Here is a 144,179-nt window from a genome sequence, read left to right on the forward strand (position 1 = left end):
CGTACGTCTCGCAGCTCACTTAGAGATAATGATTGAGTAGTTTCCTCTGTTACTGCATTGCTCAATGTCCCTGGTTGACTGTTGCTATCTGCTGCTATTGCACATTTCCTCTTACGTACAGGGTTGACTGGTACTGGTTCTGACTGAGTCTGTAGGTCAGCTGCATCATCCATCACCAAGGTCAGAGTAGGTTTAGTACTTGTTGCAGCTGCGAGTCTTGTCATGAGATCCAGCAGGGTCTGGGTAAGATCAGGGTCCATCAGGAGGGCTGGCGAGGTCTGCACGGGGGCAATGTCTATCGGGGGGCCAGCGAGGTCAGCACAGGCACGATGCCAGTTGTGGGGGTTGCCAGGGTCTGCACAGATACAGTGGTTGTTGCGGGGAATGGCGGTGTCTGCACGGGCACGATGTCAGTTGCGGGCGCCAGCGAGGTCTGTGCAGATATGATGTTTGTCATGGGAACCGGCAGGGTCTGCACAGGAGCAATGTCTGTTGGGGGGGCTGTCAGGGTCTCTACCAGACGTTTCCCTCTACCACAGATCCAGACCATGAAAAAGACCAAGCCTGCAAAAATTAACAACATAAGCAGGATGTCAAAACATTCCGAGGGTATTCCAAACTCTCAAAAACTGTTACTATTGACACCACCGGAACACACAAATCCTCAAGAGATATCACCCCCCTCAGTAAATGGCCTGTAATATAACACAAGGTGTAATGAAGTGCAATGTCCAAGACAGGGCTCCTGCCATTCTGAGGTGAATCCCACTGCGCCGACCCAGGAGATGCCATTACATAAGTGACAAAAACCAGAACGATTACAAAAGACCTGATAACAGCAAAATATGGCCACACAAGATAACAAGGCAATGTTTTTAACTCCACATTTAGAAATGATAAGCTGCCCTAAATCAATGAGAAACGGCAATGAACTCTTGGACCACTCCCATAGCCACCCACGTAAGGCTACACAGAGATACCAGAGAACTTCGTCTACAGTCCTTTGGAACAACTCCAACAGATCCATAATGACTGTTCTACAGATCCAATCAGATTTGTTTAATACTCCAACCCTTCAGAACTCTAAAATTAAGGCCTATGGTTCTCCCCTCACTACTTGAATTAAGTGCAAACTACCATGTTAAGTGCCAAGTTTGTTAAAATACCATGCAGCGTGTCAAACTTTGTTAAATCACCATGTTGTGGAGCAAATTCATTAAAATACCACGTTGGGTGCCAAATTTGTTAAGATATCACATTGGGCACCAAATTCGTTATAGTTTAAGAAAAGCCGTAACAATTTATTGTCATTTAGACAATTATTCTATCACTTAGTGACCCCTTCCCACCTGGAAAGGGGAACCAGGGAAAACAAGGAAACACGAGGGTTGAAATATAAATGGATTTAACAGGATAAGACTAAATAATTAACAATAATACTAAAAAACCAGTTATTAATCCCAATACTAACATAAAATATACAAGGATTATACTCAGCCCATTCTATCATCAGGAAGCCGTGCACTCCCAGCACTGGACAGCAAATGTTGGACACTGTGAGCACAACGGCTTCGGGAGGAAGGGAAGGCCTCAGGGGTCCGACAGCGGGGCAAGGAGTTTCTCTGGACCGCTGCCATCAAGGGAGAGAGAGACTACACAGCAAACTTTCTAATTTATATTGAATGTGACATTCGTGGTAGGAAATAATCCTGTTGGCCAGCCTGGGTCAAATACCCAGGCCTCGCTCCTCCTCATCCCCGCATCTGGCAAGGCTCAAAAATGCCAAGACCTTGAATCCCACACAGCCTAGCTGGCTATAAAGTAAAAATTTTTGCCTTCCTGAATTCGGGAATTCATTTTTGCCATGAATTCAGACACCAGAGTCCTCTAAAAGTGCAGCTTTCTCCAGCATTAGAAGAGAAATTAGTCCTGTGTCGCCCAACCCAGGACAGAGAAAGAAGCTGACAAGCAACACAGCATTAAGAAACCTTGTTCGCTGCTATTTCTTGTCTTGAGAGAAACAAGAGACAGTTGTCATTCTTTGCTCTTCTGTTTTTCTTTGTTTTGGAAAAGCTGGTGCCAAGCAATAGCACACATTTTATTCCAGCATTTACTTCCTTCTACTTTCCCCCTTGTGTCCTCTGAACACTTAAGTGTTCAAAATCAAGCTGGGCTACTGCACTTTAATCTATGTATGCTACAAAGGAATCCAAATTAATTGGCAATTTATCTGAATAATACACACAAATTCCCATAACTTCACAATTAAAGAAAAACCTGAACACCTACCCAGAAAATAACCATACCCTTCTATCCTTCAAATAATTGTCTGTTGGAATTGATACATGCCTTTGGGACAATTTACAGTAAATTACAGAGGTTGGGTTTACTAGAGATGCATCTAAAGGAAAATAAAAAGGAATATTCAGACCATATTAAGTCCCCCTTCCCAAATCTTTATGTTCATGAATAATACAATGAAAGATGTATTGGAGATGGCTAAGAATTGTGTTTAAAAACAAAGTTTATTTGGGAAAAATTAAGTTTGCTCACAGTGTTCTTTTACTAAGTTCTGAATGGGTCGGAGTGAAGAGAACAAAAACCCTGACAGTCTATTTTGTCTTGATCTTTGCAGAAAATTGGAAGTGAAGTTTTACTTTTCATACCTTTACCTGAGGGGAAAAAAAATGGAAGAAAACAGAAATTTTTAAAAAAATTCCTGACAAACTATGAAAAAGAATAGACTTCTTTGGCTCAGACTTCATGAACTCTACCTTCTTATGCCTCTGCCATTTTGACTAGTTAGTAGAAAGTTTTGAAAGGTTGTTATAATCACTTTAAGCAAAGCTGTGCCTTCTAAGAGAAACAGTTTGAACCACAACAGAGCTTGAGATCTGACAAGCTGTTCTTCAGATGAACATTTGACAACAATGGTCATCATCTTGTCCCATTTTCAGTGTTATTGTTCTCTCTCTTTACAGATGTTCTTTTGCTATATCCCTTGATTTTTTTCTCTTACTTGGTTTTCCTATTCTTCCCTTAAAAAAAAAAAAAAAGAAGATAAGAAAATAAAAAGAAAGTTGATTTAAGGACAGCTAGAAACAGAACAGGTGTACACAGAGTCCACTTCTATCCAGAAGCGGATCTATTATTTTTTAAAATTCTGCCTTCTTTTGCACAGTGCAGCTAATTATCTTCTCACTGTTCTTATTATCATTTTGAGAATTCACAAGTACTTTAATAAAAAAAGAGTAGCCATTAAAAAATATTTCAAAAATAATAAACTGGCAATCAAGTTCTTAAAAGTAGCCTTTCATTCTATGTACTGGTACAGAAATATATAAAACAAAACAAAACAAACAAAAAAACAAAACCAACAACAATAACATCAACAAAAAAAAAAAAAAACGGAAAAAAAGCCTCTTAAGGAAGATTTAGAAAGAGATGTGTTTGTAGTTTAACAAAGATCATCCAGTTCTGAAACTTATGTCAGCAAAGTCACAAATTGACTGCCTTGTCTAGCGATGTAGTCAAACATCCTGGAATGATTTTCCTTTTCAGGTCTCAATGGGTGAGACAACGAGGCACTTGAATGTTTATGCATTTTTTCACTAGAGGGAGCCAAAATCTCTAAGTACGTAGTTTTAAGTACCGACATTTCCGAAGTTTTCAGTCCAGTCCTGATAGCAGCTACTGTGGTAAAGCTAAATGTGCTACTTCAGGAATATTATTATTATTATTGTTATATATTATATATGTTGTATATTACTGCAGGATAAAAAGGAGAAAATTAAAAAGATACTGGTTTACTCTTGCCCGTACAAGTTTACAGGAATTTAGGCAGCTGAACTTAAAGCCTTGGTATATAGCAACAAGGTATGCATTTGCATCTTAGTACTTGTAAGGAAGTTAATTTACGTCTAATCATCTAATGTACTAATTCATGCCCAGACCAGGGCCGTCTCAGTGTCACTGTTTCCAGTGACAGCGGATAATCCAGAACACATGCTAACTTTATAGTGTATTGTTCTCGGATATGCATATGAGACTCAGTTTCTCTGAGCAGCAAAGGCAAAGCAGGGATAGTGATTATATGGAAGAGAAAACGGTGTGAGAAACAGTATGACCAACTAAGAATTGGGGTAAGTCTTTCCTCATTCAACATTTGCATTCCTTCTCACAGAAAGATTTTGTACAGGACCTCATAGCAGACGAGGAATTTTAGAATAGGATCAGCCATGCTGCAATGTTAGTGCAGCTTGACTGAGATGTATGTTTTGTGGTAACCCAAAGGCAGTATTCACCAAGCAAGCATACAGGAAACTACAGAACCAAACTGGGTTTAACAATGTAGGTAAGAGGACAGCTACAGAACATCGTACTCATTTTGAGTGTAAGAAAGAGAATGCTCAAATGTGCCTTTTAGCTTAGTAACTAACCTTGTCCATCGTTTTGATAGTGTGAAAAAGGAAAAAAATTTTTTCATATGGATGTATGATGATTCCAGTGATGTTGCAATACTAAATTGGATTTCCATTTGGCAAAAGATTTAGTACAGATACTGAAGGAAGGGGATGTGGGGACTTGAGAGTTTGTTTTTTTTTCAGTTGTGGGTGTTTGTTTAATTTTTTTTCCCTTAATAACTTCAGAATACTATGGCCTTTATGTTACTGCAAGTAAAATTTACTTTTTCTTAGCTATATAATCGTCTTTATCCCTCTAAAATATTCGATACAAGAGAGTTTTCATTTGTTGCCTAGATTGCTATGCTCTTCTGTTTCCTATTTGGTTTTCGGTATTAGCTATAATTTATCTATAACTAAAACCAGCTCAGATCAACCATAATGTATACAGCACCATGCACTGCTGTTTCTTTAGATGATTTACCGTATGAAAGAGATATAAGGGACATCAGAAGAAAAAAAAAAGAAGACAGAATCTAAGCACTGGTTAATCTTGAACTCAACATGTCCTTCTTGGCTTCTAATAAAGAAGGAAATTATCATGCTGTGTGCCAGGGGAAATGTTAATTGCTCACATCAAAATATCTTTTAGACACTCCTTGCTAGAGTGTTGTTTTATTATTTTTTTAGTCAATTTCTTTTTTTTTTATTTCACCTAAACGAGTTTTTCATTTCATCCAATCTCATTATCTAGGAGGGGGAAAAATGAAAGAGAGTAGGGAAAGTAATTACTGTTTACCAGGGGAAAGAAACTCTCATAGATTTGCTAGTGTTGCAGATGGACAGTACAGCCATAACTAAGGAAATTTAAATTAAGTTAGATAGAGTTCTTCAAAAACTGAAAGCAGACTTTGCTGTCTAAATTGCACTGCATTTGTGCTTTGAATTTGCAGACACATATCTGCAAAGTTTTGATAAGATTTTACGCTGGTTTCAAGAAATGCTGTAAATAATTTGAATGTAAAAATGCAAATTTCCTACAGCTAATAGGAGTTAAGGGCAGATAACATTTCACAGAATCACAGAATGGCAGGGTTGGAAGGCACCTCTGGAGATCATCTAGTCCTACCCCCCTGCCAGAGCAGGGTCACCTAGAGCAGGTTGCACAGGAACGCGTCCAGGCGGGTTTTGAATGTCTCCAGAGATGGAGACTCCACCACCTCTCTGGGCAGCCTCTTCCAGTGCTCTGCCACCCTCAAAGTAAAGAAGTTCCTCCTCATGTTTAGGTGGAACTTCCTATGCTCAAGGTTGTGCCCATTACCTCTTGTCCTGTCCCCGGGCACCACTGAAAAGAGCCTGGCCCCATCCTCCTGACACCCACCCTTTAAGTATTTATAAGTTTTGATAAAATCCCTCCTCAGTCTTCTTTTTTCCAGACTGAAAAGACCCAAATCCCTCAGCCTTTCTTCATAAGAGAGGTGTTCCAGCCCCTTAATCATCTTGGTAGCCCTTTGCAGCACCCTCTCCAGCAGTTCCCTGTCCTTCTTGAACCGGGGAGCCCAGAACTGGACACAGTACTCCAGATGTGGCCTCACCAGGGCAGAGTAGAGGTGGAGGATGACCTCCCTCGACCTGCTGGCCACACACTTCTTGATGCACCCCAGGATGCCATTGGCCTTCTTGGCCACAAGGGCACATTGCTGGCTCATGGTCATCCTGTTGTCCACCAGGACTCCCAAGTCTCTTTCCACAGAGCTGCTCTCCAGCAGGTCAGCCCCCAACCTGTACTGGTGCATGGGGTTATTCCTCCCCAGGTGCAGGACCCTACACTTGGCCTTATTGAATTTCATCAGGTTTCTCTCTGCCCAACTCTCTGGCCTATCCAGGTCTCACTGTACGGCAACACAGCCTTCTGGTGTGTCAGCCACCCCTCCCAGCTTTGTGTCATCAGCGAACTTGCTGAGGGTGCACTCTATCCCTTCATCCAGGTCATTGATGAGTATATTAAAGAGGCCTGGACCCAGTACTGACCCTGGGGAACACCACTTGTCACTGAACACCACTGTCACTGAACACCACAGTCCAGCTAGACTCTGTGCCCCTAATCATGACCCTCTGAGCTGTGTCTTTCAACCAGTTTTCTATCCACCCCACTGTCCGTTCATCTGACCCACACTTCCAAAGCTTCCCTATGAGGATGCTGTGGGAGACTGTGTCAAACACCTTGCTGAAGTCAAGGTAGGCAACTTCCCTGTCCTCCGCTCATCTATCTGTCTGGTCATGCCATCATAGAAGGCTGTCAGATTAGTCAGACATGATTTCCCCTTGGTAAATCCATGTTGAGTACTTCTGATAGCTTTCTTTTCCTCCACATGCCTTGAGATGACGCCCAGAATGAGCTGTTCCACCATCTTTCCAGGGATGGAGGTGAGGTGTTTAAGGTATTTTTAAAAGTTGCCTAATTCTAATCATAGCATGAACAAACTCAAAAGATAAACACATAATATTGTCTTTAGTATCTAAAATGCCTTCAATGTTCAGACGTGGACAATGTTGGATTGCAAATCCATGATCAGTGTCTGCATATTAAGTAACTAGCAATGCCAGCTACTCCTCTACACTAACGATTTGTGACAGTCATTCTAGCCCTTCTGATGTATTAGCGAAGTTAAGAGCACTTTCGAAGTGTCTCTGTTGTTTATACAATTTCCTTGTCTAGAATATCTCTCCAAGGCACAACAGCAAAAGCATATTGTTTCCTCTCTCATCTTTGCACTGCATAGGTCTTAGTATAAATGCAATGCACCTGGGGATAATTTCAAAGGAAGCTGTCTCAGTCAACCGTACAGAAACTGTAACTTACTTTGCATAACAGAACTGTGCTTGAAAGCACTTTAGATATCTAACAAAGCTCTGTGCGTACAGAAAACAGGAAGTAGCAACTAAGCAGTAAAGATGTTAAAACTGTCTAATAAGTTGCATCATAATAATAGAGTTATGCATGATAGTCTGAAAATACCGCATGGGGCTAGAGGTATATTTGTACTGGCTCTGGCTGGCATAGTGTTACAGTTCTTCACAGCAGCCTGTATGATGCTGCAGTCTGCAATGTGACCAAAACAGCATTGATAACACAACAGTGTTTTGGCTATTGCTGAAGAGTGCTTGCACAGAGCCAAGGCCCTCTCTGTTCCTCACTCTGTGTCCCCAGGGACTAGGCCAGGGGTGCGCAAGAGCCTGGGAGGAGACACAGCCAGGACCCAAACTGACCAAATGGAAACTCCATGCCATGTAATGACATGCTCAGCAGTAAAAACTGGGTGTGCAGTCCTCCCAAAGTAGCCAATGCTCAGAGACAAGCAGGGCATTGATCTGCTGGTTGGAGATGCATTTGCATCACTTGTTCTTTTTTTCCTCTTTTTCTTCACTTACTAAACTGTTGTTATCTCAACCCATAACTTTTTCTTGCTTTTGCTTTCCCAGTTCACTACTCCATCCCACTGGAGGGAGGGGAGGGGTAGGTGGGAGAGTGAGTGGCTGGCTGGGTCCTTAGTTGCTGGCCAGTGTCAACACACCTTTATATAAAGTGTATAGTTGTTATCTACTTGTGTGTGACTTCTTTTGTGTTCTGTGATTGACAACAAATTAATCCAAACAGCAAGAAGCACCACTTCAACCAGCTTGCTTATTCAGTCCATGGATCATCTCAAAGAGTTTCCATTTTTGAGTGGCTTTAAAGCACTTCAAAATTAGTAGCATCAGGAATAATTACTACATTTGGGTACATCTCAGGGTAAGAACATATGTTCAGCAGTGAACACAAGCAATGGGAAAGCTGTTCTTTTAAATATTATGCATTCACAGATCACCTGCTAAAACAGAAATCAGCACATCACTTTTTAACTTTTGTTGTGCTGTCATTAAATAAACTGGTAGACATTAAAGCAACTCTTCTCATAAAAATAATAGCATCCACTATTTTAGCAAACATATATAAACAGACCAGTATGTTTTGCATAGACCTTGGATAAAGCCCTGGTTTACAACTGCTTTGAGTAAAGCTGTGTGAAGATGAGCAGTCAGCCTTCTGTACTTCTAAAGTCTTCATCCATATAAAGAAAGGGTGGCAGTAATCAGAGTATTCTCTATGAACAAATCCATTCTGTATTTTTTGCAATCTTTAAGATGAATTTTATATTACATTTGTGTTACCACAAATAGCATCTCTAACTCTGGGAACAGACTCTAGTGCTTCTGTATACACTTCCTGCTTCACCAAAACACCACTATACAGCAGAAAACAATCAGAAGAATTAATGATGTGATCTTCAAAATGGAGGACAGCAATCAGCTCATCCTGACCTAAAAGCAAGGGAAAGCAAATTATATATAACCACTGGAGAAAATCCCTTTTTGAGCAATAATGAAACAGAAAGAGAAAGATCAAAGAAGAAAACTGTGGAACTTCCAGTTAGCGAAGTGAGTTAAATACTCCTCAGAGTCAAACTTTGGCACCCATAAAAAATAAGCCATACAGAAGCCCACCTACCACCTGGAGGTCCTAAAATACTGAAACAGATATTTAAGATCAGTAAGGAACCATTTTGAGAATCTAGTCTGAAATTTTATGCCATACAGACCAAAACTCCGTAACAGTTTCTGCGTCAAGTTTGTCGTGTGTCTGAACCTAGGACATTTGCAAGTAAGGCACCTTGTACATATATAGGCACTTGTACATCATTAATCTTTATGTGAACCCTTTATGCTATGTTCCAATTGCTGTCAAAAAGCTACCCTAGTTCTAGTCTGAGCATCTAATTTCAGCTCTCCAAAATGGATTTCAAAATGCTGCTTTACCTCCAAGTGAATCTGAAGCTGGCTATTATCAGAAATCCTTTCCTTGAGTGTACATAGATCATAATTAAGTTGCTTCTTAACCTTTTCTTTAAAGAAATTATACACATGACTATTCCTAAATATTCCTTCTAAATGCAGCTATCAAACTTCCAGTCACTGTAACTTCATTTCTGTCCTGGTTTGAAGTAGAACAGAACCAATTTTCTTTTCAGTAATTTTACTTTTCAGTTAAGTCTCATCAGTTAAGCCCAAACCACAACAATTTTGAACCCTCACCTTGTATCATTCTCTTGCTAGGACGCAAGCAGGGAAGGTTCACCTCAAAAAACGCTCTCCTGGATGACAACTGAAGACAGTGCTGCTTTCCTGACTGCCAAAAACCTTTCTGGCTGTTGCAGAGGACACTAGGCACGCTTACACTATGAGAGGATGGACATAAATCCACTGACTTGGGAAATTTGGTCCCAGTTTGACACTGGCAAGAAATCAGTCAACATTGTCACACTTCTGCCTTTGATCCTCTGTCTATTGACCACCTAATAAAACATCTACTTTCAAAGTATCTTTTTGCAAGACACGGTCATTGCTAAAAACCTATCTAAACCACAATTAATGTCATATTTAGTACTCCTCTACTTAAAAACATATATAGTATGAACTATTTATTAAAGATGATCTCCCTGAAGCTTTGAACCATTTTCTCCCTAACAGGTCAACATTATACAGTAATATTACATATATTTCTGAAAATACCAATACATGACATTTAGTAGAATATGAGCAAGTAACTTAGGCACAGCAAGATTTTTCATTATCCTGGACACATCATAAGAATGCATGAGAAACAATTCCCTACTCCCTTTCAGACATGGAACTACACTCCATGTGAAATTCTATGACCCATCATAACGACCTAACTGTCACTGATTGCTTTTATTAAACCTTCAGGAATAATGTACCTCAAAATTTAGATATTGTCCTAAGTAGCTCCTTTTGTTTAAATCTTGCAATGGGACAATTGTTTCAATTATCAAATTAACAGTTAATGACTGATGATCACTTCTAGATTTTCAATCAATTCGTGTCTCCTTAAAAAAAAAAACTTGTTTTTGTCACATATTTAAAGAAATTTGTCTAAGCTGTCACTTAAATTAAACAAAATTGAAGTACAATACTACGAACTTACTGAAAAATATTACATTTGTGTTATTTCTAACAGCTGTATATAAGAACAGGCCATTTTGATAAATCCATATTTATAACCTCAATCATAGCTCAGCATGCATTCCCATGTATACAGAACTACAAACTTTGGCATAAGCCAAAAATAAAAAAGTGCTGAATTTCTTATGCAGTTCTTAGAGTTGTATCTAGAATTGCATCTTAGAAAGTCTAAGACTTCTCAAGCATGATGTAACATAATGAGGGGTAAGGAAACAAAGGTCCTCTACCACCTTAGTAACCCTCTGCTTTCATTCAGCAGTCACGTTTGCCCACAGAAGATTTCTGTTCCCTGAACCTGTACTAAGTACTCACAAGTCAGAACCATGCACTCTGCCGAACAAATTTGTATATAGGAATTTACTCAGAGATCATGTAAAATGGGGCATAAGAGGTCATTCATAGCTCATGAGCCTGTTTGATGCAGTTCACACAAGCCTACGGAAGACAGATTAATATCTACATTGGCATAAATAGTATATGCAATGATTCTAAAACATTCACCATGACTTATGCCTGCCCTGCAACTTGCACCTGCTACACACAGTAAATATTGGGCTACTAAATTAACAACTGCCTTTAAAAAGGGACAAGAAAGAAGTTTTAAGACAATGGACCTGTTGGAGTGGGCCCAGAGGAGGGCTGGAGCACCCCTCCTATGAAGACAGGCTGAGCGAGTTGGGGCTATTCAGCCTGGAGAAGAGAAGGCTCTGTTGAGACATTATAGTGGCCTTCCAGCATCTGAAGGGGGCCTTGAAGAATGAGGGAGAGGGACGTCTTACAAGGGCATGTAGGGATAGGACAAGGGGTAATGGCTTCAAACTGGAAGAAGGTAGATATAGATTAGATATTAGGAAGAAATTCTTTACTGTGGAGGTGGTGAGACACTGGAACAGGTTGCCCAGGGAAGTTGTGGATGCCCCATCCCTGGAGGTGTTCAAGGCCAGGCTGGATGGGGCTTTGAGCAGCCTGGTCTAGTGGGAGGTGTGTTGGAACTAGATGGTCTCTAATGTCCCTTCCAACTCTAACCATTCTATGATTCTATGACAATTGAGCTGCTTTTGTCTAACAGGAGGCTGCATTATCTCAATACTGAATCTATCCTGAAGGTCACATTATTCCCACGCTAAACTGTAAAGAGATCTTTGCAAGCTTTTATATTTTTATAGCATCATTTTGATTTGCAATTAAAATGTCAGCAGTTTCTACAAAGACTGATATTTAATACAATATTTCTAATATGGTGAAAACTATTTGCTCTTATTCAAATTTCTTACTGCAAAAGCTTTTCTACTCAAATTTGCTTTTGTTCCTCCTCACTCCAGGGAGGCAGGGGAGATAGGGAGAGAGAGTTTACCAAAGGCAATGGAATCACATCAGCTAAAGTGGCAGGGACTAAAGAATGACATGCTCAGGAAGTAAAAATTTGTGTTTATTTTTTAAACCAAATGAATATGCAGCCTCTTTACATTTTCTTAAAGGAAAGAAACAAATTATTCAGAACAGCATTTCCCCCCCCCTCTTATTCTATTAAAAAACCAAACTGTTATCTGACTAATCCAGTATGGGTAAACCAGCAGCAATTTTATACGTGTTAGTAGCTGGTAAACGTGAAAATGCTTGTTGAGTCTGACCTTGATTTCCAACATTTCTTAAAACTGCATCTGCTTTAATTTAGGATTTTAAACATTACAAAAGTATTTTGTTTCCTCAGGTAGATACAGAGAAGTTCCAATTTTCATGGTGTTTCAACAATTTTTAACAGCTCTGCTGAATTTATACATACCAAGTTTTTCAGTCCTCCAGAAAAACATTTACTACTTCACCTGTATTCATAGTTCATTATTACAAAAGTGTACCTCAAAAAAGCCTTTATACTTCAGTTACAGCAACAAAAGAAGAATTTTAACCTGAACTTTTGACCTAAATTTTGTTTATTTTAGAGATTTCAGGGAATATCCTTGCTGTAAGATTTTCCTACCTCAGGTACCAGTATTGGATCCTACCCTTCGCAGTAAGTAAGGCCTTTCACTGTCACTGGTTTTAAATTTATAATGGAAAAAAACAGTGAGGTATCTTACATTGTAGTAGAATGATTGATGACTGCTTCTAACAAAATCCTTAAACCCTTGTTTCAGCACAGCTTTCTGTAACAAATTATGTTTCAAAGCATTACAATGAAACTCCTCCCTTTACTGCAGAACCTGTAAAGAACATCGAAGACACTGAGATTCCCCACAGATAACTAATGAATAATTAATTTAAAGTCTTAATGCCATCTGCATTATAACAAATTATGTTCTTTCCTATCATCAATTCATACTGCTTAAGCACTAATTGTTCAGAGCTCTTCATTCAATCAAGGAGTATGATGACACTCTGAAGGAGACAGTGTTAGTAAAATACTTACTCCAAAATAAATCTACCATAATGTCCTCAATGATTAGGTCAGTATTTGCATTTTTAAAAATCAAAATATTTTTTCCAATTAGTGATCAATCTGCCTCTTTCTCACTTCCTTTCTAGTATCTGCTTTATTGTACTAAGTACAAAAAAAATCATCAACAAAACATGTAGGGTGATGGTCTTGATTTTTAGTTTAGTTATTACGCTTTAGTAACAGTACTTCTCAATTATCTGCAGAGTTCATCCTTCTACTTCCAATTTTTGAGTTAATGTAATAGTTACTCAAAACAATCTAGAAAAAAAGAAAAAGGCAAGTCATCACCAATGGTTTAGAATTAGTGGACGTACATACTAGTTTAATATAAATAAGCACCTTCTATAGAGCAGCAACTGTGGGTTATTGCAAGTCAATTATAACCACTTTTGATTATAAAGATTAAAGGACTATAAAGATATGCAAAACTAACCTACACTTTAAAAGAATACTGAAGATTCAATTAAATAATTGTATTGGGTCTGGCTGGGATTCTCACTGGTGCTCTATCTACTACGCACTGCCAAATCAGACAAAATCAAGCTTCAGAACACAAACATAAGAACATGTTAGAACATGATTTTCTCCAATTACTACATTTAGTTTGAATAAAAGTTCAAGCACCAGTAGTATCTTACATTGTAACTTACCAATGTTGAAAACACCAGATCTAAAAACTATTACAAAAATTATTCCCATTATGTGAAAATAATTCATTTGATGACAACATGCCACTTTTCAGTTCCTCTGTTATTTGGTCACTGAGCACTAACTGTTGCAACAATATTACAAATTTAGTTTTACTTCAATATATGTGATAATTTGGTGTGACAGGTGTTGTTAAACACCTCACACGTTTAACAGGCCAAAACCATAATCTTAGCACAACGTTTTTAAGTTTTTCCAACACAGTAGGAACAGTGCATAGCTCAGAGGAAAGAATACAGCTGACAAGTGAGGCTCAGAAAAAAAAGGGGATTATATATACCAAAGATGAGCACCGTCATAGTACTGTAGCTATCAACTATTAGCTATTATCAAATAAAATAGTGCAGTGCTAGTGTAAACTGTTCCAAGTTAAGAGAGCTGTATCAATTTCATACTTAATAAAAGCCACATTGTCACTAGAGAACATCTGTGGTTATAGTTTTGACAAACACTAATTTTTCCACCTATGGTTTTCTAGAGTTTGTTTTGTAACATTTGTAAATTATGTGCTTTTTTTCCCCAAATTTTACCAGTTTTTCACAGAAAATACTTTTTCAGACAAAACTAAACCCTCATACTACTTTGTAAACTGAAACTTCGTCAGCTGCATACTTGAAAAAGAGTACTAAAACATGGAGAAGCTGCCTACATGGAATGAGTTTCCAAGTGGAATTTCCACTGAAGAACAGGTTATTCCAAGAAGCAAGAAGGAAGGTTACTAGTTAAAGAAAATTTACTGCATTAAAGAAATTTCAGTTTTCTTTTCAAGTATTACTAATTTTTACTAATGCAAAGAATTCACACTTTGACATTTTATATATTAACCACTGCATCACAGATTGCTCACACAGAGAAGTACTAGAATGCACTGAATACAAACTTTTGCACAACAGCTACACAATAATCAAGAATCCCTAAGTGAAGAAGTACTATTTTTAATTTTCCGACAGCTTCCCAGAGTGGAACTGCTGCACAATGGATTTACTTTTTTTTAATTCTGGGTAATGTTAGCCACTATAATAATCCTGTTTTCTTAAGAATGACCTGCAGGATAGTACAAACCACAGAACTCACTAATTTATAGTACAAAGAAAGACAAAATACAGGAGATAATCCACCTTGTTGGAGGCAATTTAAATTGGAAATGGAAGTCTGGGAAGTCGTGATCACATGCTTACTTAAAGCTCCCATATAAGAATGAAATAGACAATTTCCTAAGACTTTAAATGATAGCACTGCTTTTCTTAACATATCAGAGAATGATTATTCAGTTCTTTAACATGATGCTCAAAGCCATGGAAGTGATCATCTCTGTTTCTTATACAAAAATTCACTCCAGCTGAGTTGAAGTCTCACAAGTTTCAGCTCGCCCATTCTTTTATATCATCCTTCCTGAAATCTCTAACCATTCTTGGAAGGCTGAAGTATTCACTAGTTATTGTCCATGTCTCATTTTCTCCCCATGTGCTGATTCTGACTCATTGGAAAAAAAAATTCTTGGAAAAGATTAACCTTTTAGGATTTCCTTCTTCACCCCAAAAAGAAGATAAAATCTGAGTTTATAATGAAAAGGTTAAATCTTACAATAAAAGTTTATCAGAACTTAGATCTAACAGTTTAACATCTAGGTTCCCATAAAAGAAAAATGCACGTGCAAATCCTACTTCTGAATCAGAAATCAAAGAATTAAACTGATCTTTTAAGTGTCAATTGAGGACCCAAACAACAGATTTACTGCCTTTTCTGATTACTCTTACCTCTCCCTTCCTTACTCAAACTTTTTTTGCCCCTCCCCTAACTTTTTTGCCCCTGATAACAGGCTGAGAGAGTTGGAGTTGTTCAGCCTGGAAAAGAGAAGGCTCTGGGGAGACCTTATAGTCGCCTTCCAGTACCTAAAGAGGGCCAGGAAGAAAGCTGGGGAGGGGCTGTTTGCAAGGGCATGTAGCGATAAGATGAGGATCAATGGTTTTAAACTAGAGCAGGGTGGGTTTAGGTTAGACATTAGGAAGAAGTTGTTTACAATGAGGGTGGTGAGACACTGGAACAGGTTGCCCAGAGAGGTGGTGGAGGCCCCATCCCTGGAGACATTCAAGGCCAGGCTGATGAGGCTCTGAGCAACCTGATCGAGTTAAAGATGTCCCTGCTCACTGCAGGGGGGTTGGACTAGATGACCTTTAGAGGTCTCGTCCAACCCAACACATCCTATGATTCTATGATTGTAACTGACTCCCAAGGGTTAATTCTTACAAAAGGAAGAAACTGTATCATATTCTGGTTCATTTTTGGTGAAGGTATGCTTTGTAAATAGAAAGGGGAACCAGCATTAATGTCATCCTTTGCAACCGACTTTCCACAATGCTCCCTTTTGAGTAATACAATTACTTCAGAATCCTAGATCCTTTAATGATGTGAAAGAATTAGTGTGTACAGAAGAAAGCAACATATAACCGTATTATAATCCAGGCTTCTGTAAAAAAGGTAGAGACATACACACCGTCACTCTCATTTGCAAGTTGTACATTGGCCCCTAAGCTTTTTTTGAAGTGCTGATTGTTAAAACAATTTAAAAAATCTAAATAAACAAACAGAAAACCCAAAATGACAGCACTGCAACAACAAATATTTCTTACCTAGTGGAAGAATTACTTTAAGACATATTTATTTATTTATACATAACCATTTATAACAAGCTGGTTCAATTATAACAATTCCAAAATTGTTACAAACCAGTATCTTAATTTTCCAACAGGAGAATTCAAGGTTTAGGATTGTCAGTCATAAGAAGCTTTTTTCAGGTTTAATTTATCTCACACGACTGTGATAAACTGAGTAAAAAAACAGTTTTAAAATATATATTATTTTAAAAATCAGTATGAGAAAACCTCAATTACATCATTCTGAAGATAAATCTCTGCTGTCCACCATAGGATGCCTCATCAAGCATAATCCATCTCTATTCCTGCATCCAAGAAAATTTTGCTTGCTTGCCAGATCTGTCTGACACATCTGTGTGATCTTAAGCAATTCGCTATCACTATTTATCTTCCCACTTTCATAAATGCAACTCTTGAATTTTTTCATAGCAACAGAGTGAACCAAAGCAAGGCACTTGCACATACTTCTCTTTATATCTTGAAGCCCTCTGTCTTCCTCACTAGTCTTAATATTTATCTCATTTCTGGAGCTCATGAATAAAATTTTATAATATACAGAATAAATTAATAGTTTTCTCCCTTTGAATATGTATGCATGTGCTTCATTAATGTCAGAATATATTTTAAATGATTTATCAAACTGACTGGTATACCATATGACATTAACATAAACTGACATCCTCAAACCAAGACATCATGATATCGTATCATGACAGTGCAGCTAAAGATCAGGAGAATTAACTTGAGCGCTAATGGTTTATTTTAAATGAAGACACCTGGTACGGTTCACTAATTTGGTCATATTATTATATTCCCCATGTCTTCAATGAAAAAAAAAAAAGCAAAAAAAAAAGCAAAACAGTTACTTCAATAGCAAAGGTTTGGGGGTTGGGTTTTTTTCCCTTTTTAAATGGATATGCCAAAAGTTGTAGATGTGTTTTTACAGTAGGATTTCTAGTTCATGTATTTGTATATGTGTTTCCCAGCTAAAAGATTGGATTAAGGCTGTCCACATACACTTGATCTGGCACTTTCTAAATTTTAAGTTGCCGGTTTCTTTAAATGACTAAGAGTCTCTTAAAGACAATCACGCGTTGAAATGACACAGCACTGCTACTTTACCCAGTATGCAGAGGAATGTGTCGTATTCGTATCACTGAATGTTCTCCATTTAAAAACACAGAATGGCCAAATGCATTTCTGCCATGAAGATACTAATTTTCTCTGGGGCTTTTCTTAAACAATATTATTGCATCTTCTTGTTTCATAATAATTTACTAAGCTTGATGAAATCTCTCTGATGTACAGCAATGCTTTTACTTCCGTTCTGCACCTAGAGAGCCATACTGCAGAAACTTAGACAAGATACACACTAATTTTGCATGCCTAATTTGAAAAATCCAGGATCTGACCTGCTACCATCCCAACACATAAGTTTATTCATGTTGTTGTCTTGAATATCATGCTAAAAGCAAGCACATGCCCAACATTATAAACATACACATAAAACAATACATCATTCCCAGTTCCTTACTGCCACCCCCTTTGGGAGACTGTTTTAAATTTCCAATGCTGAGTCTTATTCAGGTTTGAAACAGGTTGAAACCGCTTGCCAGTTCCCTCCAGATCTTGTCTGCCTTAAAGAAGGATGGGAAGTTCTGTTAGTCGTGAAGGGGCCAGTTGTTCACAGCCTCCTCTGATGGAAAGACAGGCTGGGCACAGCTTGTGTTCACAGCCGGCTCCATACGTCCTGCCTTCTGCTGCTGCTACACAGCTTTTTACATTTTACACATGTAAATGCAAGGATATAAGAGCGCAACTTCCTGCAATACATGACAGTGTTCATATTTCCAGTTATCAGATCCCTCAAAGTCTTGCCTCACAGCTAGCAATTTACTAGGACTTCCTCAGGAAATGGAGGAGCAAAGTACTTTGTTAGGTCCATCAAAAGGAAGAGATAATTGCTAAATCTCTGTTGCATAACCCACATCTTGGTGCATGCACAATTCATGGCCCTCCGTGGGACAAAAATCAGTACTGAGTTGTGTCTCCTGAGCTGCGCTTGGAAGGACTATCCAGCCCTAGAACAAATACTACACACTCCCTTCGAGACTCAGGAGTGCCACCGTTACCTGAATGCTTATCCAGTCAGCCAGCAGAAAAAACTTCTTACTCTCAGAATTGTGCAGTACCAGCTCTCAAGCCGCCTGCACAGCTCAAATCAGGGCACAGTATGAAACCTTTTGGAGATACTGGCATTCTGGTCACTGTGAAAGTGACACAATATCTTCATGTATTTGGTCTACAAGGCAACATTTTAGTAGCTGGGGTGGACTGCAGGGTGGCTCCAACCGACCCATGGCTGAGCCCCTTGGCCAAGGTGGTGCCGCCTCTAAGAAAATTTATTTAAGACATGGTAAAAAATGCTGCACAACAGTTGAGAGAGAAGAGTAAGAAATATGTGTAAGACCCCTGCAGACACCAGCATCAGTGAAGGAGGCGAGTTGGTGGGAGATGCTTCCCCTGCAGCCCACGGGAGAGACCTCAGTGGAAGTGGTGTTTCCCCGCAGCCCACAGACAGCCCATGCTGGAGCAAGTTTATCCTGAAGAAACTAAGCCTCGTGGACAACCCATGTTAGAGCAGACTGTGACAGACTGTATCCCATGGGGAGTACCCACTCTGGAGCATGGGAAGAGTGTAAGGAGGAAGGAGAGGCAGAGAGGAGCTGTTACGGACTGATCCCAGCTCCCATTCCCCATCCCCCTGCGTGCTCAGAGGGAGGAGGTAGAGGAGTTGGGAATGAAGGAGTGCAAAAAAGCAGGAGGGTGAAGGGAAGGTGATTTGGGTATTTTGTCTTTGTTTCTCACCATCCAACCCTAATTGGCAATAAATTAAATTAATTTTTCCAAGTCTAGTCCATTTCCCCTGTGATAGTAATTAGTAACTGATCTCCCTGTCTTTATCTCAACCCATGAGCTTCTCATCTTATTTTCTCCCCATCCTGCTGACGAGAAGGAGTGAGAGAGCGGCTCTGTGGGCATCTGGCAGGCAGCCAAGGTCAACCCACCACATGTAGAGGGATTTGTCGCCATGAAGAAGCAGAAGAGTCAGACAGAAGGATTATGTTTCATTGACAGATAAATTATAAGGAAAAAATATAACCTGTTTACTTAAAATTGCAGATTGTAGAAGAAACAAACAAAAAAGAAAATGTGAAAATTCATGTTACAATTTCTCCTTAGCCATGCCACCTTCTAAGCAAGTGTATGAGGCTTTCTAATTTGCCTCTACAGTTCACACCTGCCATGAACTTTATCTTTTCTGCTCCTGCTTTCATATATGGCTTGATATTTTCTAGCACATGATGTAAACCCTCTTTTCCTATTTCCTCGACTCTTGTGACCAGACAGTAGAGTCTTAAATGATAGCCTGGCAGCAAAGTTATTTTTCTTGCCTTTCTTTGGGTTTAAGGGTTGACTTAGCCCTCTTCTACCTCGGTTAACAGATTCCTGGCTCTAAGATTTTTCTACCTGATAAAATGAATTCTCAGCTTTACAGTCATTAACTTCTATAACCTTTTAACAGAAGAATTAAAACTTGGTATCAACAACTTCAGAAAGAATTTTTATCCCAGATTCTAGGTAAGACCTCAAGACAGAGATCTACATTTCAGTATGTTAGTGAACTGTCTCAGACAAGGCCTCGAAAATGTGAGAAGGTCCCATTGCCCTTTTTTTCATTTACATTAGCAGTAAATGAATTATGGAATTAGTGTCTTGAGAAAATAGATGCAGCCGGAGACGCTGTTATGCCGCTAGTGTCTTGCTGTAAAGTCTCTGCAGATTAACATTTTGTAGACTTTTTTTCCTTCCGATGCTATTGTATCATTCTAGTTCTCATTTATTGTGTAATTCCTTTCAGTCTTCATTTTCTTAGTATAAACTGGGGTAATACTGCCTCACAGGAATATTTTGAGGATCATATTCTTAATAACAGTAAAAATGCTTTGAAGGAATGAATATATTTTCTATTTGTTGCAACTCTTCTCAGCTTTAAAATCATTCATTTTCACCACTCTCTATGTCAAAGAGCAAGTTACGGGTGTAACCCCAATTGTTACTGTTGTATACTGCATATAGTATAGGCCTTTTCAATAAATTCTGCACGTTTTGTATGTTATATGGTTAAGTACAGAAGGATGATTCCTCTTTCAGACAGAGTTCCTGTTTACCCTCCCTTTAGTAACTGGAGGAAACAGTTCACATATGATTCCTTCAATTTCTTTGGTCTATTTTTCCCATCAGCGGTAGGGATAGTAACAAACCTTAGCTTTGACCTGAACTTCTGCGTGCTCAAATTATAGTCAGCTGTCCACTCTTCTCAGAGCTAGTCTAACTGAAGACTCAAACACTGAAAACACTCAGTTACTTTTTGTAAACTTATTTATACCTAACAGCACTGAAGTACTAAAAGGCTACTTGTTAGTACAACTGCTAGCATGACATACCCATCATACTGGTACAACTGAGAGGGGAAAAAAACCCACTGCCTTATAAAACTTAGGCCACATCTAAGGCAATACATATTGCTCTAGTTAGAGCAACTAGTTTCTATAGTGAGAAAACTGCATTACTGCAGTACGCAAGAGGCACAATGTTCAAGGTTTTGACCAAGTATAATAGTTATACTAGAGTAACACATACTGGTTTGTTAAAATTGATGGGTAAGAGTAGCCTTCTTGTAGCTGGGGGGAAGCTTCAAACATCTGCATTTGTAAACGTCTGTAGTGTAAACTATGTCATGTTGGGATATCAGTAGGGGAGGCTTGTGACTGAAATAGCTGCAAAAACAAAAGCTCCACATGTAAATACAGTGTTATACATAGTGGAATATGCCACTTTATGCCTCTTAACTTCCAGTGAATTATAAAGTATGTGACACGTTATGAAGAATGGGCATTTTACGCATAAGGTCACATAACAATAATGCTTATCAAACGAAAAGCAGGTTCCCAGTAACACATGGTCACAGAGGAGGGCCTACAGCACAGAAAATGCCTCACGGTTGGAGTTCATTAAGCAAAGGTGCATATTCCCCGATGGCTGCCTAATACCATGCCTTTTGCTGTGACAGTCCACCTGCCATGTGTATCTGGCCAACGGTCTACCAACCAAGCCAGCTGGCCAGACAGCTGAATTTGGGAGGACTGATCAGGAAGGAGACCACTAGAAGTTCATGGTACACCAGCATGCAAACAGAAGAAGCAGGAAAGGGGTTAAATGAACAAGGCCTATACGATATTACTCTTGCAAAACCTGAAAGAGGCAATATACCCTAGAAATAGTATAACAGTTCTCTAAACCAAACTTATGACGGCTTAAGTCTACATGTAGGAGTTGACATTTTTTGATTGTTCAAGAGAGTGAAGTAACTTTAAAAAACGTTAAGAAGAAGAAAGTTAAGAAATTTCAAACTTAGATTTTTAGAGGTATTTTGCAAGTGGACAGTAGAAAGAGTCTTTGAAAGACTGGATAGTTTCTTTCCCACACATCATTGGCCCTCTTCTTCTAGTAGAGCTTCCTAATGAAAAAAAAAATACAGTTGCATTGACTCTATATACTTTTTCATTCCCTATTTCCTTCTGCATTAACTTTTGAAATCGGATAGCAAGTTCAACCAAGTCTACCAAAAGTGCCGGGCGTCTGAAAATATAAAGACTGTGGTTATAAACAGAGATATAAATGAATGCCGCTGGTACCTGGTATCATCTGGTATCCAGCAAAGTCAAATCAGCCTTCTCATGCCTTACTCCTCCCTTGTCCCACAGAATAGCACAGTTAGTGGACATGAAAAAGAACCTGAGGCGTTGAAGAGTGGGAAAGGTTAGGGAACATAACAGAGATTCAGATACTGGTATATAGGATACAAGTTTGCAGAAGTAAAGATCTTAGTTAGCTGTTCCCAGAACACTTATTTGTTTTTCTTCTTTCAAGTACTTGGAGACGGCCTGGTACAGCATAAACCTGCAACAAAGGTAACTAGTCTCACCCTGTAAACAAGAAAACGTAACTACTAGCTGGTGTGCTTATGGCTGGGTATGCTGGGGTCATCACGTTGTCTTTTCTGAAAAAATAGCCAATTCTGTTTCTATATTCAAAGTCTGAATGATTTTATAACCAAAGTGCTCTTTTGAAATAAGATACTGATTTTCAAAGTGATGGGTGAGAATCGAAATAATTTGTATCCCATCTTGGATGCTGCTACTGACTCCGTATACTTTTCTGGGTAATTGAAGCACTCAGTACCTAAAGGAAAAATGGTGGCAAGTGGAAACAAAGTTTGAAGATGCTGCCGTTGCTCAGCGATGGTTTGCCACCCACATTGGAACTGCTCTGGTGTACAGGACCAGGAAACAAAATCACAGCTTCATGTGAGGTATTAGCAGGCTGCTTACAGCAATGATTATCACGTGCAAACCAAGTAGACTCAGTAAAGCTTGGGGATTAAAATATGTTGAAACTATTTTTATTTAGCTGACTGTTGCTGCTGACCTTTCTTCAGCTTCTCTTCATTCCTTTGATCTTGGCCAAAGCCTAGATATGCCAATGACTTATTTTTTTAATTTTTAATTTATGAGCTAATTTTCAACTAAAATTAGAACTAGAAAGTAAACTTAGAATACTTAACAAAATCAGATAATTATTAATATCATCACTTCAAAAAGTAAGACCATTTAAAAACAAATAATACCAGAGCCTCAATGTGAGAGTTAATATACTAGAAAGATATTCGTCCATTTATAAAAGCTTCACTAATGTTACCTACCTATCTAGAATCAGGATTTACTGTTTTTAGCTCCATCCTCAAGTACTGCACCAAACAGCCTGCTAGTTGAAATATAGGCTACTTCAAACATAAATCTTTACAGGGACTTGTTCATTTCACCTGGGTATTTACAGTATTTATTTTGGCTTTAAAAAGTTGTAGACTAATTGAATACACACGTATGACAGACAGCTAAAACCAGAACTTAGTTGAAGTCATTGTTAAAACAGTTACCACTTCCTGCCATCAGCAACAAAGAAGGCTTTACTAGATTCACAAATTAAAATAGCAAGAACTCTGTCTTTGGTATGTCTAGCCTCTTGGCTTTCAAAGTGTGTCACCCTCCTCCTTGCCCCACCCCAAAAAAAGCCAAAAAAGCCCAAACCAAAAACCAAAAACCAACCAAAGAAACAACCCAAAACCCCAAACAGCCCACAGACCTATAACTATCAGGTTCCTAATATGGACATGGGCTAAAGCTACAAAATTTAATAATTACAGTAACCTGTAATTGCACCTTCAGGAGCAGAACAATCTGAGATTGTTGAAAATAGAATGGGAAGAACTGAAAGCATAGGTCAAAGATAAATAAAGTCATAACAAAGAAAGGCCATCTACATTCTATTCATATCAGAAAATGTCCTTCCTTTTCCAGACACAACAGAACTATGGGAAATTAAAGACCGGCAGTATCACCACAGCATGAAGGTATCAAAGGCAATTTAGAGAAAACAATCTACTTCTTTCATTACTGGAGTCTAAAATATGACTAAACAAATGAAAAATGTAGAATTGACTGCATGACAAGCTCCTCTTCTTCCCAATAGAAAAGTTCCTTCTTTATTTTAAAAATCCTCTGAAAGAATTGTATCATATGTATATGATCATTCTGACTTGAAAGAAAAAAGGCTATAAAAATGGTATGTTAACAAGAAAACAGCCATGTTTAAAACTATCATCTGACAATTTGTGTCAGACTATTTGTGGCTTGAAGGATCATTACTGTAAGTGTCTTCTTTAACTCTGGATACTAGATATATTATTTTTATTCACAAACACATAAGTGCTTCCTGTGATTAAGTAAGTCTCCAGGAATTAATTTCTTTCTTCTACTCCAGAAAATAGTCTAAAGCAGTCTACTGTTGTCTCTGCAAGAAATAGTCGCAGGTTTGTCTTCATCTTGAAAACACCAAGGGTTATTGCCTAAGAAAAAATAAAACGTTTACTTCAAACGTTTACACTTTCTCTAGCTAAACATTGAGAAGATAACATTAACAGACACTATGCTTATAAGGCAGGCAAGGTCTACGCCCTGCAGCTGCTTTTGGAGAGAATTAATGCCTCCAACAAATGAAGGGCAATCTAAACAGACCAAACAAAATCATAGTCTAGAGAAAATTGTGAACTTTTCTCAGCAGTCCTGATGGATGTTAACTTTAAAGCCTCATTATAACCATTTAAATGCCACTATTTTAACTAATTCTTCGATCTTTTCAGCAAAACATTCAGCAATGTTTCTGTTCAGATGTTCAAATCACGTCCAGATACTCTGTCCAGACAAGGCAGAAATTTGTAAGAAGTTTATTTAATTGTACTATGAGGTGTAACTAAAGTCTTGAATCATACTTGCCCAATTATCAGTTTGTTCCTCAATTTAATTAAACTCATATAGTTAAGAAAATTTATGTATACACTTGTACCAATTGAAGCTGTTATATTTGGTTTAACTTGAAAGTAATTTAATTTACACTGATGTACTTACATATTTTTAAGGGATTGCATAAATAATTTAAGAAATTTATAAATAAATTATTAGAAAACCTATGCTTAGTTGGTCAAAGTTAGTAAATTTATTTAACTAGCTGCTAGGGTTTTTTTTATTCCATAAATCCAGTTTCCATGCACTGCAGTTAACAAATCCCCCTGCATTTTAAGTATCTAAAGATTAATGACATTTAAAGCCAACAAAACTTTGTATCTTACTATGATGTAAGTAGCTACACACAAAATTGTTTTGAAATAACTACTCCTGATCAGCTGCATGTGAAGACAAACCTAAGCAAGTAGCAGATTTAAACTCAACTGATTTCTAACAAGAGTACTCTGAAAATGGCACACAGGCTAAACAGATAAAAAATTTAGAGTAACTTTTTTTCTCCTAGAACTGCATCTTTTTCTCTTATTTATCTTTTAGCAATGTCTAGAAAATAAGTGACTTTTTTGCCACCTTTGTTTTCTTCTAAATCTTTATCTTCCCAATCTTTAGCATTGTGCAGCTGGCTGGCTGATGAGGCCCAACTAGGAGAAGAAGGGCTTTCTGGGTGTGGTAAATAAAAGAACTAGGAGGAGTGCAGAAGGCAGCAAGAAAGATGTAGCGTTTAAGTGACAGGATAATGACTAGCTTACCTGTATAAATTGCTATTGACGGCTTCTTAGAGAATGCAAAATGAAATGGAGTAACCGTAGGGGTAAAAAATGAATGAAAAGCGGGCCAACTAGGCTATGCCTGCTGCATGTGACATCTACTGAGGAGAAAGAAATTCTTTGTTGTTGTGTTATACCTAGTATTGTGGTCTTTGAGCTCTTCAGGACATACTTTAGAATTAATTGAAGAGTAGAAGGAGAAAAATCAAAGTACTGAGTGTGGTGGTGGGAGTTGTTTAGAAAGAAGATTAGAAAAATGGAAGAAAACAGTAAATAACCTAGCACATAGTTAAAGGTTAAGGATATTTCTTGTGTCTATCTTGCCTCACTAAAGAATCCTAGATACAGTATGTAAGGCTTCACTACTTCAAAATGGAAAAAGCTTCTTTGTTCAGAAGAGCTTCTAAATGTTAAGAACAGTGATACATCTTTTCTTAACATAAGATACTGTGATAAACATGAACCACTACCACTGTTAAAAAGATGTGTTTAGGTAAATAACCTGAAAACATAGACATTGAAATGGATTGTGCTAATTGCGTAACAGTGCAATTGCATAACCGGGATCATGTATTATGTTTTGTCTACAAGCATAAATCCAAGTCGGGAACAGCCAGGGGGCTAGGGGTAGGGTGAATCAGTGACACCTTAGGCACAATAAATACGCTCTCACACACTTTGGAAGCATGCAAAGATGCCAGAAACCTGTAATACAGTTTCAGAAAAAGACAGGTTATTCCCATGGGTGATAGCTTTTCTGTAATAACAGAAAAGCTGTCCAGCTGCCCTTAAAATGTCTTGTGTCACAGGTATTTTTCTCGATACAGACTAAAAGCTACATGTAACAGAAGTCAGTATTACTTATGGTGTGAAATGCTGCTAAGATAGGAATGTCATGCATACTTTACTAAGCCAGAAGGAATTGGTTAAAGGTATAATACAAACCAGTTCAGCTGTGAAAGAAAAATCTTTCTCTAGCAGGGATGAGGAGAAAGATCTCCAGATACTGCTGCAGCAACTTCTAACCACTCTAAGTTCCTGCATGTGCAGCTGTGTTGTGACCTAGTTCAGCAAGTATCATAGGATGGTTTAGGTTGGAAGAGACCTTAAAGACCATCTAGTTCCAATCCCCCTGCCCTGGGCAGGGACACCTCCCACTAGATCAGGTTGTGCAAAGCCCCATCCAGCCTGTCTTGAACACGTCCAGGAATGGGGCATACACAACTTCTTTGGGCAACCTGTTATACTGCATCAGCGCCCTCATAGTGAAAAATTTCTTCCTAATATCTAATCTAAATGTACCTTCTTCCAGTTTGAAACCATTACGCATCATCCTGTCCCTACGGGCCCTTGTAAAATGTCCCTCTCTGGCTTTCTTCAAGGCCCCCTTCAGATGCTGGAAGGCCACCATAATGTCTCAACAGAGCCTTCTCTTCTCCAGGCTGAACAGCCACAACTCTTTCAGCCTGTCCTCGTAGGAGAGGTGCTCCAGCCCTCTGATCACCTTTGTGGCCCTCTTCTGGACCCCCTCCACGCCCTTCTTGTGCTAGGAACTCCAAAGCTGGACGCACTACTCCAGGTAGGGTCTCACCAGAGTGGAGCAGAGGACAAGAATCACCTCCCTCAACCTGCTGGTGCTGATTCTTTTGATGCAGCCCAGGATACGGTTTTTGAGTGGGCCTAGTTTTTGGCTGCCATGGTAGACAAGACGATAGGATCACAGCAGCTCTAACTCCAGTTAATTGAAACCACTGGGAAACCATACCTTCAAAGGGCATTTCCAACGCAGCTGAAAAACTCTACCAAAAGCATCTAAGTGAAGGAAACTGAGGAAGCCAAGAAGGCTATTAAGTAAAATATACCTAAAAAGGTAGACTTCTTCCAAGTGTTGTAATTAGGAGTTCAATTCATATCCTACTTGAAACAGAAATTTATTCTGCTTGAATCTTAAGCCTGCCTCATGTTGCAGTGACTCCAAGCAAGGTTACTGAATGTGAGGCACCTTCATTTCTCAAACACAAATGAAAGCGCATGTGCTGGGGAACAGCACTTTGGGACATATTTAGAAGACTTAGGGAATGGAGGCTATCTTTTGGGTCTAGGCCAGTGTTTTAACTGCTGTGTTCAGGAAACAAACCAATTCATACTAGTGAGCACACAGGCAAGCATATTTGCGACAGACAGGAGGCAGGAAGACATCTCACACCTCTAACTAAATCATGCAAGTGTAAAAAAAAAGCTAAGGACTGATCCTCATTGGAAAGGAGGCAGGTTTAATATAAAAACTACTGGTATTGAAGTGCTGGGGGGGGGGAAGAGTGTTTATAGCAGACCACCTGATAGTAATGGATTATGGTAAAGTTTGCACATAAATGCCTTTCTGGCAAAAAGGTGTTCATAGCAGGTGCAAGTATGTGTGTATCACTTAATTAACCTGAAACAGTCTCCAGAATCTGCTAGCAGCCACAAGGCAGCTCTCCAAGGACATGTGACATGCTGCGCTGCATGTAACTGTGAACAGGATAAAAGTGCTGTGGGTCTGCAAATGGAATCATATATGACAACAATCTTATAATCTTGATAGTACTGTTTGTAAAATTCTTTAGCACTGACTCTGATTATTAATTTATGCTAATGTTCACTCTGTCATATGTTCACAGTTAGTTTTGATAGCTAAAATAAGCTACTACAAATATACTTAGTATAAGTACGGTCATACCTTTCTACTTTGTAGATAATCTTGCAGAACATGAGCATCTTCTTAATGAAGCAGAGGCCCTAAACATTTGGAAGAATGCCAGGAAATTGTGCTCATATTTAAAATGTCAGAAGATCTGGGGCCAAAACCTGCAAAGGAAGCTGTGTATGTGCAATGTGATCAATATTTAAATGTAGAAACTGTCACAACAGTAACTCTAACCATGCAAAAGTCAAAGTAGTAGTTGCCATGTGAAATGGAATACATGGACGTTCTCCCTCAGTTCTTTTCCTGAAAGAATAGGTAGTTTTTGTTAATTTCTGTACTAATGGCTAAACCAACTTATTGGACTTATGGGGATACTATTTTATTTTCATTTGCTAACAAAAGTTGATTATTATTGTTGATGTTACTACAGGTTAAAAATCAACACTTCTCATGAAAATTAAATCATGCAAATGACTCAAAGCAGCAGCCTGGAAAGGTATTTTCTAGCAGAATAAAACTATTTTCTATACATGATGTTTTACAGAGGGGTAGGAAGGACAAGAAACAAAGAAAAGAGAAGGATGACAGTCGCTGTATCTCTGTGAATAATCAGGAACTTGAAGAGAGGGAGTGGATAGCAAAAATAGAGGAATTTGACTAACATCTGCCCTCTTTATTGATGTTTAGCTTTTTGGATGGTTAGTGAGAATTGAGTGCATTCTGTAGCTAAGCAACTGGAATTGTTGGAATATATTTAATTTATTTTCCTCCATCTCCTTTCTTCCCTGACCATTTTTTATACATCTCCAAATAAATAAAGTGTAGCAGTTTGTGAGAGAAATTCTGTAAACAGAAAGGTGTTGTGGTTTGGGTTGGACTGGCCTAAAATGAATGACAGATGCTCTGTGATCACATTCTGTGATTCTGTGATACTCTCTAACTTCTCTCCCAAGTGAGAGACGAATGAGAAAGAGATGAGTTGAAAAGAAAATTAAACTACTTTAATGAAATATTAATAATGAAATTATTAATGAAATAAAAAATAATAAAAAGAAAAGATAATAATAAGAAAATAATGAAATATATACAATATACACAAAGCTCTATCGAGCTCCCAGGATGATGTCACCAACAGGCACTGGGAAAGTCCCAGACTGGACTCAGCAACAGATGGGAACTGGATTCCAGATCTGGACTCAGGAATGCGCGGATCAGGATCAAAGGCAGGCAAACAGACAGAGTCGTCCTCGGACACTGGCCACTGAAGAAAGAGAGCTGACCCTTTGATCCCTCAGCTTTTATACTGAGCATGGCGCAGATGGGATGGAATACCCTCTTCATCAGTTTTGGGTCACCTGTCCTGTCCCATACTCCCTGCAGGTGCAATCCCTCAACGCCTTTCCGCCTCCAACCCTCCGACAGGGCATATAACAAAGTGAGCTGACCTTGGTTGTTATAGCAACAAGTATAAGTAGGAGCCTCTCTGCATACCATTCCTTGATGTTCATTATAGATATCAGATAGGAGCAGACACTGAAAAATATGACGTTAATTTCAGAGAGTCAGAAGAGCCTTAACTGAAAAGTAAAATTACTGAAAAGCAAATTGGTTCTCTTTTACCTCAAACCAGGATAAGAGATGCTAAATTAATGTATTTCCTCTTATTTGTATTTAGGTGGGGTTGCATTACTAAAGGTTATACTGATTCTGTGGATCATATTGATATGAAATGTGTAAATTTTGTATTTAAATATCTATATTGACCTACTGGAGTTTTGCAACCAGGTCTAAAACCCAATGAAAACAGTTTTGTTACTTACCCATGCAACTCAAATTATTCATCTAAGTCACATCATTTGTACACCTAACACTTAGCATGTATCATAATTCTTATCAACTTAGTCATATCACCTCCTTGCTGCAGGTAACTGCTTTAGTCCACAATTTCTGCACAAGGCCCGTCCCTTCCGGTTGAACAAGGTAGTGGCTTTCTACTGTTTCTTTCCTTAAAATTAACAAAACCCTAACAGTAACAAAAATCCTTCCATTAGGGTCTGAACTATCCTTGGTAATGTTCTAATTACCTTAATTTAAAACAGTTACTTTCATTTTGACACTCTTAAACCTCAGTCCCTTGATCTTAGAGTGCTCTCATCTACCACAATAAAATATTCTCTCTCAAGCTGACTTAGGCAAGCTTAAGTGCTTCAATAAGGAACACAGTGTAATATAACCTTCTCATAAGCTTTGAAGCTTTTCTTGTCTGAGCAATTCCTAGCGCATTTTTTTTAAATCTAGGGGCAAAAACTATTCTCTGCCATCAACCATGGATGACGCCTGAGAGCTGGGCTAGTGTATTCGCCTCATCTGCCCTCTGCTGCTCCTCAGACAGCAAGTCACCGTGCGTGGCGCTCAACCCCACAACCCGCTTGGTGGGCAGAAGGCGCAGCTCCAGGAAACCCCCACATCCCAGCTGAAGGGTGGTGGGTACATTGGCTGCTGAGTGCTGAGGCCACCAGCTTTGCTCACCCTGGAAGAGCAACCATTAGGTAAGCTACAGGCCCGAGAAGTCTCCAGATGACTGACTGTGGCTCAGACGTTGGCTCCTGGCCAACACAACTCTTCAAGCTTCAATTGATTTGACAGTGACTGTAACCACTTTCCTCGAGTATGCCCACAGTGACTCGCTTCCTTCAAGCCTCCCCTCTGTCGATGAGCAAACTGCGTTTTCACGGTGATCCTGACCTCTTTCACTCTTGCGGGGCGCTAAACAAAAACACGTCCCAAGGTCTGCTGCCAGGCTGTCCATCAGCAATGATCCCGCAATCCTCCTTTAGCGTGACAGAGCACAACTGCGTACCCGTTCCTCCGAAATGGGAGAGGCAGGTAAGCTGCTTCCTCTTTCCAAGGCCGTCTTCGGCTGCGGTGTTGCGTTGTTTACAGCATGCTTACATTCAGCCACTACTACTTTCCTTTGCCACTCTAGGAACATTCGGATGCACAAGTTACATGATGTTTTTCTTGTATTTGGGGTTTTTGGGTTGGGTTTGGTTTGGTTGCTTTTTTGTTTGGTTTTTTTTTTCCCGGATAGCGAGCGTGAGGCACGTTAAATAAACGGCTCGCGTTAATCGCTTTGAAAACAGCGGGTGTTGGCCTCTGGAATGGAAGAAGACGACCATCCCCCAGCCAGGGGACAGTCCGGACAGAGACAAGCGTCCCCCCCGCAGCAGCGCGCCCACCCTCCCTGCAGACGCCCCGGTGCCACTTATGACGGCGTAGTTAAGACTAAGAGCGGCGGCCCTGTTTGTCGCCGGGCTGTGACTTCGCACCGAAAAACCCAGGGCAGACACACAAACCCCCATCCCCGCCGCGCTGCGCAGACCGGTACCGCCGGGCTCACGGCCGCGCCGCTCGGGTCATGGCGCCCCGCCGGGCCGAGCCGGGCCGCGCCCTGCGCCTTCGCACAGGGACGGCGGCCGCAGCTACGCCGGCCCCTTTCCTGCGGCCGGGACGGAGAGCGGGCGGCGGCTACCGCCAGCCCCGGCGCGGAGCGCGGCCCGCTCCTCCTTCACCCCCCCCCCCCGCCCCTCAGCGGCCCGGTGGCGCTGGCCGTCGCCCCTAGCCGTGGCTCCTCCTCCTCCTGCCGGTCGGTCCCAGGGCGCAGGGCTGACATCACGCCCGGGGTTTCCATCCGACGGAGGGAGGGGGAGGCTGAGCGGAGCGGCAGCGTGATGGCGGCGGTCGGCAGGACTTAAGCGGCGGTGGCGGAGCGGAGCGGCGACCAGCCCGGTTCTCCCTGCGCCCCTCCCTACCCGGTTCGGGGCCCTCATTGTTCGAACGGAGCCCACCCCACCGCGCGGGGCTGCGAGGAGCCGGCGGCCAGCGGGAGGAGCGGCGGCCCAGGCCCCGCCGCGGCCGCAGGAGCAGCCCCCGACCCTGGGCTGCGGCAGGGAGCTCCCCGTGGCGCGTAGCGCAGTCGCGGGCCGGGGCGGCCCTGGGAAGGCCGGGCCGGGCCGGGCGCACGCAGGTAGGCAGAGGCCCGCCATGGCTCCTCTCCCTTTCGCCGGCCGGGAGTTGTGTGGCTTCCGAAGATGGAAGGAGGGGGCGGGCGGTGCTGAGGAGATGGGGCCTGCGGCCCGCTGTCGGCCGCGAGGAGGGGGGCGCTGGATGCCCGGCGCGGGGCTGGGTTCTCGGGCCCGCTCGGCGTTTTCCGCGGAGGGGGGGAGCTGCGAGGGCCGAGGCGGGCAGCCCGTGGTCGAGCCGCTCTCGCTGGCTCCTGCGGGGGGAGCCAGCGTCGAGCTGCCCGGGAGGCAGGAGAAGGGGCCGTGGCTCTCTTCTGGCCATGGGGGGCGCCGGGGGAAGCGAGCATGGAGGACAGCGGCGGCCTTGGAGACGCTGCCGGGGAGCCTTGGCCGGCAGCGGCGCCTGTGCAGGCCGCGCCGCTAGCGGAGGGCCGTCTCCGGGGGCGGGACGCAGCCCTGGCCCGGGCCCCCCCCGGGGGGGGCCCCGGGAACGGGCAGAGGGAGAGCGGCCGTGGGCGGCCGGCGCTCGAATCGCCGCCGAGCAGGAAGCGGGCGGCAGGGAGCAAGTTTCCCCCTGTTGGAGGTGTTTCCCAGGGTGCGGAGGGTGCCGGGGCCGGAGGCGAGGGGGTGTTTGTCCCCTCCCCGCGGGCGGCGGGGAGCCTGCGGTGGGGCGGCGCGGAGCGCGGCCTCGCTGCCGAGCCGTGGGGAGCCGCCCGGCTCGCCGCCGCCGGGTGCCCGACCTCGCTTGGCGGCCCCTGCGGGGTTGCAGGGCTGCTTGCTATCACTTTCCCCTCCCTCATCGCCTTTGTTTGCTGGCCGGAATGGCTCGGGTGCCTGAGATGGTGCCTGAGCGCAGGGCATTCCTGACCCCCCGAGCGAGGATTTTACCCCCGCCGCCACCCGAGGAGCTCTGGGTTGGGCAGTTGTGCGTTAAGAGGAGAGCACCTCGCGGCAGGCAGCCCCTAATCGCTTTCACACCACTAAATCTGTGAAAGGCGCTGCTCTTTATCTGATTATCAGTGAGTTTATACTTGCAGGCAATTTACTGTGAACCTAAACTTTCTCTACCTGCATCGGATACTGCAGTGATCTGATTTAAGATGCTTTTTTATGTGAAATAATGGCCATTCCATCTGTGGGATCTTGCTGGTTTGATTTAGTGGAGACACTTGTTTTAATCGGGACAGTCTTTATCTTCCTGCCTCTACCCACAACTGGATGTAAGCATTATGTGTGTACGTGGAAGTACTTCCACTACGTTTTGTGCATGAAATACATTTTACTTAGCAGAACATTAATATCTTGGTTTTTACCTACATGTTCAGGTAGGCAATTTTTCTTTAAAATTTTGATCTACTTTGTCCTGAAGTCAGTACTATGGCAGAAGTTAAACCATGGGGTATAGTGCAGACATGCAGTAAACTGTTCTCCTCACCCTACAGTACTAAAAATAACGTAATTTCCGTAACATTTCCTATTCTGCAGCTAGTGGTTCATCAGAATTTTCCATCTTTATAACACCGTCAATGAAAAGTTGCATAAAGAAGCATAATATCCTGTATGCTGGGACCCCACTGCAGTTGAACAAAAAGCTAGACAGTCTTTACTTTCATGCATTTTGTGTATTACATTTAGTTCTTTCATTTTTTTTTAAACTGTAACTACTAAAAAGACCTGTTCTTCTCTTGAGAGGAACTTTTTCTAGTTTTCACAGACATCAGGAAAGATTTTAAATTTTTTTTTTTCAGAGAAGAAAATGGTGATAAAATGATCAGTCATTAAAAGATAACACACAAAAAGCTATTTTACAGTTGAAAATGTGACATCAAAGATGATGCCCCCTTTCAGTGTTAGTGAAAGACCACATTATTCTTGGTATCTTTTTAGTTACAAACTTACTTTAAAATTGTGTCAATGTTTTCCTTTATTATTTTAGGTATTTTGGGAGCAATCTTGAATACCTGCAGAGAACACTAGAGCAAACACATCACCTGGAAAAGATACAGAATACCAAGAAGTGGATTCTTGATATCCACCTTGTAACCTGAGTGGACTTTTATTTATCTTTTAAACTTCTTAAAATTTACAATGAATGGGCACAGTGATGAAGAAAGCATAAGAAACAGTAGTGCAGAGTCAAGGTAAGCAACAGCTCATTTCAGTTATTCTTGACTGTGTATTCTCCTATATTTTGTTTACTAAAACTGCTTTATATTTGAACTTGGTGACAAAGCTTCCTGGTCGGCAAGCAGACCGTAGTTAGGAGGACTAGACGTACTTCCTTACAGGTGCTTAATCTGCTTGTTACATTCACATTGCTTCAGCTAAGAATTGTAGTGATCTTTACTATTTAAGCTTTATTACGTAAGGTGTATTACTAAAACCGCATCAGCATCCAACAGAATAGTATTAGTCTTTTGAGAGGGAAAAAAAAAAAATGTCTGAAGTGTCATAAGTTGAAACATTGGATTAGAATGTTAAAACAAAGCTGCTGTCTATGAAGTGGAAGGCACATATGCATAATATGTGTTGTATAAAACCCTAGCTAGGGTGGAGCAGGATATAGAGTACTTCATGTTTCTTCCTTCTTTGGAGCTGTCAGAGCAGTATAACTGAAAGTGTTAAGTTTGTATTTGTTTTCTGAAGTGAAAGTACAGTTTTCCAGCTGTTTTTTTAATTAAAAAAAAAAATCAGTCCTCTCATGTTGAATGCTTCTGGTATGTGCGGAGTGTTCCCACGTATGGGAGAGACAGATTAGAACTTCCCTGCATCCATACAGAATGACAGCCAATTTGTAGGAGTGGAATTAAGTTCTCTTGCTAGAACACTGCTAAGTTCAAGAAGTCCCTTCTGTGCTAGAAAGCTTAGATTTCTAAAACCAGAAATATGATGAATGCTGAAGGTTTAAGAAGTCAAAGTAAGCTTTCAAATAAAAAGTGGTTTTAGACTTCTCTTCCAAGAGGTGGTTGTGACTGTGCTGTTAGTCTCCCCATCTGTCATTCTGCCTCTCACAGCCTGTTGAACCAGTTAGCTGATTCTGTCAGCTAGAGGGTCATAAAGAAAACTATGTTCTGCAGACTTCATGGAAAGTTCCAGTTGGGTAGAGAGAGATCTAAATTATTGCCTCCAGTGAAGATACGCAAGAAGAATATAATTGCCAGCTGATCAGTCAACACGTGCTGGCCATTAAGCTTGCGTGTAACAATGTGGGAAGAAGGGGAAGAGAGAAGCGTTTAAATGACTTTAGGTGCAAATCACAAGGAAATCTATGAACAGTAAAACTAAAGAAACTTTAATAACTTTTGTGTATTTTTATGTCGAGCTTCCTCTTACATAGAGGAGTGTCCTAGAAGGACGGTAAACTTCCAATCTTGTGAATATACATAATCATTTTTGAAGATTTCTGCTTACAATAAAGTCGGTACTGTTCCAGTTAGCAAACAAATAGGGAGTTTCTTCTAGTAAGGGCAAAAATATTCCTGGTTGTTTAAAAAAAAACAAACTAAAAAAAAGTCTCTTCAGGTAAGAAGAGAAACTTGAACAAATAACGTTGTGTGAGCAAGGCCAGTCTTCTAAACTACAAGACCTCTAACAAGCATAAACTCACCAGGGACAAGTCTGATGATTTTTGTGTGTGAATTTTCTTACTGCTCGAAACAACCCACCTTACTAAAGATATGTGGGAAGACAACTTTGTATCGAACTGTAACTGCCCATAAATATAAGCATATCAAAGTTATTTAAAAGCTGTAGCAATTCATAACCTAAACATAGTGAAGTTCCCAGCAACTTTATTAAAAGTAAATATCAGGAGGTTGTATAATACTCAAAACTTGATACTTACCTGTGAAGTGAGGCCTTGTCCTTCATCTTAAATGTCCCGCTGAGCACATCTGAAAGCTTTAAAAAGTTTTAAAATGCTAAAAACTTTTTTTTTCTAGTTTTGTATCAGTCATTAACCCCATCGCCTAATTCACAGCTTATATTCATGTTTGCCATGTGTTATCATTTTGGCATTTACATTGCCATGTAAATGGAAGGTGAAAGCTTTCCATTTTAAATGATGGAACTCTCTTCAGTGTAGCCTAGTTCCATTATTTAAAATAATTATTGCAAAAGGAGTGTCATCTTTATATGACTTTCACCTGTTGTTTAGTCTTTTTTTTCCCCATCTTTTTTTTTTTTCTTCTTTGTAAGTTTTCAGAACTCTAGATGGCTTTTACTCGGAGGGGAGTTGCCTAGAAAGCTGCAACTGCAGACAGATTAGCTAAGTGTAACTTGGGAAGTGTTCCTGTAGTTAGACTTCAAATCTGGAAATGTGAACTTTACAGAATGGAAGTAAATATCAGTAACAAAATATGTTTACTAAGCTTCTAGTGGTCTCTTTCCATTCAGAATGCTAGGGAGGGAAGTGGAACAAATGAGGAAAGCAATTGAGAATTGCTGCTGGGAATAAATTGCAGACAAGTTCAGATTCTTAATAGTTGGTAGAAAAGAAGAAGACATGAAGGTGAGTACAGTGATAATCTAAACAGCAGCATTGATGATAACTACAAGAAATCTTTGAAAATTTGTGTCACTTTACGAATATGACACTTAACAAATGCAGTAAAACCATTCGTTTCCCTTTGATGACTGGTGAAAACTTCCATGGCTGTCCTTCTGGAGTGATACTCTTGATAACAATTAAATATAGCCTGATGCAGGGGAGCAGCCATCATTACTTTACAAAGTAAGAGAAGCAGTGGATCAGGGCTGGATTTAGAAATATACATAGGCCTCATGCATACTGCGTTGGCTTGTTTTATGGAAACACCATGACTTGAAAAAGTTGTGGAAAGACTGTAGTCTTCTCAGCAGTAGGAGGGGCTGGAAAAGGGACTAATCATAAACCTTCGATTTTATGCACTGCTCAGCATTGTTGTAAGGAATTGTAGCTGTCCTTTACTCCCTCTAACTGGCTGTGAAGGTGAATTATTTCTGAAGTGTGTGAAAGGAATGGCCGATGTGCCATGCTCCTGCACTCCTTTCCAGCATTGCATCTATTCATCTGTCTGGTAGATAAGCAGACAACTTTCCCTTGCTGCAGGTGTTGAGCCTGGAGTTCTGTTTTGCTACAGGTAGAGAAGTGCATCTCTTGTATTTTCATGATTGAATAACTGGACGCAGTGTTTGGATTTTCCTTCCCTGTTTCAGCAAAGTCTGAAACTACAAATCAGTACTAGAACCAAGCATGATGGAAATTGTGGACCAGCATAAACACTATTTCCTAATCCTGTTGCTCGATGTTCTGATTACTGTGTAATAATTACAGTGGAGTCTACTCTCCAGCTTCTTGTTTGCTTGAAATCACTACTCTGGAATATTTTTAAGTAGCTCAAGGTAAGTATCACAGATATTGTTTATCTGGACAGCAAGTGAGTGCAGACACAAAGTCTGTAGCAATACTCTGAGAAGCTGACTGTGGAGTCAAGCAAAGCATCTTTTTGTAGTGTTCTTGAAAGCGTTCTGTTGCAAACTTGAATGTAAGTAAATACATTCTGGTTAGATAGTAATAAGAAAGCTTAATCATCAAGGAAGGGCAGTTATACCTGAACTGCAAGACAAGCTCCAGGTAGAACAGGGACAGCAGAAGTGAAACATTGGTGCTAATTGAATAACAATCTGATTTCCCATCTCTTCGCTCTTCCTATGTTTCCTGCAGAACAAGGTGCAGGACTTTGCAAACCTTCCTTCTCTGTTGGTAAAAAGGGATGTGCTCAGTGCAGCTTAACTGAAAAGTAGCTGGCTGGAATGTATTGTACTCCAGTTTTTGCAGTAAGCAGAAAGCAGCTGCTTACACCAAAGGCTCGTACCATTCTTTACACACTTGAAAGCTGATGTTAATGGGAGATAGTAATTTCACTGGGTTTAATTGCTTTGTGGATTCAGTAGCTTGTGGACTGCAAAAAGTAGTTAAGCAAAGACTTTGTCACCAGGCTTCAATTTACTGTATAAATTCATACCTTTTGTAGGAGGTAAAAAAGATGAATTGGAAGCCACAACTTCTGGTTCTCACTTTCAAGAAATCTAAGTGGGAGTTAACAGAGATTCCCCAAGCATATTTGTAGAATTATTCCCATGCACTGGCTTCTTTTTGTAAGAAATTTAATAGATAATATTAATAAAAATGCGTGTATGTAGCATGAGAGAGCATATACATATGTAGATACATACTCATATGTTAATGCATAGGAATTCTCAGATCAACAAAAGTACCTGAATGGTAAAGGAAACTGCTGGTAGAATTTACTGTGAATGGCTAGTAGATAAAGCAGGCTCTTCACTTCTGGTAGCAGTAATCTTCTCTTTGGTTAGTAAATTGCTGTTTTATCAGGAATAATTTCTTACAGAATTAAGCGTACTGAAGTATGACAGGGTGTCTCGATACAAGTTAAAAGCATCTTTTCACTTCTTTTTGGAAGAGTTCAGATGGAATATGCATCAGAACCAGAGTGTTTTTTGTCTAGAGACCTTTCCAGCTGAAAGAAGAAATTACAAATTCGTGATTCGGCTTTCATTGTGCATGTGGTCTCTAGTTTGGCTTTGGGACTCCTGCTGAGTTTTTCCAGATCCCAGTCTAACCCGGGATCATTTACCTGGCTGGCAAATACCTCTTCCGCGTATTTTAGATTCACCTCCGTCATTCTGAGAGTTTCAAAATTTTATCTGATGCAAGCTTTTCACATTCCTCAAGACAGCAAAGTTTTGTGATACAGGCAGTGTATACACTGGACCTGTCCAGATGTGACCCCTCCAGTGTTTTGATTTTTTTTTTTAATTATATTCCATTTAATACTCTTTTGCTGATGATCCTCAAGGAGTTTCTGGTAAAGACATCATTGTGTTGCCCCTGGAACCAGCTGCATGTCAACAGATGGTCATATCGCACAATAGAGTAGTAGACCCCTGGAGAACCACTGGTGCCTCCTGCCTGTGAAGGATTTCTGGAACTCCTTTGCGCTCTTAAGTTGTGTGACTTGTGGCTCTCAAATAAAGATTTGCAGTGGGGTTCATAGGGTCATGAAAGTTGGCAGATGATCAACGTAGTTTTGAAACCTTTGCTTTGGGGAAAGTTTATAGTAGTGGCAGCAGATATTAGTTTGGACAACTGGAAATACAGTGCATCTCTCTTGAGTTGTTAGCCCGTATCAGGAAAATTCAGTTGAGTTCATGCTTTGTGATAGCCAATGACAGGAAATAACACTTGGTACCCACACCTTTATACTCTTTGTTCCCTCTGCTTTTTAGTGGTGGTGATAAATAAGATAAATCTTCCACCTGCATCTCAATAAAATTAAATAGTTAAGACTTCTTTAAAAATGAAACTAAAAAACTCTTAGATAGCATTTGCCTGAAGAAACTTACTTGTGAACTTTAAATTTTAAGTGTTTGGCATTTAGTGTCTGTTACTTCTGCACATTTTGAATGGGATCTTCATATTCAAATACTTGCCTTCCTTCAACTTCTGGTTTATTTTAAAAACAAGAAAAACCACCCAAAAGCAAACAGTCTGCTGTTATCTCAGATGCTTTTCAAAGACCTTACAGAAAGTAATCTTTTTATTTTTTTAAGTGTGTTGAAATTTATTTTGCTCAAATCTGTACTCTATTTCCTGCTGTTCTTAAAACAGAAGATTAGCCTAATGAATGCACTTGAAATCAGTGGTGAGAAATTATTTGCTCTTGAATCTGTTATTAACCTATACCTTATACAGGAGTCTACGTGCTCCATCACTTCTTTCACAATGTGATTTGTGTAGCTTTTCATCCTAAGGATTTCTCTTCCTGGTGCCTTGTGTCAGTTAGCAGACTTAGTTCCTCATTGTGTGATCCTGTAAGGGGCACCTTGTTTCAAGGGGTAAGCTAGTGAGGCTAAACTTGAGACTACTGAACTGATGACTCTGTGACAGGATACGTGCTTTGAGTCTGTTTCGGTGATCTGTCTTTAAGCCTGTCATCTCCTTAAAGCATTCTCCCATTTCATTTTGTAGGTATTTATTGGGGGGACTGAAAAAAAAAAGTAAAAACAAATGCGAAAAATTATATCCTTTGGTACTTTCATTAAGCTATGTTGCATTTCTTGCAGAGTAGTTTGTAAATAAATACTGCATTTGGGCATAAATTCGTCTTGAATATGTAGGGAGTATATGGAGACAGTGTTTGGAGAAAAAAAAAAAAAGAAAAAAAAAAAAAAAACCCAGACAAATCACTTCAGTGTGTCAAACTTTCATACCAAGTCAGATTTGACATGTGCTGCTGTACAAATGGAACTACTTGACTCAAGGGCTTGGGGTGAGAGAGTTTTCTTGACTGCATATCCTAGAAGGTTCTCTTTATAGCCTTCACAATTCAGTTTGTCAATGTGCATGAAACTATACTTTTTCATGTAGAAATCACATCATGAGAACGTGCTACTAATTTTTAGTATATACTGTTGCATTCCTGCTCCTGCAAGTTATTATTGACAGCTAACTTTGTCATCATTGCTGTGGTTTGTTTGCATGATAGAGATGTAGTCTCACTCTAACAGTACTGAATCATTATTGCTTTATCCATCATGTTTGTTTCTATTTCTGTACTCTTATGATGGTCCACTGTTTTCTACAGTCTTGTGTATTGCTGTCTTTGTTTAGTTTTGGGTTATTGTTCTGTTGTTTGGGTTTTGTGTTTTTGTTTGGGATTTTTTTTTTCCCAGTTGATCAAAGTACAGCGAATGTAAAGTAAGGTTTCTTATTCAGGAACCTCTAAACGGATACTGCTGTTTTCATTTTACTGGTTTATTTATTTATTTTTAATAAGTAATATACATAATTCGCTTGGAGATGGAGGAGGGAAGAAGGCTTTTGTGATATGTCCTTAGAAGAATGTCCTGGTTTGAGGTAAAACAGAACCAGTTTTCTGTTTTGTAATTTTACTTTTTAGCTGGGCCTCTTCTAACTGACTAAAGCCTGAAAGTAACAGCATGTTGTTCAGAAACTGTTCCCTCTCAGAGTGGTAAGACCTGATTATACCAAGGAATGGTGTGCACAGAGGCTCTTGCTTATACCTGTTGCTATAACAACCAAGGTCAGCTAATGTCGCTGCTTGCCCCGTTAGAGGGTCGGAAGCGGAGAAGCGTAGAGGGGTCCCACCTGCAGGGAGGAGCAGATGGGACAGGTGACCCTGAACTGACCAACAGGGTATTCCATCCGATATGCATCATACTCAGTGTAAAAGCTGAGGGATCAAAGGTACAAGGCGCCTCTGGCTCACTTTTTCTTCAATGGCCGACGTCTGAGGGGGACCCTGTCTGTTCATCTGCCTTTGATCCCTATCCGAGCATTCCTGACTCTAATTCCAGAATTCAGCTCCTGTCTGTCGCTGACTCCAGTCTGGGACTTTCCCTGTGTTTGCTGGTGGCGCGATCATCATCCTGAGAGCTGGATACGGTTTTGTATATAGAATCATAGGGTTGGAAGGGACCTCTGGAGATCATCTAGTCCAACCCCCCTGCCAGAGCAGGGTCACCCAGAGCAGGTTGCACAGGAACGCGTCCAGGCAGGTTTTGAATGTCTCCAGAGATGGAGACTCCACCACCTCTCTGGGCAGCCTCTTCCAGTGCTCTGCCACCCTCAAAGTAAAGAAGTTCCTCCTCATGTTTAGGTGGAACTTCCTATGCTCAAGTTTGTGCCCATTACCTCTTGTCCTGTCACTGGGCACCACTGAAAAGAGCCTGGCCCCATCCTCCTGACACCCACCCTTTAAGTATTTATAAGTTTTGATAAGGTCCCCCCTCAGCCATCTTTTTTCCAGACTGAAGAGACCCAAATCCGTCAGCCTTTCTTCATAAGAGAGGTGTTCCAGCCCCTTAATCATCTTGGTAGCCCTTTGCAGCACCCTCTCCAGCAGTTCCCTGTCCTTCTTGAACCGGGGAGCCCAGAACTGGACACAGTACTCTAGATGTGGCCTCACCAGGGCAGAGTAGAGGAGGAGGATGACCTTCCTCAACCTGCTGGCCACACTCTTCTTGATGCACTCCAGGATGCCATTGGCCTTCTTGGCCACGAGGGCACATTGCTGGCTCATGGTCATCCTGTTGTCCACCAGGACTCCCAGGTGTCTTTCCACTGAGCTGCTCTCCAGCAGGTCAGCCCCCAACCTGTACTGGTGCATGGGGTTATTCCTCCCCAGGTGCAGCACCCTACACTTGCCCTTGTATATTGTATACTTTTTCTTTAATTTTTATTATTCTATTATTATTTACTATTTTCTTATTTATTAACATTTTCATTAAAGTGTTCTTTTTCTAAACTCGTAAATCTCCTTATCTCCTTCTCTCCTCTCTGGGGGGGGGGGGGGGGGGGGAGGGCCATCTGTTGTTCTGATTGGCCAATCCAGCCAAAACCACACCAAAGAGGGACTTAAAAAAGCAGGAATTCCATTTTGAGTGATGGAGTTAAGTGCCTAGAAGAGCACAAATGTTCTTCAGCAGTTAATGTTAGCAAATATTGTATTTCTGTACACATTACATTAACAACACCTCTATTATGTAGCTTAACTTGCTTTGCCCTGTTGTTTCTGCCTACATTTCCTATTCTAGATAGTGTTTATGACTTCTGTTGGCATTTGATTTCTTGGAAGTCCGCTCATCAGCGAAGAAGGTAGGGAAAAAAGCAAGTTAGACCGCAAAATAGAGCTGGTTAGAAGAGGAGAGGTTAGCAGTACAGGGCCAGAGCGAAGGGAAGACATAGTGTGCCATGGTGAAATAGGTAAATTTGACAAACACAGATGAATAGTTAACCAAGAATGAAATATTATATGCTGACTGGTTCTCTGGTTATGTTTAAGGTATGTATGACTTTTCTACCAGAAGTGTTGAATTAAGAAGTTGGGCTGCACCCCTGGATTGCCTGCAGAACGACTATCTTGACTGTGTTTGGAAAGAGTGAGGGAAAGACAGGAAGGTCCTAATTTATGCTAGTTGCCTGAAAATAGTGGAGATTTTCTCTTACTTTCCAATTTTAATCAGGCTCTTTTGGAAGAAGGAGAAAAGATGATGCAGATGCACCGGCAAAAGACTCATTAAGTTATACCCAAACCATCTCTCTTACTCTACCTCGTGTCCACAGTGTGGTGGGTGTGGTGTCCACTTTTTCCTTTTGCTGAACTTTTTCCAATAAAAGCATCTTAGCCAAAGGCAATGACCCTGGCCTGTATGAGAAGAGAAAGTGGTGAGAAATAATGCACTTTGCCTCTCCTTTTCTGTAAGGGGAGCTCTGAAGAGCAGGGGACCAGAATTGCTGTTCCTGAGATAATATTTATGTAACAGCATTAGACAGCAGGTGACAGGTAATGGTGACATTATTCCAGTCCTTGGTCGAGGAAATATTTAATGTTCCTTGTATCCTCCCCTAGAGGTAGAATACCAGAATCTCACTAATTAGTAGTGCCCGTTCAGGTAATTAATTTTGTGGAGGTCAGTGGTGCTACTTTGGACGAATGGGCATTACTTATTGCAAGAACAGTTAGTCAAATTATGGACCCTAGCTAGACTACATCAGATAATACTTAAAGGTCTTCATCTAGAGAAGGAATTGCTTATAGACTATGCTGCAAAAGCTGCAGGGAAAATTAAAGAACCCAATAGGTGAAGAGAGTGACAAAGAAAGTGATCACGGGTGTTATGACTACCTCATAGCTATTATCTCCCTGAATTTATGTTTTAACATCTGTATTGCAGAACTTAGGTTCTGTTTCTTCAATGCAAGTAAACTGTCTTGCTATCGGACAGGGGGGTTTGTCTTTTATGTAGCAACTATTTAAAAAGTCAAGTTTTAGTACAGTGTGAAATACTCTCACTTATCATTTGGTGTGCAATGGTAGCTTCCATTGCTTGTTTTTAGAAACTACACATTTTTGTCTTAGATTTTTGTCTCCTTTCCTTTTCCACTTCAAGGAAAAGAAAACCTTTTCTGGGATTCGGCTGATATAAGTTGTGAAAATAAGAGGTTACTTGTCTTCCAGCTCTGGAAAGCTTGTAGACCTCTCAAGCTGATGAGGATTGTTTATGCCTTGTTATAGCTGGCTGTTAGGGTATCCATTTCAGCAGATCAAGAAAATGTCATCTAAGCTACTGGAAGTCTGTATGAAACTTGTGTGTCATGTGATGCTGGTAGGCATTGCAGTGTAATAGGAGTTCTGTATGCTGTTGCCATTTTTCTTAGTCACATTGGCAATGCCATGCTCCATGGGAAGGGAAGAAGGTACTACACCATGTAGCACATCAAGCAGTGGGAAATTTGGCTTGTGGTATGTCATGATGCAGTGTGGAATGTGCATGTACTAAAATTGAAAACTACCAAAACCACCTTTTTCATTTGAAATGTATTTTTTTTTCTAAATTCTGTATTGATTTGCACTATGTTATACTTACGTTTTAGGGCAGCAGTCTTAAGAAATGCTGCCTGTTCACTCCTGCTTGCTTGTTCCACTTCATCCATCCCTTAGCATGTTTACGAAAACAGAGGCTGTTTTAAAAAGCCAGATCTGTTCCCTCTATGGATGGTGCTGGTACCATAGAGGGGATTGGAGAGGGCAGCAGTAACAAGGTCAGAAGTTACTGTTGCAGAACCCTCCCCAGCACGTGAATGTATTGGTGAGGACTTGAGAGTGTTTCAAAGTGTGGTAGCTGCTGCTTCTACTTTTGTTTTAATTGTGTGAAAATTGCCGAACCTCAGAGCAAAGGATAGGAGCAGTTAAGGGGAAATTTTTAAGTTCCTTGTTCCTAAGTTCTCTCTGTCTGTGAGGAGATAATAGATGTAAATTTTCTTCTTGAATGCATGTGTGTGCAAATGTGTGTACCTTTTCTTCAATAATTCTACTTTCACTTTTAGGGTTAGCACCCAGAATACTAGGATTTAATCTGAATTACTGTTTATGTGGAAGGGGTCATAGGTAATCCTGTGAAAGGGATTAGAGATTTATGTTCATTTTTAACAGCCAAGGCTTGCTGGGTGAGGGAGAAAGGAAGACTTCTCTCCCTTATGTTTTTTTAATCCCTTAGTGCAGTGGTCTCCAAAATTTTTGTTCGCACATTGTCAATATTTGAGCATGCACCTCCAATGTAGGTATAGTTCATTTATAAATTATATACATGTACTGCTGTACTAATACCTACATTATAAAACATTCACAAGAAACAGAAATTTTAAAAGGATGAGATAAAGATTAAATAATATTTAAAAATACTTTGTTAATGGCAAAACTCCTTTTTGCACTTACTAAAAAAATTCTTACGAATATTCTTATTTATTAAATTTTGGTTTAACACTTTGTGATACAGTGGTTTGAAGGTATGGGTCTAAGTTCAGTTTATTTTGGTATTTAGTTTCAATAACCAGCATAGCTCAAAAAGATACCTCACAAAGATACGTGGATCCAAATGGAAGAAATGTATTGTTAACTGCACTTACTAAATCATGATACTAATTTTTTCAATCCCATCAACTAATTATGCAAAGGTTTTTCTTAAAATTTGTCTAGTAAATTTCCATCTGCCCTAGAGTCAATCAGTTCTTGCAAATTAACCAGAAGGGATTGCAGATTTGTGTTTTTAACAAATGGGTTCAAAACTCTCTGAAAGATTTTGGACGATTTTTAAACAGGTTAGAAATTTCTGTCTCCAGCTTTCTAACTGTACAGATATGATAGCGTTTATAGGTGACAGACATTGTTTTTGGCAATAAAATCTCATCATGATGGAAACGTTTCTAAATATCTGTTTTCAAAATGCACTCTCCATAGCATGAGTTTCTTTTGAAAAGCAGTTGCTTTCTCATTGTTAAAATGTCACCTTCACCTGGAAGTGATACACTAAGTGCGTTTGTTTATTTTTTTGAAAATATGTGCTAGCATACTAGCTAAGCAGCATACTACTGGGACCACTTGTTTTCACAGAAAAGGTGAGCAAATTTGTAACACTTGTCTATTTTTTTTTTTTTTTTTAACAAACAAACAAAACCCCCAGACTCCATCAAAAACAAATCTTCAAGGTCAACAATGCTTTTAAGCAGTGGACCTCTCTTAGTTCAAAAGATTCTTATGGTCACTCCCCATCTCATTACAAAGTATTGTAAAAATTTTACTACTCAATGGTGGTCTTTTCATAAAACTAACTACATCAGTGACATCTTTTCACTTTTTTGTACACTTCTAGCTCCAGATTGTTTGCTCAAATAGCTTCCCTATAGTTGATGAAGTAGATGAATTTCATATGTGGTGCTGTCTCTATGAGCCTTCCTAGAATCTGGTTTTTATTCCAGTCAAAGCAGCCACTCCATCAGTGGTGACACTTGCACAGTTTTTCTGTAAATTTTCTGTTTTAATGTTGAGAACTTACCATTTTCAGGTACATCTTTCCTTTAGGGGTTCACAAAAAAGTAGTTCTTCGTGTATTTCATCAATGAAACATAATCTAGCAAATACCATAAGTTAGGACGTGTCAGAAGCATCTTTCCTTTCATCCAACCATGGAGCAAACCTCCTACAGTGCATGATTTGTTCTAATACTCGTTTCTTCAGATCTTCACCAGTGTTTTCTATGCATCTTTCAACAGTGCTTGCTAACCAAGAAATGCACTTTAGTTTGTCACTGTTGTTCTCCATGCATAGTTTTAGCCATTTTTACAGCAGCAAGAAGTAAATTCTCCAATAGCATGTGGCATTTTTGTCCCTTGCTCTTAGGTAAACAAACCTCAAAAGAGGCTTCTAAACATTTATCATTAAATTTAGTGAAATTTTGTGAAGTACAGGATTGGGTATTGCATGACTTGAAACATTGCTGGAAAAAAAATAGAGGTTTGTCTTTGTGTTCTGCATGGTTAGTTTTCAAATATCTTTCTGATCGTGATGGTTTCATACTACCATTAGCTAATATCTCAAGGCACAGTGTGCACTTAGGACAACGTTAATTGTTAACAATAGTGGATGTAAATAACATTGCAAATACTTTTGATAATCCGGGGGTTTTTTGTCCAACTTCTTGTCAGATGCAATTAGATTGTAATTGTTTTTTACCTTGCATGTGGCTGATGAAGAGCTTGCACAGGAATAGAAGAGTCAGCTCAGACACTTTCTTGGTGTTCGCTTGCAGTATTAGCATTCTCTTCAGTCCACTGTTTCTTCGCAGGAGTTTTTTAAAACACTTGTCCATTTTGTGAATGTTAGTTTGGTTAAAACTAAGTAATATAATCCATAAATCCATCTAACCGGGCAGAGGCAAACGGCAGTATGTCACGGTGCACAGAAAGGGAATGAAGGAATGCTGCTTGCGTTGCAGTCACCCCTCCACATTGTGGAACACATACTTCCCCCAGGACACTTCATGTACCATATGTGACACAGGACCCGCAGGAATACAGACTAAGTGAGATTGCCTGTGTCAATCCATATGTTAAATGTTTGTGGAGCTGAATTTGTGATTTGATTTGTTGGGGTGTTTTTCTGGGTTGTTGGTTTGTTGTGGTTTTGGTTTTGTTTGGTTGGTTTCTTGTGGGTTTTTTAGATTAAAAATAAATCTAAATAGAAGTTCCAGTATTTTCTTTAGATGCCCCCCATGGGTTCTCTTGTGCATCTCCTGGGTGTGCGCACCCCTCTTTGGAGTCAACTGCCTTTGCCTGCCAGTAGTTTTGTCTTGACAATTAAGTGTGGTGGGGCTAGGAGAGGGGGGAGATGTTTCTCTTTAATGATCACCTTAGGGGTAATGCTGCAGCTAAAAGATTGGCTCCTTACAGGATGGTAAAGCCTCTAGTTAAATTCTGGCATTCCTCACATCAGTTAGCAGAAGTATGGATTGTCTTTCTCACCAGGGAGGCTGGCTTTCAGAGATAGGTTTCTCAGTTAAGTCCTGAGGCAGGGTGACTCTGGGTCCTGCTCATGTGATGATGAGAAGCAGTGGCTCATTGTTAAATTTTGTGTCGGTCAGCACTACATGTGAAACACAGAAATAACAAGCCAAGTACAGATAATGTCCCAGCGATTTTACATCTGCAGAGGCAAAGTGCTGGAAAAGGTTGGTCTCTGGATGCTGAATTGGTATACCAGCAGTTTGCTATGTCATATATGCTGAATAGAAGTTGAAACTGAAAACTACTGCTATAGTAGTTTTCCAGTAAGACTTCATTTTTAGTACTCCACATTTTTTCATTATGGACACTGCTTAAGAGACATAGCTAGAAAACGCCCCAGAAACATTTTACTTTTCTATTTCTTGTGAGATGAAAGGTAGTTTTTTTATTCTTCTCTTTACATAACACTTCTTCCTTTGTTCCCACACAAGTCTTTGCATATTTTGATGGCTTTCTTGGTTTTTAGAAAAAGTTAGATAGGTCTATGTTTTTACTCTATTGCTGCTGCTTTCTTATAAGTATTATTTAAAAAATAAATAAGGTGCTCCTTTATATCAGAAGTCGATTGGTAGTCTCGCAAGCTAGTAGTTTGGTCTGATGCTAGTCTAAAACTGTTTCCCGTGAGAGATTAATAAAACCAAGAAAAACCCCAGTTAGTGATCAAATATATTCTTTCTTTCTGTCTGCCTTGTAGATGTTTGCCTTTAAAAATAATTAAGAAATAAGTATTAGGCTGAAAATTGCCATTCAGTTTCTGTTTGAATAGGTAGCTGGTCCTGTTAGGCAATAGAAGGGGTTTGTGGTGTTGATACAGAAAGGTTTTCTTTTAACTGCTGGCATTTCCAGATAGTTTCTTTGAGAGCAGAGGCAGTGACTTTGGTAGGGGGAATGGCTGAACTAAGTTCCGTGTTCTTCAGCCTTCTCATGATGACACATCTGTTAGTGTAAAATCACTTATAATTAGGTAGTAATAAAAAAATCAGTGTCATAGTTTAAAATTATGATATATTAGTGTTACACATTAAGAAAGAAAATTATCATTAGAAGTGCTAGATCACACTTTTTTTTTTCTAGTGCAGGAAAAGCAAGGACATAAGTCTGCACCCAGAAGCATGGTATTTTGATACCGGCATAAACATGTTCTGGTTTGGATCTTGGAGTGCAGTGACTTAAGTGGTAAAAAGAAAAATACCAATTTTCTCTCTAACTTTGAAAATATTTTTTACACTGAAAACTGAGCAGTTAACCTGTAGCTCTTACTGTATGGTGTGTGATTTGCCTCAGGTTAACAGTAACATCACTGTTACTATTGATTTAAATCCTTTAAATTTCTCAGAGGAGAGTCCTTTGATGTGCAGACTGTTACAGCTGTTGGGGATTTACGTGTCACGAAGTGGTGCTTAGTACTGTCTCACCAATCTGCGATGTGTCTTTATTGCATACGTTTATGCAGAACTTACTAATTTATTGCGTCATTTCCTACCTCCTTTGCAAATGAGAGCTTTAGGTTTCTGGGTTATAGTACTGTCTTAGCAGAGGTTGTGCCTCCAAGTCAACATTCTGCGGAACCTCAGGTTGAAACATGGTATGAAAGGACATGATGAAATAAACATGCATTGGTAGTCCTCAGAGCCTGTCAGTTACTAGTCCCATGGCCAGTGAACAGGAGAGTTCTTCACAATTCAGTAGAAAAGAAGTCATATCTGTTAATCTTGCCTGGGTTTTTTGTGTGTACTGTAGTTGCAAGACCTCTGGGAGCACGTGGTGCACATAAGGAAGTACATAGGCAGAAACTCTAGTGTAGTTTCACACATCTGTATTAATGTGGATGATGAGACTTGAAATAAGCTCTGCCCAACACAGACTAGTCTTGTGTGCTTGAACTCCTATAGTGCTTTTTACTAGTTAATTTCAAACTGGTTTTAAGCATGTATGAATATTGCCATAGCACCTTAAGATTTGATAAATGTTTCCCTAGTTTCAAAACTGCTTGCTGCTACTCAGTTTGTCTTTTCCAATTTTCTTGTGCTGATTTAACACTGAGGGATAAGAAAACTTAATAAGACATTATTGATGCTATGCCTTTAAATGTTGTTTTTCTTTGTTCTATGTACCGATTCGCTGTTAGTAGACGGTAGTGATCCTGCATTGTCCTTCGTACCTGGTATCCTTAGGGCAGCCTTAAGTCAGTTGTGCTGAACATTATTATTTGTTCTTTCTTCTTGTGTCTTGTAATTTCCTTCCTTTCTCTGCCCATCCCTTGCACTTCTATCGGCAGGTTTGTTTTGTATTTATTAGTAAGGTAGTTGAATATTGCCTTTAAAATTTTTACTCTTGTTAGATGTAACTGTTAGTTGATATGGAATTAGGTTGTATTAGTCTGCTCGTGTCCAAATCAGGCCAGTTTGTTGTGAGAAGCAGGCATTATGAAATAGCTCTTACTTTGCTGGTCCTGCTTGTAAGCCTAATGGGAATACATTCCCAGTCTCCCAGCTTTGTTGAGAGCTAGCAGGCAAGGCAAAGAGTTATGTGTTTTGTCTGAATAGTGAATAGTCTATGATCCACATCTGTTGACAGGTTGTTATTATTTAATGGAGACCTTACTTGATAGCTAGATGGTCTCTTCGTAAAGAAAAAGATGTGGAATTAGTTGGGATTTTTGCATCCAGCTCCAGAGCTACTAGCATTCTCTACTAGACTTTTTTTTCTCCTTTCCTAGTCCCTTTGTTTTTGAATTTATCACTTAATTCCTGTGGTGAAGAACATCAGACCACGTAAAATTTCCCATCAACTGTGAATCTAACTGATGTGACTTTTGCTTACTTACCTAAGTAAACGGGATTAATTTTTTTCCCTGTCATCTCTCCACCACTGTCTCCTGTAGCTGGTTTACATGTTTTTCTTAACGTTGGCAAGTTGTTTGACCAAGATGGCTTATTCCAGTGTCAGTTCCCCCATGCTGCCTTAGAAAAGAGGTACTTTGTTTTGGTTGCCCCTGGCTCTATGGGCAATTGAACCTATGCTTAACACTATATCGGTGAGTATGAAATATTTTGCTACTGTATGGAAAGCTAACTTAATTGCCATCCTTATGGCTTAGTGGTTTGCATCTTTTTTTAGATTTGGTAATCCACATTATTATTGCCCTCTTTGAGCAAGCCTTGTCCTGCATGGAAGTATTTTATTCCCTTCCCTCCTCCAAGGTTATGTAGTATTTACAGCTTTATCGTGGCTTTTTGTCGCTGGGACTTGTCTGGCTGGTATTTACTTGTGTCTCAAGATCTCTCTGTGCTAAGTCTTCTTCCATTTCTCTTCATTTATAGTTAGTGCTGACTTCCACAGTCCTTCTGACATTTACTTATGGCACTTATGGCTGAGAAATGCTGGGTTTTTTTATAATGGTCTGATTTACCCAGCATTAAATATAAGACAATATTTGTGTTCAAGAACACTATTACAATTAACGTAGCATTGGAAGATCATCATAGAGTGCCATTAATTTATGGTAAACAGTTTAAACTCCAGTTCTATTCTGTAATTGGTGCCCTGCTTTATTTGGCAAGCCTGCCTGAAGTAAGGCCAGCACCGTGCCGGAAGTAAGCCTTTGATGACATAAATAGGAAGTTTGGGAGCAGTCTTTTTGCTTCCCAGTTTTCTTCTCGGCAGGTGCAAGGAAACCTAGCAGGCGGTGCGTGTCTCTGTGTCTCCCCCTTCAGAATAAGGAAGCTTCACCATGGTCTTGTTTCTCTTTCTTTCAAAGTTGACAGTTGCTGATTGAGGTACGTTCTACAGGAGTTTGTTTAGGAATAGCTTTATTTCTTCTCTACGGGTACAGTTCTGTTGGTGTCAGCAAAAGCAGAAAGAGGGAAGTGATTTTTGTTTTGTTTTGTGATTTTAAAAAGTTGCCAGTTAAGTATGTTCTGGGGCAGAGAACGATGAATCTGCCCTCTACACTCCCCCCCACCCCCTGCCTTGTCAGCCAGATGAATGGTCCTGGCAAAGATCTGCTAGATTTGGATACCAGCCTTTCATTTTTTCATTTTCAATTATGGCTTCATGTTTTCTCTGTCTTTTAAGAGTTTGCAGTCAATGTGTACATAATTTGAAAATACTTTCTCCTGTGATAGTGTGATTCTGATGGTTTTTTTCTCATGATATCTTTGAAATATAGTAATATTAACCTAATGAGGAGTCTTACTAAAGTTTTAACTCAGCTCAGTTGTTGTAGAAAACCACATTTTTCGAAGTCTTTGGATGGTCATGAAATAAATATTTGTCTTTAATTATTGTGCTTTCTAAGTATGTTAAATCTGTTGTAAAATTAATATACGGGTGGATATTGTCAGCTCAAGTATATGCCAGTGACAAATTCAGAGTTGTTTGCACAGGGAATTTTGCTTCTCTTATTGTAACAGAAAAATGCGGTCTGCATAGCTTTTTTTTTTTTTTTTTTGTTCAGAGAGAGAGAGATGTGCTTCTAAATTATTATTTTTTTTAAGGAGTACTGCTTATCTATAAAGATGGAAAACAGTCTTTTATATTTTAGTTGGACAGGTCTTTGTGGAGTAGCCTTAACTGTTAAGAGGTGTGTATGTATACATGTGGTTTGATGGAGCTAAACAAAGGTTTCAGAGCGCATGGGGGTGGAAAGTTTGTGTGGGTAAGAACTGTTTGTACCACTTCTATTTCCCTTACTTTACTGCTCCATATTAATTTGAACGTTCTTGCTTTTTTTAGGCCTCTCAAAGAGTATCTGATTACACTCTGAATTCTCATTTCTTGTTTATTTTTAACTTTATTAATCTCAACTTATTTAATCAACTGCATCCATTTGTGTGCTGCTCATTTGTCTGGTCTGACTTAACAACTGATTTATAGGTGAAGCTAAGGCAATTTTTTTTTCTTTTAATCTTGTTACCTTGGCAATTGTGTAATATCCTCCTGACTTTTCATTGCAGCCAATCAGATGATGATTCCGGGTCAGCATCAGGTTCTGGATCTGGTTCAAGCTCTGGAAGCAGTAGTGACGGAAGCAGCAGCCAGTCAGGCAGCAGTGACTCTGACTCTGGTTCAGAGTCAGGCACTCAGTCAGAATCAGAGTCTGACACGTCTAGAGAGAAGAAACAAATTCAAGCAAAACCACCAAAAGTTGATGGATCCGAGGTAAACAAAACATAAATAAACCCATTGTGGGGGAAAAAATTATTTAAAAAATCTTTCTGTGCGGTTAGTTTCAAGAGCAGTTTTAATTTAAAAAAAAAAAAATAAAAAGAGGCAATTAAGTGTTTTTAATTAGATTTTAACTCGGTTGGCTTAGTGAGTGCATGTGCTTAGCTGTCTTAAAAGTTGGGCTAAGTTTATCGAGGATAAGTACTTGAATTGATGCTTTTAAAATTCTCAAGTTTGTAAGTATTTTGAGTTAAGTGCTTACCTAAATTTCATCATACTGAAGCATGCACTAATTTACTGGAACTTGTGGAAGACAAAGGCACACGTATTGTTATTTCTGAAATTCTTCTTTTTTTTTACATTATTTCTCTAATCTGTTGTTTCCTTGTATCAGTAAATGATTGTATAAAAATTTCAAGCTTACGTACAGCTGTCTTTCTTTATCAATAAGTTAGCGAAATGCAGGGAAAAGTGGTGTTTAGAAATCTCTTAAATCCCATGGGTCAAAATACCTGCACTCTCCTGTGTTATATGGACTTAATTGGAGACGTTATTTATGCAAGGTAGTCATATATTAGTTACTTCAAGAATTTAAGACTGTTAAGGATTCTCTGTTACATTTTTGCTCATGTACTTCAGTAGTACTGTATGAAACAAAAATATATCATCTAAGTGGTCTGAAAAGATTTATCTGGGTCAGCTTCAAAATTTACTTTATAAATGTTTTACCTTAAAAATACATATTTTATAAATAATAATAATTTATTACAAATGTTTTACCTTAAACCTGCACAACTATTGTTATAAGTGCTGTAGAAATTCTTCTGGCAGTTATTATCTAACATTTGGTTTTGCAGAAATCTTACTACTTCAAAATGCTATCTGATATTATTAGTACATGCAGTATTTCGTAGTGAATTTTTTTTAATTGGTAAAATTAAGATCAGTCTTAATAGCTATGCTATTCAGGAAACGTAAATATGTGGTAAACTGGAGATTTTCAGTATGTTTAACTAATGCTTGCATCTCTTTTCCTGTTCAGTTTTGGAAGTCTAGTCCAAGTATACTTGCTGTGCAAAGATCAGCAGTGCTAAAGAAGCAACAGCAACAACAAAAGGCAGCCTCATCAGACAGTGGCTCAGAAGAGGTGAATGACGTAATTTAGGTTTTTAAAACATAAACATGCCTGTCTCATCGTCTCGTGTTAGAATAAAATTACGTAGAGTCAAGTTATATTCTCTAAGTATGCGTAGAAGTCTGGTTTTAGTCTATAAAAGGAACATTCAAATAACTGACATTTTCATAAGGAAAAGTAAAAATATCTCTAGTTACTTGTTTTCAAGTGAGCTGTGCCAAAATTATAGCAGCCTTGATTATGTGGTATTTTTAGGTAGATATTCTCTGATGTGTGGACAAAATTTTCAGGCCACATAGTACTGACTTGCATTGTATTTTTGGCTTCTTGAGTTTTGTAAAGATAGTTAAAAATGCTAAAAGACTCTTTCAGCTTGCTTCTGTGTAAAGCTGCTGTGGTTTTCAAAAATTCCGTGTGGAGTAGAAAACTTCATTTTTGCCATTCCATTTTTTTAACATTTACTACAAAAGAATTCTTGTATTTTTAGAACTACATCTGTATTCTAGGTATTTTAAAACCTAAATCATATGCTAAAGAGATGTTGACTTTGTGCAGCAGGAACATCTTTTAAGGACACTTGTGGCTATGAAATGGAATTTATAAAGCAAACTTTTTGTCTTTCATTACAAAAATTATGCATTGTAGTCACATTCATTTGGATGGATTTCTGGGTTTGCCTGGTTTAGCAACTCATCATTAAAACTTCAACACAGAACTTAATCACCTATCATTAAAATTAATTTACAGCAGTTGTTAGGCATTCTCTTTCAGAAAGATGTTTTTCAGGATAAATCTTAATCTAAATCTAAACTTAATCTTGGCTTTAGGAAAATCTAATTTTAAGAGGGTTCTTATTTTTTTCTTTGAGCGTAGAGAAAGAAGAAACCCATTATCCTCAAAATTTTCTTAAACTGGTGTTTAGATGTGAATGAATATAGAAGGTCAGAAAGTTCCTGAGGCTAGGAGATTTTATTGGGATTTTGGTAGAACTATCGTCTTGATTAATTTAGGGCACCTTAAATCATGATTGTTTTTACATAGGCACAATGGTTACTTTTTTAAACAAAGTTTTTTTGGTGATGTTCTTTAGAGCTGTGCTGGCACCATGTATTCATCGGTGGATAAATACAAAAACAATAGCAGTCTTTATCTCATTCTGCATTAACAGCTACACTGGGGGTGATAAAGAGGGTAAAACATGAATAACATGCCTCCGATGTGAAAGTGGGAGCTGATTTATCTTTTTAATGTTAGAAGTACTTCATTCTTTTTGAGATAATGATGTGGTGGGTTTTTTTTCTTCACTTGCAGGACTCATCAAGTAGTGAAGATTCTGCAGATGACTCATCCAGTGAAACCAAGAAGAAAAAACATAAAGAGTAAGATATTTTCATAAGTAATATCACATAATTTTTTTGTCATAGTGACATATGCTTATAATTCATGCTTTATTTCTGCACACTTGAAATGATTAAGTTCCCTTTTTAATTCATCTTCATCTTGCATTTCCAGTTTTGATAAACATATTGGAATATTTAAAATAAACTCTCAAAGGAACATCTATATCATATTAATTTGTGAGCAAAAGAGTCTGAGCATTAAATACTTTGTTGCAGTTTATTTTTGAGCTGAAGGCTGTCCCTAAAAATTCTTGTAGAAATGGGAAATTACTTAAGTATATTGTCCCACAATAAATTTAAGATAGAAACCCTTAGTCAATGCCAAATTCTGTAGTTCCCCCTCCCCTGAACATGTTTAAAAGTTAATATAGGTCTGATAGCAATGAACTTTACTGGCTAGCATAGAATTTTAACTAAAAATAAGCTCCTTTTAAATGATAGATCAAAAAGTTGTGAAAAGGCTTATACTTTGTTATTGTGGCAGTGAGATGCAGTGACCTGTATTTTTTATGAATGGTACATAAAAATTGAACTGTTCTATCGTTCCTTTTCTCCCAATTCATGAATCACTCCAGTGTTCAAGGTTGCCAGTATAATATCTTAAGGAAATGGTAGTTGAAAAAAAAAAAAAAAAAAAAGGGACACACACACACAAAAAAAAAAGGCACTAACTCTGCAAAGTGGTACTGCCCTAGCCATGAGTTATTATTCACAGTCTTCTGTTAGTTAAGAGTTTGACTGCATCTGATAGGATACCCCATTAAAGGAAGGCTATTTAAGTTTAGGAACTCATTAACAAATGATTTCGTACGTCCAGTGCTTGAATTTTTGTCCTATGGCTCTTCTGAACAAGTACGTCTGCAGTTATTATCTGACGTGCAGATTAGAGACTTCTCCATATATAATTTGGTACATGATCAAGCCTAACAGTATGGTGCTTTAATATCTGTTTTTTATATTTCCAAATAAATACAGGTTATGGATTTGTGTTAGTATTATTTTAATTTACTGTTTTCAGAAAAAGTATTCTCATAAGACATTCTGTACTGTTGGCCATGTGCTGTCTGCACAATAGACACATACATGTATTTGTATTGAATGACTGGAGCAGTGGAAACGTAATTTCTGCCAGAACCCAATGTCCTGCAAGACAGGAAAGAGAGAAGAGAGGGATCAAAGCAGTGGTTCTTAGGCTTCCTGATCAGAAATTTAGGGAAGAGATTTCTTGGTAATATTCCAGCTTTGAACATTACTACTGCTCTAGCACCATGGTCAAGTAGACCTAAACTGATGTTAGTATAAAGATTCATCAATGTTAAAATAATGTATACCAGACTTTTTCTTTCTTTTTTTTTTTGTCAAGCTATTAAGATTCAATTTGTCCATATAAAGTCAGATTTTGAAGCAAGATACTGTTGATCAGTGAATACGTCTTTCCTGTTGCAAAGTAGATCTCAATTGAGCAGGAACAAGGAGATCCTGCTGCTCAGTCACAAGTGTCGTCTTACTGAGAGCATGCTGCCTGGTTGTGAAGCACTGATTTGGGAGCTCATAGGCGGCTTTTGGGCACCAGTGCCACTCACAAGTTGCTGCAATTCAAGTTCTTCTATGTATTTCTCAAATCTGCTTTTTTTGATTCCTGTGCAAAAGTTCCTGATTCTTTGCACGGTCCACAGGGACCACAGGCATTAGACAATATGGGAGTCTCCAGAATATAACATGACAGTGCTTTGTGATTTGAGTATATGTAAGTTCTGATAAATACGTACCTTTCCAGTTAGACTTTCTAAGTGCTTTGTTTTCTTAATGTCATGTTAACTCGTTTCTTCATGCTAAAATTTATACAGAAGTCCAGATTCTTGTTTTATTTTGGGTTTTAAATCTAGTTCTTGGTAACAGAAAACTTGGTCAAACTCCCATTGAAGGTATTGGGCATTTTTACTTATCTGTTAATCATCGATGACAATTTTCTGCATCGTCAGCTGAAATAACTGTTACAAGATTTTTATATCTGTGAACAACGTTGAAATCACAGCAGATACCCTGTGGATGAATACCTGATTTAAAGACAAACAAACAAACAAAACAACAAAAAACCCCAACACCAAAGAAATACCCAGTGTAAGTTACTCTTTTATCTTTCAATATGTACAGTGAAGACTGGCAAATGTCGGGATCAGGGTCAGTATCGGGAACTGGTTCCGATTCTGAATCAGAGGAAGATGGGGAGAAAAGCAGTTGCGAAGAGAGCGAATCTGACTATGAGCCAAAAAACAAGGTTAAAAGCCGTAAACCTCCAACCAGGTAAGAAGTCATGCATTTGGATACTGTGGTACTATTTCTAATAAGCAATTGAGTATTTGCTACCATTGTACACGTGAATGAAAACATTCTTATTTAAAAAAAAAAATTGTGTTGGTTGGGTTTTTTAGCTACATAAGATGTTAATATAGTAATGCTTTCTAGTGAATACCTTCCTGTCTACTGTAACTGAAAGTGGAGTAACTGAGCATTCATGAAATACGTGTGTTCAGAAAGCAATACAGAAGATTTATAGCTGTCCCTGTTTAAACATCAGTATTGTTTATACCTTATTGTCTTCAAGAATTAAGTCAAAAAGTGGGAAAAAGGGTGCAGTACTGAAAAAGAGGCAGCTTGATTCATCAGAGGATGAGGAAGAGGAGGAGGATGATGATGATGATGATTATGATAAGAGAGGATCTCGTCGCCAGGCAACGGTCAACATTAGTTACAAAGAAGCTGAAGAAACCAAGACAGATTCTGATGATTTGCTTGAAGTTTGTGGAGAAGATGTCCCACAACCTGAAGAAGATGAATTTGAAACTATAGAGAAGTTCATGGATAGTCGAGTTGGCCGAAAAGGAGGTATTTTTTTGTGTGTCCATGTTCTTAAGATCCTAGAGTGGATTGTGGTGCAACTTCAGCAAATGTTCTCAGTTGTAGGTCACCTCTGGGGTTTATAAACGGCAGTAATTTTAAAATTATCAAAAAGTCATCTTGTTTTGTCTTTCGTATTTGTAAGGATGTTCCTTTTTGAAGTCCCTTCTAAGTGTTGCAAAGTAAAATGCAGAAGAATTGCATATCTAAGTAGAAAATAAAAATGAAGTGGAAGATAGCTCTGTATTGCATAAGTGCGTACCATATTGTTATGCCACTGTTTGTACTGTTTAGTGTTATTTGATCAGTATAGATTATATACAGTGGAGTGGAGAAAGTAGAATAGATAGGAGAGCTGACTAGTAACTTGAACCCTGAATGGATTACTCTTAAAAGTTTATTTTGTGAATAGTGGTAGGCATGTCATACTTCCAGCAATAATGGGATCCAGCATCTAGCAGTTCTCCTTATGTGTTTGAGTCTGCAAATTAGGATTCTGATTATAAAAACAACCCCCCAAAATACCCCAACCCTGGGCCCCTTGCACTTCAGAGCTACCGTTCTCCATTAGTTATACCCCAATCGTTAAAGTTTCTGGCACATCTCAGAACTTGCACTCTTCCTTTAAACTTTCTTCTCCCATGCTGTCCCAAATTCTAGTGTATCCTGCTCCAATGCATGGTGTAACTGCTGTAGTCAAAACCAAGCTTCTTACATTCTTCCTGCCCAGATGACGTTGCTGCTGGTGCTGTCTTTTGCAGTTGCCACTCTGTGGCTTTATCTGGTCCCTGGAGCTTGCTGTGATCATTGCCTTACCTGGCTGTCTTCAGAAATGGGCCTGTTTCCTGCTGCTAGTGTGCTTCAGCTGTGATACAGACTGTACTTCATTAAAAATTTTCCCAGATAAGATAACAAAGGCAGAAAAAGTAGTAAAACATGTTTAGGAAGAAATAGATTTATTGTGTCCCTTAGAAATAGGTTATTGATATCTTAGGGCTGACCAAGCATGATAGATGTCCTTTGTATGCTCAGAGATGAGTGTAATGTAATAGAGAAGACAACAAGCAGTGTTAGTGGAGCATTGCCTGGTGATCACTTTAAAAACTAGGAATGCAAAAAAATTCTCACGAGGAAAGATAAGATATTGTAGGTTAGGTGCAGAAGTTTTATTTGCCTTTTTGATTCTCTTTTGACTACTTGTGCATGTATTAACATATCTATGTCATAATCATTCAAATAAGAGTAATGACATGAGAGATGTAGATAACTAGCCAAGTATATGCTCATCTAAAAGTATCACTAATTACTTTCTGCACTACATTTCTTACTGGTTAACTTATGACAATGCACACTTAATTAAGGCTTATGATGTGGTTTCTTTCTCAGCCACGGGTGCTGCAACCACCATCTATGCAGTTGAGGCAGATGGTGACCCAAATGCTGGGTTTGAAAAGTCAAAGGAGCCAGGAGAAATACAATATCTTATTAAATGGAAAGGCTGGTCACACATCCATAACACTTGGGAAACTGAGGAAACGCTCAAGCAACAAAATGTTAAAGGAATGAAGAAACTGGACAACTATAAGAAAAAGGATCAGGAAACAAAACGATGGTGAATATTTTCATGTAGACTTCCATGATACTTGTTTTGTAACAATGTACATGTTCTGTTGTATTTCTGAGACCTGTTATATCCAGGGCATAATTTCAAGTGTCTACACAACAGAAAGACAACCTTCAAAGGCTGAAGCCTCTTTAACATGTTCCTTTAACATAATCTTCTGAACCTGGTTTTAGTGTGTGTGTTGTAAATGGAGTTTTAACAAGATGGGTAGTTTTAAAAATAAATGATAAATTGTACTTTTTACTAATTTTGTGGTTATTCTTTGATCAGAGTTCTTCAGGAATCACTGCAGAGATTAATCTGATGGCTTATGGGCCGAGAAAATACTAAAGAATTCCATTTTCTTGGCTCAAACCTGAGAAGAAAAACCTGAAGAAATCCATACATTTTAAATTCACCTTTTTGGTGTTCAGTTTTATTAGTATGTTTAAAATTATTGGTTAATACTGGTGGGATTTTTAGCAAATTAATAATAATATGAATTCTTATAGAGTGAGCTACCCTGAATACTGTTCCAGGAAGATAGCCTGTAAAGTATACTGCTTCCTGTTGAATTAGCTGCATGACTACCAGTAGCTGTAGTAGCTGTGTCTCTTGATAAGCATTCTCGATGCTTAATGATGAGGCACATAAACCAGATACAACAATTTTGTAGTAGGAATTTCTAAGTTGTCCCTTCAAAGAAGCTCTCTAAGCAACGTTTCTGTGATGCATACATTCAGGGCTTTAGAGTTGCCAAATTTTCTTAGTTTTAGAACGCTACAGTGTAATAAGTGTTGTAAATTAATTCCCACTACAGGCTGAAAAATGCTTCTCCAGAAGATGTGGAATATTACAACTGCCAGCAGGAGCTTACAGATGATCTGCATAAACAGTACCAGATAGTGGAAAGAATAATTGGTATGTTACAAACTTGCAGACAGAAAACAGTGTTGAGAATTCTCTATGTTCACTGTTTATATATTGCTTTTGTAGTTAAGAAATTTAGAATATGACTATCACTAAGTTTTTAATCCAAAACTAAACTTTGGATGAAGAGAAAAGTTGTCATAACGTCTGTATTATGAAGCTAGCTTATGTTGTCTTATTACCTAAAGTGAGTTTTTTCATAAGATACAGAAGTAAAATGCTGATCAGATATCTGTGGTGCATTTCTGTAGCTCATTCAAATCAGAAATCAGCGGCTGGTTATCCAGACTACTACTGTAAGTGGCAGGGTCTGCCTTATTCAGAATGTAGCTGGGAAGATGGTGCGCTCATTGCCAAAAAGTTTCAGGCACGCATTGACGAGTACTTTAGCAGAAATCAATCCAAGACCACTCCCTTTAAGGACTGCAAGGTGAGTATGTAATTTGCAGTGGATTAGTTGTACTGGGTCTGTCTGGGATGGAGTTAATTTTCTTCATAGCAGTCTACATGGCCCGTGTTTTAAATTTGTGACCTAGACAGTGTTGATAACACATTATTGTTTTGGCTGTGGCTGAACAGTGCTTGCACGGTGTAAAGGCCGCCTCTGTTTCTTGCTGTGCCCTTCCCACCGTGAGTGGGCTGGGAGGGAAGACAGCCATTACAGCTAACCCTAACTAACCAAAGAGATATTCCATGCCATTTAATGTCATGCTTAACTGTAAAACTGGGTGGGCTGAGCAGGGGCTTCGAAGGTAGCTGTTGCTTGGAGACTTCATGATCATCAGTCTCCTGGAGAATTAAGGTGACTCTCTTTCTGTCACTTGTGGGGTTTTTTTGGTTGTGGGTTTTTGTTTTGATTGGTTGGGTGTTCTTCTTTCACCCAGTAAACCCCTTTATTTGACCCACAAGTTTTTCTCACTTTTGCCTTCAGTTCTGTCCCATGTCCCGCTGGGGTGGGGAGTGAGTAGGCAGCTGGGTGGCGGCTTAGCCGCTGGCCAGGTTCAAGCCACCGGATCAATTGTGATAATAAAAATCTGAAAATCTTCTAAGAATCCAGAGATAAGATACCTATTATGAAATAATTTTTGAAGGTTGCTCAGAATAGTAATAATGATATATAGTAATATATGTGGAAAATATCACTACTAAGTAGCTTTTTGTCGATAAAAAGCGTTTTTACTGGCATTCAAAGATGGACTTGTTTAGTATTGTAGTTCATTTTAAAAATAAACTTTGAGTGAGTTAATGTCATTCCCATTGTGAAATTTAGATTAGCAATCAAACTTAATTTCATCTTGCAAATTGGTTCATGTTTTTATATGGCTTAGTTTTCATTGGTGGATAAAGACTAGACTTGGTGACCCAGTAGATCCCTACTGCTATTTTTCTATAGGAAGACATCTTGGTGACTTCAGTTAGTAGTAGGACTGATGATCAGTTTGCTTTTGACAGGTTTTAAAGCAGAGGCCAAGGTTTGTTGCACTAAAGAAACAACCATCATACATTGGAGGACATGAAAGTTTAGAGTTAAGAGATTATCAGCTAAATGGATTGAATTGGCTTGCTCACTCCTGGTGCAAGTAAGTGTAGTCTGAAATGAGTTTTCTGTTTGTAAATTGTAAGCATTTGTAAAACTTTGAAATTGATTTTTCTGTTATTTTTTTTGAAGGTGGAGGGTTTCATACAGTAGCCTCAAAGTAGAGGTCTGAGGGGAGTTGTTTTGCTCTAAGTAGTACCAAAGCTTATAATTCCATGGCTGTTCTCAAAAAACAGCTAAGCTCTGTTGTTGCTTTGCTTTTATTTTCATATGGGGTTAAGTCATATTTTTTTTTAAAAAAAAAAAAAAGAACCTACAACAGTAAAACCAAAGCAAACGCTTCTGAAATGTCAACGTTGGTGTTATACTTTTAAAATTAGACTGATGAGGAATACTTGCAAGCTTTTTGTTAATTTAATTCAAGTATTAAGAAGGGAGATGAGAGGTGGAAATTGTTTTTATGGGAAAACCATGGAAATAAACTTCTTCAAGATGTATATTTGCAAAATCTTGAAAAATTGTATGAGTAGTTTTTATGCTCAAAAGACAATAATTTCTTCTTGCTCAATTCCTCCCCATTTTTTTTATTTATTTATTTTTTAGAGGGAATAGCTGTATTCTCGCAGATGAAATGGGCCTGGGTAAAACAATACAAACAATTTCTTTTCTGAACTACCTGTTTCACGAACATCAATTGTATGGCCCTTTCTTGCTGGTTGTGCCACTTTCTACCTTGACATCTTGGCAAAGAGAGATTCAAACTTGGGCTCCTCAGATGAATGCTGTAGTTTACTTAGGAGATATAACTAGCAGAAATATGGTGAGTATTTCTCTTTATCACTGGAAAGGCTTGTAGATAAACAAGTCTCACTTCATATTCCTATCCTCTGCTAATCTCCATATTTTGGTTAGGACTGAGCAAATACCGAGCAACTAGGTGTTTTAAGGTGCTAATTGAAAGTTTGATTTTTGATCTGATATATATGTGTATGAAAGATTCCTTCCTCCTCAACAGCGAATAGGATTAAAAATTTAGTCTTGCATTTGAAAACATAGTATCTTCTGCCATTTGATTATTTAGGTGAATGTAGTAAAAATAAATACGTAAACCAGTCACGATCTTAATTTATCTCTGGAAAGGTTGTTGTTTGTTTTCTGAATGTTAGTAATCTTACCTATTAAAGTGAAACATGTTGTGTAGAAATTCTTTGCTGTTTATTCAGAAGTTTAAAAAAATTTTTTTTAGAGTATGTAGGCAGGTTGGAAGTTCAGTCTTGTGTGTATTAATATGTTGTGCTTCTGTTTTGTGTTAATATTATTGTATGTCTTTAAACATTTACATTACTGCAGTACTTAAATTCATCCCAGTCAGCAAGATCTTTTTTTCTTTAGCTTATACTTCACTTGATTCTTTTTCTAGATAAGAACTCATGAATGGATGCATCCACAGACCAAACGATTAAAATTTAACATACTTCTAACAACATACGAAATTTTGCTAAAGGATAAGGTAATTGCACTTCTTCAGGGAGATAAAAATCATTTCTGCAGTGTAGAACTCTCTTTAGGCTTGCATGTATTTGGTTTGTGGACCATTAAATTTATGGAGAGTTTCATAGTTTTGCTTTTGGAACTATGATAGTGAGTGTTTGTGTTTTTGCCTTTTTTTTTTGTGGGCATTGGTTTTTAAGCACACCTAGGTATTCTGTATGTGTGGTGAGGCTTTCAGCCTTTTTGCATTTCATTAAGTGGATAGCACTTCTTTTTCTCTGTTTTGGTTGGAATTCTCACTGCTGTAGTAATGTGCTCCCATGTTCAAGAGCTCTACTTCTTTGCCAGCCACCATGAGGGAACTGAAAAAGAACCCAGCCCCTAGCCCCAAACGTGATACAGAACTCTGAAATCGCATATAGTTTTTCTTTGTTATTGTGCATACAGTAGTATGTGTACATGTATTTATACTGTCTCCATAGTGGTAGCACAGAGAATTATTGTTAATCCTTCTAACTGTATATGGAAATTTTTATAGATAGGCAAGAAGCAGAACATTTTTACTTCATTTGTTTGTACATGGTGGGAAGAAAGGGTCAATGGTGATTTTTTTTTTTATTTTTTTTTTTCCCTGTCATGTAAAAATTAATGTGAGTCAGACTTTTCACCATTTTTTTCCTTTTAAATTTAATTGATACTTTCTTGGGATGCTTGCACAGCTTTTCATTGAATCTGGCAAATCTAAAAGCTATAATTAGTACTAAAAGCATACAGCCGTCCATATTTTATTGAAAATAAACCAGAAAGTGATGGTGTTTGTAGCTTGATTGTAAGATGTGGGAAATCATGCAATGTGTTTATTTGTGTAATGTTCCCCCCCTCCTCCATTTCTTTAAGTCATTCCTTGGTGGTCTGAATTGGGCATTCATAGGAGTTGACGAAGCTCATCGTTTAAAAAATGATGACTCTCTTCTGTACAAGACTTTAATTGACTTTAAGTCTAACCATCGTCTTCTTATTACTGGAACGCCTCTGCAAAACTCCCTCAAAGAGCTTTGGTCTTTGTTGCACTTCATCATGCCAGAAAAGTAAGGAAGAGTTTTACATGATTCTTTTAAACATTTTTTTGGTCAAGTTTGTTATTGTGAAGTAGTGTAGTGATTTGAGAATCCATAGACGTAGAGAATCATACTGAAAAATAATTTAAATATTCTATATAAAGTAGATGCATGAATTTTTTTCATGCTGCTGCTGGTAAGTAACGCTGGTAGCAGTTGTCACCCTTTTCCATTTTAGCAGTCAAAAAAAATGATGGATTGATTTATGGGTCAGAATTTGGAAAAAAGGCTTCATCTTAGCCTAGGAGGAAAACCGTATGGATTTGCTCCGGGGAAATAGAATGGCATCTTTTCTGTGTTAGTACTATTAATGAAAACAAACTTGTACCAAGATGCCTGATATCCTGGTTTTCTCTTATGGTTTGCATACAGTAAGCTTACTGTATTGACCTTGTTTTGTACTGACCTTTGTTTATACCTAAGATAAATTACAGCTCATTTGTGAGATCGTGTGTTCCTGTCAGACATCTTGTAAATGCCAAGCACCATAGCTCCATTTAATTTGAGCTATGGATTGTAGTGACATCTTCAGAACCTTACAAGCAAAGTCACTATGGTCTGGTACCCATTCTTCATTTGATTATCATGTCTGTTCTCGTAGTGTTTTAGCAGAGGATAGTTATTGTTTCGGCTAGACCACACAAGCTGCAAAACGTATCTTAAGTATTCTCTTCTTCCCTTGCACACCCTCCAACCATGCGGCTGGCTTTTCATGCTGCTCTTGATAAATGTAATAATGGAATTTTGTATTTCCACTGGGGAAGTCAAAATTCAGTAGTTTTCATTCTGTAAATGTTTTTGGAAAATTCCATTCTTCTATCTACAGGGAAAGTATTTGGAATGTCTTGTGAGATTAAAATTCAGAAATTGGATAAATTAAACAGAAAGGAATGGGGAAGAAACCCAAATGTGTGTGTGTGTTTTTGTGGTATATTTATACATTTTCTGTGTTTGTGTTATCTTCTTGAATTTTGCTTCTTCAGGTCATTCACATTATGTCACTATTTTGCACTCATTCTTTATTATGTTCAAGGTTTTCCTCCTGGGAAGATTTTGAAGAGGAGCATGGCAAAGGGAGAGAGTATGGTTATGCAAGTCTTCACAAAGAACTTGAACCGTTTCTACTGAGAAGAGTTAAAAAAGATGTAGAAAAGTCTTTACCTGCTAAAGTTGAGCAAATTCTGAGAATGGAAATGAGTGCATTGCAGAAGCAATATTATAAGTAAGTAACACTACTTTGTAAATTGTGCTGTTTTAGTGATACGTCTACATGCAATTTACTGGAGTATAATAGTTTTTATAATGCAATTTGAACTTGAGGCTTCTAGGGTTTGACAACAGTAAAGTTCTGTGAAGCATGGACTCAAGAACTACGCTGATCTGTTTATTCATGTAACTTCTTTTGTTAGGCATCCTTGTACATTCTTTTGGGAGCTGCTTTTTTTTCTTTAGCTTTTGTATATTTTGAGAGCTTACACCTGTCTTGCTTCCACATATAGTTAGAAATTACTTATATTGTACATCTTGTATCGTAGGTGGATTTTAACCAGGAATTATAAAGCCCTCAGTAAAGGTTCAAAAGGCAGTACCTCAGGCTTTTTGAACATAATGATGGAACTCAAGAAGTGTTGTAACCATTGCTACCTCATTAAACCACCAGATGATAATGAATTCTATAATAAACAGGAGGCCTTACAGGTAATGTCACTTTTTAATTAAAAAAAAAAGTTCTGTTTTACTTTAATTATTTACACAATTTTATAGTGCTCTGTCAGTTTATTAATTCTTATTGAAGTACATTAAGAAAAAACAGGTTCTCTGGAAAATGGGCATCCTGGGTTTTACAGGTAAGTGAATTGATTTTTGTTTCTTAATTGGAACTGAATAATGGGGCTTTGAGAGACATGGTCTAGTGGGAGGTGTCCCTGCTCATGGCAGGGGCTTGGACCTATATGATCTTAAGGACCCTTCCAACCCAAACTGTTCTATGAATCTATGATTCTCTGACTAAATAAAATATCCCTGATTTTAATTACAATCAAAGTAAAAAGGAAATAGTTTGAAACAGGCTGTGTATTTTCATGCAAAATAGTCTTGAGACCTATTTTAAACCAAAGTAAAATAAAGGAGCTAAGCAAGGTAAATGTAATGTGAGTGGCAGTGATACACCAGCAATCTATGTGATAGCAGGAAGTGATCTATAGAATGCTTTTAAGCTTTTTTCTGTAATCAAATACTGTTCTTGATATGCCTGCAAACAACAAAAGTGAAAGGAAGTAAAAGTAAAAAGGATCTAAAGCTCAGTCTGATTTTGTTATTTTTGTTGTAACAGATGAAAACAATTATCATCCCCACCAAAGACAGTGTGTTTTATTTTTTTTTTTAAGTTTTGACTAATATTTGTACCGAAACTGTTGAGCAGCCCAGCAACAGATAAGAAAACTGTTGTTGTTAACACAGTTTACACCCACATAAATATTTAGAAAGATGATTTTTTTTTTTTTTCTGTAAGCTTTCAAGTAGACGATTTAAATACCTTCCCAAAGCTACTAGTTTGTGCAGTGACAAGTGTCCGCCTTCTTTCTGGCATAAAGTATAGAAGCACATAGCTCAAAAAATAGCATTCTCCAAAATTCTGTCCCACGTGAGGCCTAACATTTTCAACATTAAATTTCACATTTGCTTGAGTTTCTGTTCTGGTGATTCCCAATAGAGCTGAGAGGGATTGTCCTGGTTTTGCCAGATTGGCCAATCAGAATGACAGATGGCCCTCCCCCCTGCTCTCTCTCCAAAGAGAGGAGAGGAAGAGATAAAGAGATCTACGAGTTTAGAAAAAGAACTAAACTACTTTAATGAAAATCTTAATAAATAAGAAAATAGTAAATAATAACAGAATTTTTTTAAAAAGTATACAATATATGCAAAACCGTATCCAGCTCCCAGGGTGACGATCACGTCGCCAGCCAACACAGGGAAAGTCTTAGACTGGAGTCAGCAACAGACAGGAGCTGAATTCCGGATCTGGAGTCAGGAATGCCCAGATCGGGATCAAAGGCAGACAAACAGAGAGAGTCCTCCTCAGACGATGGCCATTGAAGAACAGAGAGCTGACCTTTTGATCCCTCAGCTTTTATACTGAGCATGGCAGATAGGGCGGAATACCCTGTTGGTCAGTTTGGGGTCACCAAAACTGTCCTGTCCCCTCCTTCCTGCAGGTGGGACCCCTGTATGCTTCTCTGCCTCCGACCCTCTAACGGGGCAAGCAGCGACGTTAGCTGACCTTGGTTGTTATAGCAATAGGTATAAGCAAGAGCCTCTGTGCACACCATTCCTTGGTATAATCAGGTCTTACCACGCCGAGAGGGAACAGTTTCTGAACAACATGCTGTTACTTTCAGACTTTGGTCAGTTAGAAGAGGCTCAGCTAAAAAATAAAATTACAAAACAGAAAACTGGTTCTGTTTTACCTCAAACCAGGACAAGGATTAACGGGCTTTAGGTGGGTTACAGTGTTAAGCACCACAAACAAGATTCCTCTCACTTCATCTTTCCTGACAAACTTGATTGATAGGCATTGTTTAAAAATACTCAGAGGGTTAAGCAGCAGTACGTATTTCTTTTTAAAAGATGGGAAGTGAAGAGAAAGTAGTACTAAAGTAATTTTTTTTCAATCTTCTATTTTATTGGTTACCTAATTTTATTTTTTACTTGGCATAAAGAACTTGGGCCTGCATCACAACTTCTTAAATTTTTAAGCCCATGCATTTACTTAATGTTTTGATGAGATGTTAAGATGTGACTGTAAGAGAGGGAACTGGACAATGATTTCCTTTAAAAATATGTGAGTTGGTAAGCCTGTTGATTTCAGTTAGAATCAACTAAACAAAAACCAGAGTAAACTTTCATGTTCAGTTAACGCTGCATCCTAGTGAACTTATATAGCAGTATTGTCACGTGAATTTGGTGGATTGATTTTTTTAGTTCTAGGAGAGTATATATTGTATGCATGTTTTAAACTAAAATTTTGAAGGAATGTCAGAATTTGTCCTTTTTTTTTTTTTCTTCCCATGTCAATAGAAAGAAAAGCAAACCTCAGATGAATGTCTAACCAACTGCAGTGTTTATAGTGCTGTGATGAGCTTATTTTCTAATATGTATTTCTTGGGTTTTGCAGCATTTAATACGTAGCAGCGGGAAACTAATCCTTCTTGACAAGCTACTGATTCGTCTGCGAGAACGTGGCAACAGAGTTCTGATTTTCTCACAGATGGTGAGGATGCTGGACATCCTAGCAGAATATCTGAAGTATCGTCAGTTTCCCTTTCAGGTAAGAATCTTGGTGGTAGTAGCCAAGAAGCTTTGATCTTGAGTACAAGAAAAATCTTTTATTTACTTTGCTGGTGACAGAGCACTGGAACAAGTTGTCCAGAGGTTATGGAATCTTCATACTCTGTGACATTCAAAAGCCGCCGGGACCTGCCCTTGGGCAACCTGCTTTAGCAGGAGTTAGACAAGATGACCTCCAGAGGTCCCTTCCAGCTTTAACTGTTTTGTCATCATGGGATCTTTATCACTTTACTTAAGAAAAGATATAAGAAAATGTCATCTTTTTCTAGAAAGACTGGCAATTGCCATATACTAAACAGTATTTTGAAATTAAACAGATGAACTAAAAAATAATATGAAGTGTTGTGTTACTTCTATTTTTTTACTCCACATAACAGTTTTGGCAGAGAATCCAAGTTGCTTTCATTTTTAATATATTATAGGAATCTCTTTAACTATAATATTCAATCTCTTTAGAGACTTGATGGATCAATAAAAGGAGAATTGAGGAAACAAGCACTGGATCATTTTAATGCAGAAGGATCAGAGGTATGGTATTTTTTCCTAAGGAATCTGTTTCATTTTTTTCCACAAGAAATATAAAAAAACACTGCACAAAAATGAACGCTGAGACAAGTGAGGAACATATCAATAAGGTTGAAAATTCATTGTTATTGCCTAGGCTATAAGGTTTACATCTGGGCTTTTTTTTTCTCTAAGAAGCGGTTAAGTAGAAAACACATAACTTACGAAAAGTTATTATCAAAGTAATTTTAATTACTATATAAATGCTGCAGAAATTCAACCTCAGCTTTGTTGCTGTGTAGAATTTAATCCAGCAATGTTTACAAGAGCATTGAACTTACACAAGCAGTTAGCATCAAAAACATCCTCTGGCAATGGGCAGAACTAACGTGTACGTCCTTGCATGAGCAACGATTTTTAATTGTTTCAAATCTGGCCTCTGTTGTCTTCATTTGTTACACCTCCTTACTTGCCCTGGAAGAAATAGTGAAGAACTGATTTCTAGCCATTCTTTGTGAGCAACGTGTGAATATTTAGGTATCTGTTACAGATTCTTTCTTTTCTGGATCAGAAGATTTGGAGTTTATTTAGCATTCATAATATGCAAGCCATTACATACCTTTGACCAGCTTAAATCTTTTGTCCTACACTGGCAGATTTGGGGGAGGGGAGGTTGGCTTAGTTTTGGGTTTTTTGAATCAGTAATTGAAGGATAGTGTTTGCCAGTATTGCTGTTGAGCTTGTTTCTTCTGTGATGGAGGGAGAAGAACTTAAATCCATAACGTAAACTTCAGATATTTGTTAAATACAAAACTTTATTTCTCGTTCAAATTTCTGGCATAGATGTTTTTGCCTTTTTCTGAAATCTTTACAGTTACACTGTACGTTCTTTGAGTTGAAGAGGTATTTAAACTTCATGCATTTCAAAAATGGAGGCAAACTATGCATTTGTGCAGCAAAAAGATTCACAGTTGAATTTTTTATTTCTTTCTTGAAAATTTAGAACATTCTGTGTGGTTTTTGGCCATTACTGAGCTAAGGGCTACGTGGAAATTCTAACAGAATTCTCAGGATTCATCCCTGAGTGTAATAGTTTGCTGTTTCCTGGAACTGTACTGAGAATGGGGTTGTGGTTTGGGGTTTTTTTAACCTGTTTTGTTTTTTCTTGAATTTTATATGTTGATTTATGGCATGTCTCAAGATCCCTCTGCAGTCCTTCATAGTTGTCTCTGAATGAATAATTCTGTATCATCATCAGGCTTTTTCACCTCGTTGCTTATGCCATTTTCATATTGTCCGTGAATATGTTGAACAGCATTGAACCTGGCAGAAGACTTTTGCTTCCCATCTCTTAAGCAGTCGCCTGTACGCTCAGGCATCTTCCCTGCTCTGGCATGGCTGCTTAGTCTTCTAGGGCTTGTGGCAGGGGCCATGGGAGAGGGTCTTTGTAACATACAAGGCTTTAATAGTATGGGTTTTGTACTTTTTTTTGCCAGTCTTCTGTTTGGTTGGGATTTTTTAGTTGGTGATCATCTTGTAGGATGCTGCTTCCTTTAAACTGTTGATAAGTCAGTAACTATTTATGAAAGAAATTGATATCAATGTTTGCTTTATACTTAAAGAAGCTTTAACTATAGAACAGTTGTGGAATTGGTAGTATGTGATTTTGTAGTCTGTGCCACAGACTGCATAAACAAGCGTCTTATTGTTCCCTTATTTTATGATTTCAGGACTTCTGCTTTTTACTGTCTACCAGAGCTGGGGGATTAGGCATCAACTTGGCATCTGCTGACACTGTAGTTATATTTGATTCTGACTGGAATCCACAGAATGATCTACAAGCACAGGCTAGAGCGCATAGGATTGGACAGAAGAAACAGGTACACACATTCAGCTTTAAGCTCCAAACCTGAAGAAAGGTTCTATACAGTAGCTGTCCCCTCTCTGTCTGCACCATTCCGTCTTCGTGTGTTTTTGAGAATAACTAATACTTGCTGCCCATGTCCAAAAATGTTAGTAAAGCTCATTTAACTTTCTTTTTTTTAAATCTCCCTATGTGGAGCTGTGGTACGTGGATGGGAGAAGGAAAAGAGTTAAGGGCTTGTCTTTCCCACGTTCATTGGCATCACGTCATTCTAGAAAATAACTGCTACAGCAGGCACTTCCCCCTTCCTTAAACTTTTCTTAATTGTCTTCAAGTTTCTTTCTAGCAGAAGACATACAGTAATAATTGGAAATACAGCAGTTTTGCCTGTGGCCAAATCACTGAAGTTTAAAAAAGACAGGTCTAAGAGATTGTTTCTCTGTTTTTTCTTAATCCTTATGTAAAGACTGTGGTAGCATGATTGAACTAGTATTTCATATTGGAAAACAGTCAATAAATTCAGAAGGTATGTAATGAAGAATGAGATTTCTCCTTGTTGTTGATTACTTTTTTTTTTTAAATATACATAGGTTAATATTTATCGACTCGTCACAAAAGGATCTGTAGAAGAAGATATTCTTGAAAGAGCCAAGAAAAAGATGGTGTTAGATCATTTAGTAATTCAGAGAATGGACACTACAGGGAAAACCATACTACATACAGGCTCTACTCCTTCAAGGTATATTTGTATTTATTTCCATACCAATTTACCCTTAAGTATATTTGACAAGTAAGTAAAAATGTAAGTTATTTCACTTGGTTAATGAAAGGCAAAATGAAGTTAAATTAGTAAAGATGCAAAGTATATTGTCTTTATAGATTTTATTTGCATATTAAATATATATGGTAAAAAAATGCAGTTTTTATTTAACAGTAATAAGAAAGATTAACTGACTCATGATTATAGCGAAATTTTTCAAGTTACTAAGATAAAATGTTTTTCCTGAAACATCCTTTATTTCAGCTCAACACCTTTTAATAAGGAGGAGTTATCAGCAATTTTAAAGTTTGGTGCTGAGGAACTTTTTAAAGAACCTGAAGGGGAAGAACAAGAGCCCCAGGTAAGTAGTGTTTCTGGTCTAGATAGATAAAACAACCAAAAATATGTATGAATGATTTCATTATAAAGAGAAACTACTTTTCTCTTTTAGGAAATGGATATAGATGAAATCTTGAAGAGGGCAGAAACTCGGGAAAATGAGCCAGGTCCATTAACTGTAGGAGATGAGTTGCTTTCACAGTTCAAGGTATGGCTCTGTTCCCTCCCTCCTGCCACAATTACACTTTCCTTTATAAATGGACCTATTTTTCTTTCGTGTACCTGTCTGTCTCCATTCTTATGAAACAGATGTCTCAGTAAGTCAACCCTGTATGTCTTTTTACTTAAAATGTGGTTTCACTTACACAAAGTATCTACCATTAGTATAAACATTTAAAAATATATGATGTATTTTGCTAATAAAATAAGATATATTTATGAATGTGTTAATGATTAGAATTCTAGGTAGTTTTGTGTTTTATTTACCACCTTTGTTGTTAAGCAGCTGTGGATTTGTTGAATGCAAAATAGAAAGCTTGCATTTCTTAGTCAGTGACATCTAGAAATAGCTTTTAGCCCTAATGTAAACTTAAATGCCAGGTGTTATCAGTTAAATATATTATAATTTGAGTGCAAAAAAAAAAGGCAGAACATGATGTATTTGCTTAGATCAGCAGACTATTAAATAGCTGTCCTGCTGATTGTTCATTTGCATCGTACTTTGTTTTCTAGGGTGTATTAATGTTTGGTTAGTTTTATTATAGCTTCACATTAACTCAGGCACTCAATTGTTGTTAGCCTTTTTTTGAAGGAAGTTAAAAAACAATCATACAGCTATTGGGGAGGTGTTTCATTATGCATCTGTAGTAGTCAACTTTTAAAAGAAGAAAAAGATTCTCATCTTTTCTCATCGTAGCCCAGGTTGCGTGGAGTCTGTCTGTTTCATAAATGAATAAAAATACTTCCATTAGAGACAGTGTTTCACAACGCGTTTTGCATATATAAATTTTATATATATTATAAAACAATAGCCTATATAAAAATACGTAAAATATGCCATCTAGAAATTGTTTTTCTAAAATGTTAATTGCTCAGTTTTTTTTAAAATAAAGTCATGTATTGATTTGGTGAAAATACATATATTCTGATATACAAGGTGGCCAACTTTTCCAACATGGATGAAGATGATATTGAGTTGGAACCAGAAAGAAATTCAAGAAATTGGGAAGAAATAATTCCGGAACTCCAGCGGCGTAGAATAGAAGAGGAGGAAAGACAAAAAGAACTTGAAGAAATATATATGCTCCCAAGGATGAGGAACTGTGCAAAACAGGTGTCTCTTGGTTCTGGCTGACTTGTGCTTTTATGTTGCTGTTGGTTTACTCTGTTGGGAGTTGTTGGGTTTTGGGGTTGTTTTTTTCCTTTTCTCAACACATATTTCTGACGGGCTAGGTAAAACTTTACTTAGGTTTGTTAATCATATAGCTTTGAACTACTTATTCTGAAATTTCAGATCAGCTTTAATGGAAGTGAAGGGAGGCGCAGTAGGAGCAGAAGATACTCTGGATCTGATAGTGACTCCATCTCAGAAAGAAAACGGCCGAAAAAACGTGGAAGACCACGAACTATTCCTCGAGAAAATATTAAAGGATTTAGTGATGCAGAGATCAGGCGGTAAGATATGGGGGACATGCACATTTAAAAGGATAAGACAATTTTTATTGAAAGTACAGAAGGCGGTTAATTTCTCCTGAATTTTTGAAATTTTCGTTGTTCTCAGCATGTAATGTTTTCCCTTCTGTGCTTTGTGGTTCTGACATAGTGAACTGTTATGGCAAGATTCTGAATAGATTTTAATGAGGGATAAAACTAGGTTTGAAAAATATTCTAGATTGTTTTAAATTTGTTAATTACTGCAATCCATGAAGACAGTGATTTAAAAAAACAGTTGTTACAATGGGTGGGCTTTTCTTTTGACATACAAGCAAAATAATCTGCTTCCCATCACTTTATCCAAAAAATGCAGTCCTGAAAGAATATGTAAAACTTTTCTGGTGACAACTACAAAATTTTAGTGGGTTTTGTTTTCTTTTTAAGCTTCTTGACACAGTAATTGAATTACTGTTCTATCGTGCATTTTTTAAACTAAAAAAATATAAAATCCTATTTGAATCTTGTACAACAGGCACCTTCAATATTTGGTGCCAAAATATTTTTTTGGTAGAAGGAGAAGGAACTCTTGGTTTTCTGAAATCCTACTTTGCGTCTGAAATTCAAGTATGCATGTTTTCCTAAAATGCTGTAAAGCTTTAAAAAATATTTTTGGTTAGAGAAGTAACTTCAGTAATCTTTTTTGCCTTTCCATTTTTTCTAGCAACACAGCGAATTTGTACTTTTTTCAAGGCTGTTCCCATGCTTGCACTAGCAATTTGAGGCCTTAATTGTTGAGGAAATCTTCTTTCTTTTATTAAATTATTTTTATTTATTTTATTTTTATTTCACTTCCTTTCTATCACAGGCATCAGCAGTTTCTTTTCATTGCTTACACATTCCTACAGAGAGTATCTTTCATGTCATATTCTCCAAAATCTTCAAATCACCTATTGCAGGCTGCTTCTTTTACTATGTAAGGCATGATGTGCCCGAAATCTCTATTTACTGTAAATGCACATTAAATTTTTATGATTAGACACATCCAGCTGCTGAATCTTCCGTCTTGTGAAATTAGTAAAGCAATTTTGAAATAAATTGTACCCTCTATTGTTTTATTTACATCAGTTCTTAAGCCAGTAAAACTCTGACTTGGTTTGGGTTATCTGGATATAGTAAGCTGCCCTACCCTCTCTCTCTTTCTTTTTTTTTTTCCTTCCGTTGTCTGTATATCATTATGCCAAGATTAATAGTTGTATTAATAAAATTTTAAAACCAATGTAATTAGTTAAGAATACATTTAAATGGCTATTTTTTTTTTCCGTTACTAGGTTTATCAAGAGTTACAAGAAATTTGGTGGCCCTCTTGAAAGGTAAACTTGTTTGATTATTATTATTTCTGTATCAACTTCGAACCTTTGTTTCCATAAAAATTAAGAACAATATACCAAGAAACACTAGGCTAAAGAGAAGACAACAGTGTCTAGTCTTTTGTTTTCAGTATTACATGGCTGTCTTAATATCTTCCCTTCCTTCATGTATGGTATGGTATGTGTGCAACAGCCACACAATAAACTGTTCAATTTGCAGGACTGCTTTCTCTCTTTATACTTTACTTGCCGTCTTGTTTAATCTTCATTGGTGGTAATCATTCAGTTGTCTTGTTTGACAGCCTGTTGAAAGCCTATCAGTTTATCCACTGTGACCGTCAAAGTTAGTTTTGCATTTTCCTTATTGTCGTTTCTTATCTTTAAGCTTTCTTATTCTGTATTTTAAGAAAAGCTTACCGTCCTTATTTTCCTTATAAATATTTATATGAACATATGATACATAATCTTTCATCTTCTTTTTTTGAAGAAATGTACAGTAATTTAAATCAACACTATAAAGTTAGGGTTCTTTACAGTTCTTGGTGTATTGTCCTCTGATACCTGAATGACTTTTTTTTTTTTTTTCTCGGATCAAAACTGTACACAGCATAGTAAGTGCAGGTGACTGGTATCTTACGTGATCATTTCTCTATTTTCAAAGTCTGAAGCAGTCATTCACAGTTACTACAGTTTCACAGCTATAAAAATGTTTATTCTTTTATTACAGGTTAGATGCTGTAGCTAGAGATGCTGAGCTAGTTGATAAATCAGAGACAGATCTCAGACGTTTGGGAGAGCTTGTACATAATGGATGCATTAAAGCTTTAAAGGACAATTCATCTGGACAAGAAAGAGCAGGTACAATGTGTTCAGGGGGCTTAGGGGCACCACAAATGTCAGGAAGTCTGAATTATTCTTGCACTCTGATCTGATCATAACAGAAAACAGTTCTGTTGGGGGAAAATACAAACAAAAATGTTGGCATGCTGGATGATTTTAAAAAAGGGTTGTAAGAAGATTACTTTTTTTTTTTTTCCCCTTTCTGTGTGTGAATTCTCACTGGAGAAAGCAGTTTGGTTAAGAAAAGGTCATTCAGTATAATTAAAAGTTTGCTGCTATAGCATCAGTCTTACTTGTTTTCTTTACTTTTTTTGGTATGATATTTGTAAAGGTAGATATTTTAATAGCTTTGTCATTTTTTTTAAGGAGGTAGACTTGGGAAAGTTAAAGGCCCAACATTCCGAATCTCAGGAGTGCAGGTGAATGCAAAGCTAGTCATCTCTCATGAAGAAGAGTTGGCACCATTGCACAAATCCATTCCTTCAGATCCAGAAGAAAGAAAAAGGTATTGATTTATTATTTTTTTTAAAGGAAGTAGTAACTTAAATTTTTTTTCAAGTTTTACTAGCTATTTTCAGACAACATTGACTGAAAGCACACTGTGACAGCATTGTCCCTCTATTCCCTGTAAGGACTGGCAGCAGTAACCTGCTCCACATCTGTTCGTTTGCCTGTCTTCCTGTGCTGTAGAAGTCTGTACCGGTTTTGCCTTCTCAGTTGTATTTACTGAGGACTCTGTTCAGTTACTAATAATATGTGACACTATCTATCGAAGTGCAGCAGAGGTAGTTATTTCTGCCTCTGTACTTTTTCCCTTGCCACCTTGTCTGTCACAATCCCTAAACTATCCACTTAGTTAGCGGTTACACTTGGATGGTTGTTTATGCTTTTTTATTCATGGTTAGCCAAGTCTGTGGTACAGCTCATGGCCACAGACTTCGCCATGAAATTCTTCATATTTTAGTCGTAATCAGCTTTAAAATACATTTCAGTGGTGCTTTCAATAAATATTTTATAGAAATGTTAGGAGAACATAACGATAAGTATTTGGATTAATTTCCTAAATATACCAGCATCTTAGCAGAGAAAATAAATCTAGTTACATTACTTTTAGTATGCTCCTTTCCCCCTTGCTAAATGTCAAAAGTAAAAATCCCTTATTTGTCTTTAATTTATTTCTGCTAGATACGTCATCCCATGCCACACCAAGGCTGCTCATTTTGATATAGACTGGGGTAAGGAAGATGATTCCAATCTGTTAATAGGCATCTATGAATATGGTTATGGCAGCTGGGAAATGATAAAAATGGATCCTGATCTCAGTTTGACACAGAAGGTATGTCGTTATAACATTTCATAGAATCATTTAGGTTGGAAAAGACCCTTGGGATCATTGAGTCCAACCATCAACTCCACTCTACAAAGTTCTCCCTTACACCATATCCCCTAACACCACATCTAAATGAGTCTTAAACACATCCAGGGATGGTGACTCCACCACCTCCCTGGGCAGCCTATTCCAGTGTCTGACCGCTCTTTCTGTGAAGAATTTTTTCCTAATGTTCATTGAGGACTCTTGTTGTTTAGTTAATAATGCTACTAAAAACAGTTACTGAAAGAGCTCATTTTACGATAACTGAAATTGCAGGGACATTATACATCACTTGTACTTCTTAGTATCCGTCTTGTGCTATATTACTAGATTTTAAGGTCTTCTGTATTCAGTTGAAGTATTCCTTCTTGCAGTCAATTGTATTGCCGTGTTTCCATGTAGTTGGGACATCTGTCATTTGAATTTCTCTTTTAAGTATTTTGCTTCTCTATTTGAGACGTTCTAGTTTTGTTTAGAGATTTGATTAAGTTTCCCCACCCCACTTAATCCCCAGGTTCTTCACTTGAAGCTGTCTTTCCGTCACAGCACTGGTGAGCAATAGGTATTAAGGGAAAGACCAGAGCGAAGTAAACTTTGTGACAGTGCCAGCAATCTATGGCTTTGGCATTTGAGGAGCTAGGGTTGTGTCCAATTTCGTTCAATAACGATTCCTACTCCTGCCTTCCATTAATTTGCCTGGGTTTTTGGAACCACCCATTTCTGTTTTTTGACTTCTATAATACCTCGTGGTGAGGTCTGCATTTAGAAGATGAATGAGACAGAGCCAGGAGTTGTGTGCCAGAATTTCTTAGATTAGGTATCGGAGTGGAAACAGAAATCTGAGTCTGGCTTCTTGAGTTTGTTTTAAACTGGGAGGCAATTTCCATTGGCTGCATGATTGGAGAGAAATGAAAACATTTAAGAAATTCCCCATTGCTACAAGTATGCCGGTGTATTTATTAGGTATAGTTGAAATGGATTGTTTTCCACCTTCTTTTATGCAGCTTTTTCTGTTCTGTGTGCACCAGCCTAGCATCTTCCAAACTTGATAATATGTACTCATAGCTGTGATACTGCCATTGTTCTCAGATTTTGCCTGATGATCCAGATAAGAAACCCCAGGCGAAGCAGTTACAAACTCGTGCAGACTACCTCATTAAATTACTGAATAAAGACCTTGCAAGGAAGGAAGCACAAAGGCTTGCTGGTGCAGTAAGTAAAACTTGGCATTCGTTACTGAGATAAAACAATATGCATATGGACATGGTAGCTGATCCTCTTCTTGGTTTTGTGTTGTTTTTTTTTAGTTCTGCTCCTTTTCTTTATGTAGTATTACTCTGTATTGCAAATCATATTACACAAGACTCACTCAAGAAATTGATTGCGAGTTTCATATTGTATTATTCTCTTATTATTTCTATGTATTCTCTAGTGTTGCACTATGCTCTGTCTCCAGTCCTGAGAAGAGTGGTGATGATTAATGGCAATAAGTAAAATAAAATGAACCCTTTATTTGATGTGAAAACAAATCTTTTTATTGCAACTGCTGTTAAAGGATGCTTGTCAGTTGACATATTAAAGAGACCAATTTGCATTCAGGGCAACTCAAAGAGGAGGAAAGCAAGAACTAAGAAGAATAAAGTGACAAAGGCTGCAAAAATAAAAGAAGAAATAAAAAGTGATTCTTCACCGCAACCCTCAGAAAAATCTGATGAAGATGATGATGAGGATAACAAGGTAAGTATCTCTCATATGGTAAAGGTGGCTATTCGGTTCCTCCTATTACTGTCAATTTCTATTTTATCTTCTGCATGTTGCATCAGTACAAGCACATATAATACTGTGTCTGTTTTAATTTAATGATTAAATTTAATGATTCCACAGCCAGTAGCTGTGGAATTATGAGTAGTTTTCCAAATTATATTACAGAAAAATGTTGTGGTCTAATTACAAGTGGCATTGCTCAGTTTCAGTATTGTTTAAAGACTTCAGCATTGTATCTGCTAGAAATGCAAACCTAATGTAACACACAATTATAAGTGTTGTAACTACTGATGGATATTCTTCAGGTAAAGTTTTTTTTTTATTTAGGCTCAGGAAAAAACATGAAGGTCAATTAGAATGAGCAGCACAAATTAATGATACTTCAAGACTTCCATAGGAAATCTCCTGTTAGGTCATGGCTTTTATCATCCAAAAAGACTGTTTAACCAACTATTTAACCTTGTTGTGTTCTGTTACTTCTGGTGTGTTCCTTTAGGGCTCTACTTGTGTTGGGTCTTTTTATTTCTAATATTTACACAGCAGAAATCATTACAGATAAAAATTTAGGTAAAGTTTAGGGTCATGTCATAGCTAATTTTATGACTTTGAAAGTAGTTGAAATAAATCAGTGCAAATCTATACGTATCATTAAAATACTTTCTACTTGGTTTAAAATAAACTAAATTGAAGTGTCTTATGTAACCGTTTTAAATAATTAAAAAACATTGTAACTGTCAGCTCACTCTAGAGGAGTTTTAACTCTTTATAATTAAAACTGAGTCAGCTTTAGAAGAACCATGATATATCTATAAAAAAATAATCATTTTTAACTAAAGCATTCCTGTATGTATTTATATTGTACTATGAAGAATAAAATGTAAAGCCAGAGAAAAAAAATTAAAAATTTGAAGGTAGACTGGCTTATGTTTGTCTGGAATGTAAGGCTAAGAACTGTAAACGTTGTCGCAGTTCCCAGTAAATTAACATGGACAACTGAATCCTAAAACTAGTAAGTGTTCAGTCTAGTTAAAAAAATGAGTGTTAGACTTCATCTCCACTCAAAACAGAAGATGCTGCCAGTCAGTTGATTGACTTGTTATGTTTTGGTAAAGTGCCTAGAATCCTGTCCCCTTTTGTATATTTCACAACAGTTATTCATCACTTCAATACTTTTGGACATAGACTGACAATTGCACTTCCAAAAACTGAACCATACACAAGAATGGGCTTTCACCATCTAAACAGCTGGCTCTAACTACTTAGCTGCCATACTGTGTACAATATTTAAAATTTAACTGTTTAACTGCTAGAACATTCAGCAAACTCTTGAAGTCATTGGATTTTTGCTGGGAAGTTTCCATGATACCTAAATAATGAAGTCCTGGTTGGGCTAATTACTTGATACCTCATCTAATTAACTTGTTCAGATTCATGTATTAGGCATTCTTTCATCTGTTTTTCTGCAATGGATTCTATATATGCCTTTCCAGGGTGTATTCAAATGAATTCAAAGATCATAATGATTCTTGCACCTGTACATAGTACTTTTTCATGTACTGTACTGTATTCTTCTGTGTCTGAAAGGATTTGAGCTTCCATCTCAAACTTTGTAAGTGAATATTATAAAGAGCAGTGGAGAGTGGTATTTTGTCCACCTTTGAATAATTAAATGGGCCCCTATCAGACAATCTGTAACCAAGACTTTTTTTTAAAGCATAGTAAAAAAAGAACACCTCTGGAAAAGAGGAAGTTGGGACTCTGTTACCTTCCCCTGTGAGTGTTTAATATGGGATTGGTAAAAAGTTACTGGGACAAAGCTGACTAGGACAGAGGTCTTCTATCATCTCCTTCACTTGAGTGTCCTAACCAACCAGCTCAGTTTTGTGAGACTACTTCTTTTGAGTTTGTAGCTTTTCAGAGCCTAACTACCTTTTAGAGGGACAGAATTCTAAGTTAAATGGACATAACTTCTCACCCCCCACTACCACTGCTAAATCAGTACTTGCTTTGTCACATCAAGGAAGTGAGTAGTTCTCATCTTTCTTTACAGCTGCATTCAGTTCTATTTGATAGGTGTTAAATCTATGTCCAAAAAGAAGAAAATGCACAGATAAAAAGTATGTTTTAATCTGATAGTTACAAAACTTGTATAGATAGGAGCTCAGTTTGATGTGACGTTATATGCTTGCATATTGCAGGATGAGATTGTTTCAGTGAAACAACCACATAAAAAAATTAAAGCAGAAAAAGAAAATGAAGAAAAGCCTGAGCCAGATATTGGTATAAAGAAGGAAGCTGAAGAAAAAAGAGAGACAAAAGAAAAGGAAAATAAGAGGGATTTGAAAAGGGAGAAAAAAGAAAAAGAGGATAAGAAAGAATTAAAAGAAAAAGATATTAAAGAAAAGAGAGAAAACAAAGTAAAAGAATCCACACAGAAAGAAAAAGAAGTAAAGGAAGAGAAGGTAACTAGGTTTACTTATCTTATATAGCACTAGAAAAGGCCACTAGGTTTATGTGACTGATTTTGAGATGAAAAAGTATGATCAGTTGTCATTTCATTGAAGTCTTTTACATCATTTGAAGTTTTTATTTTTACAACCTGAAACCATGAGGGCAGGCATTTGAAATGGCAAATTACATCTTCAATGATACGTATCTTAGTTGGATTGAGAGTACAAGTGTGTGCAAGAAATTCTTTTATTCCTTTTCCATTCTTCTTTTCCATCCCACAGAGAAAGTAAAATACACTGTCATTGAACATCAGCATATTTTTTGTTCTTATTATTGAAGAGAATGCAGTAGTTACGGGGATTGTCATGTATTATAGGATAATTCCAGAGCCAAAATAAATTTACTTAAATATTTTTATATCTTGTTCTTAGGTAAATGAAATCAAATCTGAAAATAAAGAAAAAACTAAAAAAATGCCATTGTTGGATACTCCAGTTCATATTACTGCAACCAGTGAACCAGTTCCTATATTGGAAGAATCAGAAGAACTGGATCAGAAAACTTTTAGCGTGGTAAGTCCCTTTTTGATAAGTTAGTGTTTGTACTTGATAGTCTAAATGAGGACAATTTCTGATGTTCTTGATTCTATTATTGGGCACAGTAACACAGGTGATCTTTTGCTAGTAAAGTCTCAGATCAATGAACGTTAGTGACACTGTACTAAGGTAATTTTTGTCTTCATTCTAGTAGTTTTATTTTGTTGTTTACTGTATTTATGCAGGATAGTAGGAAAACTTATCCAGTGGTCGGTATGCTGAATAGATTTAGAATATAGACTTTAAAGATATATCCTCAAGAATAACTTGTGTATCCTGCTTCTTAAAGAGCAGACATGAATGAACTTCAGAGCAATTGCTGGTGTCTTGGGCTTTACCTTATCATATATACCTTTCTTCTTTATAAGATAACAAAGTTTCAGCACTTCCCTCCTCAAGTATTGCAGACTTAAATTAGTAGACACAGGAAGGAACAAATGCTAAAGCCCTTAGAAATACCTTGCTGGAGTCATGCCTCTGACACCAAAAGAATTTTGTTTATTCCCTACTTCTTAGAATCAATATTAGAGGGCAAAAAAGGCATGTAGACACAATTTATGTGAAGTTTTATATGTCGGCTGGGGTCTTTGGAAAGGTATTAGTGGATTACTTTGAGCAAGTACTCTCCTGGGGGTGTTTTGTCGTTCAGATTTCAAGAGTTGGTTGTTTCTACCAGGCAGGTTTATTGGGGCTGCTGTGGGTGCTGGCTGTGACGTGCAAGTAAGATTGAGTATGGCAGTGCCTGGTCTATGTATAGTTTTATGCTAAACGTTCCAAGTATCTCACCTGTGACTTCCAGGATGAGCCTCTAGTGGTTCAGATGGATATGTTTGTGTGGCTAAGTGACAGAAAATCACTTGATTTCATGTACAGTTTTATTTTTCTGATCACCTCTACATTTAAGCAGTGCACTCTGTAAGCTATCTTTTAAAGGCTACTCAAAGCTGTGCCTAGTGCAATGTGTGTAATGCAGCTGCTTAATTACTTAGTGGCATGAGCTGGGGATGGAACAGCGTCCCCGATTTTTCTGAGTTGTCCTTAGATGCTTACATGGTAATGGCAATATTCCACTTCATTTCATTCTAAACATTTACTTCCTTTAATTCTTACTGGGAGTAATTCTACATGGGATTTGTGTATAGAATTTTTTTTTTTGTTCAGGTTTTTTTGTTCTTCTGGAATGTATGTTTATCTTATGCCATGGTCAGATGCAGTCTAATTAGCATGTATAGCTTACACTTTCAAGTGGAAACTACTACTGTGGGCTTTTCAGGCTTAACTATTTGTCTCTTTGTGACAAGATTGTGCATTTCATCTGTTTACCATGCCATTGTAGTTGAAAGGTATTACTAACTAAGTGTCTGTAATTTAAATCATGCTAACTGGTTTTATCTTCATTTATTATAACATCTGATACAAAGTGTGAAAAGTCAAGAATGCACATACGACATATAATTGAGTTGCCATCACTGTTGTTAATAATCTAGTCATACCCTAACTGGCTTTAGTCTAGATGACACAAGTTCTGATACACTCTGCGAGGACTGAGGTTTAAAAACTCCTCAGAGAAGCAGTTTTGATCCTCTGCTGAATGCCAGGTTTAATTGTTGCAGCGCGTATCTGTTTGAAATGTAGTGAACACTCTCATACTTAATTCTGACATTGAGTTTGTATAGCTTTCAAGGTGCTAAAAAGTATGTCTTGTCCTATATGCTTGTGCTGAAAGACATAACTAATTGTAAAACCCAGTTTCCTCAGAAGATCCCTTATATTAAGTTAGTGCTTTCTTAAATCCTTGATATCAGTATTTTATACAATCTAATGCTTTCATAGAGGAGTAAATTTCCAGTTGGGTTTAAAATACAACTTTCTCCAAAGAAAACCTGTAAAACACTTTTAAAAGCTGTGAGCAAGTCTTGCGTTTCATTTGGCTTGTAACAGTACTGTCTTTGCCTGTATATGTATATTACAGTAACAGGCGGGTCATGTTTTAGAATACATTCTTTTTTATTTTAATTAATACGTTCCTTTTTTCCATTTTACAGTGCAAGGAAAGAATGAGGCCTGTCAAAGCAGCATTGAAACAGCTGGACCGACCAGAGAAGGGCCTTTCTGAAAGAGAGCAGCTGGAACATACTAGACAGTGTCTTATCAAAATTGGGGATCACATTACTGAATGTCTAAAGGAGTACACAAATCCTGAACAAATTAAACAGTGGAGAAAGTAAGTTATTCTCTGTGTTTCTTCTTGAAAAAGGAAAATCTGTAATTGCTTCTATTAAGCAGAATAGTTCTTAATTATGTCACTTGTTTCTTATTGTCTCTTTCTTGTATCTTTCTGCTGTTTTAAGTAGGAATCTATAAAAAGATGATTGTAGATGGTTTTGACTTAACAATGGATTGACTTTTTCATACTGATTAGCAATGCATTTTGTCCAGTAGGTGGAGTCATCTGATTTCTTACAACAGAAAGCAAACACTATACGACTTGTAACTTTTAGACTGTGTTTAATGGAGAAGCATTTTTACCTTTAAGGATCTGGTTTTTTTATTTCCTGCTAAAAATAGGCAGTTCTAAATTTGTGTTGAATTTTTTAGGATTTTGAGTTGCAGAATTCTTTATTCTTCTTAAAATATACTCTAAAATTAAATTACATATTACATATTAACTATGACTTGATAAAAGTATCATAATGTACTCAGATGTATTTCAAATATGAAAGAAGAGTGCATCTTTATGAGGTGACAATTTAAATAAAAAAATGTTGTTTTGTAAACTTCTTACATTTCATTGTTATGGTCTTAATGCAGTTAGAGTTACTTTTATTGGAATGTGCACTTTAATCTTTTATGGTTGAAAATATATCCTGCACTTCCGAATACAAAAGTCAGTGCTTCGTTTCCTTGAAGACTTCTGTTGGTGTTGAATGCTGCTTCTGTTTTTACTTGCTTTACTTCAAAATATTAAGGTGATCTGAGGTACAAAACCAATCTTATATTGCTCTCTTAGCATGTAAATTTGACAAAAAGAATTCCAGGCTTTAGATCTGTTACCTGTGATCAGGGAAGCAAATGGTTTCTTTAGGGTTTTGGCATTTTGACAGCGAAAGTCTTGTTTGTTCTTTCATTCCTTTGAGCACAGATTAGGCACAAATTTACTGCCATGCCACTTCCATCCTCTTTCACAGTTCTTATTTGATTTCAAAATCCTTGACCAGGCTTTGGAATTCTGTGCAGAAATTCTCTCACTGATATTTTCATTATATAAGGCTTGTAGGTCAAATGTCTTACAGTGTAAGAGATTTCCAGTTTGGAAGAATTTTTACTTACTTTACTTACTTAGATTTTTATTTACTGAGTGGTAAATACTAAAAATTCAAACAAACTTTCAGAAGACATATATAAACTGATAGCCACATTCTTTAGCAGTTTCACAAATCATTCTCTTAACACAATTGTTATTAGTAATGCTTTACCTACATTTTGCACACCGAAGTACTTAACGATAAGTATTAGTCTTTCCAGTGTTTGAAATACAGTTAGGTAATGTTTGCTGTGCAGCTAGGCAATACTGTGTAAAGTTTATAGTGTTTCTGGTTTACTGACATACTGTTCAAATAATTTCAGTTAATTCTATGTCCTATTGCATAATACAAGAAAAAAAAACGTATAGAAGAATTATAACTTCTCTTTTCTTCTTCCTCAGAAACTTGTGGATTTTTGTCTCTAAGTTTACAGAATTTGATGCCAGAAAGCTGCACAAACTGTATAAACATGCAATCAAAAAACGCCAAGAATCTCAGGTAGTATTTTCAGATCCTTTCTAAATATACACATGTATGTATATATTTTAAGTATTATAACTCTTTTATTATGTTTAAAGGATTATAAGGAACACAGAAATACACTTCAAGTAGCATTTATGTTTGTAGTAAAGTATTCTCTTTTGTTAGGATTTTTTCTAATTAATTCAGATGAACTATGGGATTTAGCAATGAGTTTCTGTACTTGTCTCTTTTAGCAACAAAATGACCAGAATATTAGCAGCAATGTGAATACACACGTAATTAGAAATCCAGGTAAGAAACCTTTAAGTATACTCTTGTTAGATATCTTAGTTTTCATGTTTATTTCATTTCATGTGTCTCCTAGATGTGTCTCCCACACTGGTACGTATCATAGAGATAGGCTGATGAGAAAAACTTCACTGGTTTGCTGATGAAATCCAGCTGAGTGCAGACTGTACCAGCTTGTACTTACTGGTTTTAGTAGCATGTTATTTCACCATCCTTTAAAAAAAATTTTGGAAGTGTTTTTGCGTTCAGTTTTGGGGAGGGAGAAAGGTCTACCCAATCTGTAAATTTCTTGGAAATTCTGTGCTTATTTGTAGCTATTATAATGTCACTACTGTGTAAAGTGAGCAAGCTACTCCTTGAAGTCATAGTTTATAATCAGTTACACAGGCTGTCTTTTACTGTTGACAATAACACTGATTTTTCTATGCTCCCACACCTGCTCCTTGTAATACTTGCTTTTGTCTTGTGTTATGTAACACTTAGAGTATATTTTCATGGACTTAAAATCAGCATAATGTATTTCAGAAATACCACTGAAAGTCTTTCATTAACACGGTGTACCTTGAAAACTTATTCATGCTAAGGCCATCCCTTCTTTGAGAGGAAGTTCCTGCCATTCTGTCTAAATTTGCCCTACTAACGGCAGTTCTGCTCACTGCTCATTTGGACCACGCTTAGCTTGACAGACTGAATGGAGCGGTTGAAAAGTTCAGTTTCTGAGTCCTAACATCTACATTCTAGCTTGCTTCCCTCTTACTTCTGAGGTTTCTTTCACTTCAGCTTGCATTAGTGCATTTGTCTTTCAGCTATTTAGATGTTGTTTCTGTCAGATTGTAAGTCACTTTCATACTGCCTGACATCTGACAGGTAGAAGTGCCATTTGAATTAGGTGAAGGAAAGACTTTATGAGACTTCCTTTTAACCTTTCTTTTATTAAACAGATGTGGAAAGGCTGAAGGAGAATACAAACCATGATGACAGTAGCAGGGACAGTTATTCTTCTGATAGACATTTGTCACAATACCACGATCATCATAAAGACAGGCATCAGGGAGATGCTTACAAGAAAAGTGACTCTAGGAAAAGGCCCTATTCAGCCTTCAGCAATGGAAAAGATCACAGAGACTGGGATCACTACAAACAAGACAGCAGGTGAGTTTCTTCAGCAATTTTAAAATCTGTCCAGAATTCCCCTCCTGTTTTTGTAGTATGTTTGTAGCAAGCACCAAAATATCTTTTTTGAGTAATGCAAAATTGCAACTATGATATCTCTCTAATGCAGTTCTGTTGATTTCATAGAACCACAGAGTGGTTTAGGTTGGAAGGGATCTTAAAGATCACCTTGTTCCAACCCCCCTGCTGTGGGCAGGGACACCTCCCACCAGACCAGGCTGCTCAGAGCCCCATCCAGCCTGGGCTTGAACACTTCCAGGGATGGGGCAGCCACAACTTCTCTGGGCAACCTGTTCCAGTGTCTCCGCGCCCTCATAGTGAAAAATTTCTTCCCTTTATCTAATCTAAATCTGCCCTCTTCCAGTTTGAAGCCATTAGCCCTCGTCCTATCACTACCTGCCCTTGTAAAGAGTCCCCTCTCCAGCTTTCTTGTAGGCCCCCTTCACATACTGGAAAGCTGCTATAAGGTCTCCCCAGAGCCTTCTCCAGGCTGAAGAGCTCCAACCCTCTCAGCTCGTCTTCACAGGAGAGGTGCTCCAGCCCTCTGATCGTCTTTGTGGGCTTCCTCTGGACCCGCTCTTGACGTAATTGTGGCTCTTAATGTGTTCTCACTAACACTAATACAAATAATATCTATTTATCTATTTTTTAGATACTACAGTGACAGTAAACATAGAAAGTTAGATGACTACAGGAGCAGAGACCACAGGTCAAACCTGGAAGGAAGTTTAAAAGACAGCCGGGCTCATTCAGACCACCGTTCCCATTCAGACCACAGGATACATTCAGATCATCGTTCCTCTTCAGAGTACAGCCATCATAAATCTTCTAGGGATTATAGGTACCACTCAGACTGGCAAATGGACCACAGAGCTTCAGGTAGTGGCCCAAGGTCACCATTAGATCAGAGGTCTCCTTATGGTTCAAGATCTCCCTTAGGACACAGATCTCCATTTGAACACTCATCAGATCACAAAAGTACACCTGAACATACATGGAGTAGCCGGAAAACATAACAAAGACTGACATTTTCTGGACCTTCTTTTAGCCATATACAGTAAACTAACACAGTAATTGCCTTACATGACTTGAAAGATACAGACTGGATATTCTATCAGTAGCAGTATTGTTACTTCTTTCCAGGATGCAAGGTCTATTATCCCAACAGAAGAAAAATATTTTTGTATTTAAAGTTTATGCTGCACTGTGCTGCAAATGCTGTGGCACTCTTTTTTAAGAAATGGAAGATGTTTACTTTTACAGGGACCTCAACACTGCCCCTTTCAGACTGGATCTTACTATAAAACTCTTCATGTCAAAGTGGTTTTAGGCTGAACACGTTTTAAATTATGTTTGTAAATGAACTTTTAAACACTGACCTGTGCTCATATTTCAGGAAGGAATGAGGAGTTTATTTTCTTTTGTTTCTTAGTAAAGAACTCTCAAGGACTTTGTTCACTTTCCAAAGCTACTTGTTTACATTGTACACTGCGACCACCTTGCCGCTTTTCATCACAAGCTTGAATATTTAAATTCTGTACCTATAACTGTAAAATAGCCAGGATTTCTCCTGTTTGTGATCAGTTATAATGCCTTTTTACAAAACAAACAAAAATAATAATAATAATAAAAAAAACCACAAACAAATGGCTGTAAATTATTGTAAATTAATTAAATGAGCTTTTTTCCCCTCTCAGGCTTTTTTTGACTGTTCCTTTCCCCAACAACTCAGGCCTTCTTGTCACAAGTATGAAACAAAATCAATGTACTTACATGTTTTAGTAGAATATCTTGATGGAATCACTGTTCAGAATGTAAAAATGGGGAAAGGGAACATTTTATTCCATTTAGTGCTCCTTTTTTATGGATACTTTAGATACATGGTTTGGGTTTTTTTTTGTTTTGTTTTGCTTTTTTTTTTCCTATTAAACTGTCAGTGTTGTGATTGTTTGTAATGAAATGGTAAGAAATACCCAACTGAACTGTGCTCTGGAAAGCTTTTCAGGTGCATTGGTTTTAAAGAAGGAGTGTTAACTATCTGAACACTTCAGAATCCAAATCAGCCAAAATTTATTGTAAATCCATTTGTGTTCCCTCTTCAACTTGGGCAATAATGTCAAATGTGCTATGCAGCCAGTTAATATTTTAGAAGATTTGAATTACTTTATTGACAGAATTGTTACAACGCACACTGATTGTACATAGATAACTTCTATCTGACAAATTAAATTTAAACTAAAAGGACATGTGGGCTCTTGTAGTTTTCTGCTGTGTTTTTCTCTACAGCAATGCTTTTTCTCAGGTTTACCTTTAAAAGCATTAAACTCTTAAGCACTAAATTTTAATATGTAATGCGATGATTAGGGAAGATACTTAGCCTGGCATCATGTGGTTGGAGCTGTATCTGTTGCTCCAGTTTTTCTCTGCTCTTGCATTGTTGAGCATTTTTTCTAGTTAAACGGGTTTATATGAAAGCATTTCTATAGCACCAAAATCTGTCCAGAGTATCTGTTAGGATCTCAGTGTAGGCACAGTAGCTGCACATTAAATTTTAAGCCTGTTTAATGTAGGATGTGACTCAGTTAATTAATGCTGCTTCATTTCTTAACTCGTCATCTTCCCAGGATCTGGAGGGTTTTGAGTTGTTCTGCTTTTGAGCTGAATTGCTGAAGCAGTGTTGAGGCAGTGAGAGCGTTGTCTGATAAGGCTGTGCATGGGTGCCATGTGTCTTCTGCTTCCAGTGGTGACAGTCGAGAAGTTGGAGCGTCTCCACAAGCACTGGCTGGTTCTTACTGCTTGGGTATTGCACAGATCCATCAGTAGAGCACAGAGAGAACAGTCCCACTGAGCCGGGTTCACCATCACTGTAGCCGTATTCCGGCATTGTGGCTGAGCGTGTCTAACATAACACGGTTAGTCTGCATCCATTTTTGTTAAAGGTGTCTCAGGTGTCTCTGAAATAAGCACGACAAAACACTTGGTGGCTTTGATGATTAGGATCGTTGGCAGTTAGTCTACTTAGGCTGTGTTAACTTTCATTCAATTGTATTCACAGATCTACAAATCACACTTGCAACTGTTTAAATTTTCCCCCTCTGGTTTCAATTAATTATCAAGTACAAAGTTTGATGGTGGAGATAGCTTCCATTGCTTACGATGCTGACTGTTAACAGTGTATTTTACTATTTAGGAGAATCCCATGTCCTCTGTAAATAAGCCATAAATAATTCATTTTCCATGCACACAGATTCAGTCCTTCTTTTTTTTATTTTTAATGAAAAGTCTTCAAGGAATGTGTCCGGTTCCAAAGCATCCGTCAGATACTAATGTTGCCTGTCTGTAAGAGATTTTGGAAAGTAAGAATTCTGGTGACTGGAAGAGAACTAACTCCTTGTATGGCAATTGATAAAGATTCAGGTGTTTCATCTACCATGCATTGAAGTCTAAGATTTCCATTTTAATCCTGGTATGTATTTCTAGTCTACCATTCCCAGTACTACCTAAAAAAAGTAGATGGTTGGTCAGGAGCGGTTTCAATCTCCAGTGTTAACGTTCAGCAACGACAGCTTTTTTTGGTAGGAAATCACCTCACCATTACTTAGGAAGATGGTCAGGACTGAAGACACACTAAAGGAGATCATCTTGACACAGCTTTTCTTCCTAATGAGTAGCCTTTTACTGCACGTTTCTCCATGATCAAGTTTTATTTGAACAGCAAATTAATTAAATCCTCGCTTCTTTTTATGTACTATGGCTGAAATGAGGTGGCCTCATTTTTACCTGAACAGAAATAAACGTAGACCATCTCTTGCTTCTATGAGAGAGCAGTGGAGATCATTAAAATAGATAATACCAGGAATGAGTCACGCACTTGTGCTGATGAAGGTTTGTTTTACTGAACTATGTTGGGACAGATACGTAGTGCTGTCAGTTGTATCTCTCCATGCTGCTTCAAACTTGATGAATCTTTTATTTGTGAAACGCTCCAGAAGCAGTAGCTGAGAAATCCAGGAGAAGAAAGAAAAGGCCGTTCATGGAATTCATTATTTGTTTTTTATCCCCTGTGTTTTTCTTTGTAGTCCAATTATTCTTAAGATAAAAGTTGAGAACGACTGAGTAATGGCACATTCTGGTCCACCCATCCTTATACTCTCACACTGTATGGGGTCAGTGAAAGATCTTCCTTTAGATGTGGCAATACTAAAACAAAGAATGCTCCTGGCATGTGTTTCCAACCCCCTGGCCCTAGCAATTTCTTGGTAACTATCTTATTTTTTTATTTTCAAAACTTTTAACAAGTGATAAATTGCTCTGGGATAAATCATGACATTTAATGATGTTATTTTGCATAAAGAAGTAAGAATTGCCATATGTCCTGCTGAAAAGAAAATAACTACTTCTAGACCTAACATATAAAGAAAATAATTCTACTTTTTAAATTGTAGCTTCTTCATCAGCCTATTGTGGTAGCTGCTTGCTTTGTTTTACACTTTGAAGCTCAGCATTAGGCTTTTAATTTATATTATATCAATATAATTCCCACTTAAAATATACCAGTAGAGTAAATTTTTTAAAAATCTTCGGTATTTGTTTGTATTCTGTATGATATATATTGTAGAAAAAATTGCCGGGGGGACGTTGCTTTACAGAAAAGTGGCAAGTCTTGGTCAAGTGTGTAATTTTCAGTTTACTCCAAAAGTTCATTATTTACATAAACAGATAAATACAGAAAATTTGCACGCATTTATTGTGGATTATCAAGACTGTATTTCAAATTTGTTTTCTTCCATTGTATAATATGACTTATCTTCATGAACCTTAATCATTTACAGGACGTAAACTGAGCAACAGTCCTTTGAGATACGTAAGTGCTAGCTGGATTTTATGACCAAACTTCAAAGCGATTAATTATAGTTCTATGTTTAGTCAACACCTGAGGTCTAACTGTAACCCCAAACTACTTAGTCTAAGCTTGATTCATTACACTACTACTTTTATTCTAGCTCTGAGGAAAAATGTAGCCGTGGAGTGGTCTACAGTAATATATATGAATTATATGTGGGGTAGCTGCTCTCTGATCCTTGGCTAACGGCTTCATCTTTCTGCAACAAGTGACACACAGCCTTTGGCCACAGCAGGTAACGTGGCCTCATGTGGAGGTTCCTGCACACCTGGACCTCTCTTCCGTTATAGAGATAACTTGGAAGACATCTCTTGCGTGTATCGTGGATGTATGAATAGTCAGGCAGTAGTGCTCTGTTTCCCCTAACCCTCCTAAGGTGTTTCCGTGGCGGTATGTGTTTTCTGTTACGTGATTGGGTACAAAGAAGATACCGATCAATTTGCCTCCCACCCCACGGCCACAAAGGACCCTGCGGCGCCTTGAGAAACGGGGCAGCAGGACACAGACTGCCAGAACAATTCGTACGTTGCACAGGTCCACCTTGGGCAACATTTTGAGGGCCTCTGGTAAAGCAGCGCCGAGGGATGGGCCATGGGCCAGGTCTCATTGGCAAACCACCGCATGGGCACGCTGCTAGGAGCAGAAAGAAGAGGAGGTTCATGGAATTTCTTGTTTCTTATCCTTTTCATTTTCCTCTATAGTCCAATTACTTGCTGAGAAAATGAATCCAGCTGTCCCAGCTCTTTCCTGGAATTGATTTGCAAACTTTTAATACAACATGTGCCTTTTTTGTGTGAAGGTTGTAAATGAAAGCCAGTGAAAATACACACTGCTCACTAAAGCCATATGAAATATTTTTCTGTTTAGGATTTCCTGCCAAAAATACTAATCCTAAACTTGAGCAAAGTGGTGGAACTAATTGTGAGAGCTGGGCGTTACCACAGTTGATGCTGTATAGTTGAGAGGTAGCACGTTTGCACCAACAAAAAAAGGAGGGTATTGCTGGAAGGATGACAGTCTTACAGCTGTCTGCGGGGACATGTCTATGTTTGTGGGAAGGAGGAGTCAGGTGAGTGTGTATTTCTCGGGTGCCAGCCAAGTGATGGCTGGGGAGATGGTGCCCCAGGGTCCTGCCAGTCCCTCTGATCCGTGCTGCTCAAACACGAAGGGCCCCAGCCCAGCTCAGAACTGAACGCCTCTGATTTTCTCAGCCCAAATTCCCACCCCACAGCTTCACCCTCAGTGTTTCTCACGGTGCGTTTTTATCAATCTACCCCAGCAGCAAGGAAGGAAAGCCTTTCTCTCAGCTCTCCTCTCCCTCTCACCATCGCTCAGCTTCTGAATCCATCTTCCCAAGCCTATTCCAGCTTTCTGCCAACACCCTTAATTGCACCCTCCAATCAATTTGTTTTCTCCAGGGCCTCCATCTCAGTGCACTCATACACATAACCTCCAGACCCCCAACAGCTGAATTTTTTTGATGTGTGCTGTTGCTATTGCTAGTCAATACCGACCTTCACTTCTCAGCTGGCCGTTGCAATAGGTGAAGCTTGTGCATTGCATAAAATCAAAGCTTGAATTCTCATTTTGGTGAGGATTTTGGAAACCCAGGCAGATTACTCTTCCCCAAAATCAACCAAGGGGTTGACATCCCAGGGGAGAAGTTAATCGTGTGACATATCTAGGATTCCGTGAAGCACGTTTTGTTCTTGGTAAATGCTTAATGAAGAGCTCGTATCTGACATGGGGGCCTGCTGTAATAACTGCTAGGCTAAAAATCATGTAGAGGAATGAAGGTGAGAAAGAGAAGGCGAGATATGGTGCAAGTCAGTTCTTAAGCTGTTAACAGGGAGCTGGCAAAACTGCTAGAACGGGTAAAACCAGAGTGCTCCGGAGCACAGCGGTTTAATACAGATGGTGCTTGTTGCTGCAATAGCCCCGTTTTTGGCAGCTCTGCAGACCATCGGAGTAGTTTAATGGCAGCTGAAAGACTACAATCAAGAAGTTGTCCTAATAGCGGCTACTGTCATTTCATGAGCTTTATTGAAGGTGAGCTGAAAAATACATAATTATTGAAGACTTATGGAAATTGCTGATTCAAGACTTTGAGACGTTTTAAAACATAAACTTTTGGTCCTGTTGGAAGGCTCAAATTTAGATCTAGATTTAGTTCATGCACTAAGGCTGAAGCCCAAAGAACATACTTGGATGTTATTATTATTTATTTGCTAAAAGTAAATATTTTATTTGTCACTGGTTTGTCAGCAAGCTCAGTTTTAAGTCTTTCTTGTCTGAAAATAAATATCTGGAAATCATGTCAGAAAATCACATACCGCTGATCACATGTAAGAAATTAATCAGAGACCTTTTATTACTGCAATACTTTGAGACCGCAACTGAGTTTTAACTGCAATAGAGTTAGTACTTGCTGAAGTAATTGGAGAATTTTGAAAATTATCTTCTCACTCATCATTTAAAATTAGCTGCTGGTTTTTGTTTGTAGCAATCCTAGCATTGATAAGCGACTACTTGTCCTCAAACCAGGACACTACCTGTAGTGTACAGACAAGTTAATATTAAAAAATGTTTCTTTAATATTCTTTTTAATCACAGAGGAGCAAAGAGAACTTCAAAGCTCTGATTTTTGTAAGCATATAAAATTATTATGCTTCTAAGTGATACTTAATTTAATCTTATATTACAAGTTTCTGAGATACTTAAGAATATATTCTGTGAAACTATCTATGCCTATCAGTATCATAATTAAGTAAGTGCTATGTCTTGTGAATCTTGGAATTGTGAAATGTAGTCAATGACTGAGCAACACACATAACTACGATGGCACTGAGCCTCTGTAATAAAACTGTCAGAAGTCCATAGCCTTAAATGCCTTTCAGTTCTTTGGTCTGGAACCAACTGCTCCATCTCTTTTTGGTACTGTTTGCAAAGGAGTTGCTAATATGAGAGATAGCTTTCTGTTTTAAAGTATTAACTAAATTAGATTTTGGGAGGGAGGGGAGGGGAGTGGATGATATTCTGCCTGTAATGAAATCTGCAGATGGATTCTCTGTCTGGGACAGAATAGGCAGAAGATAAGTTTTAAAAGATCTTGAACAGAAAATTGTAATGCCACCTCACTGAAGTCTATCAAAACTATCAAATATAGTGGGTAAGGTCTAATCCAGTCTTCTTCCTGGCATGAAAGTAAACAGGGCTGGAAAATTACCCTTAACTCCCAAGATCTTAAGATCCCAAGATCACGTCAAATTCCAAATAAGTACACCTGAAGAGTTAGGATCCAGGTATTCATTAACTATAGTGCTGGAGGGAAACGTGCTCAGGAAGAGATACTCCATGAGCTTTACTGAAAAAGAAAATGCAAATGAAGCACTGCATTCTCTCGTTTGGTGCTTTAAAACTGTCTTCTTCCCTTCAAATGTATTGTGCTGGGACAGTCTTTAGAGAGATGTTTGGAGTATATGTCCATGAGCTGACAGAACAGATCACCTCCATACGTCCTCCATATTCCAGCACGTCCTGGTCAAGTTTTTAAAGTATAAACTCCCATTCTATCATCTGGTATATTATCTTTGCTAGTGCAGCCTTCCCCATTCCCCCCCAATGTTTTAATTAAGTGACTTCGTTATAAAACAAGACAAGAATACACGCAGAGTACTAAAACAAATGAATATGAAATTATCTGAAAGTCGCAGTATGCCCAATTATTACAGTCTGAAAGTACGTATATCTCTTGAAATAGTTACCTTTGCCAGGTTCAAGGACATAATCTCTGACAATCATAGACGACTGCCCTTCTGCAGTTTCAAAATTCTAGAGAAAATCCATAATCGTGACTGCAAGCGGCAGAAAACCTGACCCTAGTTGTTCTGTCATAGAGACACAATGGGAGAATGTGGGAAATTTAAAGTTTGCGTTATTTCAAATTACAGTACTGAAAACAAGGAAGTATGATGTATCTTACAGCATCAATTTACTTGTAAATTATCCAATTTGCTTTTAAATTTTCAACTATGCCACCTGTACTTAAGGATCACTCTAGTGATTTGGTCAAAAATTATTCTTAATAGGGAGAACATAATGTTATTTAAGGATAAAACTCAAAACAGACCTTGTTATTAGAACCACAACTTATGTTTCCATAATTACAAAAAAGACATTGTCATTATTATTTTGAAATTTGCTTACATTAACTGTGAATCTGACATTTTTCTGTTCATAACCCAAAGGCTTAATATATGGGTTTGTAGCATAATAACAAACAGATTAAACAGATGGACTGATAGCCTGCCATTTCTTTACAAAAGAAGTGTTTTCAATAAATACACTGTAAACATTCAAAACCGAGGCAAGAATATTTTTAGATCATGGTGTTTTCAATTTTTTTTCTGTAAATGTAAGAGTGTCTTAAGTTTTGCATAATTGCAAACCAATTGACTTAAAAGTTAGGAGATTACAGAACAAAGTTTGCTTGCAGAATCGTAATTCAGACGCCTCTGTTCAACTCTTATGATACATTTTTAATGACAGAGCCCCAGACTGCTTTTTCTAGGGAAGCCCACTTCATCCACTGCAGAGAGTAGACGATGAGAGTGCACTGGAGAGGGTGCATGAAGTAAATTCCGCATTTCTTTTATCGTTATTCAGTGTGTGATCACGGAATAAAAACCTAATAATTTCTTCTCAGGTGCAGTGGTGCACTCAGTTTAGTACTGCAAGTGCTTTAAAATGTATGCTTTATGAGACGAATTGGTGTTATTCCAGCATAACAAGGGGGACACGAGACACACATCAGTTAGTAGTAATGTCTTTTGAACACCAAAATACTTCACTCTATTTTATTTTTTCCTCACCTTCCAAATACTACAGTTTATTCAGTGTTTCTTTATCCCTTCATATCTTCTTTCTGCCATCAGGATTGACTCAGATCTCTTGGCCTAGGATTTTTTCTCCTAGCTTGCTCCTGCGCCCTCCAGGAAGGATCTCCAATGGCGGCAGGAAGGCAAGCATGGCCGGCGCCAGGCGCTCGTTCCTGTTGGGGCACGCTGGGAGATGAGACAAGCTGATTTGCTTGTCTGAAAAATAGCATGTGGGAATTCTGATTCCTAAACCCAGTCTTTTCATTGGCTCGCGACTTAAAAATAAAATACGCGGCAGATGTGGGAAACAAAATGAGGAAGCTGAAAGCAGGCATATTGAGGGGGACCTGTTCCAAGTTATGGATCACTTCACAGATGCTGGAAGTGAAGTGGGTACGGATGTGGTCTTGTTTCTCCACGGCAGGAACTCGTATGGAGTTCTCTTCCTCTCTCACACTTCAAAACTTGAGTGCTAAGTTGAATGAAAATTCTAAAGTTCAGCTTCAGAGTTCCAGCACACCAGTGGTGACAGAATTGCTTCTTTTGGAATTTTTTTGAACAGAAGTGCCCACCAGGGTCATGAGTGAGACTCAGACTCCTGCTGGTACCATGGTGAGGGAGCAAATGTGGAACAGCCGCGACCTTCCCTTGGTTCTCTCTGCCCATCTGTTGTAAAGATGTCGAGTGGTTGAAAGCAATCTTAAAACTAAACACATTAGGCATCTGGTTAGTGGCCTCGTTGGTGTCCCACGTGTAAATACCGTGGTATTCCCAGATGCCAAAATTACACAGAATGACAGAATAAGCAACCTTTGGGCTTGGCACCATCTGTGGAAAGCATTGTCACAAAGTAGTTAGTTGTCTCACCAAACACTGTGGTTGGCTACTCCAGTGTACCGTCCATCTCCTTTAGGAGTGTGAGGGCAAAGTAGATCTGTAAAGCATCAAATCTTTTGATGTTTGCCAAACACTGAACCTAGCTGCAAGGCAGATACCAGGTTTGGAAGCCGGTCCCTGAAATAACTGTTCCACAGAGACAGTGAAAAAAATCTGAATTTCAGACAGCTGTGAAAAACGTCTCCCTGTAGTCATTCATGGGAATGCTAGCACACAGCTGCAGATGAAAAGCGCACATCTGTCCCCTGTGGCGGCCAACCGCACCACCTGGCTCTCACAGCCTGCTCCTCCAGTTGTCTCCTTCTTGGAAGTATGGGAGAAACGGGGAATTTGCACGGAGTGGTGTGGTTACAGCTACTTAAAGAAAACACAAAACACCCTCTGCCAACGTCCTCTCCTTACCACCCAAATAGAAGTGGATGCCACGGGAAGTTATTCACTCTGTCGTAACTCTGATTCACATCTTTAAGAATCATAATTACTGTGGGGGGAATAAATAGCTATAGCACCCACAAGTCAGTACTTATAATTGTTTGTTTAATAACCATTTGACCACCTAGATGTGGATGCTTCAGATTCTAATGTGTCTGAGATTTTGGATAATAGGATATCCATTTTGTCATATGTAAACAAAAATTCTCTATTACTAGTGGAAATATTCTTTTGGGAAGCCTAGTAACAAGAAATGCCTTGATTTTTTTTTTTTTTTTTAATTTTTGTTGTTGTTGTTACTTTTTTCAGATCCTCTTGTCCCATAATACCTGTTGGCATTTCTGGCTCACTACTTTCAGTAACTCAGAACTTTTATGACATTGGCTTAAGAGGTTTGAGATCCTCACTGTTCTCAGACTGTTTTGAGCTGGGTGCCTGATGTTATTGTTGTGGAGGTACAGAAGCTTCCAGAAAATATGAACTACGGGGGAAACAACCTGTGTATCTACAATAGGATTTTTTTAGACTCAGGAGCGGATTTCAGAAGTGCATTTCCAGATCCCTCCCACTCTCAGCACTATGATTTGCACTGTAGCACAGTCTCCCTCTGCGGAGGGATTGTTAATTTCAGATGAAGAAGAAAAAGGGAAGACACCCTTCAAGCATCCAGGGCCACAGGAGCAGACTGCTCATTACAGCTCAACTGCTGTAACCCCCCTTCCTCCCCGGAGGTGCAGGCTGTGGATGCTGGGTCACAGAATCACAGAATGGTTTGGGTTGGAAGGGACCTTAAAGATCCTCTAGTTCCAACCCCCCTGCCATGGGCAGGGACACCTCCCACTAGACCAGGCTGCTCAAAGCCCCATCCAGCCTGGCCTTGAACACTTCCAGGGATGGGGCATCCACAGCTTCTCTAAGTCCTCAACGTGGGGTTTTTTTGGCCTGCAAACGCACTCCTGCTGCGCTGCATGACTTGCTAATGCAGACATGGCTTCCCTTCCCCCCTAAGGAAAGCAGTGGAAGAGAGCAGAAAAACTGAAAAACTGTTGCACACACCCCAGCCCAGGTAGGTCTCAGCTGGCTGGTGCTTCCCAGCAGTCACAGGGATGTCATGTCTGTCCTTTTTTTGTGCCAAGTCCAATGCTTTCATGGCCACTCCAGGTCTCCCACACTGGGGCACAAATTAGCAAAGATCTGTCACGGTACCAGCTGGTTTAGCCATTGTTAGATTTTTGGCTTATCAATTAAGAATTTTGATGAGATAGTGAGGTACTGTCCAACTATTCTGTATTGTATTAAATATAATTAATCTTAATATTATATTAAAAATAATGGCTTTGTTCGGTCACTTCAGTAAAAATTATTAGACAGAACAATTTACTGTACTTCTTGAATGAAGAACATGCCTGAAAAGACAGGTTCTGATAGATTATCCTCATTTCTTCTTGATGATTATTTCTTCCCTTCATATATATCCCCAAGGAACAGCCCTATGACAACTACTGTAAATGCTTGCTTGTACGTTTCAAATCTCTCAAGCACTTTATTATTTTTATGACTGTTTTTTAGATACTAACTGCTCTTGGTTTTGCTTTTTAACGTGATTTTACAAAGTGAACATATGGAAAGGGATTTTTATGAGTGAGCAGAAAGTATTGCACTATTTGCTCATCAGAAAGCACTGCCTGAAGTGCAAGAGGTTTATTTACTAGGCTCAGGCTCATTTTGTTTTGTAAACTCACTTTAAATTATGTAGTCTCTGCGACGGGATATGTGCTCTTTTCGCCTTTACTCTGCTGTTCAGTCTTCTCATATGATAGCGACACATTTTTATAATTAGGGTTCCACTGAGTGGAGGATGGGGGGTGGTGGCGGGGGATGTTCCTTCTCTCGCGGGTATCGGGAGCAGCAGTTCGGGCCACAGGAGGGAGCAGCCCTGACAGCTACGTTAATTAGCAAGAGAGCTGCTGAAATGCTCTGGAAAATTCGGAGCACAGTTTCCACTTAAAGACTGCCTGCCTGCCTGGGAAAGCTTAACACCTAAACGGTTGAAAGAAATCTACTTATAAACATTTGCGTGAGCAGCCACGTGTAAAGACTGATTTCTCTAAACTTAACAGCAATGGCCAGTAATTTCAAAGAACGCAGTACCCCAAATGCTTTCTTTTAATACCGATGATTTTTTTCCTGAAGCATTGTGAATGTTCGGTTGTCAATTAGATGTTAAATATTTGATGATGAACCATCAGATTCTTTGTATTTATTTTCAGCTTTGTGAGTAGTTTGATTTGACAGGTGAGATTTTCATGCTTCATACGGTCTGTGTATTTCTCTCAAACCTAATTCGTATGTAAAATACATGTTAGCTGTATTTTTTTCGTTCGAGAATGGAGTAATCTTCTTGTAATGAATTCCAAACCTGAAAAATTGAGAATTAGACAGTTGGTACAATTAGTTTCAGATCTTTCCAGGCTGTGAAGTGAGCCCTGTTTTATTTTCCCACTGAAAGAACAATCAGATTCTAAAATGACCACTACGGCACAAATATCAGGTCATCGTGGCTATTTCTGATGTACTTTATTGTTTGAAATGAGTATCAGAAAGAGCAGCAGCATCGGAGAGAGGGATGAGAATGGAGGAGCAAAGCATCACAGAATCTGAGAGAGGACCTCTAAATTCAGTGTCTCAGCTGATGGATAAAGAAAGTGAAACTTTCATCATGGCTTTGGATGGTACATGACAGCATTGTGCAACCCTTAGGGCCCATGAAAAAGAACAAAGCGGACAAAGAGCAAAGGAGAGCTTTTCCAGCAATCCACTGACCTTAATTAAAGTCGAGGGCAGTGCTTCTCAGCCTTGTTAACCTGTGCCTGACCTCGCTTAATCACATCTCCCGACAGCAATAAGGGATGCGTCAGCTTCCCTGAGTTGCTTGTGGGTCCAAAAGCCTGAACCCCAGCTGCACTTGAGGAGGCAGGCAGGGTCTGTGCCTGCAGCTGCGGGAAATGAAGACTCCCAGGAGGGCACAGGCTGGAAACTGGTGGCTTTCAATCCCAGGAGAGTATTCTGCCCCACCTGCAAGTCTGCACCTACAGAAGAGATTTGTTGCCCTGGTAGCAGATGAGGGACTGGAAGCTGCCTGTGATGAGGTGCCCCAGATGGCTCCACCTGAGCCCCACAGCGGCCGGCCGGGGGAAGTGGCAAGTGACAGCAGTGCGAAACTGGCTGCTGCGGGGCAGAGTCCCCATCTGCTGACCTGACCTGGGTCGGGACCTAAGGAGGTCTGCTGCTTGCAAGAGGCTGGGATCCAGGACGTCGTGGGGAGGCTGCTGAGGCCTCTCTGGATCTTCTCTCTATTCTCTTCTCTCCTCCCTGTTTCCCCTGTGCTCTTCTGCATGAGCAGCAGCAACACAGCCAGGGGAGACCTGGAGCAGAGCAAGAATGACTATGTGGCTCTGGAGGCAAGGGCCAAGGGCACCAGGGCCCAGCAATGTCACGTGCCAGTGAAAGGAGGAGCTTGAGGAGGAGTGGAGAGATCCTGCAGGTCAACAACCACTTTTGCAGCTGGTATCAATTACAGGGTTTCAGCTTTTATGACTGCCAGGCCATTTTCAGGATCAAGGACTGTTAATTGGTCCCACCTGACTGAGTGTGGCAAAACATCTTGTCAAGTCTGTCCAACCTGGTGAGGAGAGCTTTAAACTAGGAACAGCAAGGGAGGGAAACGGTGATCCACAATCAAGGGATTGACAAGCAAGGGGCACGTGGTGACGTGGACAGGAGAGACCTTGGAGCCAGGAACACAGGGCAGAAGGGGGCTCACCACGAGTGTGGGCACACTAATGAGGATGTGCAGAGGACTGCATGATGGGGAACGCACTTACACCCTTTCTGGAAAATCATCGTGACCAGGTGCCTCTCTGCACGCAGGTAGCATGCAGTCACGAGGGACTTCACCTGCCTGCCGTGACTTTTCAAATATGACAGAGAGCGGCTCAGCCACTACCTCTGCCATATGCCTCAACATCTTGGGATGCGTCTAGTCAGGGCCCACGGATTTGTGGATGGTCAAAATCCTGGCTCATCTGCAAAAATGGGAGTTTGTTAATTTACAGGGATTACAGCCTTTAATGTCTGAAGAATTTGGACACCTAGACTCAATACTGGAGTCCTCAGAGCCTGCATGCAGCTGTTGCACAATCCAGTAGTACCTGAAGGGCCTCGTTTTTCTACATTAAAATTTACTGCCTTTCTCTACATTTCTGCTTCTGATCACACGCCCACATTAGCCCCTGGCTTCAAAGGTCTGAGCAACTCAGTGCTATCTGCTGCCTACATCCAAGAGGATATGTTTCTGTACTTGTCTTCCTTCAGGGTTCAATCTTGTAGGCATTTTCATTTGCCCCTAGATTGCCAGATCTCAAGGTCGGTGTCATTATTTTCCCTTTGTAGCTTTGGCAAGACTTTTCTTGACATAACCCCAGAAATGGCATAGGTATTATCCATGCGTAGGAGGCTGTATGTTGTGAATTTCTTCGGTCTAGGTAGAAAATGTCTAAGTGTAAGAGAGCGAGAACACAAAGCTCTGTTAACTTCACAATGAAATATTAATTTTTTTCTTGTGGGCTGCATATCTGCTTGCTTGAATTGGATTTGTGGGTGCCGGAGTGGCAAGGCATTGCTGAAAACCTAGAGATGAAATGGTAACTTCAGCTCCGCTGCTTCCTTGATAGCATAAGGCACTCAGTGTAAGGAAGTTACGAGACGTGGTTTTGTCCTTTACAGAAAAAAAGCAGTTAGTAGTGAGCGCTATGAGCTTGAAACAAAGCTTTGTGGGGCACAGGCAGGGGAAAGAGCTTCCCCGAGACTCAGGGATGCAGTGATCCAGCCAAAGCTGATATACGATACTCTAATCCCTATATTCAAAGTTACGTGTAAGGGTGAAATAAATGAAGAATGGAAGAATTGTATTCCCCCTTTATGAGTAGGACAGACTGAATGCTCACTCTGTGGGTAAGGAACTGAGGTGGAAAGGAGTGGCAGCAGATAGATATGCTCTTTCTCCAAGATGGAGAAATGCCCAGTTGTCTTAGGGGGTCTAAAACACCAAAAAAAGTCACTTAGGCACATTAGAAAATGATATCCTGAGACTAAAAATCAAGCAGACTCTCTAAGTACACACTGATCCATATGCACGCTTAATCACCCTACTGAGGTGAAATTAGGGGAAAAAAAAAACCCACTTAAATTGTTATCTGGGGAAGTTTCATTAATGACTGTCAGATAACCTTTATTGTCCACAATTAAAATGCAGTTGGCAGCTCTATGTTTCAGACAAGTACTCCACCAGAGGCTAATATATTGCCCTTTAACTGCTGGCAGTTTAAATATCCAGTAAAAATATCCTCTGAGCAAGGCTGAAATGTGGAGGTTTTTTACTTCTTGTCATTGGACTAACTCACTCACTTACAAATCAACAGCTTTTAGATTGCAGGGTTGCAGGTTTTGGGTGTAATTTTTTTTTATCCAGAGAGATATTACACAGCATGTCAATTTTAAGGATTTCCATTAAAATTGTTAGCACTGCCAGGCAAGTGATCTTTTATTAATCAATTATTGAAAGAGCTGATTGATAAGATTTTCATTTTTGAAGTGAACCTCCTCATTTCCCCCTCCCTCTTACTGTGCTTTGGTTCACACCTCTGGTAGGATGAAGTGGATCTTTCCTGGTGAAACTAAACGGGAAGAAGCATTCCAGAAGATCCTGTAATGGGCTCCAGCTGCTGACAGCTGTTTGCTCTGTTCCAGCCAAAGCAAAATCCTCTGAAATGTGCAGAAATAGAGATTTCACTCTGCTCCCACCAGACAATATAGGAGCAATATCCTTTTTTTGAACAGAAGTGTTCTATTTGGCTTTTCATAACTGTGAAGTTAGACGTTTTACCAGAGTCTAAACACAGAAGTAGGAAGTGTTTACATTTGTAAGGCTCCTCTATTTCAGTCAGTGAAACAGCCACGTCAGGATTGCCAGGTTTTCTGAACAAGTCAACAAGAAAAAATACTGCACCTAGAGAAAGCCAGAAAGTAATCCACAATCTTACAAGGGTTAGCTGAAAGCTCTGCTGACAAAGAAGAAACTCTTAGCATTTCTGTCAGTGAACATGCATGTCTACTTGCGACTTACCACCACTACACTATAAACAACTCTTACCACCACCTGCCAAACACGAGTAAGCAGGTCAGGTACCTGCCAAAAATGTCCTGCAAGTAAACCAGGCAGATGAACAACACGTGAATCTGGCTAGGCTGCAGGTACAACCCTCAAGACTGTGTGTTTTCTCTCTAAGCAGCAAAAACACAGGTTCCTTGAGGGACTTTACTGGAAAAAGAAGAGAGAAGTAGAGATCCTAAAGAAACATCTGGGTTCAAGCTGAGAAGGTTTTATTGTGTATCTCAAATTTGGATTTAAAGACTTCACACACCAACTAGACATATAAAATCTTTTGTAGATTCAGCCTCAGCACATACCAGAATCAATGACATGTACACATTTCGTGTATATAATGGCTTATTCTTCGACTGTTATGGTATAGAAAAAAGTGGAAATTAAGCTTTAAAACTGCAATAATCATGAAAATAATTCCTATAAATAAATTACTGGCACTCCACATATGACACATTAAATCCTTCTTATATCATCAGTTCTGTCACATACCCCTGCATGTATCCAAAGTCTGTAATCAATCTTATTGTTCACAGCTGATTCACTATCAGCAACTTTTAATTTCAATGCAGTGTAATTTACATCATCAGATTAAAAGAATTCTGAATTAGATCAGACGCAATTGTTTTACATCCACATCACAATAAATTTACCTGCACATTTGTACTTGATCCGTGGCTGTGTTGCTCTCCAAAACAAGATAATTAATAAGAATGATAAAATCTAATAAACAACATTGACCCACACAACCCTTGTTTGTTTTCAATATAGAGGGAGAGAACTAGCAGCACAGCACAGAGAATGCTTATCTTGTAAACAACAAAGAATACCTTCTTAAAAAAAAAAACAGGAGTCATTACTAGTCATGCCTGGGCATTGTATAGATAGCAGTCTTTAATAGCTGGAATAGGAAAAGACAGAAAGAATAGGGAATATAGTTTGTATCAGTCAAGACACAGATGGGAATGAAAATAACCCAGGGCATGAAAATTTCAGTTTAAAACAACACAGCTCTTTTACACAACATGAAGAAAATGGATGCAAGATTTGAAACTGTGCTATGAGTCTGTCAAAAGAGAAGAAAGCCACAAGTCACTTAGGCTTTTTTATGAAACACGGCCACTGATGAAACTCTCATTAAGCAGTGCAAAGCTTCCAACATTGCTTGGCTTCACTTCCGCGTGTATGTGCCACTTGCACATCCTCAAAACCCATAAAACAAATGCATGGTATCCATAACGCTACAGTAAGAGAATGTAAATAGCCAGTGCTCTGTTTTCTGGCAGTACGGCAGCAGTTTGAAAGGAAACACACTACTAAAGGGCTGTAAGAACAAAAGCCAGGTTGTTCTCAGACCCTGCATTCTCTCAAGTTGTGTTCCACTTACCAGGCGCTCTGTGCAGATTATTCTTCCAGCCAGGTTTTCCAGGAAGGGAGAAAAAAAGAATTTTTGGTTTGACGGTCAGTTAGGCATACTAGTTCGTTTTCTAATACCCTTGATTAGGAGCTGTACGTACATACAAAATGAAGGATTAAGCACCCGGTTCTCTGCTCAGTTCTGTGACACACTTCCTAGGGAAGTTGTCAAGACTCCACAACTAAAGAGAACTATCCTCAGCCGCTGTTAAGAGCTCTGTTAGCATAGGATTAGGAAATACTCTGGTTAGAAATGCTCTAGAAGATACTTAACCTTCTGAATAAGCCACTAATATCCAAGGCATCAGCTAACTTTTTTAAGACAAAGACCAACAACAGATAGCGTCAGTAATAGCTTACTAGTTGCGTTAAAATACTGATGATCATGCCACATTGCCCTCTGCAGAGCTTTGGTGGTATCAACATCCGTGAAAGTAAGCTCTTACAGATACAATGGCCGCCTTCTGTGTACGCTAAACATACATATATTTAAAGCTCCCTTTGTTTTCTATAGTCGTTCCCACAAAGCATTTCAGTGATGTATCTACCACATAAGATTGTTCCCCTCACACACCCCTCAAATTCTAGCTGTAACACAAGCTTAGCAAAACATTCAAAGTTGTGTTTCTTAGGTCTATCTTTCTTGGTATGCAGCTGAAATAAAATGTTGTAAGTTTTGGCACTTTCAGTTTACCTTCATACTGTGTGATTAGCCCTGCAGCTGAAATATTGCAGCTGCCATGTATACTTAGCAGATGCTCTTGTTGTGCAAAGTTCTGTAGTCTTGTGGACTCCTCTATACCATTTATTCTTTTAGTGTCTCAGTCTCTTCCTGTATTACAAGTAATTTTCTCTTCCAAGGTTCTTCCGGCCTGAGAATTCTCCAGTAACTTTTAAAAAAGGATTTTCATAATGCCTCTCAAATGCAGCAGTATCAGATCACTGTGTTAAAGCTCCGCTAAGTATCTCTGCAAACACCGCAAAGGAACTGTGCAAGCAGGATCCTGAGGGGATGGCTTCCCACACACTGCCTCTGCAACAAACTGGCCTGGCTTGCAGCTGCCGGTCATAAATTTCATTACACAGCTTATTTAGCGGAGGGGAAACAAGCATCTGCAAGGAAGTATGACGTCTGTACTCAGCACATTCCTATCCAACAAGCGATGGCTAGGAGACAAATTGGGGCTTTATTTAGATTGCCTGCCCAGTACGTGGCCCACGTCCCCAATTTCTCTGCACCCCACCAGGGGTCACTAACACATTACAGACGTTCCTCAGCAGGGTAGGCAACTTTATTCTTTTATCATGATTTATTTTACACACTGCACAGCCTCTCTTTTACACGAACATATACTTACTGGTATATTCATGAACCGCATCTAAAAGGTTTTGCAAAGACTGACACATTGTGGGGTTTCCAAGCATGAAAAAAAATAAATATCTGTAGCCTTCTAAAAGACAGCCATTTAGAGGGCCTGTGAAAAAAGCATTCCCTCTAAGCTTAAGTTGTCTCCAGAGACTATTCACTAGCTTCAAAATATCCACATGTTTGGCATTAACTAAAGCTCTCTTGGTGATGGCAGACTTCAAGAATGAACATGTGCAAATAACATTTTCTCAAGAAATCTCACAGCAGGAACAAGAAAATGCAAAACTCTTTAGGTATTCTTTAGGAATAATATTCTTTAGGAATAATACTCTGAAATACTATTTATCCAAGAGGCTCACAACTCAATGCTAGTAGACATATAGATCACATATATATGTATATACAAATAGGATCCAGGACAGATGAAACTTACTAGTAGGTGGTACCTGCCCAATAAGTACGTGCACCACTGCAAGCAACACTAGGTTCATCCATCAGCTGTCACCTAAGAGAACTTTAAGTTCAGAGCATTGATGAGGAAGTACAGCCACATGAAACAGGGAGAAGCCTGTCACTACCAGGTGAAACCGCAGGAGTCACATAATCAGACACACCATAAATCCCCAAGTCTGACTCGTCCAAAACAGCACCATCAGAGAGCACAGACAGAACGAGCTGCCAATAGTCTAGTCTAAAATAAAGTTTTACCTTCAGCCTTAACTCAGTTCTGATGACTTTCATCTCAAGTATTCCCAGAATAACACTTGTATGCAGTTACCCATCCATACAAGGAATTAACTAGTTTCTTTGAGAAGACTAATGCTGTCCTTACCAGTCAACAGTCCCTAACCAAGCCAAAAGAGTCTTCATGAAAACTAGGAGCTTTCAGTCCATGAATAATCTCCGTCTCCCTCCATCAAGGTAAACACTAGCTCAGTGTTATTTCAGTCTTATTCAGATAGTACTTCTAACATACCTGTCCAGTCTCAGATGAACCGTTTTACGAGAGAAATATGCCCACCTTGGAGCTGAGTTTATAGTAGCGTGTATTAAAACTTCCATTTCTTGCAGCAGATTAAGGCACTAGTAAAACCAATCTTCAGGCCACCAAATCATTCTTCTCCTAGCTCCTCAGTAAAAGTAGTCAGAGCCTGTGGCCTTCCTCCCCTCCTCCTTCTCAATGTATAGATAGAATTAGCACCTAAGCAAGGGACAGAATTCAGGCTTGTGATTTCTCCATTCCTGGAGAGTGACTTAACCCATGACGTTAGAGGCAGCTGCAATAGTTATGTTGCATGCCTACACAACTAGACCATTAATATCTTTTAAAGTGATCTCTCCACTGGTTCCATAAAGCTACGTTAAGTCTCCAATGCACTCCCTTTTCTCCTTTTGAAACTAGGAAATGTCAGAATTGCGAAGAAGGTTCTGTAGTTCCTGTTATGGTCATCTGAGCTAATGGGAAGAAGCACTTTACTTTCTCCCTCCAAAGAAGGGATGGCCATTTACTTGAGGGACAGAATACAATTCCATTAGTAATGATTTTAACTAGTGAAGCCAGCAAATCACCAATGTCATTACAGGACAAGAGACATGCTGTCTCTAGAGTAAGAGAAATGATAGAAAAAAACTCACAAATTAATGCAGTTAAAAAAAATGTGTTAAACCAAGCACTACTTAGAGGGAACACTGAGTATTGTATGCACATGTTTATATATATATAATACATCATTACTCAAATACACACATAAATATTTAATATATAAAAAATAAAGTGCTTTCTATCAGGTCCCAATGCAGGGACATTATAAAACATTTCACCAACTGCAAAACAAATAGATACAAAGAATACTACATCACGCATACATGAAAACAGTTAACACAATATGTACAGCCTGGTTGGTGTCCCAAGACAAAACATCCCTTCATATACATGGTATATACACATATACTCATCTTTACTCAATATATTATGACAATATATATTTCAAAACTTTGTTATAGACAAAAAAACTCTACAAAAACACAACAAGGATCAAACACACAAGTCCAAGACCAACAGAGAATTCGCTATCCTTGCCCACACCACCACCTCCACTGCTGGGAAAGATATGCCAGTGTTCTTTTCTGGGGTGCAGTGCCTCCACATCCTGCAAGGCACTGTGAGCAGCAGCCGTGAAGTTAGCGTCACCAGTGGTGAGTAGGTCAAATACACATGAGTAAAAATAGATGTCCTTCACCAGCATCTTCTCATGGCATTTGGTGGTGGCAGTTTCCAGTGTGTACACTGACCGGGGATGAGCAGCACCACTTTGAGGGAGCAACTGCCCCATCACAGGCAATGGTAAGTGGCCACTATCATCAATACGTTCACTTGAAGGGCAACCATTCACACACAGCTGCAGATCCTGGCTCTCCTCATAGGCCATGACCAACTCTTGAGGCATGCGAATGGCCAATGTTAAGTAGTGCCCAAGCTGGCGTACATACACTGTGGTCCCGATGTACCTGGCATGCATTTCAACGTATTTGCCACTGACTTTCTCCACAATTCGCAAGCTCTTGGTGTTCCCATCACCTCCACTTGTTGTACCATCAACAAAAGCTGCAGGCAAGTCATCTGTCACTGCTTGATATACTTTTTGATCTGTACAGTCTTGGTATGACTTAAAGATAATAGTTATCTGGGGGTGGGGAGGAGGAAAAAAAAAAAGCAAAGTTAGTGGAAAAAAAAAAAATCAACATTTCAATCGCTTTTCTGTTTGCAGCTGAACGCATCTGGACTGCCCACTACCTCAGAGCTTGATAGTCATCCCCAACACATGCCTAAAGGAAAATAGTTTGTACACATGCTTAAAGCAGTATTTAACCATATTGCAACTGTTAAATCTGTTCTTAGGTTGGCCTGGAAGGAAGACTATTAGCATGTGGCAACAGCCACAAGGTCAGGAAAGGAAAAGGCTTTACATTTAATTAAGCATCACAACAACTCCCTCCTGCCTGATGGTTTCTTAACACTTTGGAATGCATCCTGGAGTTACAGAGAAGTGTAACCACCAAGTAATTCCCACAATGCTAGCCACTATGGCAAAACCAGAATGAGACACTGTGAAATCATGGAGAGGTGCAAGAGTACTCAGCTTCCCCCACCCACCATATTCTCATCACTCCTTTTACAGCAACTGTATGACCCTTCTCAGGTTCTGAACACTTGTTGGATGTGTTGTCAGGATTAGCTGTGTGACACTACTTTAAAAGCACTGATGGCTGATAAAGCACTAAATACATCAACACAACAGGCAGTGAGATGAGAGATGCATGACTAGGAGAACAAGAAGTCATTTAAGTGCTTAGGGCTCCTGGATCTGTTAGTCCTAAGAACTGGGAGATTTGACACTTCCAGTCCACTGTTGCTAGAAAATGTGCCCATGGAGACACAAAGCAAGACTGAAAGATACTCAAAGATGTGCCTTTGAAGAATGACTTCCAACACAGAAACCAGGAGCGTAAAGCAATTACTCATTCTTTCAAGATTACAACTGGCCTTTTAAACCTTTACACTTATTTGGATAAGCCACAACAAAAAGCGTAGGTCCTCCAGTCTTGCTTGAAAGTAATAACCAGGCTATTTGGCAGACCAAGTTTGGAGTGTCTAGTAGCTTTTCCTAAAATAAAAAGTATAATGAGGAATCACATACAAATATTAGAAACAGATACGTTACTTCCTTTACAGTTTCAGAGGGGAGTGACTTCTTGAAAAGGTCAAAGGGAATTCTATAGAAGGAACAGGTATTTTAATCATTATTTCATCATTGACTGATAAACATATTAGAAGGCATTTCCAATCTAATGTTAAACTTTTTCCTCAAAAATCTACTCTATAACAACCTCACATTTTAGTTTCAGTTAACCAGCATACTTCTCCACAGCAGCTTTTGTTTCCTGCCCCTCTGCCCTGAAATAAGAGCTAAAGTTTAAATAAACAGCTGATCACAGGTAATCTGAATAAAACTCTACCCTCATTAGCCTCACCTCTCCATACCAGCTGTATACGACCAAAGTCCTTCCTTCTCCCTCCTTCCATCGCAACTTCTCCTTTGCAGTATGCAGACATACCCTAAACAGTATTACATTAGTTTTCAGTGTTTGGCTTGTCCCACTTGGTTGATGCTCTGTCAGTCTTTCTGTCTCACACACATGGACAATACTTGCTATTTTGATTTCATATGTTCCCACTGGTGCTGTCTGACTGTGATTTTCCAGTGGCTTCGTTAATCAGTTATACAGCCAGCTTGAGACCATCTGTAGTCAAGCAATTTGGTAAACTGACATCTATGGACCACAATAAACCTTGAAAGCCTATGCCCCAAGCCCAGAAAACGCACAAGAGCACTTGTTGCTGTAAAGCCCACCTCACAACTCTATGCTTAGTGAACTAAAGCTCAGCAACCCAGAGAAAGGAAACCTGAGATCTGACAAGTGATTAGTATTTCTGCATACAATCCAGAGCCTCATGGACTAAATCAGGTCTCGTATTTTATGTTAACACAGTTTTGATCAAACAGACTTCTATCTCAGCCTGCTCAAAAAAAGCATTCTGATTTCCTCAAGCACATTTGCATTGCTCTGCAAGGAAAGAATGATTTACATTTCACAGAAGTAAAGCTTTAAGTCTGGTCAGCACCTGAACAGTCTGGAATCAAAAAGAGTTAATGGTTTTAATGAGACACAGAACTGGCTGCTTGATAAAACAGTTAAGCAAGGCACCTGGCAAAACGTATCAGGAAGCAGACACAAAACACTTCTCTCCAAAGCTCCTTCCTCTGCAAGAATGAAACGTAAGCAATTTCAAAGACAGAGAGGGAGAACAGAAGCCTTCACCCTAAAACAAGACTAACAGTAACTTTACACACTGAACAAGGGCAGAACAACTATAAGTGAATGAAGGACTCATCCTACCTTGCAAGGATGCTCTAAACAGAGAATCAACAGAGACCATTAAGACTTTCCAAGGATATACTCATATTTAAACACTGGAGCTTAAAATATTACGTTTGGATATTGTGTTTTCTGTCACGTGACATCTCCCTAATCCATAAACCAGATCAGTAAAAGCAGAGTTCTGTAAGGTCCTTCCCTTATCACCCATTCCTACCTCAATCTCATGCCCTGTACTGAGATATTCAAGACCTTGTTGTAGAGGGAGATGAAGCAAATTTCACTGCAAAGCTTTCTCTGTTTAAGTTCTCAAGGTAACAGAAAGCGTTAAATACTGAAAAAGGCTCTTTCAAACAAATTTAACATGTATATGTGCACATGCACCTACAGTACTTTCTATACTCTGGCTGGGTTTTAAGAACACCCTCACAAAGCTGCTCATGTGTCAATGTTTACAGACTAGAAACTAGATGCCCCTTCTAAACTTAGGACAGGAAAATCCAAATAGCAGAATATTCAGATGAAGAAAGTTTTTTTGACAGTATCTGTATCCAAGCCTTGCTCTCTGGGCACATACAGAGCTCTTAAGCAACTCCAGTAAGGAACCCTAAAAGATGAAAGTAAGGTCATTCCTGAGACTTACCTAAAGATAAAATATACAAACATCAGCTACACTGAGAGTACTAAAACCAAACAGCCACACACACACATATATTCAATGTGCATTTGAAAGATTTCATTTTGTACTTCTGTGGAATAATTACTAAATTGGCCAAGAATACAAAAATACAGCATTGTTCACACATTAAGGAAAGTCATAAAATCAAGAGGCTTCTGAGGTAGAATACAGCCGCAGCTAGCACACGAAGAATGCAACATCTGTGATTCCCTGTACAAGGTTTTTTGCGAAACTACACGAGGGATGGAACGGAACACGCTTGTTCCGTGGCCTTCCCTTGTGATGAATAGCAGATATGGGGACGAGATGGTACTACAGAACTGATAAGCGGCCTACACGCTACCCGAGCCAACATTTCATCAAATGTTGATGAAATGCTGTCCTTTTGTGCGAACTTTGCTCACCACAATGTACCAAAACACACCTCCATCCTGGAGGCTATCCGCCCCCGAGGTGTGAACACTCCTCCTTGAATACATTAATCATAATAAAAGTACGTATGACTAAAGTCACTCAAACTCCACTTTGAAGATAAAAAAAATAATATAAAAATAGCCCAAGAGAGAGGGGATGTCAGGGAAGACACCATCGCGAAGAATTCCACTGCTGATTTCTGGGATAAGTCGACGGGCTGAGCCTTTCTTCCCCCCAATAGGGACGCCTTTGGGTACGACTTCGATTACACCAAGCGCTTTCTCGGGGACTTAGAAACTTCTCTAGAGAATCTCTACCCTACATTTATAGCCAGGCTGTATCGTTTATAATTTTGTCGCGCGTTTGTATACTTAACGATACCTTTATTTGCACGTGCTTTGCAGACAGTGTATTTATCACTGGCAATCCTAAAGAACCTGTATATCTGTTGTTTAAATAAACTGCACTGTTTAAGTAGCTAGTCGTTTCGCTTTCTCACTGAATGCGACCAAAACTACAGAGAGGCCATGCTAGTTCATGAGCACAACTAGACTGAAGGTGCAGCCCACTATTAGTGTATCCAAATCATAGTAGTTTAATACATATTAAACGCAATTGGACTGATAGTGCTGAATTGGGCATCACTCAGAATTTAAACCTAGCCGCACCTAGCCTCCCACCTCGGTGAGGAGTGTTAGAACGCAAGGGGGTTTATCTTCTGCCAAAACCACTTGGCCCCGTTTCACGTAACAACTTCATTGCCCCACTCCTACTGATGCCAGTAACAACATCCCCACTGAGTATACTGATCGCAAAGATTGCTTAAATCCCACTGCATCTTGAAAGCCTTTCAAGAATGGTGTTACTGAGCTACCAAAGTGAAATTTCTAGAAGACCTTAATGTATTTGTAGAAGGTGCCTGATCTTTGTGGCTTCAACAAAAGCAACACTTTCAACTCTGAGTTCTCGTACTAGTCTTCACTAGTACCACAATGCAATTACAATACCCTAGGTCTGACTATATGTTACTATTTTATTATGCATTTCATAAAAACATAGAATCATTTAGGTTGGAAAAGACTCTTAAGTAAGTCCAAACATTAACCACACACTACTAAGTCCACCACTGTTTCTCAAACACCCCCACGGATGGTAACTCAATCACTTCCCTGAGCAGTCTCCGCCAATGATTGACAACCCTTTCAGTGAAGAAATTTGTACCAATATCTAAGCTAAACCTCCCTGGCACAACTTGAGGCTGCTTCCTCTTGTCCCATTGCCTGTTACTTGGGAAGAGAGAACAACACCCACCTCACTACAACCTCCTTTCAGGTAGTTGTAGAGAGTGGCAAGGTCTCGTCTCAGCGTCCTTTTCTACAGGCTAAACAACCCCAGTTCCTTTAGCTGCTCTAGATCCTTCACCAGCTTTGTTGCTCTCGTTTGGACACACTCAGGCACCTCAATATCTTTCTCGTAGTGCCTTTTCTGCTGGGCAGCTTTCCAGCCACGCTTCCCCAAAGCCTGTAGTGTTGCATGGGGTTGTTGTGACCCAAGTGCACAACCCGGCACTTGGCTTTGTTGAACCTCATACCATTGCCCTCGGCCCATCGATCCAGCCTGTCCACATCCCTCTGTAGAGCACTTCTACCCTCAAGCAGATCAACACTCCTGCCCAACTTGGTGTCATCTGCAAACTTACTGAGGGTGCACTTGATCCAGATCAGTGATAAAGATATCAACAGAACTGGACCCAAGCCTGAGCCCTGGGGAACACCAGTTGTAACCAGCCACCAATGGGATTTAACTCCATTCACCACAACTCTTTGGGCCTGGCCATCCAGCCAGTTTTTTTCCCAGCAAACAGTGCACTCATCCAAATCATGAGCAGCCAGTTTCTCCAGGAGAATGCTGTGGGAAACGGTGTCAAAGGCTTTACTAAACAACAGGTAAACATCCATAGCCTTTCCATCATCCAGTAAGCTGGTGATCTTGTCACGGAAGGAGATCAGGTTAGTCAAGCAGGACTTGCCCTTCATAAAACCATGCTGACTGGACCTGATCACCTGGTTGTCCTGTATGGGCCATGTGATGGCACTGAGGATGACCTGCTCCATAACCTCTCCTGGCACCGAGGTCAGACTGACAGGCCTGTAGTTCCCCAGATCTTCCTTCTGGCCCTTCTTGTAGATGGGCAGCACATTTGCTAACCTCCAGTCACTGGGACCTCCCCAGTTAGCCAGGACTGCTGATAAATAATGGAGAGTGACCTGGTGAGCATTTTCACCAGCTCCCTCAGTACCCTTGGGTGGATCCCATTCAGCCCCATAGACTTGTGTGTGTTTAAGTGGTGTAGCACATCACTAACCATTTCCCTTTGGATTATGGGGGCTTCATTCTGCTCCCCATCCCTGTCTTCCCACTCAGTGGCTGGGTACCCTGAGAACAACTGGTCTCTACTATTAAAGACTGAGGCAAATAATGTATTAAGTACCTCAGCCTTTTTCTCATCCTTTGTCTCTATGTTTACACCCCACATCCAATAAAGGATGGAGATAATCCTTAGCCCTTCTTCTATTGTGAACGCATTTCTAGAAACATCCATCGGCGCGTCTTTCAGCACATAGGGACAGCTAGGTCCTGCACCTTTAAGATTTCCTTCTTGAAGAATGTCCAACCTTCCTGAACTCCTTTGCCCTTCAGGACCTCCTCCCAAGGGACCCTTGTCAAACAGGCCACTAAACAAGACTTCTGCCCTCTGAAGTCCAAGGCAGAAGTTCTGCTAACCACATTCCTTAATTCTCCAAGAATCAAAAACTCTATTGTTTCATGATCACTACACCCAAGATGGCCTCCAACCATTACATCACCCATAAGCCCTTCTCTGTTTGCAAAGAACAGGTCCGGTGGGGCACCTTCTCTAGTGGGCTCTGTCACCAACTGTGCCAGGTAGTTATCTTACACACACTACAGGAACCTCCTAGACTGTTTCCTTTCTGCTGCATTGTATTTCCCGCAGCGATCTGGCAAGTTGAAGTCCTCCATGAGAACAAGGGCTAGAGATCATGGGACTTCTCCCAGCTGCTTACATAATATTTCATCCAACTCTTCATCCTGGTTGGGTGGTCTATAACAGACTCACACCACGATTTCTGCCTTATTGGCCTTTCCTCTGATTCTTACCCAATAACACTTGACCTTTTCATCACCATCATCAAGCTCTAGATAGTCAAAACACTCCCTAACATACAGGACTACCTCATCACCTCTCCTTAATTGCCTATCCCTTCTGAAGACTTTACAGACATCCACTGAAGCACTCCAATTGTGTGAGTCATTCCACCATGTTTCTGTGATTGCAACTATATCATAGTTTTCCAGCTTCACAATGGCTTCTAACTCCTCCTGTTTGTTGCCTATGTTGCATGCATTGGTGTAGATGCACTTCAGTTGGGCCATTGATCCTACCACCTTTTTGTGGGGGAGAAGCCCTAATTCCTATGTGACTGTTCTCAGGCTCTTCTGTGGTTTCTAAGGTATCAACAACCCTTGCGTCTTTGCTACCACGTGGATCTCCATCCCCTAGCCCCACTAAGGTGCTGGATGCATTGATACAAGGACATTTCAAATGTGCTCCAGTGTACTCAGCACACCATGGAGCAGACTGAAGGACCTTGCTTAACACACCACCCTTCAAACATTGCCACACCGCTCCATGGCTTATCACTCATGAGCCTGGTTTTATCCCTTTCCTCTTTCAAATCTAATTTAAAGCTTTTTCAATGAGCCCTGCTAACTCTTGTGCACAGATCCTTCCCCACCTTTGAGAAAGATGTACCCCATCTGTCACCAGCAGGCCTGGTGTCATGTAGACCTATGTGTGATCAAAACCATAAAATTCTGCCAGTGACACCAGGCTCAGAGCCAGATATTGATCAGCTGGGGTTTTCTGTTTCTTCCCTCATCATTCTCTGCAACTGGAAGGATAGAGGAAAAAACCACTTGTGCTCCTGATCCCTTAACCAGTCATCCCAAGTCCCTGAAGTCTCTTTTCATTGTCCCTGGATTTCTTATTGCAACTTTGTCACTACCTACATGATAAAGCAATAATGGGTAACAATCCGAGTGCTGTACCAGAGTAGGAAGTTTTCTTGTAACATCTTTAACCCAGTCTAGCCTTTCCACAACAAGGCACAAATCCAACTCCTGTATCTAGAAATGCAATTTCAGGCATTCAAGTCTTCTACACCTACTACAGGCAAAATTCCTGAGGGAAGAGTTCAGACAAAGCCTCCCTAAGAATTAGACTTCATCCAGATATTAAAAAAAAAAAACAAGATATGAAATACTACATACAAGAAGGTGACACTACTTACTGAACAGGCAGTGACTGTGGAAAAATCTGAAAGTTGTTGGTTGTTCTTTTGTTTTGGTTGTTGGTTTTTTTTGTTTGTTTGTTTTTTTACATAGAAAGACAGAAGGTTCCTGTCCTTCTATGGACAGATTTTGATCTTACCTAGTTTTACTCACAATTTTACTGTAATAGTTCCCAAGTCCATTTTCCTCCCCAGACGTTTGTCATGACTGGGTTGTACTTTCAGGCAAGGGCTTGTACCACCATGCAGTCATGCAGAACCTACCTCCATACTGCTGAAGACCCAGGGTGCTACTAAAATTAACAGACTCACCCCATCCTACCCAATTACTACTCCAAGCACAGATGGCCACAATGCACGTCTTGAAAAGGTTACAGTCAGCATTCAGGTACATAACAAGGAAAGCGAGGTAGAAGCAGGAAATATTGATTACCAGTATGTTATGCAAGTGTTTAACAACTGAATCCCCAAAAAGTGGAATACGTGCACTGAAAGAGTGTCTCCACCATGTCTCTTATGACCTTAGATTTTCCTACTGAGCACTTCTTTTCCTAACAGAGAGCAGCAGGGAAGCAGAGGAGATCCCACCGTTTGCCTATCTAGTGACATGTCTGTAAGTCTGCATAAAGCACAGTAGGTGAAGCAGACTGCTGAAATGGCACTCTGATGCAGCTGAAGAAACACCCTGCTATTCATGCTTCTCAGCTTTATCTTCAGCATAGGTCTGCATGCCCTACCTCATGCCTATGAGAAAACATTCAGATGCTTTCCTTATGCACCATTTCAGTCTATGGGAAAAGAGAGGGAAGGATGTTTAAAGAAAAACACAGCCCTGATTTACTAATGATTTCATCAAGCACTGGAGAAGAGGCAGGATATGTTTCAGCAGGGTGTCTTATGATACCAGCAGCCTACCAAATACCTTTGGGAAGCCTGCAAAGGACTTAACAAGTGATCTGTGAATGGCAGCTATTAAAAGTTCATAGGTAGATAACTGCATAGCATACATGACATTTCTAAAGGGGCCTTGCAATGCTATCCAGAAGTTTTTAGAGTTCATGCATACATATAGGAAAATTTAAACTTGAACGCATTAAATAACCTTCCAATCACCAACTGAAAGTGTCACAGCTTTCCTCTCCAGAGGCCTTCAACAGGTGTGAAGCATGTGAGTTTACCTCAGAAACCAAGTATCATTTATCACCTACTGAAAAATCACCTATGACAAAAGGTAGAAGTAGAGAGATTTAATAAGGGAAAATCATAAGGACTCATTGTGAAATTTTGATTCAATAGCCTCATTTCAAGTTACATCACAGGCTAGTTCCTTTTTATATGCATAGCAGGTCTTTTGGGATGAAACAAAACTGAAAGTTGCGTTTCAAATCCTAATGACTGCGCAGTCCATCAAATAGCACTAGGCATCATGCAAAGCAGGATTTCTTCACGTTCCTCTCCATATACCCATGCTTTTGTGGTGCACTATTTGCTGAAGTCAAGGACAGCAGCAAGAGGTGTATGTGCAAAAGCCACTTTGCTTCTTCCATGCATATTGGGGGTGGGGAGGGCAACTGTGAGGGTAAACTGGCCAGGGAAGATTTAGGGACTGTCTCATTGAAGCTGCTGGGGCCAACTTCTCAGAAGGAAGAACTGCCAGGAGTGTTACAAAACTAAATACAGCAATCCCTCTTCAGCCTGCTGTACTTCAGCAGCCCGCTTCTGTGGAATGGAAGCATCACAAGACATTTTATCATAACACATTCTGATTTCATGTCAGAGAAGGAGATGGGAAGGGAAGGTGTGTGAATTCCATGGACAACAGAAAAATACAGAGGAAGTCAACCTGCAAACAAGACAGTCTGGCATTAGATAACTTCCAAAAGGAAAGTCAAAATCACTCTGGAAAGCGTTTCTTGAATGTGGTTAAGCAAGGTCATTGTTCATAAATCACTCTAGAAATCAATCTACTATTGATTAATTTCCAAACTACCCAGAACTTAAGCATCCTTAATCAATGGGAACTGCATCTAAAACATTCCACCTCCTTTGCTCAGGTGGACAACCCAAAAAGAAAGGTTCTCCCCCCACAGTAGGCCTATAAAACTTATACAGCAACAAACATGAAAGTAAAGCTTGTTTAAGGGCACAACATTAACACTTAACTCCCATCACTGTATCTGAGAAAAAACTGCTACTTAAAATTGTTGATTTATTCTCTGTCCTACTGCCACCAAGAGACCCACAGAGGCTTTAAAGACAATCAGATAGATGTTGCGGAGTATGTATACATCTCTTCTTTCCTCTCCACCCACTAACAGCAGGCGTTGGAAAGCACTGAAATGTCTGTAACAGTTGTCCAGCAGCCCCACAAACATCACAGACAAGAAAACAATTTAATGCCTGACAAAATGCCACAGCTTATCCTACAAAACCATCTCTAGTAAGGACAGGCTGCCCTGAACACCAGTAAAGACCACTGTTTATCTTTACACCAGCGAAACTCGGTAAGTTTGCAGATGACACCACGTTGGGAGGGAGTGTTGATCTGCTTGTGGGTAGAAGGGCTCTACAGAGGGATGTGGACAGGCTGGATCGATGGGCCAAGACCAATGGTATGAGGTTCAACAAGGCCAAGTGACAGGTCCTGCACTTGGGTCACAACAACCCCATGACATGCTACAGGCTTGGGGAAGAGTAACTGGAAAGCTGCCTGGCAGAAAAGGACCTGGGGGTGTCATTCAACAGCTGGTTGAATATGAGCCAGCAGTGTGCCCAGGCGGCCAAGAAGGGCAACAGCATCCTGGCTTATGTCAGAAATAGTGTGGCCAGCCGGCCTGGGGAAGTGATTGTCCCCCTGTACTTGGCACTGGTGAGGGCACACCTTGAATTCTCAGTTCAGTTTTGGGCCCCTCACTGCAAGAAAGACACTGAGGTGCTGGAGAACGTCCAAAGACAACCAACGAAGCTGGTGAAGGGTCTAGAGCTCAAGTGTTATGAGGAGCAGCTGAGGGAACTGGGTTTTTTTAGCCTGGAGAAAAGGAGGCTGAGAGGAGACCTTACCACTCTCTACAACTACCTGAAAGGAGGTTGTAGCAAGGTGGGGGTTGTTCTCTCTTCCCAAGTAATAGGCAATGGGACAAGAGCAATGGCCTCAAGTTGTGCCAGGGGAGCTTCAGAATGGATATTAGTAAAAAATTCTTCACTGAAAGGGTTGTCAATCATTGGAACAGACTGCTCAGGGAAGTGGTTGAGTCACCATCCTTGGAAGTACTTAAAAGAGGTGTAGATATGCCATTAGGGACATGGTTTAGTGGGACTTCACAGTGCTAGGCTTATGGTTGGACTAGATGATCTTAAAGGTCTTTTCCAACCTAAATGATTCTGTGATGTCCTCCAACAAAACTGGAGTATGTACTACTTCTGAGAAATAAAGATAAATTCATCTTTACCTTCGGCAGGATGATCACAAAGACAAAAAAACTAATCACGCATGATCAGCTATCTGATTGTCTTACTTAAAAGAAAAACTGAATGGTAACTAGAAGACAAATGTTTTAATATTACTTAAAGGAGACTAAGTACACTGTGTTCAGTCTGCAGTGATTTCCTGCAACAATGGAAACCATGCTGCAAAAGATATTTAAGTGTTCTGACTCAGGGGAAAAAGAATGCTTATACCCAACCCAACTTATACCCTACCCTGCTAACACCACCGATTCCCAGGTTCAAAGCTTTATGCCCAGTAAATCCACTACAGGAACAGCTCTGTAGTTTTTGCCTTCTCTAACCTTCTAGTCACTTTCTCACCCTCAAGCCATCCACGACAAAACACCAGGATAGGAAAAACTCCCATTTCCAATTCCTGCAAACCAGAAGGAAAGTTTTCTATCGGCAAGCCCAAGTATTTCAGCCTCATTTGCTATTCACAGACAACTACACTAATGATACCCAGAACACGTGTCACAGCAATGAAAGCCAATAAAGACTTTGTACCCCCCTAAACAAAGCATGCAATACATAAAAAAAAAAAAACCTTCTATTTAACGCATTCTACAATACCCTTACTACCTACTCCCTCTACAGCCCCTTATAGTAGCCATTTATTCTCACGAAATCCCAAAACAGCTCCCAAGACAGGGAAGATCTTTATCTATAACTGGACAATGATGCCAGTGACCTTCCTGAAACTCATACAGGAAGTCCATCAGAAAGAAAAAGAAAGGAGAGATGGAACTCAGTTTCCCATCTACTTGGTGATGATCATTCATTCTCCATCTGAAAGGCCCTAGGATCCTATGTTAAGGGGCATAAACAGATCAGACAAGCTCAAAAAACCCTGGATTTTCAAGTTTCAGCTAGACCACAGAACATACAATAGCATTGTTCACTGTGAAGAAACAGATGTTGTTACTATGGGCATCACAAATATGCAAAACACCTACAAACAAATTGCCAAGAACATTTTGTGAATAAATGCACAACTCCCACAAGAGGATGTACCCTTCCAATTAAGAAATTAAAGGAAGAGTTCTCCTGCTTTTCGTATTTTCCTCCCAGATGTGCCAGGGGGAAGGGAACATACTTTTATTGTTCACATTCTTTCTTCAAGTCCCCTCCTGGCATTCTCATGTCCTTTACAAACTTGCTGGATAGCCCTCAGACTATTAGAGTTACTCAAGTCTCATAGGTCATGGTGAGACAAGATAACTGACTGTACACATCATGATCCCTTCGTTGCTGATGCCCTTAATGCCTGGTACACCAGAAAACTACGATAAATTTCAAGGTAATAACTATCTACAAGGGCAAGTGATGATATGCCCCTTTCAAAAGCACACTGCACATGGTGTGAAGATTAAATATTCTGTTCCTACAGCTTCTTAAATCACTTTCCCTAAAAAAGTGCATTCAGGAGAAACTAAATTTTCTACTCTTTTTGTCTTTGCTTTCATTAGGTCTGCTTTAGATTGGATTAAGTAGGCTAGTTAGCAATTTAGTATTTGCTTTAACTTCTGCACAATTAAGTTCAGCACAAACCTTTGTTATCATTTCCCATTAAACACCTACCTCAAATATCTGCAGTGAAAAAGCAGCACAATTAACCATGGATAATCTTCTGGAAACTTTTCTTATGAAGAAGATAGAAGACCTATTTGCACACTCTCAGCTAGGGAAGAAACACTATGTAGATAAAAATAACTGAATTTCTCTTCGCACCACTTTAAAGGTGCCTTAAGCTACCCTATGGCCAAAACTAGGAACATATACTCAGCAAACGATAGTCCATCACCACAACAAAAAAACGGAATACTTGCAGAGAAAACTGTTACAGGAATGAAACTAGCAGTGGCAGCGTAGTTTAACCAGCCTTTTCTGAACCTTTTGTAGCTGGAGATACAGGAGACAAGAGGGTACATTAGAAATATTAAACCTTATCTTGCTAACCTACTTGTACATTCAAACAACCTTCATCTCCTACAAACAGGTATGCTGATAAGTTTGATTACCTGCCAAAGAATGAAAAAACTCAACGGCCGTACCACACGTAACAGATATTAGCATTAGAGACATTTCTAATATCCCAAACCATGCATCTTATTTCATTTAATTGCTTCTGCACACTTAGCTGTACTCGAGCAACAGCAGGGATGTTAAACCACTACTGTAAAAGAAAGAAGTGTATTACCACTTTTTCCAGAATGACAAGTCAAAGAAAAACACAAAAACATTGAGAATAAATAAAGACAGCAGGTACTCCCATACTTTCCCCCAGTACATACAGATATTTATCTCCTGAAGTTCTCCCCTTGGTTTGAAAAGACACATACCAGCATAACATGCTACCATAGTGAATCATTTTCAGAATGTGGCTAAAGGGTAAGATAAGATCAACTATCTACTACCATCACACCCTAGCCACCCACACAATTTGTACACAAGATGACTCTCACAGTCCTCCTCCAGAATTATGAGGAAGAAATTAAGAAGACTCTGCAAGACTTCAGCAAAACTGAGGATAAAAACTTACCGCAGATTATGAAATGCAGCTTTTTCTTGTACTTAAGAGTCTTTAAAAAAAGACACCGGAGTAGATTTCAAGGGACCTAAGTCTTTTTTGCAAAGCTTACTCAGGTTAGCCTCATTCCCTCATTTTATACTCCTCAGAATTCATTCATGATGCAGACTGATCTTGAAACAGGCACAAGTTAAGAAAACGTGATTCTGAATTTCAGTGATGTATCAGTCCAACCTCTGGTTTCTGGCAAATGCGAAAATTTGCCTCACTCATACAAGCACTGATATTAGTCAGTACATCAATCTGCAATCTGGTAACTGTTTTAAAGCATTACATTTAGTATCCTTAAAGGCTTATGTTGTGGTATGTACAGGCTTTTCTTGTGGTGGGGAGAAGTAAGAAAAGGACCCGGTTTAAGTTCTGCTTGATTCGCAGAAAAGAAGAGGCTAACAGTTTTAATTTCCTAGACTACTGCGTAGAAGATTCTCAAGTTGCTCCACTTCTTCACTGTTAAGGGCTAAGTGACTTACTCTGCTGTCTTGACCTTTTACTTCAGTATGCATGCACAGTGCTTAAGAATAATCCATACCTTATTTGTAGCAGTAGCGCTGGATCCTGGAACCACGGGCACATTGGTCACTTGCACTGATAAGTAGTTATTGTCTATGAGGGGCCAAGCGCCTTCCACTTTGCACGTCTGGAAGTGATCCTTAAAAGTCCTCAGATGAGGATCACCAAACAAGCCACAAAATAGGTAAGTAGGAGGAGGAGTCTTCTCCACTCCCTGATGTTTCCTGGCTTCTGTGTGGCCACTGTAATTGCAGGGATCGTGGGTCAATTCAGGGTTGGTGGAGGATGTGGGTCCATCTTTGGAACAGTTTCTCTGGCTCATGAGGTCGCTGATCCCAAGCACTGCAGAATGGTAGTCTAGGTTTCCACGGCATACTTTGGAATTGCGATAGGTACAGGCAGAGTACGCTCGCAGGGCCTTGCAGAACTCCAAATCAAAGCTCTCGAGAGCCGAGTTTAGATATGAAGTTAAGGACACAAAATCGGTGGTGCATTTCTGGATTCGACAAGATGTTTGCAGCTGGCAGTCACCTAAGCACAAAACAGATGGCACAGAGAAATCAAGCAAGCCTCTTAGATTGCAATACCCCATTCCACAACCACAAGGACTGTAGAAAACAACCTGAAGACAACTTACAGTGCTCACCCGTTCGGGAAACAATATATAATAGAGGAAAAGGGGTTGGGAGGCATTAAGATAGCAATACAGACCACCTTGAAGGCTAAGATGACCCATGCATGACTTAATCCACTACTTGGTATTGTGCAGATGGAAATTAAGAGCACTAACTCCTGCCAAGTATGAGCCCAGCATTTCTTTCCAGGCATCAAGGTGCTGATGCAATTCTGTGCTTAAATTAATCACTTAGTCAATAAGCTAGTCTCCATTTAGTCTTTCACCTATTTACACAAGTTACTGAACTTTTAAAGACAACCCTGCCCTCCAGAAGGATGTGGTAAAGGGGCAAGCGATATACGTTTAGACAAAACCAGACTGGATGAAACAGAAATCAAAGTTTCTTTTCATAGAAAGCAGGGTAGGGAAGTGTGCACACCATAAATTCAGTTTGCTTTATTTCCCTGGCACTGCCATAGCTAAAGCTTCACTGCTCTCGCTTTCTGGGACTAATGAGTGAGAAAATCCACAGCTGTCTGAAGTGCCAACTAAGGAATCCATACACTACAACAGCAGTACCTCTTACAGTGTAATTCAATAATAAGACAAGGGACAACGAAACCTTCTTCCCATGAAAACCTAAAGTATTTATCAGATGTATGCAATAGGTACACAGTTCAGTTTACATGAACAAACCAGTTAGACCTTATCTGGCCACCTGATTTCTGCAAAGAAAGCATTATTACCATCCCAGCAAGCAAACTGGAGTTTTACAGCCCTCTCCTCCTCCACGGCTCTCGCTGTCATGATCTGAAATCCTTCCAGATTCTCATGGCAGTTAACAATGCCAGTAGCTTTTACACAAGAATTCATGAGGAGCAGAAATGAAATGAACAAGACTGCAAGCTACATTAAAGGAAATGGAGCCACACGTTTCACAGGGGTTAAAACTAGGAGGACCCCAGTCAACGAAGAGATCGGGTTCCCTCCCATCCAAAGAACTGAAAACAGCCATAACAGAATAGACCTTCATAGAGAGTGTGTGCAACACTTCATGCAATAGCTGTCAGAGTACCCAAAACAATCTACTAAAACCATGCTGTGCTTATTTGTTCCTTTTATGACCTATAAAATTCAGCTGTGAACTCATTAATCTGTAATTTCAAACTGTCATTCAATCAAGCAGATTTTTGAACACCACAGAAACGCTTACAAAGATACACAGAAGTGTGGAAAAAAAAAGGGAAAATACAATATCCCTAACAGATACTCTTTCCCCCCGCCTCAAACTCCTCTTTACAACACTTCCCACTTGCTTTGTGCATCCTCAAAGTAAAAGAGGCATGGGTCCAGTCTGATTTCAATAGCCTAATTAAAATGTTCCTAAACTCCTGAGACACAAGGAGTGGAAAATGGACTGAATAGTAACACATCACTTTTCATTTTTAAACACAGTTGTTTTCTGCAATTCATGCAGCATCAAGAGAATATTAGCCATTTCTTTGCTTGCCCCTTAGCTGGCCCTCCTATGAGTCAGTACTCCCATGACTTACTCTGAGTAGCCAAACTATGAATTTATAAGGACAACGTGTTTTGCCAGTGATGGGTAGCTAACACAAATCTCCTGTCAAAATCCCAAGGCAACACAGAGCAGAAGCAGGAAGTCTCTAACCTGTACCCAAGCATGACCGTAAATTGTATGAGTAAGCAGTAAGTTTGTCACTTGATCTTTGTGCAAGCGATATGTAGCTTTGTAAAAGAACAGGAAAATAAAAAAAAAAACACCTTGACAATCAAATTCTGTGTTTTCAGAGATGCAAACAAAGAAGATCTATGCCAAGCAAAATGACACAAGCCACACTGATTCAGAGCCTGACTTTCAAAGCATCAAAAATTTTCATGTATTTCCCTTCAGTTATGATTTGTGATAGTATTTTAATCACATATAAATTAGTCTAGCTAAGCAAGTCAGTCAAGTTATCTAGTAAGTCTAATAAATCTGTCCCTCCACACTTCCTTGCAACTTTAGGAAATATTCTTGCTGCTTCCAGCAGATTCTTGGTACAAAAAGGGGTGAAGGAACAGCGAATTGACTAAAAGCAGATACCCTCTCCCTCCAATTTATTTCACTGAAACGACAAATATATACAAAAACGCTCAAGCTGGAGGGAAACATTTTCACAGGACTCCCATGGCTTCCAGGGCCGCGCCGCCACCCGCCCCGCACGCCGCAGGGCGCTGCCCGCACACCGCCCACGCGTGGGGAGGGGGGGAAAAGGGGAGACGCGCCCACGCGGTCCCCGCCGAGCCCCAGCCCCCTGCCCCGCGGCCCCTCCGGGCCCCGGCCCGCCCCGGTACCTGAGCCCAGCAGCAACCCCAGGCCGGCGAGTAGGCCGAGGGCGGCGAGCGACGGGCGGGGGGGCCCGCGGCGTCGCAGCAGCTCAGCCCCGGGGGCGCGGGAAGGCGCAGCTCTCCCCATGCCCGTCCATGCAGGTCCGCGGGCTGGCGGCGGGACAGGGTGGCGGCATGAGGCGGCGGGCGCGCGGGCAACCTCCTCCTCGCTGCTTCCTCCTCTTCTTCCTCCCCCTCCTTCAGCGGCGCGGCGACGAGCGGAGGCCGCCGGGCGGCAGCGGGGCGGACGCGGGGCAGCGCGGCATGGCGGCAGCGGAACACAAAGGGAAGGAGCCGGTAAGCCAGCTGAGGCGTGAGGGAAGGCGGGCGGCGGCCGCCCGCAGCCCTGAGCAGCCCGCAGGCCCCGCGTCGCCCAGCGCACTGCGCCCGCCCCGCCCGCTCTGCCGCCTCCCATTGGCTGCCCGGCCTGTCCGACAAGCCCCGCGACGTGTCTGCCGGGAGAGGTGGCCCCGCCCCGCCTCCGCCCCGCCGTCACTCAGCGGCGGGCGGCCAATCGCGGCGGCGCAGGCGGGCGGCCCCCCAGCGCTCCCGGCGGCGCCGATTGGCTGCGGGAGGGCCCACAGTGCCGCGCGCCGCCGCCAGGCGTCGCGCGCGGCCCGGCCTGCCTCCGGTGAGGCGGCACCGGCGGGGCGGGGCGGGGCGGGTACCGCGGGCGGCGGAGCGGCGGAGGGGAGGGGCCTGCGCCGGGCTGGGGGCGTACCTCCTGTAGGCGGGCCTGTCTCGGCACCAGCCGTATCCGCGGCTTCTTCACAGCAGCCGAGGCGTCCCCACAGCGTCCCCCTGCGGCCGCCCAGCGGCAGGGCAGAAGTTCCAGGGCTGTGTCCCCGGTAACGGCCGTGCCTCCCCGGGTACTTACGTGGAGTTTGACTCCAGGGCGCTGCGCGGCTCACCGGAGTCGCGGCCGCGCCGTTTCGTCCCGCCGTGCGGTGCGGGATGCTCGGCAGACTGGGACCTGCATGTCGAAGGCGCGACAAGGCGGACATGGCGAGTAAACATGGCGAGTGGCCCTGCTGCGGGGCCACGGACAGGGCCCGCACAGAGGTGGCTACGCCATTGCAAGCCACACTGGGGGCCAGCAGGCCAGGGCTGGAGGGGCACCATGTTTCTTGCCTGTGAGTTTTCTAGGGAAACTCACACCACCTTCCTGCCCAACATCATTAATCTCATCAGGCAAAAACTGCAAAATCTTGAAAGGACAGAGCCCTCACAGGTGTACCGGCGTTTCTGTTTCTTGCTTCTTTCCAGCTGAGCAGCCATTGACGTGTGTCATGCTTTGGGTGCTGCGCTCGCACCCCACTGCTGCGCCTGGGCCCTGACAGTTGTACCCAAGGCACAGTGCTGCCCAGCTTTGTGAGATGCCTGCAGAAAACGAGTGCTGCCAGCACTGCCCCCCCACCTGTGGGGGCACCCTCTGACCCACCTCAGCTTCAAGAAGGGAACACATTTTAGGCACAGAGCAGGGAAAACCCTGTGGTACCCCTGAAGGTGACATCCACGGGAAGCACTCCACATCAGGAGCCATTTGCTGTATAGGATGCAACGTGCAGTTTGCAAACCTGCAAGTGAATCCAAATGTGCGCCTGGACAGCTTGGGAACAGTTCCCGTCCCTCTCCAGTCCCCAAATCCTGAAACCTCAGCATCTCCAAGCAGCGGGATGCTCGGCAGACTGGGACCTGCACGGCTGAGCTTGTTTAAAGGCAGGTGGAAGAAATACAACACAACGGACAAGTGAACGCACTATCCAAAATGCACCCCTCGCTGCAGCCCCAGCTCAAACAAAGGCACATGATGAACAACTCACCCCGAGCATCCCCATCACCCACCTGCACCTGCCCTGGTGTGCCTGCTGCCCGCCCCTCTCTCTCCAGCACGGGCACTAAGGGAGGAGACAGCATAAAGACAGCATAATCTTTCTGCCACATATAGAAAACTAAGACAGAGGAGGCAGGGAGAAAGCAGGGAGCACAGGCAGCACACTGAGGGATGCTCCTCCACCCCCCTCCTGCCCCACTGCAACCATGGCCAGCGCCCCCCTGTCCGTACCCGCACCATCGTGGAGATCCCAGCCCCTGGTCCGCCAACACCCGGCCTGAAATCCCCGGCTGAGGCAGCCCCAAGCACCCTTCTGGCCCTGCTGTGTGCATCCTCCCCACACCTCCAGGCTCTCAGCTGCCAATAGTTCCATACTTATCTGAGTGCTGGGAGCACGCTGGACAAGCTGCACACACAGTTTGAGTTTCCCCCTTGTGAGGCTGTCCACCATCTTTTTTCTCTTGGCACCTGCTAGTGGGCTTCTCTTTATTTTGGGCACCTGTAGGGATTACAATGACAGATCTGTATACATCTTGACGGATCTATATACATCTGTCTGGAAATCTGACATTACAAATGCAGAAGCAGCATGTAGCAGCTGGGCAGAAGGGCAAAACAGAGAAGGGGGGTAAAGCTTCCACACTTGTCCTTGTGGCTGTGAAAGTCTTGGATGGGTTGTTAGAAATGCTATGGATCCAACCTGATGTTCGTTCTCTGGCTCATTACATTCTCACCCCTGAATTTGCTACACAGTGTGTTGGGGGAACAGATGTGCCTCTGATGTTTTGGGGGCCTGGCGGCTGTGTTGCGCACTGGGTAGGTACATCTTAAAATGACCAGAACTTTGCCTCCTCCGCTGCATATGTCACTGGGTTCTCTGTTCCTCAGTCCAGCAGTACATAGATCTGGAGAAAGTCTGTTGGAAATTTCTCACCCATAGCCTGCAGTGGTCTGTCACAGATCACTGTGTGGGGCAATGCGAGCCTAGAGCTCATGAAACTTCCTTCTCCTTTCTGACAGTGGAATGCGGGCTCTCCTTCTTAAGAATATTTCAAACAGCTCCATTCATAGCCCACAGAAACATGGAATATTAATTTATACAATTGCTTTGGAATTTTAAAATCCACTGTTGCAGTCAGGAATGTTGCAGCTTTAATAAAAAATCCTAAAGGCAAGACTCGTGTTGTTTCTTACCCTCCTTTTATAAGCAGAAAGGAGATAGGGTGCATAAAATAATGATGAGTGAGAGTTCAAAGCAATCACAGAAAGCTGGCTTTAGAGGTTGTTTTCTGATGCAATTCCAGCTCTTTACCATTCTTCTTTGTTGAGTAAGTGCCAAGACAACAAACATGATTTAGCAAGGCAAAGCCCTTTTCGTTCAATAAACATTAGGCAATGTGTCTTAGAAGTCAGCTTGTCCAATCCTAAAGAAATGCATTAATTAAATAAACACTTTGAATAGGGTCTGAAACAGACCTTTCCTCTGTTATCAAGGCAAGGGGCCTGGTAAGGGAAACATCTCCTCACCTCTGACTTTTGTCAGATTCCTGAGCTGTTTGACACCAAGAATCATTATTATTTCCAAAGCAGTTTTTTCAAGTGCTGAAGAACCGGGATGGGAAGGGGTTGGAGGGGGGAAGGGGGGGAAGGCAGGGTGCAAAAAAAAAAAAGAACACAGAGCTCTTCTCTTTCATTACGTTTCAGAGATGAGATGTCTTGTAGCGTTTACCTAACAATCTGGTATCTCTGTTCAATAGTGATGCTCATTACTAGCAGATTGAGAAGTACCTCTGATCATCACTCTGATTTTAGCAGAAATGATGCTTCCACATCTATATCACAGATATTAAAGTGCGTTCCAAGCAGGAATTGAAGTTTGGAATATCCCCCTGAGACATGTCCCTTACACATTTTTTCTGTACAGAAGCACTGTCATGCCAACACTGTTCCAACATACAGAAGATGATTCTTTTCCTCTTTTTTAGAATGCAAAAATGGAGGAGGAAGGCAAAAGGGAGAGATCAAATACTAGAGAGAGAAAAAAAGAACTGTTAAGTTTCTGTTAAGTCATGGAATCACAGAATGGTTAGAGTTGGAAGGGACATTAAAGATCACCCTCTTCCAACTCCCTGCCCTGGGCAGGGACACCTCCCACTAGCCCAAGTTGCTCAAAGCCCCATCCAGCCTGGCCTTGAACACTTCCAGGGATGGGGCATCCACAACTTCCCTGGGCAACCTGTTCCGGTGTCTCACCACCCTCACAGTAAAGAATTTCTTCCTAATTTCTAATCTAAATCTCCCCTCTTTCAGTTTAAAAACATTATCCCTATCATTACACTCCCTGATAAAAAGTCCCTCCCCATCCTTCCTGTAGGCCCCCTTTTGAGTACTGGAAAGCTGCCATAAGGTCTCCCTGAAGCCTTCTCCAGGCTGAACAACCCCAACTCTCTCAGCCTGTGTCCTTCTTATGTTGGGGGCCCCAGAGCTGGACACAGCACTCCAGGTGGAGTCTCACGAGAGCAGAGTAGAGGGGCAGAATTAACTCCCTTGACCTGCTGGCCACGCTTCTTTTGATGCAGCCCAGGACATGGTTGGCCTTCTGGGCTGCAAGCACATGTTGCTGGGTCATGTTGAGTTTCTTATCAGCCAACACCCCCAAGTCCTTTTTCTTAGGGCTGCTCTCAATCCATTCTCCACCCAGCCTGTATCTGTGCTTGGGATTGCCCTGACCAACATGCAGGACCGTGCACTTGGCCTTGTTGAATTTCATGAGGTTCACATGGGCCCACCTCTCAGGCCTGTTCAGCTCTCTCTGGATGGCATCTCTTCTCTCCAGCATGTCAACCACACCACACAGTTTGGTGTCATTGACAAACTTGCTGAGGGTGCACTCAGTCCCACTGTCCATGTCGCTGACAAAGATATTAAACAGTACGGTGGATGGGAAAAGACTGAATGACTTTCAGTAGGATGATTAGAAGCAGAAAAGGATAACCAGATGGAGTTTGGCAGAAAAAAATCCAAAGCCAAGAGGTTTTTTAAAAAGCCAGTAGGCCAAAATGATAGATATCTATGGGACTCCAAGACAGAAATAATGTCCTGACTTCTAAATTGTTTTCTATAGGCAGTATATAAATACTTAGATTTATCTAACAGAACCCCTTCCAAAATGGAACAAAATTATCTGAATGGCAGAAAAGTATTATTTCTATAGGACTGGCATAACAGGTATGAAGAAAACTAGGTTAAAAATAGTCTCTTTATCTTCAGATACTGACTCTGGTAGCAAAGGAGCAAATTCTGGAATATGAATTTCTGAGACCATCAGCTCCAGTGTTAATATGATCAACTATCAGAGGCACTTTAGGAGGCAAGTCTAATCATGACTTTGCAGTGTTCTGTGAATCTCAGTTCTTTGAGACATGATGAGAGGTGACTTCTTGGATCATCACCCAGAGCATTCTTAGAGCATGAGGATGAATTATTGTAAGAGATAAACTGAAAGGATAAATTCTGTGTCAAAAAGCTCTCTGGGGTAGGAAGGATGATTGTGATTCCACAATTCATTATAATAATTTTGGTGTTTATAAAGCAAAGAGCAAGTTCTTGAGTCAATGGTGGGGGCGTGATGAAAGCTTTCCAACCAACACAGGGCTCCTGCAGGCAAATCTGGAAACTCCACAGTCTAAGTGCTCTGTTTGTCCTAGTTGCAGATTTTTTGAATGGGGGGGCTGGGGGCAATGTGGTCCTTTTCACAGTTGACTAATGTCTTTCCAGCTAATGTCTTTCCAGCAGTTTAGCAACAAATGAACATCATGGGGAATCATCAGAGGCTTGTCTAAACTGTGGTTACTTTGCACATTGATTTTAGTCAGCCCTGCATGCAGTGTGAAAGCAGTCTAGGAAATGATCTATATGATATGTCATGGAATTGCTGGCAGCCATGTGTCTGAATACACTTACGTAAATCCTACAGTACGTGTTTGTAGCATTCAAACGATGTAGAGTGATGAAGTTAGGCATAATTTTGAACAAGTGCTCTGGTAACTTGGTTGATGTAGATACACCTGAGAAAAGCCTAATCGGTACAAATTTCAGACTTTCTGGTTTTGTTAATTCTTGCTTTATAAGCACTATAGAACTGCTTGTTATCAACCTAGTAAAAGGAGCCAAGACTGTATTAGGAAATTTCTTATTAAAAATATGACTGAAAATAGGAGATGTGTGACAGAAGCGTGGAGGAGAAACAGCTTTGTTATTTGCAAAAAAGTGGAGGAAGCTATTTGAGACTTTAAGTCGTTTGCTTTTCAGCTGTTAGTCCAGGAAAGGGTCTTTGGGGTCAAAACCACAACCATGTGCCTTTTCAATTGTACATTATTAGTGTGCTTTGGCATGTAGCTACACTTTTGTACACTTTTGAAGTACATCTGTTTTTCGAAGAACTGCCATCAAAAATGGAATATAGTAAGAAGGTGATTGGAAGTCATCCCTCAATTTGCTTTGGATCATGACAATGCCAGATCTTCATTCCCTTAATTTTTTGCAAGTGTCTCTAAGGAGATGCTGTGTGGTGAAGTAAATGGTAGGAAAACTTTCCTTAATGACAGGTAAACATGAAAAAGCATGTTTTTCTCTTGAGCAATTGCGTTCAGGATCCTTCCTGTCCTGAAGTGCACAGGACACACAGTCTTTCAAACCAAATATTAAGGAGGAGCCTGTTGACTTGAGAGCTAGCAGTCTATTTCTGCATGATAGTATATGTAAGCGAAAATAGTGCTGGGCCTGTAAGAGTTACATTTCCAGATATGGCAGAGGGTGTGTGATTTTTTTCTTTTTTTTTTTTTCCCTGAGGGGAACTTGCGTTTCATGCAGCTGAAGCTACCTTACGCTAATTTTATGCTTGCAGTTAGATGGGAAGCATATACTTGATTCCTGGCTGAGTCCTGGGCCTGGTAGGCATGTGGGACAACTGCCATTGAGATTAAATTGGGGAACGACTAAATGAGCCTTTGTTTAGCAACAACTGAGGCTGTGGAAACTGTGCCTGAAGACTGGACTGGATGCAAGCCCCAGAGCATTGGAGGTAGCAGAAGCTGCAGCTGTCTGGCTGTGGGTGGGAAAAGAAGCCAGAGAGCAACAAGAAAACCAGACAAGAGCAAGAGAACAACTAGTGTGGCCCTGATAGAAAGCCCAAAGAAAGTGAACTGTCAGGAGGCCTCTGAACTGGCAAGACAGCTTTTGGATTCTCCTCTTGTTTGAGCTTACTATGGTTACAGAAGCAGGCATTGAGTACATTCCTTGTAGATAAACAGAACTGCCTAAAAGAAGTAACTGACCCCCATCCCCTCTTCAGAGAAACAACCTGGGAGTGCCCAGATATTGTCTAACCTTTCAGGCACAAATGAACAACAACGTTTTAGGTCATTGCCTCAGGGAGCAGAAATGTCTAAGATGATCCAGAAAGAGACAGAAATCACATAGCTGCATTCAAAACACTTTAAGTGCTGCTGCTACTGCTGCTGTTTCTTATCTTTCTTATCCTGTTTGGACAAATGAGGTATTTTCAGTCAAGATTGAAATTATTTTCTACTGTAGGTGACGTCGGTCTTGTGCTGCAAGCTACTGTATGACCAATAACCTAAAAAGATGAATGATGTATTGTGCAACCCCCATTTAGAATTTTCCATGTTTAGTTTCTCTCTTCTCTATATATTGCAAGTACTATTTCTAATCCAGTCACCTGGACAGGTTGATAGTAAACTTCAGAAGATTGTCTTTCTCTGTGAACATCAGATAGGCAATGAATATTAATGCTTTCTATGCAACAAAGTAAGCAAGTCATTCATTCTGTTGAAATAGCACATAAAATCCTTGTAAGGAGCAGACCTGGAGTGGTCATCTAGGATTTGTTTAATTGTTCTTAAACCTTCTTAAGTTGATGAATGTCATGGATAACCTTGAATATATGCAGAGACAGGAAGTTTGCAGCCTCCATTAGTAACTTGCTCCATTGCATAACTCATATTTTCACAGTCTTATCCGTATCTAACCTAAATCCCATTACTTCTTATTGAGAGATGCCATCCCAGTCCCAGATTCTGTGCTAGCGTCTTTATATGGCCATAGAAGAGATCAGTGTATTTCCATTCCATCTTCTTGGTTTTGGATAACTTGGATTCTGTTCCCTAGAATAACTTCGCTTTATAATTTTCCAAAGCTTTGGTCCTTTTTGTAATTTTCTCAAATGTCTGCAGTTTGCTGTTGTCTTTAAAAGAAAGCTATTAAAAAAAAAAAAAAAGGAGGCACTACCAAAGAAGTACACAAACCACTTGTTAAATATAATATTGAATTCTGTTGCTCTCTTTTAAGAGTGTTTTTTTCAGTGTTAAGTCAAAGTCATTTGATCCCAATATTCAGTTTGTTCTTCCATACTCTGCAGCCAGCTTCCGTATCATTTTATCTAGACACTTTGGGTGATAGCGTGATGGTGGTTCTGGAGTCATTCCCAGAACTCCAGATCAAGTTCTAAGCAACCACTGGAACTGGGACTCTTCTCTTTATTTTACTTATTATAATACACAGCCAAAATCCATATACTCATAACATTTCTTACTATTGAAATGTAGCAGGGACAAGCAATGGATCACATTTAAGCAGAAAGCAGTAATGGTAGTACAAATAGAAAATCTCATTCAATTAAATACAAAATAGGCTTCACAAACAGGTTTGAGACAGACCAGGCATTGAGATTCTCTATGCGGTCATGTCAGTTTTATCCTAAAATGGTTGAACTATTTTTGCTGGAGCTACACCCCTTTGAGGAGGTAAACACAATCTGTATGTGTTTATTGTTGCAATTCAGTGGGATTATTGAAACAATTACGCTATTACAAGCTTTTCTTGCTTGTACTGCTTTGTCTCCAAAAGTTCCTGTTACAGGCACAGCCTCGTTGTGCTCAAAGATTACTAAAACAATTCAGGAAGAAAGGAGAAAAAGAGAGCAGAGTGGACTGGAAAAAGTCATGCAAGTAAGGAAAAAAGAGAGCAGAAGTTGAATATGACCGTCTAGGAAAAAATTCTATGTATGATCTGCGGTAGCTGAAGCCAGGGCGTGGACTTCTGCATCTGGCTGTTCAGCTTCCTGGAGTAAATTCTCTTTTTGTTTCATCATAGCTTCCTCTCTATCTTCCTCTATCTCTTTTTATTGCAATTTTCTTGCTAAATCTAAGGACCTGTTACAGGGCAAATCCAGGCAGAACTACAGGTTCTTCTATGCATCACACATATCCTACAGTTATCATGTAATTGCAGATCTGCCGCTGCCACTTGTATTTCCCTTAAACCTGTATCCTTACAACTGTTTCCACATGATCATATCTGCCTGGGCTTCAAAAGGGTTTTGCCTAGGCACAAGAGCTTGCCTGGATAGATCAATTTACAGGCTGGGCACAAGCGAGAGATAAGCTCAAGGAGCAGCGTGGAAAGCAAAGCACTGTGGTGAGCAGAAGAAATGGAAATCTTCCCTTTGACCCCTCTAAGCCATTACTGAGCTTCCCCATCCCTGTGCCTGTAAACCCATCTCATGCTATTGAGTAGGCTACTCCTGTAGAAAGTCTTCTCTTCTTGAAGCACAAGAAGAGAGCGAGCTCATTAGATCATTTAATCAGAAACAGTAATTTAACCAAGTTGCAATTCGTAGTCTGCACTCAGGCTCAGATGGAAAGTTAAACATTGCAGTTCCTCCCACTGTCCTGCCTAGTGACAAATCGTCAATCAGTAAATATGCACTTGATTAAACGTTTTATATGTGTGTTTGGCTGCAAAAACAGAGGCTAAACTTTCAAATGGAATTCAAAACAGGAACATCAGGGGAGTATGCAGCATATAAAAACGGGTGCCTGAGGTGTATTTTTTTGTAGTCGTTGTTTTGATGGCACTGAACAGTAATTACTACAATGTTAATTATTTTAGCACATTAAAGATTTAAAACTGATTTACTATTGCATTTTTTTGGGGGGTAATTTATTCTATAAACAGATTTGAGTAAAAGAAAGCTAAATTTGTTTTATTGTTTTGGTGCATTAATGGATGTGGTCATGGTAATTGTATAGGTCTGTTGCCTCTTCTTGCATTTTTGGGCAGCTTACAAAACTATTTTTCACCTGCTATGACATCTGGAAATCATACTGTCCCCAGTGATCACATCGTTAAGTGGAGGAGCAAGCTGCTGTTGAGGAGGTGAGATAATGAAGCATACCAAACAAATGATTGGTTTAGACTTCAAAATATGTCTCTCTTACCCTTAACCTTTGGCTGCAGTTGCTGGATCCCAGTCTGCACACAGTTGCTAACTGTTGCACACAGTGCCAGGATCTTCCCATGTCAGACATAGAGGTCCCGCACCAATGCCCTGTCCCACATGCAGCTTCTAATTTTGATCCTTTTTTCGTAACATTGGTAAAGAATTTTTCATGCTGTTGTGGTTGACCTGTGTAGTACCTGCTAACTACAGAAGAGGAAGCATCCTGCAGATTCTGAAGTCATGATTTCACAGGCATAGATGGTGTTGGTTGGGTTTCAGGCTAGAAGCCCTCAGTTTTATCCCTTGACTTTCATTAATTGATGCGTCTCTGGTGTTGCCCAGCCTTGTTGACAGTTTGGGGATCTGGAAAGGACATTTTTCCCCATTGCAAATTAGCTTATTCCCCATCCATCTGGGAAAGGATAGATCATTTTGAGGATTAAGCTACACTTGTCACAATATTGGCATGTGCCATAGTGTTTGGAAAACACAGAAACGTACCAGATGAAGGTCTTTGTGTCCTTTTGGAGTACAAGAGATTAACACTAGGTTGATTAAAGAAAAAGCGGTGGAGGCAAGACTTGTGCAGTATATCTTTTGCTCCTGTTTTCGGTCTGAAAGGACTGGTTGTGGCTTCCCTTTGCAGTTACTGGGGAAATCCTGGAATTGCAGAAGGGCCATAGCCTCGACAGCTCTGGGTTTTTCTTCACAGTGCAGTGGAGAACCATCCCGCAGCATGCTTTCATGACCATTGGAGATTACTGGTGTTTGTTGATACATTTGTAGCCTGTGTGCAATTTTCTTATTGTCTCATTGTTGCTATATTCCTATCTTCCTTTTGGTGAGGCTTATCAGAGAAGTTACAGGGATGGTATAGTTCTTATGTATAATAAGACTATAAGGAACTAAAACGTTTTCTCTTTTTATTTTTCTCTTTTCTTTCTTCTCTCTCTGTTTTCTTTTTTCTTTATTACTTTTTTCTTTTCTCTTTTTTGTTTTTTCTCTTTCCTTTTTCCTTTTTTTTCATAGGAAAATAGTAAACTTGTTTTGAGGGTTTTTTTTAATCTTATTCAAAGCAAAAGATATTGAAAGACTGATTTTTAACCTACTTCTGTAAGTCATTTTCAGATTCTTCTGTTCCCCTTTCTATCCACATTTGGCTTTGCATTTCTGTCTTAGTTTTGCCTCTGTTCCCTTAATTCCCTCTCATTCCTTTTGTTTCCATTTTCTGTCACTTACTTTCTGCTCTTTGCAGGCTTTTTTTTCTCCCCAGTTCCTTGTTTTTGAACCTGAGTTGATTTCTCTGTGAAATTCCTATTCCCTTCCCACAGTTCTGGCCTTATATTTTTTTTTTTTCAGACCTGATTCTTGGTGTATTTAGTTTCCCTTTCCCAGTTGTGCCATCCCATACCTAACCCAGATGAACCCAATCACACTTCAATGGTTGAAGTGGCTGCAAACTTCAGGGGCTCAGTGGTGTGATTTTTGAGCAGCCCTGGTTTATTGGAGGCGTATCTGTTTCAAATTGCTACAGCTGTGGTGCAGCAGGGCATGGGGAGGGGGTGGGGGAGATGAATGGTGGTGAATGCCAGGTGCAGCACAGGAAGCACACGCAGCTGTCATACAATGCCCTGCATCCCATTTGGCCTGCTGTCAGGCATCCTAATATTACCCAAGGGCAAGAAGTTAGTGCCTTGGTGTACTGCAGAATAAGATTTTCCCTTACTCTGCCATCTAGGGTGCTATAAACCATCAGTCCCGTGTTAGGCTTCCAAATTGCTGACTGTTCTAAAATATCTGTATTTTAGCGTGGTTACCAAAGAAAAATATTAATGTGATTATCTCCGTATGCATTTTTTTACCTGCTCCTCCCATTTGATTTCTAAACTTACTCCACTGTTCCAGTCTACTTAGCAGAAGGGGACAGGCTGCAAAGAACAAAGCTCCTATATCTTTAACTTAAGATGGTTGAAAGGAACAAAAGAAGAAAGCAAGCCCTTCCCTGAGAAGGAAGGCGATACTGTTAGTTTTGCTGTTATTACATGCTGCAGAATCTTTACAGAGGGGATAAAGGAAGAAGAGAGGGATACCTGAAAGAGTGACTTAAGGACTGCAAGAGGGAGACTCAAATCTGTCAGAACTAGTCTACGATCATTTTATCGCTTCTAAAGCGGCTTGTTCAAAGGGTGGACTGTTCCTTGCCTTTCTTCACATATACACACAGTTATTCTCACTCTGCAGTGTTTAATGACACAGAATAACGTTAGATAGTGAAGGATTTAAGGATTCTTGCTGTCATCACAAAGCTATGTTACATTTGAGACTGTGGGACTCCAGTTATAACGCTAAACTGGGCTGTATGCTGTAGAAGCCCAAAACAGATGCAACCAAGACTGGCGAGAATTGGAAATAACAGCTGAGGCATGGGAAGCTAACCAAATGTGTATGTCAAGCCTGTACTTAATCCTCCTTGTGCATCCCCTGCCTTTACAATTTAGTATAAATCCTTGCATGATTTGCATAATTCATGTGAGAGCCTGGTACTTTTGCTATTGTGATTCTCTCAGAAAATACTTTGTATGGATATCTGCCCCAGGAAAATGAGCAAACTCAGGCAGGAGGAGAAGTAGAAATTCTGCCTTTGGAATAACTCACTTTCCCTGTTGGCCTCAGCCCTGGGGCTTTATAAGAGCTTCAGTAATAGTGCTTACAGTGAGATTCCTCCAAACCCTTCTTGCTGCAGCTGCAGTCCCAGAGTGTTGACCCACCATGGCTCTGATACCTACCAGTGTCTGTGCTCCACAGGCATGGGATGCATCTGTGAAACCTCTTGATGTTTCTTAGCTATTGCACCAGTAATTATTTCCATAGAAAGCACATGTTCAGCTGTATATATTTTTCATATTCAATGTATTTTTGTCTTCTTACATCCACTTCATGTCTGTGTGTGTGATTATGTGTACACCTGTTTTTTGTCTACCTGAGCCCTCACACTTGAGGAGACCACATTCTTTTTTTTGGCCATTGTTAGACTTATGGAAGGAACAAAGTCCAAGAGCAAGCAGTGACCCTGGCTTCCTTTGCTAAATTGCTGGACCATGTCCTGATTTGAAGGTATCCTTTCCCCTTGCTCCTCCCACCTCCAGTCCTTGGCCTTATTCTAATAAATGTGGACTTGCTAATACCCTGGCCCTGCATAAACCTTCTTCTTCAAAACATGGCATACAGGAATAGGATTGTGATATCGGAATTGCTGCTTCACAGCTTTCTTTAGTTCAGATTAGGATCTGAATTGATCCTAATCCAGGCTCGCTATAAATTTCCTGGTCTAGGTTACAGTTTGATAGAAAAATGTAATTCATGTTCAGTTATCTCTTTCTGTCTTTGTTTCTTAGTCCCATCATTGTAGGACAAACACTCATGATTTAACTCTTCTATTTAGCTTTGTAATACCTTTGTGAAGAGGGAAATAATAGCTTAATTTTAGTGATAGCAGTCTTAGAGAAGGTAGAGAAGGTAGAATTCATCTCAGCTGACTGTTGCTACCTGGAAGTAAGATGTCTAACATAATTTAGTAGCCTAAACTCCTTCTGTGGCCAGGTCAAACAGAGATATTGGGGGATGATTTTTTCTTTCTGTGTCAGAAAGCTATTTCAGAAGGGTTATGCCATCCTGTGGAAAGGCCATTGGAGTTGAAAAGAGTACTTGGATTAAACAGCTATCTTTTTGATGCATGAAGTGAGGTGAATCCAGCCAAAAAGACCGAACTAGGCTGAGACTAGAGAACAGAGATTGAGAGGTAGAGATACTAAGGTCTTCAATACCTTGGGTTTACTGGAATTAACAAGGTTCTCTGTAAAAAGGAGAAAATGGGGTATCTGAGAATCGTCTTCACAAAACAGTGTGCTGAACCCAGGAGCCACCAATCTTTGCAAACTGAGAGTACCTGGAGGAGAACACAGCGTAAGCAATCATCCTCAAAAAACATTAATCTTCCATAATCTTCCTGTGCTAGAAACAAGCTAGATCTAGCCTGGTGTGTCATTACAATGCTGAGCCTGAATTAATATAACCTGACTCTCGGCATGGCTGTCTGCATGGGCACAGCACTGTTCCGACATGGCTACAATCATCTGAGTAGAGCTGGCTTACGCTTGTCTGGCTTGTAGTGTAGTGTAGGTGAAGTGAGAAGGTGTTATCTGTACCTGTGTATAGAGCCAGCTTTGGATATCCAAGTATGAAAATTTCTAGCATTCTATGGGTTATGTTATAGTAACTTTTATTCTTCTCTTGCAGTTTTTCAGGTTTCAAAAACGCATCAGTGATTCTAAGGTTAACCTGTTGTGGATGGGTATAAAGCACAGGACAGGATCTGTTTTCATTATGAAAGGGATTCAGAATGTCTTTAAGTTTTTTTAATGTTTGATGAGAGTTATTCCTGGATGTTGAAACTTCCTAGATGTATGCAACGTGAAAATACAACATGCACCTGAGGAAAAACAATTTTGATTTAAAAAAATGTTAATTCGTTTTGTAAAGTACATTTATATGCAAATTCCTCTTTCCAGTCCTCTTGGATTGAAAATGTTGAGATCCATGTTCTTTGTTAATCTGATCAATTAACATTACCAGTCCATGTAACAGTGTGGTGAAGGTTATATAGAAGTTTTAAATGCTTCACTTTTAATAAGTTGTTTCTACATTTGAAGCTCTGTTTTGCTCTTTGTGGAATGCGCTTGATGAAAAATATCCTTTTTTATATCCCCACTTGTACAAATTCCCCAAATTCCCTGTGGCAAAAACTTTCAACTGATTCTTTGAAGTTCTTCCACTTTGAATAGTTTAATGGTATTTTAAAGCCCATGGATATTGTGTGATTTGGAAAAAAATCTGAAGAAAGATTATGTGTAGTTTATCCCTGGGGGAAGGGAATTAGGAGGAATATCTGCAAAAGAAGATCAGTTCCATCACGTCAGGATATTTCTTGAGCATCCAACGGTAAACTTCTCCTTGAGTTTGTCTGTCATTAGGAAGCTAACAGAAGGAATATATGGCCCATCTCAGCCGTAAGTAAAAATACTGCTTTCAGGCTATTTCTTTTTACAATCTATTTCTCCTATCTAGCAAACGTATTTCATATTGCTGAGATCAGTCAAGATTCTGTCAGACATCGTAAACATTTGTGGTAGTTCTTGGTTTTGTGAAAAAAGAGAATTTTTTTTAAACCACAAAAGTGAATGTTAAAAACAAAATAGAACTTCTAGAAAACCATAAACTTTCTCTATTTAAATAGTGTCACATGCTCCCTTTATAAATTGAACAGAGTTGCAGAGAAATCAACATCTCTCATCAACATCACACTGTTTTCTGATGATG

The 144,179-nt window shown here is 39.8% G+C and overlaps 2 protein-coding genes across 3 annotated transcripts; one reads left to right on the forward strand and one right to left on the reverse strand.

Moving 5' to 3' along the window:
• Positions 1 to 31,845: 31,845 nt before the first annotated feature.
• On the forward strand, positions 31,846 to 96,448 carry CHD1 (chromodomain helicase DNA binding protein 1). 2 transcript variants are annotated; one of them, XM_063319455.1, is made up of 37 exons: positions 31,846 to 32,246; positions 34,178 to 34,382; positions 53,125 to 53,329; positions 54,378 to 54,482; positions 55,782 to 55,849; positions 58,025 to 58,174; positions 58,476 to 58,756; positions 60,155 to 60,380; positions 61,192 to 61,292; positions 61,553 to 61,731; positions 62,754 to 62,881; positions 63,442 to 63,658; positions 64,259 to 64,348; positions 65,227 to 65,417; positions 66,481 to 66,669; positions 66,983 to 67,145; positions 69,622 to 69,774; positions 70,251 to 70,322; positions 72,029 to 72,178; positions 72,753 to 72,901; positions 73,187 to 73,283; positions 73,374 to 73,469; positions 74,418 to 74,594; positions 74,775 to 74,935; positions 76,243 to 76,284; positions 77,009 to 77,139; positions 77,488 to 77,626; positions 78,307 to 78,457; positions 79,583 to 79,705; positions 80,093 to 80,230; positions 82,456 to 82,719; positions 83,140 to 83,280; positions 85,350 to 85,528; positions 87,011 to 87,107; positions 87,326 to 87,383; positions 88,322 to 88,532; positions 89,206 to 96,448. In XM_063319455.1, the coding sequence occupies exons 2-37, from the start codon at positions 34,330 to 34,332 to the stop codon at positions 89,567 to 89,569; spliced, it is 5,439 nt and encodes a 1,812-aa protein (XP_063175525.1). In that variant the 5' UTR covers positions 31,846 to 32,246; positions 34,178 to 34,329; the 3' UTR covers positions 89,570 to 96,448. The 2 variants fall into 2 exon arrangements, with proteins under 2 accessions (XP_063175525.1, XP_063175526.1); XM_063319456.1 differs by lacking the exon at positions 82,456 to 82,719.
• A 12,129-nt stretch (positions 96,449 to 108,577) lies between these two features.
• RGMB (repulsive guidance molecule BMP co-receptor b) lies at positions 108,578 to 129,058 on the reverse strand. The gene is made up of 3 exons (XM_063320433.1): positions 128,635 to 129,058; positions 125,680 to 126,191; positions 108,578 to 111,354 (listed from the first exon to the last, which is right to left on the reverse strand). The coding sequence occupies exons 1-3, from the start codon at positions 128,753 to 128,755 to the stop codon at positions 110,686 to 110,688; spliced, it is 1,302 nt and encodes a 433-aa protein (XP_063176503.1). The 5' UTR covers positions 128,756 to 129,058; the 3' UTR covers positions 108,578 to 110,685.
• Between the last annotated feature and the right edge of the window lie 15,121 nt (positions 129,059 to 144,179).

Source organism: Chroicocephalus ridibundus, chromosome Z (assembly GCF_963924245.1).
Source record: "Chroicocephalus ridibundus chromosome Z, bChrRid1.1, whole genome shotgun sequence".
Taxonomy (NCBI): Eukaryota; Metazoa; Chordata; class Aves; order Charadriiformes; family Laridae; genus Chroicocephalus; species Chroicocephalus ridibundus.

Coding starts and splice junctions, on each gene's coding strand:
- CHD1 (XM_063319455.1), top strand. CDS start 34,330: ATGAATGGGCACAGTGATGAAGAAAGCATAAGAAACAGTAGTGCAGAG. Junction 61,293..61,552: donor GATAGTGGAAAGAATAATTG/GTATGTTACAAA, acceptor GCATTTCTGTAG/CTCATTCAAATCAGAAATCA. Junction 65,418..66,480: donor CACTTCATCATGCCAGAAAA/GTAAGGAAGAGT, acceptor ATTATGTTCAAG/GTTTTCCTCCTGGGAAGATT.
- RGMB (XM_063320433.1), bottom strand. CDS start 128,755: ATGGGGAGAGCTGCGCCTTCCCGCGCCCCCGGGGCTGAGCTGCTGCGA. Junction 126,192..128,634: donor GGGGTTGCTGCTGGGCTCAG/GTACCGGGGCGG, acceptor TTTTGTGCTTAG/GTGACTGCCAGCTGCAAACA. Junction 111,355..125,679: donor GCGCTACTGCTACAAATAAG/GTATGGATTATT, acceptor CCCCACCCCCAG/ATAACTATTATCTTTAAGTC.